General features: G+C 43.5%; 2 protein-coding genes across 2 annotated transcripts in view; one reads left to right on the plus strand and one right to left on the minus strand.

Annotated features, from left to right (window-relative positions):
* Nucleotides 1-6,368: 6,368 nt before the first annotated feature.
* Nucleotides 6,369-95,909, minus strand: zgc:172136 (uncharacterized protein LOC566376 homolog). Its single transcript, XM_067988607.1, has 14 exons — nucleotides 95,839-95,909; nucleotides 55,204-55,419; nucleotides 43,825-43,915; nucleotides 35,707-35,786; nucleotides 30,803-30,879; nucleotides 29,574-29,760; nucleotides 25,516-25,671; nucleotides 22,059-22,124; nucleotides 21,836-21,904; nucleotides 19,627-19,801; nucleotides 13,647-13,979; nucleotides 12,652-12,756; nucleotides 9,178-9,257; nucleotides 6,369-8,755 (listed from the first exon to the last, which is right to left on the minus strand). Exons 2-14 carry the CDS (start codon nucleotides 55,297-55,299, stop codon nucleotides 8,474-8,476), a joined length of 1,797 nt encoding a protein of 598 aa, XP_067844708.1. The 5' UTR covers nucleotides 55,300-55,419; nucleotides 95,839-95,909; the 3' UTR covers nucleotides 6,369-8,473.
* Nucleotides 95,910-140,734: 44,825 nt separating this feature from the next.
* The window catches only part of coa6 (cytochrome c oxidase assembly factor 6), a 6,758-nt gene continuing 3,313 nt past the window's right edge, over nucleotides 140,735-144,179 (plus strand). The window contains exons 1-2 of the mRNA XM_067988272.1: nucleotides 140,735-140,819; nucleotides 143,277-143,425. Of these exons, the coding sequence (XP_067844373.1) occupies nucleotides 143,282-143,425 (144 nt within the window). The 5' untranslated portion in view covers nucleotides 140,735-140,819; nucleotides 143,277-143,281. The remainder of the gene's footprint in view (nucleotides 140,820-143,276; nucleotides 143,426-144,179) is intronic.

Below are 144,179 nucleotides of genomic sequence, written 5' to 3' on the forward strand. Positions count from 1 at the left end.
CTCTGCACCCTTTTGATCCACCATTAGTGACAAAGCATTTGTTTTGCCTCTTTTTTATTCTCCCTAAACCTTTCCATCTCTCTTCTCTCCCTGCCCCCGCCCTTATAACATCCTCATCGTTGATTTAACTGATCACAGTCTGGGTGGCAGTTTGAGCAAAACAGTTGGCTTTAGCACCCTTGCCAAGGCAACTGAGACCGATGTTTTCTCAATTCCATTCCCTGTTTTACATGTTATCTACCAATTGTCTCACTGACCTGTTAACTTGGATTGACCAAGAAATTAGGTTTATTTTTGTGCTTTGTTTCCTTATTCAGCTCTGAAGGCAGTGTTTTATTCTGGAAAATACTGTGGTGCTTTCTCAGAGCGAGTGAGGATCCTAATTTCCAACAAAGGCTGCTAGATTTTTTTAAAATTGTATCTTTATGATACAATCTACGCACCCACCCTCCCATGGAGACAATGGAAGAGCCCAGCCATTGGAGTGGACTGTGTACCAGGGAAGTTATTCGCAGCTTGATGTACAATAAATTTGCACCTACAAAGCACCTTTAGGACTGAAGAATGCCCCAAGTTACTAAGTAAGGAGTAAAAATTAACACCTAGCAAAAAGTAGGTGGAGTTAGGAGACATCATCAAATAGGTAGGTTTTGAGAAGGTAATTAAAGGCAGGAAATGGAAAAACAAGGTGGAGAGGATTAGGGGAGGACTTCCAGAAAAGTGGGACAAGATAAATGAAAGTGCTGTTGCTGGTGGAATGGGGGGAGCGGGTGGGATGCGCAGGAGGCCAAAGTTAAAGGGTATGGAATGCAGTACAAGGGTGGAAGTCTCAGGTAGGGTGGGATAAAACCATGGAGGAATTTGTAGAGGAGGCTGAGAATTTTGAAATAAATACCTTGGGGGTATAAGGTGCCAAAGTAGGTAAGCAAAGATTGGAATTTTTTTTCTTCGTTCATGGAATGTGGGCGTCGCTGGCAAGGCCAGCATTTATTGCCCATCCCTAATTGCCCTTGAGAAAGTGGTGGTGAGCCGCCTTCTTCAACCGCTGCAGTCCGTGTGGTGAAAGTTCTCCCACAGTGCTGTTCGGTAGGGAGTTCCAGGATTTTGACCCAGCGACAATGAAGGAACAGTGATATATTTCCAAGTCGGATGGTGTGTGACTTGGAGGGGAACGTGCAGGTGGTGTTGTTCTCATGTGCCTGCTGCCCTTGTCCTTCTAGGTGGTAGAGGTCGCGGGTTTGAGAGGTGCTGTCGAAGAAGCCTTGGTGAGTGCATCCTGTGGATGGTACACACTACAGCCACAGTGCGCCGATGGTGAAGGGAGTGAATGTTTAGGGTGGTGGATGGGGTGCCAATCAAGCGGGCTGCTTTGTCCTGGATGGTGTCGAGCTTCTTGAGTGTTGCTGGAGCTGCACTTAACCAGGCAAGTGGAGAGTATTCCATCACACTCCTGACTTGTGCTTTGCAAATGGTGGAAAGGCTTTGGGGAGTCAGGAAGTGAGTCACTCGCCACAGAATACCCAGCATCTGACCTGCTCTTGTAACCACAGTATTTATATGGCTGGTCCAGTTAAGTTTCTGGTCAATAGTGACCCCCAGGACGTTGATGGTGGGGGATTCGGCGATGGTATAATGCCGTTGAATGTCAAGGGTAGCTGGTTAGACTCTCTCTTGTTGGAGATGGTCATTGCCTGGCACTTGTTTGGCGCAAATGTTACTTGCCACTTATCAGCCCAATCCTGGATGTTGTCCAGGTCTTGCTGCACGCGGGCACAGACTGCTTCATTATCTGAGGGGTTGCGAATGGAACTGAACACTGTGCAATCATCAGCGAACATTCCCATTTCTGACCTTATGTTGGAGGGAAGGTCATTGATGAAGCAGCTGAAGATGGTTGGTCCTAGGACACTGCCCTGAGGAACTCCTGCAGCAATGCCCTGGGGCTGAGATGATTGGCGTTCAACAACCACTACTATTGTTTGTGCTAGGTATGACTCCAGCCACTGGAGAGCTTTCCCCCTGATTCCCATTGACTTCAATTTTACTAGGGCTCCTTGGTGCCACACTCGGTCAAATGCTGCCTTGATGTCAAGGGCAGTCACTCTCACCTCACCTCTGGAATTCAGCTCTTTTGTCCAGGTTTGGACCAAGGCTGTAATAAGGCCTGGAGTCGAGTGGTCCTGGCGGAACCCAAACTGAGCATCAGTGAGCAGGTTATTGGTGAGTAAGTGCCGCTTGATAGCACTGTCGACGACACCTTCCATCACTTTGCTGATGATTGAGAGTAGACTGATGGGGCGGTAATTGGCCGGATTGGGTTTGTCCTGCTTTTTGTGGACAGGACATACCTGGGCAATTTTCCACATTATCGGGTAGATGGCAGTGTTGTAGCTGTACTGGAACAGCTCGGCTAGAGGCGCGGCTAGTTCTGGAGCACAAGCCTTCAGCACTACAGCCGGGATGTTGTCGGGGCCCATAGCCTCTGTTGACAATGATGGCAAGTAGGACTTAGTGCGAGACAGGAGTGTAGGCAGCAGAATTTATGGAGAATGGATCTTGGGAGACTGGCAAGGAATATATTCGAGAAATCAACACAGAAACATGGATTAGAGTTTCAGCTGCAGCAGGAGTGAGGTGGGGACGGAAGTGGGTGATGTTGCAAGGGTGGAAGTAACTGGTCTTGATGGTGGCCACACCAATGAACTGAAGCAATTCCTTGCATTTATCGGGTTGTCAAGGAAGTTCGAGTTCCCGATCAGGAAGCACAGGAAAAAGTGGGTTACAGCTGTTGCCAGCCGAATGTTGGCAGGTAAGTTTATATGTGATAGTGTTATCAAGTGCACGAGATCCACGTTAGACCACATCTGAAGTACTATGTACAGTTCTGGACACCGCACCTTAGAAAGGATATAGTGACCATGGAAGTGGTGCAGTGCCGATTCACCAGAATGTTACCAGGGCCCCAGGGGGTAGGTTATGAGGAGAGATTACATAAACTAGGTTTGTATTCCCAGGAATAAAGAAGGTTAAGGGGTGATTTGATTGAGGTTTTTAGGATTTTGATAGGGTAGATAGAAACTTTTTCCGCTGGTGGGGAATCTGGGACAAGGGGACATAACCTTAAAATCAGAGCCAGGCCATTCAGGAGACAATTTAGGAAATATTTCTTCACGCAAAGGGTGGTAGAAGTGTGGAACTCTCTCCCACAAAAAACAGTAGATGCTAGCTCAATTAATAATATTAAATCTGAGATCAATAGATTTCTGCTAGCCAAGGATGTTAAGGGATATGGAGCCAAGGCGGGTGGATGGAGTTAGGAAATAGATCAGCCATGATCTCACTAAATGGAGGAACAGGCTCGAGGGGCTGAATGGCCTATTCCTGTTCCTATGTTAGGAATCAACATCCCTATATTAATGTAGAGGAAGCTTAAAATGAATAAAGGGACGCCTACAAATTAATGAAAGGAAGAGGATGAAGCTATACAAGTATGTGGATATTTCCCTTCTCAATTTATGAAAAAAAATCAGGAAATTTCAAATTTTGTAACTTGTATTTTATGTGCATAATAGAGCTCCTTTCATGGAAAGGATGACAGTGAACATAAAATATGAAACTCACATTTAAAACTAAATATTCAACAAGTATAGAAATAACAGCCGTTCAACTATATTATGTAACAATCATTTAAATCCCCTAGTTAACATTTTTTAAGTCTCGTGGGTTTAGACAAAACATTACCCCATTGTTTAATGTGTAAATAAACAGGATACATTTGCATAATTAATTTTCACAGTGTTCAGTTATAATACTGTAATAAAGTTCCATACAATATAACATGATTGTTCTTCAGCATTTTAAAACAATCTTTAGGAAAGTAAATATATCCTTCATTGTTTTCAAATCACTACAAAAGAGGTATAAAAAAAGCAATGTTAATCTTATGTTTTGTAACAACAAACTTTTGTTACTTGTTTGAAGGCAATATAAATAATTCAGTTTGCAACAACTTATGCATTCAATTCCTCAGTTCAAAACCTACAGGTAGAGAGAGAGAGAATGCGCGCAAGAGAGACAGCAAGCAGAGAAAGAAAGAAAAAAAAGTGAGTGTATGTGAGAGCAGAGAGAGAGATTTGGCTAAAACTGACATTTAAGCAACGGGAAAAATGTAAGTAAGCGTCCAACCCTTCATAGGTCTGAACTCTTCAAATGTACTATTATTGATGACACTGAGTTCGATGACAGACGTTGCACATTATGGTTATAGTATGTATAAGGAAATGTATGTCAAATACTGATATGCACAACCTGTAACCACAACACCACACTATAAATAGTGTGATATTAACTTAAACAAAAGACTTAGAGGAAAGAATTTCCTTTGGAGATTTGTCCGTGCCCATATCTATAAAATAGAAGGGCGATAAACTGGTAAATGTTAGCCACAGCTTTACTTCATCTATTTTACTGTATTGCTTCTGCAATCTTCTTAGAACATGCAAGCTACATTGCCACTATGTACAAACCATTGGCATCTGAATGATGATCAGACCTGCGGATCACATTATATACCAATACAGTTGATTTAGCCTAGCTGCTCACATACTATAATGACACTGGCAAGGGACAGCACACCACCACATTATTGACAATACTATCAGAAGTGAAAGCAAAATGTAAAGTAGGTAATAGCAGACCTAAACAAGTTAATACAGTAGGGTTCAGTTAGAATGGATTTACAAAGGGCACTTCTGGCTTGACTAATTTAATTGAAGTTTGAAAAAATCTCAAAGTATAAAGATGAAGAGACTGAGATGGATGTTATATAAATTGAATTTCCAAAGATGTTTGACAAGATTTGTTAAGAAATCTATGGCACCTAAAATTAAATTGAATGTAACCACATTAGTAGAGAGCTGGCCTGGGAACAGAAAGTAGGAAATAAGGATAAATGGATGTTTATCCAGATTGGATAGTTGTGGATAGAGGTGTGCCCCAGGGAGGCACGGGGAATGATATTGATGTTTGTTGATGATACCAACTTGGTGGGAATGGCAAATGGAGGAAGAATGCAGAAAGATACAGACAGGTTAATGAAATTAGTGGATAGGTGGCATATATAGTTCGATGAAGAGAATGTGAAGCATACACTTGGGGAAGAAAAAGAGTGAAAGGAAGTATACCCTAATTAATTTCTTACTAAGAGATGCAGTGGTGCAAGTGCATTAGATCTTTAAAGGTGGAAATGCATGTAGAAAGGCTGCAAAAAAAAGTAAATATGATTGAGTTTTATACAATAACCTGCATTGAATGCAAAGCATGGAAGTGATGTCTAACCAATGTCTTGTACAATTTCAACAATGACTTGCATTTACAGAGCACTTTAACATATTCTCAGGACATCCCAAAGAGCTTTACAACCAATGGATTGCTTTTGAAATGCAGTCACTGTTGCTGCTCAGGCAAACTCAGCAGCCGATTTGTATACAGCAAAGTCCCATAAACAGGAAATGAATGACTGAATGACCAAATAATCTGTTTTTGGTAGTGTTGGGTAGTTCTGGGCACCCAATTATAGGAGGGATATTAGAGGCACAGCAAGAATACAGTGAAGATTCATTAGAATATTACCAAGAATGAGTGGTTATAGTTTTTAAGAAAGGCTGAAACAATTGGGGCTTCTTCACTAGAATAAAAAAAGTTAAGAAGGGAGGCCTCATAGAGGGTTTTCAAAATTAGGAAAGGTTTTGACGCGATAAATAATCAAAGATTGTTTTCACTGGTGAATAGGTAACAAGCAGGCACAAACACAAGGGGCTCGATTTTAAAAATAAAAAAACAGGTGGTTTAAGGGAGGGGGGCATTGAAAATTGCCACCATTTCAGACCCGCCTCCAACCGCCCATTTCCGGTTTTCACAGGGGCGGGATGAGGGGCTCGCTCCCAGGAGGCGGGTCGGGCCTTAAATCCTTTCAAGGAGGCATCAGGCCTCCATTTTTAACTAATTCCCGATTTCAACCCCAGGGAGCCGGGATTCCTGGGCTTTCTGTTTTAGGCCTCGCGAAAGGAGGCGAGAAGGCCTGAGACTGCAGTTAAGTGTCTAGAAAGGCACAGCTTGTGGCCCCAGAGGAGCAGGAATGCTTCCCCCTCGGCCCAACAAGCTTACCTGCACAGACCCCCGACCCTCCCCCTCCAATCCCGACCCCAGTACTTCCCCACAACGATTGCGGACCCCCGCAATGACCCTCAATCTTCCCCCCCCCCCCCCCCGTGACTGACCCCCGATCCAATCCCCCATGATTCGTGACCCCTGTGCCCACGCTTGCCCACCTGTGCCCCTTGCCCACCCGTGCTCCCCGTCCCGTCCCCTCTCCATGCAAACAAAGACTTACCTGCACACTTACCAGCAGACGTCTCTACCTGGCTGGTTTCCCATCCGACTGAGACCAGCCTGTCAATCAGCCAGTCAGTCGAACGGGAAACCGACAAAAAACATAAAAGACATCCTTAAGTCAAAATCGTAAGGACATCCGGGAAACCTGTATTAATGGGTTTCCGACCTCAAATTGACCCCCCGCCCCCTCCCCGGCTCCATTTCAAAATTGAGCCCAAAATCACTAGAAGAATGAAGGGGGATTTCTTATACAGGAGGGTCATTAGAACATGGAATGTTTTACTGCAAGTTACTTGGAGACAGAGCCTATACCATCATTTAAAAGGGGACTGGATAAATACTTAAAAATAAAAAATATAAAAGGAGATGGGGAAAGAACAAAGCAATAGACTTGGAGTAAACAGTTCCATTTGAAGAGCTAGGTGCAATGGGCTGAATGGCCACCTTCTGTGCTGTCATTTCTATGACTCTGTCATTCTTGGGGACATTAAAAAAAGTGCAACCACCAGCAATTTGTGTAAATAGGACACGGAGGAAAATGAATCTATTCTGGCTCCCTTCATCCCCATTGCCTGAACTTACGAACACATTTCATGAAACTAGATTCCCTTCACTCCAATATGCTATATTTTCATGTCTTAGTCTGTTATTGCTAATTTTTTATTCAGTTCTTTTTTTCTCAATGGAAGATATTGTAACATAAGCACATCTGTTGCATATTCTCTTACTCCATCATAAGTATAAGGCACATGTCAGTGTCAAGGGTACATTTAACAAGCAGCACAATATAATTCCTTTGTTATCTTGTTCAGTGCATTTTTGGTCTCCAGGGATTAATCTTTACAGAGACAGTATTACAGAGGAGCAATTTACAATTTTGTTTTTAAGTGAATACCTTCAATGCAAGCTACCTGTCATCTTTCTCACTGTATCAATGTGAAACAGGGTTAGACCAAGGATGGGCAGGAATATGAAGCTGCAGTCTACTCTGCCCATCCAAAATGGTGATCTTGGCAGCATAGCACAACTTTGCTTGAAACTAAATAGTTTTTGAAGAGGATAAGGTTGAAATCTGTTCCTAGGCCACTATTAATTCTATTCCATCACCTGCCAATGGGAAATGCACGAGTGGCAAAAGGTGACTGGACCTCCAGTTTTCCTTTCTTATTCATAAGAAGCATCATAAAATTGTTTAGCATCTCCCAGTAATGGCACAGCACTAATTGGGAGCTTATTGTTAATTGGCATATTGTAGCACTGGTCAGTCTACTGTCACTGAAGACATACCTTTCCTTTAATGATCAGAATACTCATTCATTGGTATCTGTTTGCATGTTGTTCAGTCTAAACTCCTTCCTCATATCAGAGAGGTGGCCAAGAACTAATTCAAAAATGTGTTTTCTGGAATAGAGCTTCAAAAAAAAATTTCCACTGTTTTCATATTGCTGTTCCTTGCTGTTATTGTAGGTTGTTAAAAATGGACTTTCGGATTAGCTCAAGCATGACTCCTGAAACACAACTGCGACTCCCACCAATTTTGCTGCTGAGACCCCAAGGAGCATTGAATGAAGGTGACGATGGAGGCCATTCACTCCAGTGTTCAATGTTTCCCAACTCATTATTACATTGAATGCCTCACAGGTAAGATGAACTATCTGTATTTTTTCTCATTTGGACAAATATGAATTTTTTTTGCTGAAGTCCAGTGTCGAGAAAAACTCTCTGGTACTGAAACAGGAATGTTTAGAGTTTTCCATTTGTTTTCTATGTATAAAGTAAAAAGTACAACATCACTACAGTAAGTTCCAAAGTTACTCAGACAATTGCTGTTAGCTTCTGACAACGAGTCTTCAGTTTGGGCTCCAAGTAGTGATGAGATACAATAATCCATTAAATTGTTTGCAAAAATTACTTTGAGGCTCAAGTTTTTGGATGTTCTCTCACTGTGGTCTCATGTTGCAGAACATCTTCACACTATGTTTCATGATGCAACTTCCTTCAATCATAATTTAACACTCAAAAATTGATCTGTCCAGGATTTGACTGGTTAGCATATTTACCATGATGGCATGGCTTTTAATTATACCACAAATTCCAGCAGTTGTTCTTCTCCGAGAAGATCCAAGGATAGGCAATTCATTGAACGTTTGCCATAAAAGGTGGACTTAGTTTTACAATCCGCTGTGGAGTAGGTGTAGCAAAATTGGCTATCTTTGTCCTCATAGAGACAACCAAAAGTATAGCTCTGGGAGCTGTCTGAAGACAAAGTGGAGCCTAAAGGTGGTTGCTGTTGGTACAGGCGTACATCATCCAAACTCTGACTATGGCGATCAGTCACGTTTCTCAGCTTAGACCGTGAAGCCTGTAAAAGTGAAGATGCATTTGTTCATTCGCTGCAGCTTTTCTAAGTTATGTAAACTTAAAGAGAATTTACACTTTTCCTGGAGGAAACTTTAACTTCTCTTTCTAGTTTTTTGTATATTAATAACCCTGTTGTGGTTATCCAAGTTTTCTTTTTAAATTGATGTTACAAATGACTTAACAGCAAGTTTAAAATATAGTAAAGTGGTGGGTTCATCAAGTAAAATCATGAGAGATCCAAACTGTTGGTCTGCTGATCTACATTGTAAACACACATACATTTTATCTGTACCCTCCCCTGGCCAAATAGTTGATGACACAGGACCTTTTAATATAGCACCTATGCAATTACTGGTGTAACATGTGAATGCAAAGGATTGGACTCTAGTTTCTTACCAAGATGATAAAACCAAGGTTTCATACCTGTGAGAGCGAGTCTACACTTTGTCCTCGAAGCTTTACCGAGGGATCACACAAACTCATAGTGGTTTCATTGCCGATACCTATAAAATAAAACAGACTCTTACTTCATTGCTAAAAAGCATAGGAATACATGATTTGCCTGCAGGATTTAATTTATGATGCTATTTACATATAGGCTTCCTTTAGGTTCTTTTACTAACAAATTAAATCAATCGTTAATGTAAGCAGGTGAGATTTTGACCAGTGTTTTCAGGATCACTTTCCAGGATTTCATTTGTTTACAATTAGGCCCATTGGTTTATATTGACTGAATAAGTATATTATTACGTGGGATTGCAGTATTTTCTGGTGTTTTGTGGATCGTACTTTGCGATTCCATGATTCCATTTAACTTTCTGTGAGAACCACAGATCAGTGGCCTTCGCTATAGGCTTTCATTTTGGAGCTCTGACACACGATTCACGTGAGGGATTAATTGAAAACCTTTTAACAGCCCGCTATGTACCATTTTTTTAAAATTCATTCATGGGATGTGGACGTCACTGGCAAGGCCAGCATTTATTGCCCTTGAGAAGGTGGTAGTGAGCCGCCTTCTTGAACCGCTGCAGTCCATGTGGTGAAGGTTCTCCCACAGTGCTGTTAGGTAGGGAGTTCCAGGATTTTGACCAAGCGACGATGAAGGAACGGCGATATATTTCCTAGTTGGGATGGTGTGTGACTTGGAGGGGAACGTGCAGGCGGTGTTGTTCCCATGTGCCTGCTGCCCTTGTCCTTCTAGGTGGTAGAGGTCACGGGTTTGGGAGGTGCTGTCGAAGAAGCCTTGGTGAGTTGCTGCAGACCGGCCAGCACATAATCTACTTATAATATTTATAGTAGATTTTTAAACTTTAAGAAACTATTTCTTTAAAAAGGTATTTTTGTACCTTGTTGCTAAAATTGGTTATTACTGCATTGTGATGTTACTTTGAATCCATTAGCTTCGGACCCTGCCACATACTTTGTTCCCTAGCCAGCAATTCCATCCTCCTCCCTGGCCGTGGTCTCAGGCTGAACCAGACTGTTTGCAACCTCGGCATCTTATTTGACCTTGAGCTGAACTTCCAGTTCCATAGCCTCTCCATCACTGAGACTGCCTACTTCCTTATGTAACATCGCCTGACTCAGTCCATTTGCTTTTGTTACCTCCAGGCTCGACTATTCCAATGCTCATATCCTACCTCACACCAAGTCTCGTTCACCCATCGCTCCTGTGCTTGCTGACCTACAATGACTCCTTGTCCACCAACACCTCATCCTCGTGTTCCATCCCCTCCATGGCCTCGCCCCTCCCTATCTCTGTAATCTCCTCCAGCACTCCAGCCCTCCGAGAACTCTGCATTCCTCCAATTATGGCCTCTTGTGCATCCCCGATTTCCTTCACCCCTCCATTGGTGGCCATGCCTTCAGCCTTCTAGACCCTAAGCTCTGGAATTCCCTCCCAAAATTTCTCTGTGTCTACACCTCTCTCCTCTCCTTTAAGATGCCCCTTAAATGTAACCTCGCTATTCAAGAAAGGTGGGAGAGAGAAAACAGGAAACTACAGGCCAGTTAGCCTGACATCAGTCGTCGGGAAAATGCTAGAATCCATTATTAAGGAAGTGGTAACGGGGCACTTAGAAAATCATAATATGATTAGGCAGAGTCAACATGGTTTTATGAAAGGGAAATCATGTTTGACAAATTTATTAGAGTTTTTTGAGGATGTAACCAGCAGAGTAGATAAAGGGGAACCAGTGGATGTAGTATATATGGATTTTCAAAAGACATTCAATAAGGTGTTACATGAGGTTGTTACACAAGGTAAGGGCTCATAGGGTTGGGGGTAACATATTAGCATGGATAGAGGATTGGTTAACGGACAGAAAACAAAGAGTAGGGATAAATGTGTCATTTTCAAATTGGTAGGCTGTAACTAGTGGGGTGCCGCAAGGATCAGTGCTTGGGCCTCAGGTATTTACAATCTATGTTAATGACTTAGATGAAGGGGTCGAGTGTAATGTATTCAAGTTTGCTGACGATACAAAGGTAGGTGGGAAGGTAAGCTGTGAGGAGGACGCAAAAAGTCTGCAAAGTGATATAGACAGGTTAAGGTGAGTGGGCAAGAAGGTGGCAGATGGAGTATAATGTGGGGAAATGTGAGGTTATTCACTTTGGTAGGAAGAATAGAAAGACAGAATATTTTTTAAATGGTGAGAAACTATTAAATGTTGGTGTTCAGAGAGACTTGGGTGTCCTTGTACAAGAAACACAAAAAGTTAGAATGCAGGTACAGCAAGCAATTAGGAAGACAAATGGCATGTTGGCCTTTATTGCAAGGGGGTTGGAGTATAAGAGTAAGAAAGTCTTACTACAATTGTACAGGGCTTTGGTGAGGCCTCACCTGGATTACTGCGTACACTTTCGGTCTCCTTATCTAAGGAAGGATATACTTGCCTTAGAGGCGGTGCAACGAAGGTTCACTAGATTAATTCCTGGGATGACACGGTTGTCCTATGAGGAGAAATTGGGCAGAATGGACCTATACTCTCTGAAGTTTAGAAGAATGAGAGGTGATCTCATCGAAACATATAAGATTCTGAGGAGGGGGCTTGACAGGGTAAATGCTGAAAGGTTGTTTCCTCTGGCTGGAGAGTCCAGAACTAGGGGGATATGGGGTCAGGCATTTAAGACTGAGATGAGGAGGAATTTCTTCACACAGAGGGTTGTGAATCTTTGGAATTCTTTACCCTAGAGGGCTGTGGATGCTGAGTCGTTGAATATGTTCAAGGCTGAGATAGATTTTTGGAATCTAGGGGAATCAAGGGACACAGGGATCAGGCAGGAAAGTGGAGTTGAAGTCGAAGATCAGCCATGATCTTATTGAATGCCGGAGCAGGCTCGAGGGGCCTGCTACTAGTACTTATGTTCTTAAAACCTACCTCTTTGACCAAGCTTTTAGTCACCTGTCCTAATATCTCCTTCTTTGGCTCAGTGCCAACTTTTGTCTGATTGTGCTGCTATGAAGCGCCTTGGGATGTTTTACTACATTAAAGGCGCTATATAAATGCAAGTTGTTGTAGTTTGAAATCACACCAAAGGAAATTATGGGGGTTGAAAATGCTTGGACCTTCCAGCACACTACCATTATAATGCCAGATCATGGGCTTCCCCTGAAGGTTCCATTGGCCTTTGTTAGGGGCCTACCCCGTATGCTCTGGTGGGCTCTGTGCAAATGATCACCAGTGTAACTGCTGTGATCGCATCATGTGCATTTTTGGCTCCATGATCTTTATTTCTACTTACTTCCCACTGACACTGAATCCTTCTATAATCTTTGTCAATTTTCATCCAGTTAACGTGAATCTTGAGACCAGGCTTTCCTTCTAAGTCTAAATGAAAGTCACTGAATTCGAGATGGTCATTACTGAGCATGCAACTCATAACCCTCCAGCTCACCTTGCCAGCACTCTTGTTTTAAAAGCAGATAGTCAACAGATTCACTTTCGATGAACTCATTAGTGTGGGCTATCTCAAGCGGATCATCAACAGGGACCTCCATTTCTGTAGCAGGAAAAAATAGTACTTAGTTATTGAAGAGTTATGTTTAAACAGCAAACAGCTTTTTATAACTGCACGTTAACCCCTTCCAACTTTAAATGCTAAGCCATGAATAGTGTTTTTGGACATTGATTTAGAAAGTAAAAACGAATCAATAGGGCATTGATCCAATTTAATACATTTTGTGCTGCATGTGTATTATAAACAATACATTGCATACATGTTTTAATAACTATTTCACTGCAGTTGAACATGTGGATAACTCTGAATGGTTTCACTGGGTAGGGTTGAAATTCCAAGCAGCCCAGTAGTCTAATTTGGGCTACTAGATTTTAAATCCAGTTTGCTAGTTGCCTGTATCATACGGACACCCTTATTGCTTCAATCTCATGTGGTGAAGTTAGGTTAAAACCTATATGATTTTCTTCATATAGAAATTGTTATGGCTTCACAATCTAGCAGCAGTGAAAGGAAAATAATTAGATTGATCCATAATTCTGTGACTTTGACTACAAGCACCTTCTTTAGTTAATTTATAAAAAGTATTCCACTCCTGTATTTCTTTGTTTTGACCATCATTGAGGGAACGGGATTAAGAGAAGCCCATCCCCACTGCTTTCTAAAAACCCTTAGGATAGTCTTAGATTCACTCCATAGTAACATATTATGTATCTAGCAGAGTATTTTTAAAGATCAGACAGCCTCAATCGAACCAGCTTCTTTGCCTGCATCAGCTCTTATCTCACTATATGACATTTCAAGGAAGCTGAACACGAATGCTATATTCTAATAAGAATCATAGGACCTTTTGTACAAACTGCTATAGTGAGTGGGAGATTGGTCCTATAACTGAAATGCTTTATTACAATTTGCCGGCATCAGTACATTCTTACCATCATCCTCAGTTCGGTCTTTGCTGCTACTGTCTATTCCTGATGTATGGGAGCTTCCGCGGCTCATCATCGAACTACAGGATTTAACTGCACTGTGCACGGGCTCAATGGAGAATGGTTCGTCCACTGCCATCTCCACAGACATTCTGTACCTTGAATCTGCCTCAATGCCAGAGGTATGAGAACTGCCATGGCTAACTGTTGACTGACTGGAGAGCCGTTTGTTCCTTGCGCTTCCTCGGCTACTCCCACTGCCTTGGGAATGCTCATCTAGTCGTTCCAGATCCATCTCAAAGGTATCACTGATGTACGATTCTCTATAGCCCTTTTTCTCTGCATTGTAGATGGTGAAGAAATGTAAGCTTTAATGTAAACGGGAAAAGCATATTTGCCAAAAAATAATTTAGCTAAATTATTCACTCTCCCAAATAACTGAGAAAGCTAAGAATAAGTCGACAGATGTTGGGAGCTGACGCGTTTAGACTCAGAGGGCCCGATATTAGGAGGGAGGCGGGTTGGCAGCGGGGGGTCGACTGGGCGCGTGGGTAACGCGCCCAGTGAAATCGGTGGGTTTCTCCACGCGATCGTAAGTAAATTGAAGCCACTTACCTTGACTTCCGGGTTTCGCACTGGAAAGCTGCGCAGCGGGTGGACTGCGCACCCCCATCATAGATGACAGCTGGAGGAGCCCTATTTAAAGGGGAAATCCTCCACTGACTGATGATGCAGAAAATATGCAAAATTACAGCATGGAGCAGCCCAGGGGGAAGGCTGCTCCCAGGTTTAATGATGCTTCACTTCAGGTCTTATTGGATGGGGTGAGGAGGAGAAGGAGGGAGATCTTCCACCCGGCGGACGGGAGGAAGTGGCCTGCCTCTGCCACCACAAAGGTCTGGCTCAAGGCGGCAGAGGAGGTCACCAGCACCACCAACGTATCACGCACCTGCATACAGTGCAGGAGGTGCTTCAATGACCTAACCAGGTCAGCCGAAGTGAGTACTTTTACTCATTCCCCTGCACTCTGTCTGCCACATCACCACCCCCACCCCACATCTCCTTCTGCATGCCAACACTACTCTATCACATCACTCCTCACACCCACTGAACCCTCATCCTCATCTTACCTGCACTTCCTCACCTCCCCAGTACTCATCCCACCACTACCACTCAACCCAATCCTCATACAATCTCATGGCTCTGTCTCATACTCACCCTCTCACGCATCTCTTTCACGGTCAGCCTCACCCCATCTGCCACTACCTGTGCTGCAGCCACAGGGCATGCATCACGTATGTGTAGTAGGAAGCGTAAGGCAAACGTATCGTGAGCATAAAGGGGATGCACAAGGGTGTTTGTCATGGTTTTTACTTATATTTGATTTCTGATCAACTCACATTACATATTATATTGTCATCACTACTGCCACGTCTTGGCCATTCTTGACTGGCTTGTGCAATAAGGCCCTTTCATGAGGTTCTCCATGAACACCCTTGATGACACCCATTGGGTCACCCTACAGTGGGTGTATGTGTAGTTGCACGACTACTTTGTGCAGGTGCCTGTTGCGCATCACTGTTGTGTAGCTCCACGTGGCGGAGGTGGACGGCGTGCCTGGCGAGGCTGGTGATGTTGCTTATCCTCCAATGGCGTGATGAATGCAGCTATGGAACCCCACCCCCATCCTGACGGTGTGAGGGGGTCCGCAAAGTAGGTAAATGTGTTTGGACAGCAGAGTTTAGGGTACGATGTAATAATTTGGAGTGTGGAGACAACGACGTGGCAGGCAAAACTTTGTCTGAAGTGACAGAGTGCCCTGCTGCAATGAATGAGGTGCCCCCCCCCCCCCCCCCCCAACTGTCAAGGAATCCTCTGCTTCTCCCAGTGGCTGCTGACTGAAACACGTCTGCAACAACAGGGAGTGTTTCCCACAGCATGGGAAACACGCTGAGGAGAGTCCAAAATCACATCCCTGCTAAAATCTCTTCCCAATGAAATCTGTCGACGACCCCAAATACCTCCCTAACTATCTAAACTGTCATCCCGCCGGCTTTAATTGCCGGTGGCAGTCCCGCATGCGGGGCCGTGCGCGCACCGATTCGCGTCATTGGAGAACCCGGAAGTGGGCGGGTTGGAGCCGGGCTCTGGACCAGCTCCGGGATTCCCGAATTTTAGGAACCCCCTCACCATGAACGCACCCGCTCGGCCATCCTAAAATTGACCCCAGAGTCTCCGAAGTAGGATTACTAAAAGAGCTGCGCATAATCCGTTAAAGTACTGGTTTTTCACAAAAGTGAGGCGTGAAGCTTATAGTAGGTATTATATACAGTAGTCCGTTTATTTCAGATTTATCTTGGTTCCTGGGGGAAGAAAATATCTGAGTTGGAAGTACTATTGAAAACGATTCACACTATAACGATCATGAAAATAAAGACTAAGGGCTCAATTTTAAAATCAGATTGTGGGTGCATTGGGGGCTGCGAAAATGGCGAAAATCCCGAGCGGGTTCGGAAACCGGTTCCAACCCGCCGACTTCCGGGGTTGCCACAGATGCGTCTGTGTGTGTGCAATTAAAGCCGGTGGGATGATAGTTAAAAGAACCAAATGTACCTCATTGAGGTACTTAAGGTACTTTATTTCTGACGTAGTAGATAGTTAAAACGATTTTAAACTTACCTAGGCAGCTTTCCCATGGCTTCCGATTCAGGCCTGGTGAAACCAGGCATGAAAGGACGGATCAGGCAAAAATAAACGAAATAAATTAAATAAAAAACCATTACACAAAGTTAAAAAACAAAATAAACCCACCTTTCCACCCTGCTCCAATGTCTCCCTCTCCGATGTCCCTCTCAACCCCTGATGTCTCCCTCTCTGATGTCCCTCTTCCCCCCCACCGATGTCCTTCTCTCCTCCCCACTCACCCCGATGCCCTCCCTGATCTCCACCTCTCCTCCCCCGATCTTCTCCTCTCTTTCCCCCCCCCCGATCTTCTCCTCTCTTTCCCCCCCCCCCGATCTTCCCCTCTCTTTCTCGTCCCCCCCGATCTTCCCCTCTCTTTCTCGTCCCCCCCGATCTTCCCCTCTCTTTCTCGTCCCCCCCGATCTTCCCCTCTCTTTCTCGTCCCCCCCGATCTTCCCCTCTCTTTCTCGTCCCCCCCGATCTTCCCCTCTCTTTCTCGTCCCCCCCGATCTTCCCCTCTCTTTCTCGTCCCCCCCGATCTTCCCCTCTCTTTCTCGTCCCCCCCGATCTTCCCCTCTCTTTCTCGTCCCCCCCGATCTTCCCCTCTCTTTCTCGTCCCCCCCGATCTTCCCCTCTCTTTCTCGTCCCCCCCGATCTTCCCCTCTCTTTCTCGTCCCCCCCGATCTTCCCCTCTCTCTCGTCCCCCCCGATCTTCCCCTCTCTCTCGTCCCCCCCGATCTTCCCCTCTCTCTCGTCCCCCCCGATCTTCCCCTCTCTCTCGTCCCCCCCGATCTTCCCCTCTCTCTCGTCCCCCCCGATCTTCCCCTCTCTCTCGTCCCCCCCGATCTTCCCCTCTCTCTCGTCCCCCCCGATCTTCCCCTCTCTCTCGTCCCCCCCGATCTTCCCCTCTCTCTCGTCCCCCCCGATCTTCCCCTCTCTCTCGTCCCCCCCGATCTTCCCCTCTCTCTCGTCCCCCCCGATCTTCCCCTCTCTCTCGTCCCCCCCGATCTTCCCCTCTCTCTCGTCCCCCCCGATCTTCCCCTCTCTCTCGTCCCCCCCGATCTTCCCCTCTCTCTCGTCCCCCCCGATCTTCCCCTCTCTCTCGTCCCCCCCGATCTTCCCCTCTCTCTCGTCCCCCCCGATCTTCCCCTCTCTCTCGTCCCCCCCGATCTTCCCCTCTCTCTCTCTCTCTCTCGTCCCCACCCCCGATCTTCCCCTCTCTCTCTCTCTCTCTCTCTCTCGTCCCCACCCCCGATCTTCCCCTCTCTCTCTCTCTCTCTCTCTCGTCCCCACCCCCGATCTTCCCCTCTCTCTCTCTCTCTCTCTCTCTCGTCCCCACCCCCGATCTTCCCCTCTCTCTCTCTCTCTCTCTCTCTCGTCCCCACCCCCGATCTTCCCCTCTCTCTCTCTCTCTCTCTCTCTCGTCCCCACCCCCGATCTTCCCCTCTCTCTCTCTCTCTCTCTCTCTCGTCCCCACCCCCGATCTTCCCCTCTCTCTCTCTCTCTCTCTCTCTCTCTCTCGTCCCCACCCCCGATCTTCCCCTCTCTCTCTCTCTCTCTCTCTCTCTCTCTCGTCCCCACCCCCGATCTTCCCCTCTCTCTCTCTCTCTCTCTCTCATCCCCACCCCCGATCTTCCCCTCTCTCTCTCTCTCTCTCTCTCTCTCTCTCGTCCCCACCCCCGATCTTCCCCCCTCTCTCTCTCTCTCTCTCTCTCTCGTCCCCACCCCCGATCTTCCCCTCTCTCTCTCTCTCTCTCTCTCTCGTCCCCACCCCCGATCTTCCCCTCTCTCTCTCTCTCTCTCTTCCCCAGCACCTAGCGTTGCAGCTCCTGTCGGCAGCCAGCCTGTGCCGGGCGCGAAACCCGGAAACAACTTTGATCACCATCAATTATATCGCGATCACGACGGAAAAGGTTACGTTTTTTTTATTCGGGTTTGCCACGCACACCTTCACCCCCCGCTACCAACCACCATTTCAAAATTGAGCCCTAAATGTTTCACATTACATGTTGTAAACGATTTTACAACACCAAGTTATAGTCCAGCAATTTTATTTTAAATTCACAAGCTTTCGGAGGCTTCCTCCTTCGTCAGGTGAACGATGTGAAGCTGACGAAGGAGGAAGCCTCCGAAAGCTTGTGAATTTAAAATAAAATTGCTGGACTATAACTTGGTGTTGTAAAATCGTTTACAATTGTCAACCCCAGTCCATCACCGGCATCTCCACAACATTACATGTTGGCAAGTAATGACACGCTGGATGACCTTTCATAAATTCAACAGAAGGTGGCAGCAGCAGCAACAGCAACAGGATCAGGGACAGGCGTCGGTGGCATCATTTCCTAAATCCAAAACTGGATTGAGGAAGTGGAACCCAGGAATTACGTTAATCTGCAACTTGCAGTTTTTGTCTTTTTTTTAAAAGGAAGTTCCACATTCCTTACCAGACAAACCTCAACTTCAGTAAACGTTCCCATTCACACCCTCCTTGCAGCCTGGAAAACAATCCACAATCCCCTCTCCCTTCCCCCTCAAAAAAACTCTTTTCCCCAGTTCAATAGTGCCCAGCAGAGCAACCCACAATTCCATTCATAGTTCCAAAGAGTCTTTTCAAAGAGCACCCCGATCCAAATATAAAATCCCCCCCCCACCACCACCACCCAATCCCAGGGATGAGGGAATTCAGTTAAGTGGAGAGATTAGAGAAGCTGGGATTGTTCTTCTTTGAGCAAAGAAAGTTAAGGGGAGTTTTACTAGAAGTGTTCAAAATCATGAACGGTTCTGATAGAGCACATAGAGAGAAACTGTTTCCACTGGCAGGAGGGTCAGTAACCAGAGGACACAGATTTAAGATAATTGGCAAAAAAAGACAGAGGGAGATGAGGAGAATTTTTTTTACTCAGCAAGTCGTTATGATCTGGAATGCGCTGCCTAAAAGGGAGGTAGAAGCGGATTCAGTAGTAACTTTCAAAAGGGAATTGGATAAATACTTAAAAAGGAAAAATTTGCAAGGCTATGGGGAAAGAGCGGGGGAGTGGGACTGATTGGATTGCTCTTTTGGTGGTCATTGGTCGAGGGAGGAATATTGGTTAGAAGACCTCCCTGCTGATCTTCAAATGAGTAGAGAAAGTTTATTTGAAAAAGGTACTACAGCATCTTGGAGGTAATTTGGAGAATTTGCAAAAAGTCCAGGCTGCTTCAATTTCAGTCAACATTTTTTTTTAAGTTAAGGACAAACTTTATACAATTTTAAACTGTATGTTTGAGGTTTTCCACACACCTAAATTGTTTTCTCTGTTCTCACCTTCCGTTTCTTCCATTTTTCGGATCTGCTTGAGCACGGGCTGGATGTTCATGTAGAGTCTGTGGCTGTTGCTGAGGAGCTGCAGCAAATGCCTGGATCGGAATGGACAGCCTGTGTAATAGATCAGCTTCCGAGCTGAGGGTAAACCATCTGGCTGGATCTCAAACTTCTTCCCCTGCAACAAAAAGGGACACAAGCATTAAATCACACAAAAAAACACAACTCAGATTTAGTCTCTTTTAGTTACACCTTTTGGTTTTGTTTAATATTATGGGATAATATGTAAAGTGATGGAAATAACCTCGTAATTGATGTGAAAGAAAAATCCTGCAACATTCTCCTATGAATCACAGAACAAAGTCTGGAGCAAGGAATGGTTATTTGGCCCATCAAGTCCACTCCATGTAAAGTCCATTTATAATTATTCTACCATAAACTTCCCCTTCCCACCACCACCTCTTGATCCCCTACTTTAGGGAACACCAATCTCCCCGAAAAAATAGTTAGATATTGATTAATATCTTTATAATTCCTCAATTCCCCTTCTCAACATTAACTTAGACTGTGCAAACAAACTGGAGCAAAATACATCAGCTGTCCCCTCCTAGATGACTACTTATAGAAATCAGAGATACCCCAGAACAGATGACATCCCACTTTTCCGCGACAAGTATTTAACTCACTGCTCCGACACTTGCCTCTTTACTTGGAAAATTAATGCACACAAAAAATGGGAGGGAAGGAGCGTCAGGGGAATAAGTCAAATTAAATCCAAGCTGGGGAAAAAAAAGTTGTCATGGGACACTGAATTGGCTTGAAATGTCTCCTTGAATGAGAAACTCTCACTGGAAAGATGTGCATGCTCCATTCTACCTTGAATCAGCTGTGAGACTCACTGCAGACCCCTTATCAAACCACTCAGAGAATCTACCAGTTTCTGTGGTTGGAGGAGAAGGGGAAGGGTCATTTTAGTTCTTATGCGAAAGTATCGTTTTAAAATGAATGCGCTAAGAGGATTGTGCCACTCTCATTTAACTGGTAAGTTGGTGATACTAGTCTTTTGCTACAACATTACATTTTTTTTTAAAATGAGGACATAAAATAAGGTCAAATATAGATGATACAGCTCATTAGACCATCAAGGCTGATACATGAAACACAAAAAGTCAACATACAGGTGCAGCAGGCAATCCAGATAGCAAACGGAATATTGGCCTTTATTTCTAGGGGGATGGATTATAAAAGCAGGGAAGTCATGCTACAACTGTACAGGGTGCTGGTGAGACCACACCTGGAGTACTGCATACAGTTCTGGTGCCCGTATTTAAGGAAGGACACACTTGCATTGGAGGCAGTTCAGAGAAGGTTCACTAGGTTGATTCCAGGTATGGAAGGATTGTCTTATGAGGAAAGATTGAACAGATTGGTTCTATACTCATTGGAGTTTAGAAGAATGAGAGGTGATCTTATTGAAACATACAAGATTCTGAGGGGACTCGATAGGGTACATGGTGAGAGGATGTTACCCCTCATGGGGGAATCTAAAACTAGGGGGCATAGTCTCAAAATAAGGGGTCGCCGATTTAAGACGGAAATGAGGAGGAATTTCTTCTCCCAGAGGGTCGTGAATCTTTGGAATTCTTTACCCCAATAAGCTGTGGAGGCTGAGTCATTGAATACATTCAAGGCTGAGTTAGACAAATTTTTGATCAGCAAGGGAGTCAAAGGATATGGGGAAAGGGCAGGAAAGTGGAGTTGAGGTAAAAATCAGATCAGCCATGATCTCATTAAATGGCGGAGCAGGCTCGAGGGGCCGAATGGCCTCCTCCTGCTCCTATCTCTTATGGTCAGTCATTGAAGCTGGGTTCAGTATCAAAACAATTTGCTTTTATATAGCTCCTATAGAAAATGTCCCACGGCACTTTACAAAGAGGGGAAAATGACACCATTGAGTACCAAAAGCAATTTTAAACAACAGCATAAAAGATGATAAAAGTAATCTAATGCACAGCATGATCTCACCAAATCGACAAAAACACAAACAGGCCAGTGGTTCCTTGAAAATGAACATTTGAGAGTTGAAACAAATAGCAACCATACAATGAAGGGAAACCTCTGAAATGGCGTTTTGTTGTTTAAAGAATAAGAGTAGTTCTAAAACTAGCCGTACAAGATTCCAACACTGGCAGGACTGCATTCCTCTACTTACCAGGAAAGTAAGCTTGCCAACATTTGACCATGGAAAGTCATACAGCAACTGTCGGACATTGTGAGACTCCTATAAACGTAATAAAAACAAAAAGTGAATACTCAACAACTAATTGCACCAAAAATACAAAGTGCATTATGTAGGAATTCTAGATATACTTCCACATTGCAAGCATTAAATCAACACTGTACATCTTTACACAGTCACATCTTTTATCCTGTACCTGATAAATGTGCATGCCTTTCAAAGTGAGCCCAAGCACCACTGAAGGACGCTCTTCCTTCTTGTCCTGCCACAGAATAAATTGTTAGCTTATGCAAAGGCAAAACGGTATTTATTGTTTCAAGTTGTAGAGCTAATTCATTGGGAGCACAAATGCAGATTACCAATGTAAATTTTGGACTGAACTTTGCATAGTTGATGAAAAAACATTTGACAGCTAAAAATTGATCTGTGTACATGGAAGCAGAACAATGTGATCATGTGGCACACAGGGTGTTGTGACACATGTGGAAGTCCCATTAGCACGCTCAAGTCTTTAAGCCAAGCTACATGAATCCACATAGTAGGATTTCTGTTTATCCAATGTGGAGTGCCTACTAGGCCAACCTTTGCCTAAGCTTTCTGCCATAGGGAACACCCTACTTAGGCACAGACCTTCGGTGCAAGTTGGCAACAGCCAAGTCTTAAAGGTACCCAAGTGTGCACAGGGTACTGCTGGAGTTTAACCAACTAAAATCATACAGCTCACTGGTACAGAATACTGGTAAGATACTAGCTGCTTGTCCAGCTAGGTCCATCCTAACCATTAGAGCGTTGACTTGCAGGGTTATCTGGAACTGAGTGGGAAGAATCTCAGGCCCCAGATAACAGATCCCATTAATGAGCCAGGTTGGCACATCCGCCTGGCTCAGGTGCTAAATTGGGATTCACACGCAAGAAAGAAAATTAATTTACTCATAAATCTCTGATCCAAATAGGTCAATTGTTTCAAACAAAAATTGCCACATCATGCCAATTTTTCTTCCCTGAAGGCCAAATATGAAAGAGTTTAAATTAACTTCTATTGCACCTGGTCATCAATATTATTTTGGCAATGCATAACAGAGCCTCACACAGCCAAGTTGAAAGCATTCTTGAAGCCTTTGTGCACTGAAACAAAATGTTAGCAGCACATATAGTATTTGTTTTACAAAATAACTAACTTCCATCTTACTGTTACCATAATAATCCATGTTGCACCACATTTAGCAATTACAAATTATTGAATTAACTATCCTTACAGCACACCCAATATTATTCTCTTATGCAAAATAGTGTAAAAATCAGTTCAGTATTTAAAGACATTTAGAACTTCCATTACAATTACTTTTCTCAGGGAATTCATATTATTGTACAACTAAGAATCTTTAGCCCTAGGCTTTCAGCAAGTTAATATGGCTTCAGGGTAATGGAATTCTTTGGGGTAGAGGTATGTCTCAACTGGTAGACAGCCAACTCCAAAAGCCCTAGAGACCATTTTTTACAAATGTTCAGTGGGACCCTAGAAACATAGAAAAAAAGTGAGTGCTTTCTCAGAAAGAAAGTTATAGGATAGTTAGAAAATGTCAAAAATTAAAATTAAAATAGATGTAGACAATAATGGAGGGAAACAAGACTACCAAGCAGATGTTCATGGAGCTTCCTCCTCCCATTAGTTGCTTCATTGTCCACCACCATTTGTAACTGGATGTGGCAGGACTGCAGAGCTTTGAACTGATCCGTTGGTTCTGGGACCACTTAGCTCTGTCTATAGCATGCTACATTAGCTGTTTTGCATGCATGTAATCCTGTTTTGTAGCTTCACCTGGATGGCACCTCATTTTCAGGTACTGCTGGCATGCTCTTCTACACTCCTCATTGAACCAGGGTTGGTCACCTGGCTTGATGGTGATGGAAGAGTGTGGGATATGCCAGGGTGTGAGGTTACAGATTGTGGTGGTATACAGTTCTGCTGCTGCTGATGGTCCACTGCACCTCATGGATGCCCAGTGTTGAGCTGCTAGAGCTGTTCTTAATCTATCCCGCTTAGCACGGTGGTAGTGCCACACAACACGATGGAGGATGTCCTCAGTGTGAAGACAGGGCTAGACAGACTAGATGCAGGAAGGATGCTTCCCCTGGCTGGGGGGGGGGGGGGGGTCCAGAACGAGGGGTCACAGTCTCAGGATACGGAGTAGGACATTTAGGACTGAGATGAGGAGAAATTTCTTCACTCAGTGGGTGGTGAACCTGTGGAATTCTCTACCACAGAAGGCTGTGGAGGCCAAGTCACTGAATATATTTAAGAAGGAGCTAGATAGATTTCGAGACACAAAAGGCATAAAGGGGTATGGGGAGAGAGCAGGAATGTAGTATTAAGATAGAAGATCAGCCATGATCATATTGAATGGCGGAGCAGGCTCGAAGGGCCAAATGGCTGACTCCTGCTCCTATTTTCTATGTTTCTAAGATGGGACTTGATCTTCACAAGACTTTGCGGTGGTCACTCCTACCAATGCTGTCTTGGACTGATGCACCTGCAACAGGCAGATTGGTGAAGAGTGTCCATGTTACCCTCAGTGCTTCCTCCAAGTGGTGTTCAACCATGAGACTTCATGGGGTCTAGTGTTATTTGATGAGGATTCCTAGGGTCACTCCTCCCAATGGTGTACCATTGTGCCCCCACCTGTCCTGCCAGGCAGACAAGACATACCCAGGGATAGTGATGAAGGAGTCTGGGACGTTGGCTGATGGGTATGATTCTGTGAGTATGCCTATGTCGGGCTGTTGTGAGACAGCTCGTCCAAATTTGGCAGCAATCCCCAGATCAAGGAGAACTTTTGCAGGGTTGACTGGGCTGAGTGTGCCTTCATCATGTCTTGACTCAATGCCTAGGTCACAGCCGAGTGGTCCACCCAATTCTATTACATTTTGTAGCGGTTTGATACAACTGACTGGCTTGCTAGGCCACTTCAGATTGGTGTGGGACTGGTCACTTTTACCGATACACGTTCTTTATTTCCAGATTTTTTTTTAAGCTGAATTCAAATTCTCATACTGCCATGGTGGGATTTCAACTCACATTGTCTGAATCATTAGAACAGGCTTCTGGATTACTAGTCCAGAAACATAATCACTACATTACCATACCCCCGTCTGGAAGAAGTATTATTTAGTGTACTTTTCTAAATATCACGAACCAAGGCCTCATCTACTATAGTTTGATGGCATCATGCAGACATTACAAGCTGTTAATTAACCTACCTCAGCTGTCCCTTCTTTATCCAGTGCTGCTTCACAAACTGCATTTTTCCTGGTTCACAATCTACCAATCCCAGACATATAAAATGGCACCTGTGCTGCACACGCTCACATGCATGCGTACGCATACGCACAGAGCACAACACCAGTACATCAAAAAGAAGTTGAATAAATAATTTCCAATGAAAGAAAACTCTTTTAGACTACATTCACCATCAGGGTGACAAAGCATCTACCAAACTACTTGACTGCCTATCAAGTCAAAGAAGAAAAATACGTTTTTTTTAAATAATTGCAGCACACACATAATTTATTCCATTAGTAACTTTTTCTCCTCCCATTTTAACAGTTTTGAAACTTAATAATAATAATTAATGGAAAGAAAATATGCTCCTTACCTTCTGGAGCCTGTAATAATGGACAGGCACATCCTCCAAAAGGCAAGCCTCTTTAATAAACCTCAGCAACCCCTCTTTAGGAGTCAGTCCGTGCTGCTCTTTGTGCATTTCTGGAACGTGCTTCAAAATGTAATCACAGCCCCTTTTGTTAATTACCTATGTAGAACAAAGCAAATGTTATTGCACGTTTTAGTTAAAGCCCTAAACAACCACAATTAATATAGTCACATGGGCTAGAAAACACATTTGTCACCTTGTATTGCCAACACTGCAGTGCTCCATCTCCACAGCAGCACTCCTACAGGTCAAAACTACCGTACTGGTTACACACAAGTTAAGCACATGAAATGAAATATAATAAAATAGTTGTTATTTGCTCTTTTTTTAAACTGATTGTTTTAAATGTTTATTTACAAGAGTTAAAAACACAAGAATGTATGGGACAAATAATGGCTGTGCAGCTCATCAAACCCATTCTAGTCCTGCCATAATTACTATTACTATCCCTGACAGACAGCATTCCAGGGAGTGGAAGGCAAAGTGCAACCAAAGTAGTCAGCGATAATTTTTTTCAGCAGTGCAATTATAGATTTTGTCCTTCCAATTTTTTTTTTATTCGTTCATGGGATGTGGGCGTCGCTGGTGAGGCCAGCATTTATTGCCCATCCTTAATTGCCCTGGAGAAGGTGGTGGTGAGCTGCCTTCTTGAACCGCTGCAGTTGGTGTGGTGAAGGTTCTCCCACAGTGCTGTTAGGAAGGGAGTTCCAGGATTTTGACCCAGCGACGATGAAGGAACAGCGATATATTTCCAAGTCGGGATGGTGTGTGACTTGGAAGGGAACATGCAGGTGGTGTTGTTCCCATGTGGCTGCTGCTCTTGTCCTTCTAGGTGGTAGAGATCGTGGGTTTGGGAGGTGCTGTCGAAGAAGCCTTGGCGAGTTGCTGCAGTGCATCCTGTGGATGGTACACACTGCAGCCACTGTGCGCCGGTGGTGAAGGGAGTGAATGTTTAGAGTGGTGGATGGGGTGCCAATCAAGCGGGCTGCTTTGTCCTGGATGGTGTCGAGCTTCTTGAGTGTTGTTGGAGCTGCACTCATCCAGGCAAATGGAGAGTATTCCATCACACTCCTGACTTGTGCCTTGTAGATGGTGGAAAGGCTTTGGGGAGTCAGGAGGTGAGTCACTCACCGCAGAATACCCAGCCTCTGACCTGCTCTTGTAGCCACAGTATTTATATGGCTGGTCCAGTTAAGTTTCTGGTCAATGGTGACCCCCAGGATGTTGATGGGGGGGATTTGGCGATGGTAACGCCGTTGAATGTCAAGGGGAGGTGGTTAGACTCTCTCTTGTTGGAGATGGTCATTGCCTGGCACTTGTCTGGCGCGAATGTTACTTGCCACATATTTGGAAAGAACATTTCGAGTTAACAAGATTAGGATAAAGTTCAGGTGCTCACAGTTCTCAGACTGGTAGAGACGATGTGTTAAAAGCACTACACAAATCATGTTAGCTTAAATATGATTTTTATTTTTTTCCCTATAGTGTGGTAGTACCAATACACTGCATGACAAGACCGGGCATTAATAAGTCATGTGACATCCCTTTGTAATTCACCACCTCAAAGATTATATTCTGCCAGGCTGCATGGAAACACAAGATGGTAGGGAGAGTATTAGGGTGCATTATAGAGAAACCCTAGGGTTGCAAAGCGTTTCTGCTTCACAGCAACTTAAAGATGGAGTATAACTCTGGAGTCAGGTCCTCACCTGACTCTGGAGCCCAATGGGATGGGAGTTCCTGAAGGAGGCAGTCTCACATCACTTGGCTTTATTACCTCATGGAGTGTAACTCCAGTATGATGTAAAACCTGTCTTTAAAGTGCTCGTGTGGGGGGAGGGGGGATCTGTTGGATCTTCTGTGCACTTCTTAACCTACCCAGAATTGATTTAAACCTTGAGAGAGTACAGATGCTTCTACCCGTGCTCTCAAAACATTAAACCTTTAACCGCCGAGAAGGAAGCTCTGTTCATGAGTGCAAGAACACGTATACAGAACTGTTGCTGTGAAGGAGAATGCCAAATCAGGGCCAGGCCTTACTGGAACAAATAGCTGCAGTATAAATGCACTCTTGTAGGTTATAATCCAATTTCGGAGTCTGCATGATTAACAAACTACTTGAGCTTCATTCTTGCGGTTTATGATGTCACCTGAATCTTCAATTAGATCCACCCCACCCGTTCTGTGTCCTCTTTGCCATGAGCAAAACCAGCATGACTTAATACTGTGCACTCACAAGAATGATTTCTGTATTCTGACCCAAAATGTAGCCTTTCTTGTTTACAACTGTCAGATCTGCAGAATGTCACCAGATACACTTGGAACTCAAACAGGACATATCACTCATTGCCTGCACACGTACTGTGGGTGAGCAAAGCAGTTCCGCTTCAGAAAGGAGAGGGAAAACAGGTTTGTGGGGATCTACTTTTGTTTGATTGTTCTACCTGATCGCAACGGAATGCCAAAAGTAAATGCCAGATAGTTAAGTCTTTTTTTAAAACTCTTGAACCGATTTGGAAACAACTTGTTTACTGACTGATGTTTTGTTGATTTGTCTGCTTTTTCCCTTTTTAAAAAAAAATATTACAGTATTGGCTTATTCTTCAGTTTTTCCAGTAAATCTGCATCTGATAAAAATTTTACTTTGAGACTTTTGTGGAAAAAAAGAAAGTTTTGCCCCTGCAACATTTTGTCCAAGAAATTTGAAATCACTAAAAGGACACATGTTTTGCTTCCCTTGATAATCTTGTTCCCACTGCCCCTCCTCGCACTGGCCCAAAAATCGGGCCCTGCTCCTCTCCCAGATTAGCCCTGGTGTCATTCCTGTTCAAGACTCCATCCTCACCCACTCCCTGTTGCCACCGCCCCCCAGGTCTTCGCTATAAAAATGAATCCACCTGCTCTTCGGGCTGTTCCTGGCCCCAATCCAAAAGTCATTCTCCCGCCTCATGAAATATCAGTTCTACTTCTCCCTGACTTCCCACCCTGAGTAGGCCAGAACAGGCTGGGACTTAAAAGGGCTGGGTTAGTTGAGGTGGATGGGGGGGGTTGAGTTCTGTTTATGATTAGTCAACAGGCCGGGCTGCAGGCTCCGCTCCTGGTCACTGACCCACTGCTCCACTGCTATGTTCTGTTAACTTGGGCACTGACACTCAGCAGCCACTGGTCTGTAGGGAGAAAGGTTTTTATAAGCCCTTTGAAAAGGTTTAAAGTTTGTTACGGTTCTGGGTGGGATGAGGCCGGTGTTTCTGTGATTCTTGTTGGAACGGAATGTGCTTTGGGGTCTGAATCAAAAGCGAAAACACCCTGTTGTGTTCATTATGTCCCTTCACTGTGTCTTCCATACTAAAGTATTTATTAGAATCTTTTTCAATAAAAGCTTCATTTAATTTAACTCCAGTACCTAATTATATCAGCAAGTAGGACAGTAATTCTCTTCTGTTTGCATGGCATGCAGGATAAGAACCAGACTTTTTTTTTCCATTGACACATGTAATCGAGAAGCTAATGTTATTTTAGTATTAAAAAAATGTGGTGTTACGCAACATTGGATCAACCATAACTTGTGTATAGATGAAGGGCAAAAACATTCTTTGTGCCAGACATGGCTTAGTTCTTGGACTTGATTTGAATAATATGTAGTTTGTGTACTTGAGCTATGACCTCCATTCCATGGGATTGATGGAACAAAAGGGAAACTTGATGGAGAAGTTCAAGGGAAAAAAAGCATACGGCTTGAAACTTACTGAGCAAATGTCAGCAAGCAGTGGTTTATAGATATGATGTGGCTGGTGCCACTGTTTGTTTCATATAAGTCACCGGTCCCTAGTGTGTATGTTGTATAATCTAATCCCAGCTATTACATTTTTACTTATTATATTGGATAAAACTAATTTTTTTACATCTATTATCTTATTAAAAATCTTGCAATTACATTCAGTCTACAAAACCTCAAATAATGAAAGAATTTAAGAAACAAAAATCAAATAAATTATTCTTACCCATTGAGGGAAATAATTCTGAGGCTCGAAATATTTTCCAAGGTGCACATTCTTTTTGTATTTCCCCAAGTCAGCCTGCAATGCATATGCTGTAAGCAAAAAATAGACTTCCTCTTTGCTTGTGCACCGCGAGCTTAAAACTTGCTCTTTTAGTTGACAATAATAGAAGTGTCTTGCCTTCTTGTCGCTGCAGGGATATGGAGAATTTTTACAAGAATTAAGTAATGAACTAAACAGCTGTTTATGTAAGTAACATGCATTCAAAGAATATTTTATAAACATAGAATTGTAACCTGGCTCATGAATGTTGTGTGTAACTGAACCATGGAGACCAGAAAGGTCCCGGACTCGATGCCCGGCCTATGCTGCGTTAACTGGTCCCAGTTGGAGCAGTGGCAGGGGTCTCGGCACTCCTGAGAATGTAGGTGGGAGAAAAAAAACAAGCTGACAGGGATCCTTCTCTTGATTGCTATCCAATGACAACCCCCAACCTTGCTGGATAATGCTCGTGTTGGATGTCCGGTGAGGATCAAGTTTGGCTGTGCTGTATCCCAACAGTCATCGTTTGCACATGAGAAAACAACCACTTGGAGGAGGTGAAAAGTAACGGTCACCTACGGATCTGAACCTTAACGTACAAGTGACGCCTTCAAGAGAGGAAGGGGAAAGGGGAGGAAAATGGCCAATAAATTGGGGAAAGAATTCTATAAAATCAGTCAGTGACTTATACCACAAGGATTTCAAGCCCCCCATCCCATCCATCATATGCAGCACAGCTAAACAGTAGGCCTAACTACTAAGCAGGGAGCCAAAATGAAAGAACCCATAAAATTATCTTCATTTAAAACAGCTGCCAGGTGCTAAAATAAAACAAAAAATATGCTGGAAATGCAGTTATTTTTCAGCTCACAAGCACTACTTTGTTTGACAATCAGCAACCATCAGCGATCTACAAAATCACTTCCAGCACAGGTGTGCCTTTTTTTCTTTCACATAATTATTATGAACAAACGAGGCAACGGAAGCAGCCATTTTTGACAGACAGGATGCTGAGCAGCCCCACAGCAGGTGTACATTTGTTACTGACAGGTTCTCTTATTTTCATTAAAAAAAACTCAATAATTTAATCTTAATACACAAAGTCTGGACCATGGAAAGTGCTCCACGGAAATTGTTACTGAATAGATATGCTTTTTTTGTAACCCAACTACTAAATAGAAACTCTGTACCTTATTACTTTTCCATTTTCAACATAGTACTGCACCCTTAAACAAACAACGAATGGAGCCCCAAACTTCTCATTGTTCTGTTAAAAAAGGAAAAGGGAGGGAAGAAGGAAGCGGCATCATTATAACATAACCAAACGTTTTTGCCGAAGTTAAAGCGCCGATTTACCCGCACAGTGGGAACGGGGTGGGTTCGGGTCAGATGCCCGTTTTGCACCCCCGCCCGACTTTACTCTCCATTATTTATATTCTCTAGTTCTTCATTCCTGGTCTGATTTGAAGTAACCTTCTCTGTTTACGCTATCACAGTTACACTTTCGTTTATATAGCGCCTTTAACATTAACAAAACACCCCAAACCGTCACATTTGGGGTCAAGCCTCAACAGAAGTTGGAGAAGGACTATGGAAGGTGGCCAAAGGTACTCTTGAAGAGGTAAGTTTTGAAGAATGATTTTGAAGGTGAGGAGAAACTTCACAAGAAGAAGAGGCTCAGGAAGGGAGTTCCAGAGCATGGATGGGGGCCAGATAGTTAAAAGCTCAGCTACCAATTTTCAGCACCCATCAAGCACTCCCAGCTCAGGTAAAGCACGGTTAGATTCAGAGTAAAGCTTTTGTTTCCCTACCTCAACAATATGCTTCAGCCCCAAAATCACAAGAGCCCCCACCCTCCCTTATTACAGCAGTATGATATTTTACCATCATCCATATCAGCCGTTCTGTGAGGTCTCGAATGAATTTGCTTATTTAGGTGTTGTGAGCCCATGCTCACTAAGAACTGGGCTGAGAGGTCCTTACAGTCTTACAGCAGACAGGAGGTTTTCATCCCATTAATCCATGCGGCGTTCACACACAAAAGATCAGGATCTACCCTACTATGCCACCCAATTTCTCAAATTTAAAAAAACACACATGCCTTTTAGTACAAACTATTTCCAGTTACACAAAAAACACACACATAGGGCTCAAGTTTAAAAGCAAATAAAACCGGCGGGACGATAATTAAACCACTAAATCAACTAGTTAAAGTCGTTAAAAAATGAATAAATGTAATTTAGATTGAAGGCAAGCGATTTCAACGCGGCCTCAACATGTTTCCCGTGCTGTGTGAAACACACCATGGTGAAGCCAGCAGCCATTTGGACATTTAAATGCCTGTTTGAAGATGGGGACAGGTGAGTTATTGCAGCAGGGCACACAGTTCTCTCAGACAAACTTTTGGCTGAGAGATCTTTGTGTTTAGACTGAAAATTCTTGGTTTACACTCAGCCACATGTAGCTCCACAACACGGTGCTGTGCCACAGGCACCTGCACAAGAGCACAGAGGGACCAACGTCGCAGGAGGCACTACCCTCGTCAGAGGGTCTACAGACCGAGGTTCAGCTTCCTGAACCCCTCGGAGGAGCAGTGCATATGGAGGCTGAGATATGGTCGCAGACATCTGCAGCCTCCTTCATGCCGAGTTGCTCCCGTCTGGGCCTCTCATTACCCGTCGCAGTTAAAGTGACCACTGCCCTCAACTTCTTCGCCTCTGGATCATTCCAGGGTGCCACCAGTGACATCGCCGGGGTCTCTCAGTCGTCTGCACACAAGTGCATCAGGCAGGTCACGACGGCTTGTTTCGCAGGGCCTCGCAGTACGTCAACTTCCCCATGGACAACCTCATCCGAGAGGGTAGTAGGATTCCACTCTGTGGCTGACTTCCCACGGGTGCAGGGTGCAATCGATTGCATGTATATACCAATCCGAGCACCTCCACACGAGCCAGGACTGTTCATCAACAGAAAGGGGTATCACTCCCATCAACGTTCAGCTTGTTTGTGACCACCGCAAAAGATTTCTTCACCTGTGCATCAGGTTCCCTGGCAGCTGCCATGATTCGTCATTATGAGGGAATCCAACATACCGGGCCTCTTCCACGCACTGAACAACCATAGGGGTTGGCTCCTCGAGGTTAGGGGATATCCCCTGAACACGTGGCTCATGAAACCTCTGAGGAACCCCATCAGCGAGCAACAGCATTGATACAACGACAGCCACATCGCCACCAGGTCTATAACTGAGCATGCGATAGGGCTGCTGAAGATGTGATTTCGGTGCCTCGATCGTTGTGGGGGAGCACTTCAATGCGCACCAGCGAGAGTGGGTCGCATTATAGTAGTGTGTTGTGTCCTGCACAACATGACTCAACAGAGGGGTACCGGTTGAGGAGGCCCCATACCCTCATCTACCATCCACATCTGCCATCCACATTGAGGAGGAGCAGGAGCAGGAGGAGGATGAACCCATGGGCAGAGCAGCGGCTCACCTGGCTGCTCGTGAGGCCAGGGAGTCACTAATATGTGAACAGTTCTCATAAGATCAGAAAGTGACAAGAATCCAGTCCTCACACCACCTGGAAAGAGCAGCGCCAACACCAGCCCCCCCCCACCCCCACCCCCCACCACCGCACAAAACAATCCTGCAACTACACATACACCCACTGTTAATTGACCCACCGGGTGGCATCAAGTGTTGCTGTTCACGTGAAGCACATGAAAGGGCGCTATCACAAAAGCCAGTCAAAAATGGGCAAGACGTGGCAGTAGTGGTGAGAATGATAACATTTAATGTGCCTTTAACAAAAAACAAATACCAGTGGAAAAACATGACAGTCTGTCAGACACCCTTGTGCATACCCTTCATGATCACAAATCCTTAGCCTTGCCCTTCCTACCGCTTCTACGTGGTACATCCCCTGTGGCTACAGCAGAGGTAGTGGCAGGTTGCTCATGTCCATGGCTGGACTGCTTAGATGCTTTCGGCATACGCCCTCTGGATTTTGGAGCCTGTGAGGACCCCTCCAAAGACTGCTCCACTTGCATCTGTGCAGCGGCAGACTCGGCCACCAGGAGAGGAGGCAGCATTGTGGGTACTGGTTGAGAGGGGAGGCAACGGGTGAGATGTGGGAGCGCTTTGAGTGGTGTCCCCACTTCCATGTCCCCTTTCGCCATCATCCCTCTCCTGGACCAGGCCCACATCACTCCTACCACCCTGCTGGAGTACAGTTTGGAGGAAAAGTATGATGCCTTGGAAGCCCAGTTGTAAAGTATCTGACTGCCTGTTTAAGGCAGCAGAATGTTGTTCACCATGAGTCCAAATGTCTGTTGTCAGAGCCTGAATAGACTCATTTGTGAGCCATGCTTGAAACTCAACGGAGGCTAGCCTTCTCTCCATTGCAGACATTCCCGCACTTACCTGCGACACTATCTCAGACAGTTCTGTAGTTCCTTGCGACACTATTTCAGACATTTCAGCAGTTATATGCAACACTAGCTCAGACGGTTGCTCACATCCTTGCGACACTATCTGGCACCTGTTACAGTACCTAGCAAATGTGCTGTTGTCCCTCGATCGTTCTCCTTTTAAAGGATGGCTCCCAGGGTTCAACATCTGCGTCCAACTGAGCAAAGCTTGGAGAGGAGTGCGCCCACCGACGCGGACACTCCACAGCTGCCCCTGCCACCAGTGTCTGCTCTTGTTCACTTGTGTGTGGTGATTCACCAGGTACCAACCCAACTAACTGACTACTAGGACCCACCGAGGTGTGAGTATCTGCGCTGGTGGATGGCTCGCTCAGATGTGATGGTGCGCCCTCAGAGGTCAGGAGCTCCTCTGAGGAATCGCGCTCTGCCGTCACTGTGGTAAGGGAACAGAAGGCAATATTAAGCATCATCACAGATGTGTCATGTTGCGATGAGCATACTGAGGTGTTCAACACTGTTAACTCAGCATTGTTAACATCAATTCATGTTGTGTGTGATGAATGCTAAAGTTGTGTCAGCAGACATTTGTGGGGTGCCAGTATCAGCGTCCCCGACGGACAGGCACTCGAGGGTGCGGCTGATCTGCAGGGCCTCCTCCTCCGCGTCTGTGTGGACCACTATTTGTTGTGGCCACCCTCCAGTCCTCACCCTCTCGCGTGCATTTTGCACTCTCCTCCTAGAAGGGGAGAAAGTACAAACGTGAGTGAGTGATGGTGAAGTGGCCAATTAATGAATGCATTGCATTGGGTGAGGCTGACCATGAAAGAAATGTATCAGAGGGTGACTATAAGACGGAGACAGCACATTGGATCAGGATTGGGGTGAGTGGTAGTGGGGGGTGGGGGGGGGTGGTCACAAATGGGGAGGTGAGGAAGTGCAGGTAAGTTGAGGATGAGCCTTAAGTGGGTGTGAGGAGTGATGTGATGGAGTAGTCTTGGTAGTGCAGAATGAGTTGGGGATGGGGGTGGTGATGGTGGTGGTGATGTGCACCACGGAATGCAGGAGAATCATTAAGTGTACTCACTTTTGCTGACCTAGTTAGGTCATTGAAACCCTTCCTGTACTGGAAGCCAGGCCTTCTTGGTGGCAGAGGCAGGGCACTTCCTCCTGTTAGCCGGGTAAAATAGTTCCCTCCTCCTCCTCACCCCAGCCAGTAGCAGCTGAAGTGAGGCATCGCTGAATCTTGGAGCAGCCTTGCCCCTCTACTACTTCATTGGGTCTTCTGGCTCTTTGCTGCAGCAAAATCCATTGGAGCAATGGCCCTTTAAATCTAGACCCTGCAGCTGACAGCCTGTCATGCGGGTGCGCAGTCCGCCCACTGCGCAGGTTTCGGACGGCAAACCCGGAAAGAAGAGTAATGGCCACCAATTAAGTCGCGATCGCGTGGGGAAAGGTAAGTTTTTATTAGTTGGGTTTGCCGCATGCCCATCGATTTTTTTTTTTTTTTTTTTTTTTCCCCGCCGCCCTTTTAAAATTGAGCCCATAAAATCCACAGTTTTATTATTCTATAATAAGGAATGCAGGAACTCCAACTAGGCTATCCCAAAAACTCAAAGATTACAGTTGCTACAAAAGTACCAAATAATAAATAAATAAAGCTTACTTTGCTAATTTCTTTCTTCCATTCCTTGGGAAAATATTTAGTGAGCTTCTGCTCCAAGTCAACGAAAATGTGTTCATTGTCTAAAAACATGAAAATAACACTTCAGTTACCCTCTGTGAGAGCAATTACAAGAGTGGCAGCCAGCCCAGCCTGGTGTGTAGCTTAACATCTCATTGCAAACAAGAAACTGAACATTTAGTGTATATCAAACTTTCTAAAATGTTTTTTTTTAAAAACAAAAACTCATCAAATACCTGGCTTCAGCATTTCACTGTGACTGAATTGTCCAGTTTTGAATAGTACAATTTGTGCACTGTTAGTGTCTACACCACCAACAGGAAATAACTTTAGAATCCAGTTGCTCTCAGGAGAAATTTCTTTATCCATAGTGTTAAGAATGTGGAACTCACTACCAAAAGGATTGGTTGAGGTGAATAGCATAGATGCATATAGGGGAAAGCTAGATAAGTACATGAGGGAGAAAGGAATAGAAGAATATGCTGAAACGGTGAGCTGAAGAGGGGTGGGAGAAGGCTCATGTGGAGCATAAACCCTGGCATAGACCACTTGGGCCGAATGGCCGGTTTCTGTGCTGTAGTCTCTACGAACTTCCATGTAATACTAATGCATTACTCTGGTATGTATGCATTATACTATTTACACACTTTGAACCACATGTATTTCCAAGAATCATTTGGGGCAGTGCTAATTACTCTATCTCGTTCTATGCTCCATTGATTTAAAATTTGTAATGGGCTAGTCACGGAATCAGATTTGGATGTCTCCTTACCGCACTCGTAAGTAATTTTTACAAGAGTACAAGGGGCGGTGAGGGGGGGAGTTGTATAAACATAAAGGCCTTGAAATTAAATTGTGAGGTACTAACATTCACACAGGCCATTCTCGATCCAACAAGTCCATCCATTTTTCTGAGAACAATCCCACTTATTCCTCTTACCATAATCCTTTGATCACTTCTCTCTCCAGAAATGCATTAATGGTCTCTTGAACCAATTTATATTGTCCACTTCAGTGTCCTAACCCGATATCTTGAGCTCTACAACTCTGCTACCTTTGTGAGAAAGTATTGTCTGACTTTTCTTCTTGCACCTTGCTAATTTTGAATTGTGCTCCCTAGCATTTGAACCCTTAAACCTAATGAACAATTTCCCCAGATTAACTTGGTCAATTCCTTTAGAATCTTGAATACTTAAATTAGATCACCTTGAAGTCTCCTCTTTTCCAAAGAAAGCAAGCACAACTTCCCTAATCTTTTCTCATAATGTAAATTCCCAATATATCTGTAATCTCTGCCATCCTTTCAAGGGTAGTATGATCCTTCCTACCAGAATATCAGACATAAGGTCTGGCCAATGCCTTATATTGCAACAAACGACCTCTCTTAATTTGCACTCTATCCCTCTGCTAAAGCAATCCAGTACCAATTTGTCATCTGAAAAAACTGTAGCCCATCATTGTGCTGACAGTGTTACAGATTTATCCACTATAATCCCCAAATTTTTTTCCTGATCAACACAATGTACCACTGTTCCATTTAAGATATACCCATCTATTGGTTTCTTGCCCTTGTACTATTTGGCACTTTTCCACATTGAATTGCATAAGCCATATATTGGCCCAATTACATAGGGGATCTAATTTCTTCTGAATGTAGTTTCATTTTTCATTATTATTTGTCTCATCTCCAATTCAAATGTACAGATTTTTCTTCTCAAAGTCATTAATATAAATTAAAAATAGCAAAGGTCCCGGCACCATTCCCTGCAGTACTCCATTTTAAACCTCTTTCCAACCTAAAAAAAGTCCCACTTATGGCTACTCTCCATTTTCTATTTGCAAGTCAATTCTCCATCCAGCACCACACTTTACTTCCTATTCAATAGCTCCTCACCTTAGCTGCTAATAGTCAATATTCAAAACTTTTAATTCTGAAGGTAAATCTCACAGACGACAACTTACATTTATATAGTGACATTAATGTAGAAGAACATCCCAAAATGCTTTCACCTACAGCGGATGGTCCTTCTCTGACCAGCTGCAGCCATCAGTGCTTCTCCAAACCCCTTTTCCTCATTCGAGCACATAATCCTTTACCAAATCACTCCCTCTATTTCAATATCCCTCTTGCCTGTTAACATCCATAGGCCATTTCCTCAATCAAATCTCCTCTCTCCTGACTGACCTGTCTTTGCATCAAACAAGTTTCCATCCTCTGTGATTTTAACCTTCACTTGAACTCTCCTTCACCTTCCTCCACCAGCCTCAACCTCACATCAACTCCCCACTCACATTCAGTGGCCAAGCCCTTGACCTCATCATCACACATGGTCTCAACAAAGCTCCCTCCGATCACTTCCTTATCTCTATTCTTCTATCCAGCCCCACTGCTTACCCAACCCCTCTATACTGTCACTTTCCATTCCCGGGAAAAAAAACTACCCCAAAATTCTCTCTCTCATGCCCTTTCTAAATCTGACTTCCCCCGCCTATGGCCTGCCACCTATGACAACATGGGCACCGTCGTCGAGTTTCTCCACAACCATCTGGCTTGCACGTTCAACATCCTTGTAGCCTCAGATACTGTTGTAACTCCCTTGGTATAATACACATTGTCACAGTTCCAAATCAGCAGACCATAAGCTTGAATGCACTTGGCATTCACTTGGCCTGGCTGTCCACCAGCAGCTCTAGCAGGATTTACTACTTCAAGATCATCCGGAACAAAAAACAACTTCAAACTCCTTTTCTCCACTACTAACCATTTCCTCATACTTCCTCCCACCTCACCTCAGACTTGTCCAAAATTGATGGTAGAGTAGTGTAGTGGTTTTGTTACTGGATTAGTAAGCCAGAGGCCTGGACAAATAATCCTCTAACACCATAAGAACATAAGAAATAGGAGCAGGAGTAGGCCAATCGGCCCCTCGAGCCTGCTCCGCCATTCAATAAGATCATGGCTGATCTGATCCTAACCTCAAATCTAAATTCATGTCCAATTTCCTGCCCGCTCCCCGTAACCCCTAATTCCCTTTACTTCTAGGAAACTGTCTATTTCTGTTTTAAATTTATTTAATGATGTAGCTTCCACAGCTTCCTGGGGCAGCAAATTCCACAGACCTACTACCCTCTGAGTGAAGAAGTTTCTCCTCATCTCAGTTTTGAAAGAGCAGCCCCTTATTCTAAGATTATGCCCCCTAGTTCTAGTTTCACCCATCCTTGGGAACATCCTTACCGCATCCACCCGATCAAGCCCCTTCACAATCTTATATGTTTCAATAAGATCGCCTCTCTTCTCCTCGCCCCTCACACCCACCGCTCCACCATCAGGAGGCACTCATTATGCTCTTGCCCTGCCACTTCTTTCAAAAAAACTCTTCAAAACTCTCCTCTTTGATTGTGCCTTCAGTCCTTTGATTATCCACCTGAGCATCTCCATTCCCCTCCTGGATCCACCCGATCCTTTCTATTAATGTGCTCTGAGACATCCTCCTTCACATGAGCACTATACAAATGCAAGTAGCAGTTGCTGAAAATCTGAGTACATCATATCAGCTTCATTTCCTCGTCGTAATGTCTTTGAAAAACTCCAGCAATTTAGTTAAACAGGGCCTTAACATTCCTGAACCTATGCTGACTGTACTGTAACAAATTCAGCTTTTTCCAAGCATTCCTGCTAGATCTCTCAAAATTGTTTCAAAGACTTTATAACAAATGTTAAACTTACTGATCTGCGATTTCAAAATGTATTTTGACCCCTTTTTAGAATGAGGGAGTTATGTTAGCCACTTTCCAATTCTCAGGAAACATTCCCCAATTTAAGTACTTTCAAAAATTGTTAGTTAAAACTTCAACAATTTCAGTTGCTATCTCCTTTAAGACTTGAGGGTGCCAGTTCTCTGGACCCAGGTACTTTGTCTTCAAGGCCATGTAATCTTCAACCCTATACAACTTTCAGTGTTTACATATTGTTTAGTCCCTCCTTTAACATTCCTGAAAATCTAATATCTGACCAGGTCAATTTTCCTTCCTTTTTCGTGGTAACGTAAGAAATGAACTAACTATTAAATAACAGTGCTATTTTTCCAGATTCCAGCATTTTAAAATAATCCAATACTTTATTTCTTCATTTTTAAAATCCTTTACAGCAGTGGCCTAGTAGGAAAGGCACTGTTGAGCATTGTACAAAGCCATATGACCAGAAGGGTACAGGTTCATCAGTTCCCAATCTGTGCTAAGTAAGCTAATCTTAGCAGGTGCAGCAGTCAAGGTTCTGCACCACACCCTTCACCCCCTCCCCCCGAGTTAGGGAGGGAAAACTTCTGTCAAGGCTCCTGCTCCTGATCACTCAGCAATAGCTCCTGTTGGAAAATGTGCATTGTGGATGACTGATAAGGACAGGATCAGGCTCAGCCAGGATGCCTCCTATAACCAAATACTCTTGGTCTGGCTCATACATGCTGAATGGGCCACTTGGATAAGGTAGCAAAGGGCTGTTGGCACCCGTGGAACTGTATACCGTCAAAAGTCAATAGCGGGGGAAGAAAGAAAAACACTTCACTGTTATTCAAGATGTGCTCAATGTTTATCCTGGCTTATTAGCTTTTTTTAAACCTGCTGTCACTTAATCTTTACTCAGTCCTCCTGCCACTAGATTCCTCGTTACTTTTGAAAGCCTTCAGCTTATTTCTAATACTACTCTTTACATCCTTACTTAACCACACTACCCTCCATTACCCTGTAGTCACTTTTGATTAAAGTTCAGCAACATTCCTTAAATACTTCTCAATTTTCCACTGTAGATTTGCCAATTAACCTTAAAAAAAACTTGATTTTGTTACATTGAAGTCTGCTGTTTTAAAATCTAACATTTTTGTGTCACTCTCCTTTTTGCAGTTCTACTGATTTTATAAATCACTGAATCCTAAATCCTCTACTTACCAAAGATTGGATCCAGGATAGTTGTTGGCCACGTTGGCCATTTCTCAGATTGAATAAGGAAACAATCCTGTACCAGCTCTACAGACATGCACTCCTCTCATTTTTCCTCTGCTGTTTTCCCAGTGAATGTCTAGCTAAACGCAATCGACCATAATTAACATCCTGGCCTTTCTACAGGTTTCACTACCAAAACATTTCCCAGTATATCCTCTCCCCTTTACTAGCCTTCAGCACCATCTGTCAACAGGCATTTCTTACTTCAAGCATAATCCTCCTGATGACACAGGGCCTTCAGTTAGTTATCCTATAGCCTGAGGTAGATTCATAAATATTTTAATAAAACAGTCAGAATTGGAAAGCACTTTTCGTGGGCAACCGCTGAGACACCTGCAGATAAACATACTTGCATTCAGAATACTGATGCACAAAATCTCATCCTATCACTTCCAATTATCCAAAATTCCAGATTCTGCTATCAGACTGAAAATGAATCAATCTGATCCAAAATGAGAAACATCCTCCAATTAACTGGGTTCTCAGTACTCAGCACATCGATTCTAAGTTGTGTAACACGTGCCAGTCATTCAATGCCCATTTTAAGAAAAAACTACATTTTTGCACAATTAAATATTTTAATTTTGACTACATTAACTTGTACAAATAATACAAAAAAAAGCAGTCTACAAAATTTGTGATCCAAGCACAGAATTTTTCATCAAATTGTATTTACTTGGATTTTACTACAACTCCTTCAGACTAAAACTCGCTAAAAGAGCCCGATCAATTTGAGCAGACAAGTCCCGATTAAGTGATCGTGAAGCTTTTACTTTCCATTAATTCTGTACAAGCAAAAACCACTGTCAAACTTATTTTTATTCCATTTTGATTGTTAAAAGCCACATCATTCTCCCTAAACCACTCTTACTACCCCTCTGACAGCTGCTATTTAAATGTTTAACAAATAAATTGATAGCATGATCAGCACTTTTTTTTGCTCTGGCATTAATACATGAAAGTTTAAATTTATTAAAGCTGATCCAGACAGACCAGCAAGGTCCAAGGTTTGATTCTTAGTCTGTGCTGAGTTAGCTGACCTCACCCAAGGCAGTAGTGGGTACTGGAATTGGCCTCATTATGCCAGGGTTAGGGAACGGGAGAGAGAAAAAAAAATCAGCCAGTGTGCCTGATCCCAATCACCATCCAGTGACCCTTGCTGTAAAGGGCGAGCACAATGATGTCAAACAAGGTTGGGATTAGGCTTGGCTATGATGGCCCCATGACCGAATGGTTAGGCCCGCACATAAAGGATGGCCTTTTGGGTGAGATACTAAAAGGATGTCAGGGCTTATGGAACCATACCCCACAAAGAGTTATCACCTCAGGAGAAGGCAGATAATTGAAAAGAAAAAGAAAAAAAACAGTCTTAAAGCAACATGATCTATGACTCTATTCATCGCCCCCTGATTAAAGGAATGCCATTCTACATTCCAGGCTTAATGAACATATCACTGGACTTCATGCTTGTGGTGAGCTGTTACATGGATGAAAACAACCTGTTTTCATAATGGCTATTTACCTATGTGGCTATTAAACTCTACAAACTTTAAGAACTTTAAATTGCAGATTCTGTAACATTGCATCTGAAGTCATTAAGTACTCTCTGATAGACAGGTGTTAAGTAGTCACAATACTTTTCTGCTTTCAAAATGCAGTGAGGTTATCCATGCAAAATTTTGCCCCATTTTCTTTCCCCACAAAATCTTCTCCCCTCACCTGATCTGATAATGTTGCATACTCATAAGTTCTCTTTATGGTTCAACTGGTTAAGGCAGTGAGTAGCTGAGTCCTACAGATTAGACAGATCCCAGGTTCAATCCCTGGTTAGTGCTGAGTAGCAGATCTCGACTGGGGAGGGAGTTGGGATGGTAGAATAGGCCGCAGTGCCCCAGGGTTAAGGAGATTTTTTTTTTAAAAGCCAGAATTCCTGCCGCTGGCTGCTATACAAGGCCGTTCCCTGCTGGATCTGCATGCGTGGATGTCGGGGGAGGACAGGATCTGGCTCAGCTGCAATGCCCCTGTATTCGAATGCCAAATAGGCTCACACATGCAGAATGGCTATTCGAACATTGTACTGGAAAGAGACTGGTGCCCATGGTACTGTACCCCAGCAAGAGGTCCAAGAAAAAGGGGTAAAAAAATGGTTATACATTTCCCTGAATAACATCAAGTAAGCTTTAGATTTATAGAATAAGGAACATAGGAACATGAGGAGGCCATTCAGCCCCCAAGCCAGTTCCGCCATTTAATTAGATCATGGCTGATCTGTATCTTAATTCCATTTGCCCGACTAAGTTCCATATTCCTTAATGTCCTTACCTAACAAAACTCTATCAATATCTGTTTTGAAATTTTCAGTTGATCCCTAGCCTCAACAGCTTTTTGAGGGAGAGTTCTAGATTTCCACCACCCTTTGTGTGAAGAAGTGCTTCCTGACATCGCCTCTGAACGTCCTAGCTCTAATTTTAAGGTTATGCCCCCTTGTTCTGGACTCACCCACCAGAGGAAATAGTTTCTCTCTATCTACCCTATCAAATCGTTTAATCAACTTAAACACCTCAATTAGATCACCCCTTAATCTTCTATACTCAAGGGAATACAAGCCTAGTCTATGCAACCTGTCCTCATAAACTAACCCTTTTAGCCCTGGTATTATTCTGGTGAATCTGCACTACATCCCCTCCAAGGCCAGTATATCCTCCTGAGGTGTGGTGCCCAGAACTGAACGCCATACTCCAGATGCAGTCTAACCAGAGCTTTATACAAAAACATTAGAAATGTATTGTGGCTACCAAGCACTTGTTTGTCAGAAGTACTTGATGAATTCAGATGTAATGTAGTGCTTACATTAGCCTGAATAGGGAAGCATTAGAAACTTGATTATTTCCTTATTAATCATAAGCAAAGCCCCTCAGAAAAATAAATGGTTACACTAATCATAGATGTTATAGACAAAACAAGTACATAAATATGTAGTGCTACTGTAAAAGATCAAAACAAGAGTTTGGCAAGAATCATCTCTTGGCTAATCCATTCCCTTATTCTTATTTTCTCACCAAAACAAGAAACCAAAAAGCCTTAATATATTGAACCACAGCTTACTTTGTACCACACTCAGACCAAAGAAGTGACCATCCCTGATCTTCAGCATATCACAAACTTGATTGTAGAGATCCTGACCCGTAGCTTTTACCTACAAACAAACATATATGTCAGAACAACAGAGGTGCAGCATGAAGCTTCAAACAAGCAACCTAGTCAGTCTGCTTCCAGCTCAATGTAACACTATACTGGAAGGTACTCTCAGTGACTGAAGAAACTTAACAAAGCGGTGTAATTACTCAACAACTTGAAAAACACAATAATTGCCGCATTCAGAAGTGATGACAATGTGGAATTAGTAATGCACACTGCCAATCATTACTGAAGCTGCATGACTGCTCAGGATTACCAAAGTTCAGAAGCTACTGGAAGCCTATTTTTGGATCAATGGGAGCAAGAGTTACCACCCAAATTGAAGTGACCACCACAGTCTCTGTTTTCTGGGATGGGTAATAAGCATTGCATTAGTTAGATTTGCTCAGTATTTTCTTGTACGAGATCGACCTTTGTGAGTTAAGTGTAATTTGTTATTTCAAAAAGGACAGTAATTTGGCAAACTATTCTGAATAATGGGGAGGAGGAAGGGGAGAGGATGCGTATTCATTTTTGTTTGAATTGTTTTTTTAGTAATTACTGACCAACAGACAAGAGCTGGCATCAGACTAGCTACTGAAAGTCCCTTATAAATAATCCACACCCTTTAAATGTCTTCAGAATTCCAGATGTCTGGGTCAACTGCAGGATTTCGTCGGCAGCCTCTACGCTTAAATGCACAGCTATTCAGCAGTCATATAGCATGACCCTGAGGTACCTTAAGTGACTTTGAAAGTTCTATTGCTTCCAATTAAAATCATTTTATTGAGGAATTGCAATATGCAGTGGGATAGGCACTGGCCATTTGCCTCTGGGATCTGGGTTTCAGTCCAGCCTAGATGAGGTAATGGCCTCTGGTGTCTGTTGGCAGCAAGGGACCCAAGTCAAATGAGTCTGTTCGGTTTCCACTGAGCTCCTTGTGGAGGTGATTCCACAGCACTAAGTTGTTCCTAATCTGGCACTATCAATTTCAGTGGATAACTGTTGTGGGAAACGATGCAGCAGGAGGTGTTGCTCTGGGGTTGGGGCTGCGGCATATGCTATACTTCACCTGGCAGTGCTTGATACTGACATTGTGCCCCTGATATTTATGGGAGGGCGGGGAGGGAGCGGGGGTGCATGTCTGTGGCCAGGAATCCCCGTAATACCGGGAAGGTGGAGGTATAACAGCAGGATTGAAGGCTGGCCGGCTGCTGGGCGGGAAAGCCAGTGGTAGTAGGCCGCAGCCAGGGACCACTGGAGATGGTCCCCGGCAATCGGAGAAGATCAGGGGTTGGTTGTAGGCGGCTCGGAGCACAGAAGTGAGGAGGGAAGGAGGGAGAGATCACGGGGAAGAGATCGTGGGGGGGAGGGGAGTGATCACGGGAATGTCGGAAGATTGGTGGGGGGGGTCGGAAGATCGTGGGGGGTATCTGAAGATCGCGGGGAGGGAGAGATCGCGGCAGAAGGTTTTCTTGAGGGGTCAGGGGAAGCACTCCTGCTCCTCCCGGCTCCAAGCAGTGCTGAAAAAGCACTTACTCCAGCACTTGCCGGAATCAACTGTTTCCACCTCCTTTCAGCTGCTAGGTTTTACCGAACCCTGGGAAACACTGTCCGCAGCAGTTAAATTCGAATGGCTCCCAAAATCTGAGGAACTGAGCCTCAATTAAATATTATAATTACTGATCAGTGTAGAAGAACAGAGGGACCTTGGAGTGCATGTCCACAGATCCCTGAAGGTAGCAGGACAGGTAGATAAGGTGGTTAAGAAAGCATATGGGATACTTTCCTTTATTAGCCGAGGCATAAAATATAAAAGCAGGGAGGTTATGCTAGAACTGCATAAAACACTAGTTAGGCCACAGCTAGAGTACTGCGTACAGTTCTGGGTACCACATTATAGGAAAAATGTGATTGCACTAGAGAGGGTACAGAGGAGACTTACGAGGATGTTGCCCGGACTGGAGAATTTTAGCTATGAGGAAAGATTGGATAGGCTGGGGTTGTTTTCTTTAGAACAGAGGAGGCTGTGGGGAGATTTAATTGAGGTGTATAAAATTATGAGGGGCCTAGATAGAGTGGATAGGAAGGACCTATTTCCCTTAGCAGAGAGCTCAATAACCAGGGGGCATAGATTTAAAGAAATTGGTAGAAGGATTAGAGTAGGAGTTGAGAAATTTTTTCACCAAGAGGGTGGTGGGGGGTCTGGAACTCACTGCTTGAAAGGGTGGTAGAGCCAGAAACCCTCATCGCATTTAAAAAGTACTTAGATATGCACTTGAAGTGCAGTAACCTACAAGGCTACGGACCATGAGCTAGAAAGTGGGATTAGGCTGGATTGCTCTTTTTCAGCATGCACAGACACGATGGGCCGAATGACCTCCTTCTGTGCCGTAAATTTCTATGATTCTATGACCCGCCTCTCCAGAGCGGGTTACTCGGACACCCCCAAATGCACTGGAGTTAAAGCGGAATTAGGCGGGTTCGCGGCGGGTTGGGGTCGGGTTTCACATTTTTATCAATTTGATACCCCCCTCCCCCCGCTCATCATGGTGTCCAAAATGAAAAGAGCTCCTTTCTCCCCTGATTTAGCAATCCTGAACTTGAACATAAAAACAACAAAAAGGATTCTATTCTTAACCCCTGCATTCTTGTCAATGTAAAGCTATCAGAGCGAACAATACAGTTGCTGAATATTTGCAACTGGCCCGTGAAGTGTTAACTGACCACACATTTTGAAAACTGTATTTCAAAGACAGGACGTAGGTGTATTCATTGATAAGTAGCAGTATTCATGTGTTAAACATGCAGTAAGCAACAGAACTGCGTCTGTGAGATGGATTACATTACATTACAACAGTGACTACACTTCAAAAGTACTTCATTGGCTGTAAAGCACTTTGAATCAAAGAATCATAGAAAGGTTACAGCATGGAAGGAGGCCATTCGGCCCATCAAGTCCACACCGGCTCTATGCAAGAGCAATCCAGTTAGTCCCACTCCCCCGCCCTTTCCCCGTAGCCCTGCAAATTTTTTCCTTTCAAGTACTTATCCAGTTCCCTTTTGAAGGCCATGATTGAATCTGTCTCCACCACCCCCTCGGGCAGTGCATTCTAGATCCTAACCACTCGCTGTGTAAAAAAGCTTTTCCTCATGTCACCTTTTGGTTCTTTTGCCAATCACCTTAAATCTATGTCCTCTGGTCCTTGACCCTTCTGCCAATGGGAACAGTTTCTCTCTATCTACTCTGTCTAGACCCTTCATGATTTTGAATACCTCTATCAAATCTCCTCGCAACCGCCTCTGTTCCAAGGAGAACAACCCCAGCTTCTCCAGTCTTTCCACATAACTAAAGTCCCTCATCCCTGGAATCATTCTAGTAAATCTCTTCTGCGCCCTTTCTAAGGCCTTTACATCTTTCCTGAAGTGTGGTGCCCAGAACTGGACACAATACTCCAGTTGTGGTCGAACCAGTGTTTTATAAAGGTTCATCATGACGTCCATACTTTTGTACTCTGTGCCTCTATTTATAAAGCCCAGGATCCCGTATGCTTTTTAACCACTTTCTCAACCTGCCCTGCCACCTTCAACGATTTGTGCACATATACCCCCAGATCTCTCCGTTCCCTTTTAGAGTTGTGCCCTCTAGTTTATATTGTCTCTCCTCGTTCTTCCTACCGAAATGTATCGCTTCACATTTTTCTGAGTTAAATTTCATCTGCCATGTGTCCGCCCATGCCACCAGCCTGTCTATATCCTCTTGAAGTCTATCACCATCCTCCTCACTATTTACTACCCTTCCAAGTTTTGTGTTATCTGCAAATTTTGAAATTGTGCCCTGTACACCCTAGTCCAAGTCATTGATATATATCAAGAAAAGCAGTGGTCCCAGCACTGACCCCTGGGAAACAGCACTGTACACCTTCCTCCAGTCCGAAAAACAACCGTTCACCATTACTCTCTGTTTCCTGTCCCTTAGCCAATTCTGTATCCATGTTGCTACTGTCCCGTTTATTCCATGGGCTGTCATCTTGATGATAAGCCTACTGTGCAGCACTTTATCAAATGCCTTTTGAAAATCCATATACATCACATCAACTGCATTGCCCTCATCAACCCTCTCTGTTACTTCATCAAAAAACTCTATCAGGTTAGTTAAACACGATTTGCCTTTAACAAATCCGTGCTGGCTTTCCCTAATCAATCCACCCTCGTCCAAGTGACTGTTAATTCTGTCCCGGATTATCGTTTCTAAAAGTTTCCCCACCACTGAGGTTAAACTGACTGGTCTATAGTTGCTGGGTTTATCCTTACACCCTTTTTTGAACAAGGGTGTAACATTTGCAATTCTCCAGACCTCTGGCACAACCCCATATCTACGAATGTTTGGAAGATTATGGCCAGTACCTCTGCAATTTCCACCCTTACTTCCCTCAGCAGCTTAGGATGCATCCCATTAGAACTGGGTGACTTACCTACTTTAAGTACAGCTAGCCTTTCAAGTACTCTTCTTTATCAATTTTTAGCCCATCCAGTATCTCAACTATATTTGGGACATCCTGAGGTCATGAAAGGTGCTATATAAATGCAAGTCAGTCTTTAGTTCCTTCTTTACACCATGAAAAGAGATGTTCCAAGAATACTGCAGAATTCCTAAACAATCAGGTTGAAAATACATGAATGAGCAACATCGATGTATGAACTCCTCAAGATATACCCACGGCAATGAGCCTTTGTGGAACTTTGAACATATATCTCATGCTAACACCGGAGCGGAAAGAAAAACTGGATGTAAACCCATCACTGACTGACGGGAAAGGGGTCGATTTAAGTATAAATCCATGACAGTGGTAAACTCGAGAGGAGGGCCCTTTCTGGACATAAAAATCCCTGCAAATGTTGAAATCCAAATAAAAAGTGAATGCTGGAAATACACAGCAGGTTAGTCAGCATCTGAAGAGAAAAAAAGACAGGGTGACTTTACAGGTAGACCCCACTAGTCAGGGTTAACATTGACCCATCTTTTCAGATGGACATTTTCTGTTTTTACTTCAGCTGTTTCTAGAATTCTGCTTTTTTCAAACATGTGAAGTGGCTTTATTCCATAGCCTGAAGATACCTACTGGAATCACAATAACCATTCCACCATCAAGAATATGGCAAGAGTTCTACTCCAATAGAATGCGCCCGGGAGTGACCCAACGTTGTGGAAAACAATGATGGAGTAGATTCGTATAGATAAAGAAACTCATTTTTAAAAGTTTGGTTATGAGTGTGATTAGCCGGCATTCATGCATCATTAACTATATCAATGAAGCATTTCCATTTAATTTTTAAACAAAAACATTTAAATATTTTTTGCTTCAGCCTTCTCATTTTTAACACAGAGCTGAGATTCTCAGAAAACCCTCAAACCCTGATGGTCAGCATGTAGCCGTAACATTAGGTTTTCCAGAGAAATCGTCCAGCAAAAGGTTAATGCAAAGACAAAGCTGGCACAATAATTTTAGTGACAACTATTTTCTGAGGTTTTGGCTACATCACAGAAATAATTCATTGTGTGAGATTTGTTTCAACATCATAAAGTGCTATATAAACACATGCATTTATTTATTATGATTATGAGTAAAGGTCAAAAGATATTCAGATGTATACTTCACAGGCAAAGTTATGCCTCAAGCTGTAAAATCTCCATTAACATTCTAGAGCATTATTCATATGTTCCTTTAAAATGCTCACAGCTTAGGATGCAAGGAAGCTACAACAGGCCTTAGCGTGCCTGCCCTACAAGGGAAAATATTTTAAAAATAAGCCAGGAGTCTCATTCATGACTGCTAGCCAGTGATTCCTGACAGAAAATGCTGTGTGCAGATATGTGGTGAGGATATTATAGGGCTCATCTGTGATGTCCTCCATTTTTGAATAGCCTGCGACCACTCACCATTTAGGTTCACACATGAAAAATGCTCACCTGAGTGGTGAAGGGACTGCAGTACGCCACTGTTGGACTATACCTCAGCATGAGTGGAGGGAGAGAAAGTTGAAGAGGGGAAAAATACTCAAAGCAATGAACATTACTGATGTTAGACTGCAGTCAGTGTAACCTGTGTGCAGGTTCAAATATGAAAAGTTTGATCCGATGATTTGTGAAATTAAAATTATTGTGTAACCCGTGAATTGCAACAGGTTTAAAAAAACCCTCAGCTCCCAATGGCTCCATGAATAAATACAACGTAAAAGAGACAAGTGAGATGAGGAGAATTTTTTTTATGCAGTTATGATCTGGAATGCACTGCCTGAAAGGATAGTCATGATGTGGAGATGCCGGTGATGGACTGGGGTTGACAATTGTAAACAATTTTACAACACCAAGTTATAGTCCAGCAATTTTATTTTAAATTCACAAGCTTTCGGAGGCTTCCTCCTTCGTCAGGTGAACGATGTTCACCTGACGAAGGAGGAAGCCTCCGAAAGCTTGTGAATTTAAAATAAAATTGCTGGACTATAACTTGGTGTTGTAAAATTGTTTACAATTGAAAGGATAGTGGAAGCAGATTCAATAGTAACTTAAAAAGGGGAATTGGATAAATACTTAAAGGGGAAAAAATTGCAGGGCTATGGGGAAAGAGCAAGGGAGTGGGACAAATTGGATAGCTCTTTCAAAGAGCCAGCCCAGGCACAATGGGTCGAATGGCCTCCTTCTGTGCTGTAAGATTCTATGATTCTATGGTCTGATCATGAGCTGCATCGACCAGGAAAGTCACTACACTGCGCCGAGGCTGCAGCAGGAGGTGGAGGAAACAAAAAAAAACAGCCAGGGATCCTGCTCCTGATCACTATCTAACAACCCCTGCAGGAAGATGCATGCGTGGGATGTCAGGTAAAGTCAGGATCGGGCTTGGTTCTGGTTCTCCCCACCCACTGCTGAATAGCCTGCCAATACTCACTGTCAAGACTCGCATGAAGAACAGCCACTAGGGCCTGGTAGCAGAGAGCACCCGTAGAACTGTACCCCAGCATAAGGCACCACCCTATAGGAGAGGACAGGAGGGAATGTGGGGAAAAGAGAGCAAAGAACTGCAGTGCCCCACCACTAATGAATTGACATTTTTCTGCTTTTAACAGTTCTCATCATGGTAAATAAATTAATGAGTAAAACGCAATCACTAAATTCATGTTTTCATGGGCAATATTTAATTAACCCTAACAAATTTCTTCTAAAAAAAGAACAAAATTTACTTATTGATTTAAAATCAGGAAATAAAAAACAAGCGTTAGTCTCCAACAGATGATAACAATATTAAGAGTTAGATAACTATTACAAACTGAATATTTAGAGAAATGTAAACACGCATGAAGAAACAATCCACATTGTTTTGGTTGCTGCCTCTCACTCTAATCTTATCTGCAATGCTGGAAGTACAGCTGTCGGCCTTGGGTCCAGCAGTTAAGGAGCCTAACTATATTGTACCAATTTATTTACTCTTTTCCATGAGGTTGGGGGGGGGTTGTGGAAGAGAGGCACTGACATCGAGCAGGAAAAAAGTGGTCTGTCTAACTGAGTCCACATGGGACAAGTGGAGGAACACAGGCACAGGAAGAAGACTTACTCTAACCTGCATCGGTTAGGCTTGCTGTTCTTTCCATTTTATACCTTTTCCAATCTTTAGGTCCTTCCTAAACATAGGACAACAACATAGATTATTCCACAATAGAAAGGGCTGGCAAGTAACCTTTTCCCAGGTGTCTCTCGGTCCTGTTCTATGTGCTATGGAATGGGGTTGACCCGCTCTCCAGTCCCACCGTTCTGCCACACCCACAGAGCCTGACTAAAATGGAGGGAGGGGGTTGCGAGATGTTGAGAAATAAAAGAGGGAATTCACTATATGAAAAACAAATGGGGACACTCATGCCCAAACACTGTGTGGTACAGCACAGTTGTGTATCAATACTGTGCCAAAACGACCAGGTGATTGGGATAAAAGGCAGGCAAGACAGATAAAGACATCAAATTACATCGAGTCTACAGCACAAAAACAGACCATTCGGCCCAACTGGCCTATGCTAACGTTTATGCTCCACACAAGCCTCCTCCCTCCCTACTTCATCTAACGCTATCTGCATATCCTTCTATTCCTTTCTCTCATGTGCTTGTCTAGCTTCCCCTTAGATGCATCTACACTCTTTGCCTTAACTACTCTTTGTGGTAGCACTTTCCACATTCTTACCACTCTTTGGGTAAAAAGTTTCTAATGAATTCCCTATTGGATTTATTAGTGACTGTCTAATATTTATGACCTCTAGTTTTGGACTCCCCACAACTGGAAACATTTATCTACGTCCACCCTATCAAACCCTTTCATTATCTTAAAGACCTCTATCAGGTCACCCCTCAGCCTTCTCTTTTCTAGAGAAAAGAGCTCCAGCCTGCTCAGCCTTTCCTGATAAGTATATCCTCTCAGTTCTGGTATCATCCTTGTGAATCTTTTATGCACCTTCTTCAATGCCTCTATATCTTTTCTATAATATAGAGACTAGAACTGTGTACAGTACTCCAAGTATGGTCTAACCAAAGTTCTATACAAGTTTAACATAACTTCTCTGCTTTTCAATTCTGTCCCTCTAGAAATGAACCCCAGTGCTTGGTTTGCCTTTTTTTTATGGCCTTGTTAACCTGCGTTGCTACTTTTAGCGATTTTTGCATCTGTTCCCCGAGATCCCTTTGCTTCTCTACCCCATTTAGACTCTTATTATCCAAGGAGTATGTGGCCTCCTTATTCTTCCTACTAAAATGCACCACCTCACACTTATCTATAGTGAAATTCATTGCCAAATACACGCCCATTCTGCAAGTTTATTAACGTCTTCTTGCATTTGGCGCTTTCTTCCTTTGTATTAACTACACCCCCAATTTGGTGTCGTCTGCAATTTTGAAATTGTACTTCCGATTCCAGAGTTCAAATCGTTAACCAGAAAATAGGTAAATTAAGTGAGCAACAGTGGTCCCAGCACTGATCCCTGTGGAACACCACTTCCCACCTTTTGCTAATGTGAGTAGCTACCCTTAACCACTACTCTCTTTTCTGTTTTGTAGCCAGCTTGCTGTCCATTCTGCTACCTGTCCCCTGACTCCACATGCTTTGACTTAGTCATGAGTCTACAACAGTAGACTCAAGGCCTTTTGAAAATCCAAAGACAAGACATATATGTTACTTAAGACATTATGGATCTCTTGATTTAATGCTTTTGTTGTGCTAATCAAGGTAAATGATGGGCAATAGTATTTTTTGGAATCAATGTCAGCATCAAGCACTCCCATGTTAGGTACACACCATTAGATGCAGAGTAATGCTCCCTCTATTCCCCCCTCAACGATGTGCCTCAACACCAGCCTCAGAATAGTAAACTCCTCCCCAATGCAGCATTGTGAATTTTTCCATTATGGCCTCACTTTAACCTGAAGCTAAAGTAATCTGGGTTTTAATTATTTTCAAATTTATTATTGTGCAGCTTGTAACTATTGGTAAGAGCCAGACAACCAACTCATAGCTTAAAAAGGAAAGTAGTACTTAGTGTCCAGAGTACTTCCCAAAGTATCTCCCTTCTTTTAATTAAAGAAAATAATTATGTGTTACCATCACTTAATTTACCTATTTTCTGGTTTCTGCCATTTCAGGTCTCCCACCCTCCAGATTCATATCCTTGATGTCAGTTAAGGCACTACATACCCCAAGCAACTTCATTCATTTTCACAGGTGAAGGGCGGTTTGGGGGCGGGGGTGGGGTCTGGCATTCCAGACTGGTCTGGAAGCTGATCCAGACTCTGGCCACCTCCCAGGCCGGGCCAGTATACCAGTCCCTAGTGAAATGAATTAGATCACTGCTATGCTTATGACCGCACTCTGTAACTATCATCACCCAAGCAGTTCTGCAGGCAGCTCGAACTGGTAGGTCTCTGAAATCAGAAAATCAACAGCAGATAAGTACTGGTAATACTTCGATTTAAGACTCAGAGATGTGAGGGAGAGAGTACTTTGAATAGAAACTACTCCCCAAAGACCCCCCTTCCTCTTTAATATAACACATTATTTGGTAGTATGGGAGCATTTTGGCCTTCACTTCATTGATAGAAGAGGGGGAACTCCCACAGAAACAACTCAGTGCTCAGATCTACCTTTAGGGCACAACTATTGATTTATTAGGTGCTTTGAACCGGATTCAGGGCAGCACATCTGCCAATTTCATGCATGTGACACTTTAGTTTCTGCAGACTGCGCTGAACGCTGGGTTTGTAGAAAATGCTACTTGAAATTCCAAGTAGGATTATTGCTACTGGCAGAGTGTTTCAAAAAGTATTTATGAATTCAAGCTGGGAGGTAGAGAGAAAGGGACGATTTTTTTTTTGAAAAAAGGAAACAACTACACTTATAGTGCCTTTAGCCCAAATGTACTTCACAAGAGGGAGGTAGGGAGGCGAAAAAAGTTTATAAATTGGGCACTGAACAGGAATTGGAGACTTGAGGAGAAAATTTGCATGGTCAAAGAGGTAGGATTTGAGGAGGCATTTGCAATGGGGAGAGAAGAAGCAAGGCAGAGGGTGGCTGGGAGAGAATCCCAGTGAGAGGGCCATGATGGCTGAAGCAGCAGCGGGGAGGTGGGGAAAAGAGGGAAGATGCTTTGTAGTCTAGACTCAGAAAGACAAAGCTGGAATTTAGGGATGGAGGAGCTTACAGAGATAGGGTGGAAGTGGGCTGTGCAGGGATTTGTATACACAGCAGCAATTTTGAAATCACTGCAATGGGCAATACAAACAAATGTACAAAGTAGTTATTTCTGATTGATAAAATATCAAAGCAATATAAAAGGTATAAGATTAAAAGTAAAAATTGGGAACAACAATGGGAAAATTCTATTTTGAGTTGTACAAGATTATGGTTAATGATAAAACTCATCCTGGCATTTAAGTAGAGTAGTTTCGTTGCTGCAATACTAGTGACTCTTTCAGCATCATTGCTGTGAGCTGAAAACTTAGAAAGTGACCAGTCCACGGAGACTGGAATACCTCAGCGCGACCAGCAGTCTACATGTTATAATCTACTATTATGTAATAGGTATGTTCTTTGACATTGCCAGGCGGCATAGTGACATATCTAACTGGCCACATCCACAGTTAACTTTTTTATTTGTGTTAAATATCGATTCTGAAACATAAAGAATCATAACACAAAGCACGTTGATACTCCAGTTGCAGTAAATACTAAGCTCTAGTCAGAGGATTTTTGTAGCCACAAAGAAATTTCTACTCACTCCAATGAGGACTTCAAGTTGTTCCTTGTTTGGCAGAAGTACAGAAACAATGCGTCGGCCCGGCATCATTTTATTTTGGAATAGCTGCTTGCTCATGACGGGACTGTGGGAAGATTTCAGTTTAATTAATCTCTGGCCAGTCCGGTGCCGCCTTCCACAAGTTATGAAGCTCTCTTCACTGAACGTAGGACCACATCCAGTCTGCCCTCATCTTCCCTGCCAAATGACATGTTTCAGTGTTAATTAATGAAAACAAAGCATGCGACGCACCAGGACGTGAAGATGTGGGCACGTAGAAGCATACTCAATTAAGGAATCTTGGCCACAGATGATGTACTTCATGTAAGCATTACACACAAACATAAGCATCTTTGACCTTCAAAAAAAAATAAAGGGGGCGGGGGCAGGTTTAAGAGAATTCTGGTGACTCAAGTCAAACTTCCATCAGCGTTGGCACAAATGTTATCCAACAATATAGGATTATGGAGGCCAGACAATGGCTACTCAAGGCCATTCTACAAAATTATTCTCCCTAAAAAAAACACTCTGATAACATTGTTGATAGCTTTGGAAAAAAAAAGTTTTTTTAAAACATCCAGCCACAATGAAATACTGAGCACAGATATGTAAATATCTCTGATGATCACCTGACTAAGTGGGCCCCTGATGTCCAGTTTTATCTGTGGTGCAGTCCAAAACACATGACAAATATCAACTGTGCCACCACATGTATGTATGTATACATGTATGTATGTAACATGTCCTCCAGCACATGGCAAATACTGGCCAGATCCCACTTGTTCAGACTTGCCAGTGTGCAACACACACACTGCAGGATTTTGATGTGCAACTCTTTACCTCCCTCAGTATTTCCTTCACCCTACAATTTTTTTTTAAGAACTCAAGCTCAGTTTTACCTACTAGCTATTTCATTCACCTGGTCTTTGTCTTTTCATTTACTCTTCTCAACCTTGCTGTTGCCCCACGATGTGGGCTTTGGCCCTTTGCCTTGTTTGTTCTCAACGAGCAACAAAGAAAAAATGTGTTCTCAGCAGTGAGGGCAAGAGTCTGGGCCAAGGATGGAGAAATATAAAGGATTTCTCACATGGGGAAAAATTACATAAGTAAAAAAAAAGAAATCCACATAATGTATAAAAAAACATAATGTGCAACAGAGGTTTAAAAAGACAGTAAATAAAATTTGAATCGTTCATGGGATGTGGGCATCACCAGCATTTATTGCCCATCCCTAGTTGCCCTTGAGAAGATGGTAGTGAGCCACCTTCTTGAACCGCTGCAGTCCGTGAGGTGAAGGTTACTTTTTGTAGCGAGATTGTACAACTGAGTGGCTTGCTCGGCCATTTCAGAGGGCGATTAAGAATTGACCCACATTGCTGTGGGTCAAGAGTCACAGATAGGCCAGACCAGGTAAGGACAGCAGGATTTCCTTCCCTAAAGGGCATTAGTGAACCAGATGGGTTTTTACATAGTTACCATTACTGATAACTAGGTTTTATTTATTTATTTAATTAATTGAATTTAAATCCCCTGCTGCCATGGTGGAGATTTGAATTCATGACTCTGGATTATTAGTCCAGGCCTCTGGATTACTCGTCCAGTAACATAATCACAATGCAACCGAACCCTATTAACCAACCAGTTGTGATTTATAATGTCATCAGGTCCTTTTGACTGGATTATTGTCTTGTAATCCACTTCACCCCATCCAGTAACTGTGTAATCAATCTCTCCTGTTACAGTTTATATGTATAAATCAGTTACATAAGTGCAGCCTTAATTTAAAATTTTCATCCTTATGTTCAAATGCCTCCATGGCCTGACCCTTCCCTATCTCTGTAACCACCTCCAGCCCTACAACCTTCCGAGACCTCTGTGCTCCTCCAATTTTGGCCTCTCCTGCATTCCCGATTTACGTCGCCCCACCATTGGCGGCCGTGCCTTCAGCTACCTAGGCCCTAGCCTCTGGAATTTTTAAAAATTCGTTCATGGAATGTGGGCGTCACTGACGAGGCCGGCATTTATTGCCCATCCCTAATTGCCCTTGAGAAGGTGGTGGTGAGCCACCTTCTTGAACTGCTGCAGTCCGTGTGGTGAAAGTTCTCCCACAGTGCTGTTAGGAAGGGATTCCAAGTTTTTGACCCAGCGACGATGAAGGAACAGCGATATATTTCCAAGTCGGGATGGTGTGTGACTTGGAGGGGAACGTGCAGGTGGTGTTGTTCCCATGTGCCTGCTGCTCTTGTCCTTCTAGGTGGTAGAGGTCGCGGGTTTGGGAGGTGCTTCCTGTAGATGGTACACACTGCAGCCACAGTGCGCCGGTGGTGAAGGGAATGAATGTTTAGGGGGTGGATGGGGTGCCAATCAAGCGGGCTGCTTTGTCCTGGATGGTGTCGAGCTTCTTGAGTGTTGTTGGAGCTGCACTCATCCAGGCAAGTGGAGATTATTCCATCACACTCCTGACTTGTGCCTTGTAGATGGTGGAAAGGCTTTGTGGAGTCAGGAGGTGAGTCACTCACCGCAGAATACCCAGCCTCTGACCTGCTCTTGTAGCCACAGTATTTATATGGCTGGTCCAGTTCAGTTTCTGGTCAATGGTGACCCCAGGATGTTGATGGTGGGGGATTCAGCGATGGTAATGCCGTTGAATGTCAAGTGGAGGTGGTTAGACTCTCTCTCTTGTTGGAGATGGTCATTGCCTGGCACTTGTCTGGCACGAATGTTACTTGCCACTTATTAGCCCAAGCCTGGATGTTGTCCAGGTCTTGCTGCATGCGGGCACGGACTGCTTCATTATCTGAGGGGTTGCGAATGGAACTGAACACTGTGCAATCATCAGCGAACGTCCCCATTTCTGACCTTATGATGGAGGGAAGGTCATTGATGAAGCAGCTGAAGATGGTTGGGCCTAGGACACTGCCCTGAGGAACTCCTGCAGCAATGTCCTGGGGCTGAGATGATTGGCCTCCAACAACCACTACCATCTTCCTTTGTGCTACGTATGACTCCAGCCACTGGAGAGTTTTCCCCCTGATTCCCATGGACTTCAATTTTACTAGGGCTTCTTGGTGTCACACTCGGTCAAATGCTGCCTTGATGTCAAGGGCAGTTACTCTCACCTCACCTCTGGAATTCAGCTCTTTTGTCCATGTTTGGACCAAGACTGTAATGAGGTCTGGAGCCGAGTGGTCCTGGCGGAATCCAAACTGAGCATCGGTGAGCAGGTTATTGTGAGTAAGTGCCGCTTGATAGCACTGTCGACAACACCTTCCATCACTTTGCTGATGATTGAGAGTGGACTGATGGGGCAGTAATTGGCCGAATTGGATTTGTCCTGCTTTTTGTGGACAGGACATACCTGGGCAATTTTCCACATTGTCGGGTAGATGCCAGTGTTGTAGCTGTACTGGAGCAGTTTGGCTAGAGGCGCGGCTAGTTTTTTTTAATTTTTTTTATTCGTTCACGGGATGTGGGCGTCGCTGGCGAGGCCAGCATTTATTGCCCATCCCTAATTGCCCTCGAGAAGGTGGTGGTGAGCCGCCGCCTTGAACCGCTGCAGTCCGTGTGGTGACGGTTCTCCCACAGTGCTGTTAGGAAGGGAGTTCCAGGATTTTGACCCAGCGACGATGAAGGAACGGCGATATATTTCCAAGTCGGGATGGTGTGTGACTTGGAGGGGAACGTGCAGGTGGTGTTGTTCCCATGTGCCTGCTGCTCTTGTCCTTCTAGGTGGTAGAGGTCGCGGGTTTGGGAGGTGCTGTCGAAGAAGCCTTGGCGAGTTGCTGCAGTGCATCCTGTGGATGGTACACACTGCAGCCACAGTGCGCCGGTGGTGAAGGGAGTGAATGTTTAGGGTGATGGATGGTATGCCAATCAAGCGGGCTGCTTTATCTTGGATGGTGTCGAGCTTCTTGAGTGTTGTTGGAGCTGCACTCATCCGGGCAAGTGGAGAGTATTCCATCACACTCCTGACTTGTGCCTTGTAGATGGTGGAAAGGCTTTGGGGAGTCAGGAGGTGAGTCACTCGCCGCAGAACACCCAGCCTCTGACCTGCTCTCGTAGCCACAGTATTTATGTGGCTGGTCCAGTTCAGTTTCTGGTCAATGGTGACCCCCAGGATGTTGATGGTGGGGGATTCGGCGATGGTAATGCCGTTGAATGTCAAGGGGAGGTGGTTAGACTTTCTCTTGTTGGAGATGGTCATTGCCTGGCACTTATCTGGCGCGAATGTTACTTGCCACTTATGAGCCCAAGCCTGGATGTTGTCCAGGTCTTGCTGCATGCGGGCTCGGACTGCTTCATTATCTGAGGGGTTGCGAATGGAACTGAACACTGTGCAGTCATCAGCGAACATCCCCATTTCTGACCTTATGATGGAGGGAAGGTCATTGATGAAGCAGCTGAAGATGGTTGGGCCGAGGACACTGCCCTGAGGAACTCCTGCAGCAATGCCCTGGGGCTGAGATGATTGGCCTCCAACAACCACTACCATCTTCCTTTGTGCTACGTATGACTCCAGCCACTGGAGAGTTTTCCCCCTGATTCCCATGGACTTCAATTTTACTAGGGCTCCTTGGTGCCACACTCGGTCAAATGCTGCCTTGATGTCAAGGGCAGTCACTCTCACCTCACCTCTGGAATTCAGCTCTTTTGTCCATGTTTGGACCAAGGCTGTAATGAGGTCTGGAGCCGAGTGGTCCTGGCGGAACCCAAACTGAGCATCGGTGAGCAGGTTATTGGTGAGTAAGTGCCGCTTGATAGCACTGTCGACGACACCTTCCATCACTTTGCTGATGATTGAGAGTAGACTGATGGGGCGGTAATTGGCCGGATTGGATTTGTCCTGCTTTTTGTGGACAGGACATACCTGGGCAATTTTCCACATTGTCGGGTTAATGCCAGTGTTGTAGCTGTACTGGAACAGCTTGGCTAGAGGCGCAGCTAGTTCTGGAGCACAAGTCTTCAGCACTACAGCCGGGATGTTGTCGGGGGCCATAGCCTTTGCTGTATCCAGTGCACTCTGCCGTTTCTTGATATCACGTGGAGTGAATTGAATTGGCCGAAGACTGGCTTCCGTGATGGTGGGGATATCGGGAGGAGGCTGAGATGGATCATCCACTCGGCACTTCTGGCTGAAGATGGTTGCAAACGCTTCAGCCTTGTCTTTTGCACTCACGTGCTGGACTCCGCCATCATTGAGAATGGGGATGTTTGCAGAGCCTCCTCCTCCCGTTAGTTGTTTAATTGTCCACCACCATTCACGACTGGATGTGGCAGGACTGCAGAGCTTTGATCTGATCCGTTGGTTGTGGAATCGCTTAGCTCTGTCTATAGCATGTTGCTTCCGCTGTTTAGCATGCATGTAGTCCTGAGTTGTAGCTTCACCAGGTTGGCACCTCATTTTTAGGTACGCCTGGTGCTGCTCCTGGCATGCTGTTCTACACTCCTCATTGAACCAGGGTTGATCCCCTGGCTTGTTGGTAATGGTAGAGTGAGGAATATGCCGGGCCATGAGGTTACAGATTGTGGTGGAATACAATTCTGCTGCTGCTGATGGCCCACAGCGCCTCATGGATGCCCAATTTTGAGCTGCTAGATCCGTTCTGAATCTATCCCATTTAGCACGGTGGTAGTGCCACACAACACGTTGGATGGTGTCCTCAGTGCGAAGACGGGACTTCATCTCCACGAGGACTGTGCGGTGGTCACTCCTACCAATACTGTCATGGACAGATGCATTTGCGACAGGGAGATTGGTTAGGACAAGGTCAAGTAAGTTTTTCCCTCGTGTTGGTTCGCTCACCACCTGCCGCAGGCCCAGTCTAGCAGCTATGTCCTTCAGGACTCGGCCAGCTCGGTCAGTAGTGGTGCTACCGAGCCACTCTTGGTGATGGACATTGAAGTCCCCCATCCAGAGTACATTTTGTGCCCTTGCTACCCTCAGTGCTTCCTCCAAGTGGTGCTCAACATGGAGGAGGACTGATTCATCAGCTGAGGACGGTAGGTAGTAATCAGCAGGAGGTTTCCTTGCCCATGTTTGACCTGATGCCATGAGATTTCATGGGGTCCAGAGTCAATGTTGAGGATTCCCAGGGCCACTCCCTCCTGACTGTATATCACTGTACCGCCACCTCTGGTGGGTCTGTCCTGCCGGTGGGACAGGACATACCCAGGGATGGTGATGGAAGAGTCTGGGACGTTGGCTGAAAGATATGATTCTGTAAGTATGGCTATGTCAGGCTGTTGCTTGACTAGTCTGTGGGACAGCTCTCCCAATTTTGGCACAAGTCCCCAGATGTTAGTAAGGAGGACCTTGCAGGGTCGATTGGGCTTGGTGTTTTGCCGTTGTCGTGTCCGGTGCCTGGTGGTCCGATGCCGGGTGGTCCGTCCGGTTTTATTCTTATTATGACTTTTCGTAGCGAGATCTTACAACTGAGTGGCTTGCTGGGCCATTTCAGAGGGCAATTAAGAATCAACCACATTGCTGTGGGTCTGGAGTCACATATAGGCCAGACCGGGTAAGGACGGCAGGTTTCCTTCCCTAAAGGACATTAGTGAACCAGATGGGTTTTTACGACAATCCGGTAGTTTCATGGCCATCATCACTGATACTAGTATTTTAATTCCAGATTTTTATTTATTTAATTAATTGAATTTAATTAATTGAATTTAAATTCACCAGCTGCCGTGGCGGGATTTGAACTCATGACTCTGGATTTTAGTCCAGGCCTCTGGATTACTAGCCCAGTAACATAACCACTATGCTACCGTACCCTGGAGCACAAGGCTTCAGCACTACAAATGGCATGTTGTCGGGGCCCATAGCCTTTGCTGTATCCAGTGCACTCAGCCGTTTCTTGATATCACGTGAAGTGAATCGAATTGGCTGAAGACTGGCTTCTGAGATGGTGGGGATATCGGGAGGAGGCCAGTATGGATCATCCACTCGGCACTTCTGGCTGAAGATGGTTGCAAACGCTTCAGCCTTGTCTTTTGCACTCACGTGCTGGACTCCGCCATCATTGAGGATGGGGATGTTTACAGAGCCTCCTCCTCCCATTAGTTGTTTAATTGTCCATCACCATTCACGACTGGATGTGGCAGGACTGCAGAGCTTTGATCTGAATTGTGGAATTGCTTGGCTGTCTATAGCGAATGTTACTTGCCACTTATCAGCTCAAGCCTGGATGTTGTCCCGGTCTTGCTGCATGCAGGCACGGACTGCTTCATTATCTGAGGGGTTACAAATGGAACTGAACACTGTGCAATCATCAGCGAACATCCCCATTTCTGACCTTATGATGGAGGGAAGGTCATTGATGAAACAGCTGAAGATGGTTGGGCCTAACCCTTTTCTGTCCCTAAACCTCTCTGTCTCTCCACCTTTCTTTCCTATAAGATGCTCCTTAAAACCTAACTCTTTGACCAAGCTTTTGGTCACCTGTCCCAATATCTCCTTATGTGGCTCGGTGTCAAATTTTGTTTGATAATCGCTCCTGTGAAGTGCCTTGGTGCTGTATAAACACACGTTGTTGCAAATCAAATGTTGTTGTCTCCCAAGAAGTGAACATATAACCTCCAGAAATTCAGACTATGTATTTTCTCCCCATGAAATGCAACAACTCCAAGCACACTATAAATTGAGAAATGTTTCACATGTTTCCCCAAATTACTTTATAATGCTCGTAGCACATTTTTATTTGGTACAATTCATTTTGGCAGGTGTTTTACAGCATGAACTTTGTACATGTTTTAAAAGTTGTAAAAGATATTCAGTTCTCAGAGGAAATCTCATGATCAGCATGCTAATTTAAAAGAAGATTAATTTGCTATTGACCTTTGTACGTTTGTGTTTGAACAGCAAGTGCTGACATCAAGGGATAATGTTGGAGAAGTTATGGTGTCTAATAATTCATCCTCCTCATCTGGCTAGGCTCAGGTCATTAACCCAAGGAACTTCGCTAACTGTGAGTTTAAACCTTACATGTATACCCTTGCACTAGTCAGGCGCACTAACTCCTGTGAATTGGCACCTCCAGAATGATGGTCAGTGGTCAGTACTCAGTGATGATGTGGAGATGCCGGTGATGGACTGGGGTTGACAATTGTAAACAATTTTACAACACCAAGTTATAGTCCAGCAATTTTATTTTAAATTCACAAGCTTTCGGAGATTTTCTCCTTCCTCAGGCAAATGTTTCAAGATCTCCTTGAAGCCTACGCATTTATACATATTGAACAATAATACATGGTGTTTACAGACTGCCCCTGCAACTGCCCGTTGCCAAGGCAATCACCGTGTTCAGACAGAGAGGTGTTACCTGCAGAACCTCCGAATACACATTCAACAAAAAAACAAACAGGGAAAAAAAACAGAGAAAAAAAAACACAGAGAGAGGCAGAAACATCCGGAAGGCAGAGAGAGCCAGCAAATGACCCATTATATTAAAAACAGATAACATTTGTTCGCTGGTGGGGTAACGTGTAGCGTGACATGAACCCAAGATCCCGGTTGAGGCCGTCCTCATGGGTGCGGAACTTGGCTATCAATTTCTGCTCGACGATTTTGCGTTGTCGTGTGTCTCGAAGGCCGCCTTGGAGTACGCTTACCCGAAGGTCGGTGGATGAATGTCCATGACTGCTGAAGTGTTCCCCGACTGGGAGGGAACCCTCCTGTTTGGCGATTGTTGCGCGGTGTCCGTTCATCCGTTGTCGCAGCGTCTGCATGGTCTCGCCAATGTACCATGCTCTGGGGCATCCTTTCCTGCAACGTATGAGGTAGACAACGTTGGCTGAGTCACAGGAGTATGAACCATGCACCTGGTGGGTGGTGTCATCTCGTGTGATGGTGGTATCTGTGTCGATGATCTGGCATGTCTTGCAGAGGTTACCGTGGCAGGGTTGTGTGGCGTCGTGGACGCTGTTCTCTTGAAAGCTAGGTAGTTTGCTGCGAACGATGGTCTGTTTGAGGTTGGGTGGCTGTTTAAAGGCGAGTAGTGGAGGTGTGGGGATGGCCATAGCGAGGTGTTTGTCCTCATTGATGACATGTTGAAGGCTGCGGAGAACATGGCGTAGTTTCTCCGCTCCGGGGAAGTACTGGACGACAAAGGGTACTCTGTTGGTTGCGTCCCGTGTTAGTCTCCTGAGGAGGTCTATGCGATTTTTTGCTGTGGCCCGTCGGAACTGTCGATCGATGAGTCGAGCGTCATATCCCGTTCTTACTAGGGCGTCTTTCAGCGTCTGTAGGTGTCCATCGCGTTCCTCCTCGTCTGAGCAGACCCTGTGTATTCGCAGGGCCTGTCCATAGGGGATGGCCTCTTTGACGTGGTTAGGGTGGAAGCTGGAAAAGTGGAGCATCGTGAGGTTGTCCGTGGGCTTGCGGTAGAGTGAGGTGCTGAGGTGCCCGTCTTTGATGGAGATTCGTGTGTCCAAGAAAGAAACTGATTCTGAGGAGTAGTCCATGGTGAGCTTGATGGTGGGATGGAACTTGTTGATGTTATCGTGTAGTCTCTTTAGTGATTCCTTGCCGTGGGTCCATAGGTCTATGGACCCACGGCAAGGAATCACTAAAGAGACTACACGATAACATCAACAAGTTCCATCCCACCATCAAGCTCACCATGGACTACTCCTCAGAATCAGTTTCTTTCTTGGACACACGAATCTCCATCAAAGATGGGCACCTCAGCACCTCACTCTACCGCAAGCCCACGGACAACCTCACGATGCTCCACTTTTCCAGCTTCCACCCTAACCACGTCAAAGAGGCCATCCCCTATGGACAGGCCCTGCGAATACACAGGGTCTGCTCAGACGAGGAGGAACGCGATGGACACCTACAGACGCTGAAAGACGCCCTAGTAAGAACGGGATATGACGCTCGACTCATCGATCGACAGTTCCGACGGGCCACAGCAAAAAATCGCATAGACCTCCTCAGGAGACTAACACGGGACGCAACCAACAGAGTACCCTTTGTCGTCCAGTACTTCCCCGGAGCGGAGAAACTACGCCATGTTCTCCGCAGCCTTCAACATGTCATCAATGAGGACAAACACCTCGCTATGGCCATCCCCACACCTCCACTACTCGCCTTTAAACAGCCACCCAACCTCAAACAGACCATCGTTCGCAGCAAACTACCTAGCTTTCAAGAGAACAGCGTCCACGACGCCACACAACCCTGCCACGGTAACCTCTGCAAGACATGCCAGATCATCGACACAGATACCACCATCACACGAGATGACACCACCCACCAGGTGCATGGTTCATACTCCTGTGACTCAGCCAACGTTGTCTACCTCATACGTTGCAGGAAAGGATGCCCCAGAGCATGGTACATTGGCGAGACCATGCAGACGCTGCGACAACGGATGAACGGACACCGCGCAACAATCGCCAAACAGGAGGGTTCCCTCCCAGTCGGGGAACACTTCAGCAGTCATGGACATTCATCCACCGACCTTCGGGTAAGCGTACTCCAAGGCGGCCTTCGAGACACACGACAACGCAAAATCGTCGAGCAGAAATTGATAGCCAAGTTCCGCACCCATGAGGACGGCCTCAACCGGGATCTTGGGTTCATGTCACGCTACACGTTACCCCACCAGCGAACAAATGTTATCTGTTTTTAATATAATGGGTCATTTGCTGGCTCTCTCTGCCTTCCGGATGTTTCTGCCTCTCTCTGTGTTTTTTTTTCTCTGTTTTTTTTCCCTGTTTGTTTTTTTGTTGAATGTGTATTCGGAGGTTCTGCAGGTAACACCTCTCTGTCTGAACACGGTGATTGCCTTGGCAACGGGCAGTTGCAGGGGCAGTCTGTAAACACCATGTATTATTGTTCAATATGTATAAATGCGTAGGCTTCAAGGAGATCTTGAAACATTTGCCTGAGGAAGGAGAAAATCTCCGAAAGCTTGTGAATTTAAAATAAAATTGCTGGACTATAACTTGGTGTTGTAAAATTGTTTACAAGTACTCAGTGAAACATTTAAAGAAATAATTTGGTCGGGGGCGGGGGTAAGAGCTAGTAAGAATAGTTTCAACTGGTTCGAAATTTTAAATGGCACAGTGAAGGTGAGACTCCCTCCTTAAACATCACATTCAGATACCAAATGGCAGCTCTTTTAACCATTTTTACACAGTAACTGAAAATAAAATGTTGGCAATCACAAAGAAATGTAAAAGAAAAAAAATCCAAGCTTTAACACCAAACTTAACACTCCTGCCAGTGAAACTTTCGAAGGGAATCTGTTGCCCAGTTCAAAACCAAGCTGGAGATTTGAAAACAGTCTGATCAACCATGCACAAAACGAGGGCCAATGGCATGCACAAACTTGTGCGCGCGCATCACACACACACACACACACACACACGCTATATGAGCCAGTTTTGCAGTTGCACATGTCCCATCAACCCCCATTCCACGTGCGCACATCCTTTATCTTCCACCAAAATCTAGCACTTCAATATCAGACAACCCCCAAAAAACAGACTGTCTGGTTCAAAAACCAGAAGGGTCCTCACCCTACTTTTCAACGGAACAAATCTGGATTTTGGTTTCAGTAAACCGTTTGCTTAGAAGTTGTTTTGTTGTTCGTGCAGTTAAAAATAATGAGGATTTTTAGGAACCAGAAAAAAATAGCAAGTCCAAACTTCGCCATCCCTTTTTCAGAGTTTAGGCCCATACCTGCCCACCTTCTCACCGTGAGCAGTGTCATTCCACAGAAAAGGGATGCAGTTCAAGAGAGATTACAGCAAAGCCCAGTCATAATCACTATTAAGACTATGGGACAAAAGCAATATTCCTTAATCATCTCACAGTGACCAAATGTTTAGTGTAATGGCGATCAGAACAGCACCATCAGAACCAAAAGGATTAACAGCCAAAGATTATCTGCATTCAGTATGCTCTCACTAATTCTTTGATCATAGTTTATGCTCCCACACCTTTGGGTAGGCCCACTGTATCACACAGACACCGGAAATAAAGAAACTTCACTGGGACAGCATCCGTCCTGGAGTTTCATGCACACTCAAATCATGCGAGAATTCCCCCTCCCCACTCCTGGAATAAATGAAAACCTCCAGGCAGACCAAACAGCAGCTCTCATCAACAGAGAGCACCTGTGGTGTAGATATTTAGTTCTGAACGAGTAAATGAATCAATTAGGAGAAATCAAGTCCATGTTAGGATTTCCACTGAAGTTTCCTCCCTTCCTAGAACAGGCTCTATTCCTATGTTCCTAACGTACTAAATTCATGCACTGCTCTACCTTCCCAGGTTCAGACAAATTTCTCTCTTCCAATTTTCTTTGCTGGAAGCATCGACTCAGGCTGGGGCTACAGTAGAAGCCCAACAGTCTTCTTTTGCTTCACCCCAAGTGTCCATTCGTCACGTGCAAACACCAGACATTGAGCACTGAAGGACTATCCTATCATGGGACGGGGCATCACAGCTGAGTCCGAGGACAGCCTTGTGTGCTGGTTAGTGATCAGGAGCACAGACTAAACAAACGTTCTCTGCTGCCCAGCCCAGAAGCACCAAAGTCAATTGTAGAACCCCTACCGCCAGGTTTGGAACAGATTAACCTCAAAGCTTTCACTAAGAATTTCAGGAATGTCCATCCTATCCACTGGCTATCTCAAATCCAAAGTGCAGTTATTAAAGACTCATTGTGTGATAAACAGTGACGTCTGACTCAATAAACCCATTTGTCTTTATCACAAATCAAACAAAATCAGTTAACCTAAGCTGAAGGACATGTTCATTAGGATGCTAGGGAGAATATTAAACTATGGAGATCATTCCTTATGAGTTACAGGACATTAACTTTCATATCATAATGACTCTGCTGATCCAAGCTGCTGGAATTCACTGTAATCATACCACATTAGGTGAATAACAGACCGTTGAGCTTTTCATCTGTATTTCTACTGTTACTGAATTATTTGTCTTTGGGACTAAGACTGCAGACCTCCCTCCTCCCACAAACTGCTGGCAAATAGAATAGAAAGCAGTTGTATTTGCTACTGAGATGTTTTTATCATCAGCAAGTAACAGACGGGAGGATTTTTTTTTAAATGTTTGAGGGAGAAAGGAATAGAAGGTTATGCTGATAGGGTTAGATGAAGTAGGATGGGAGGAGGCTTGTGTGGAGCAAGAACACCGGCATAGACCAGTTGGGCCAAATGGCCTGTTTCTATGTTGTAAATTCTGTGTAGTTCTATGGATTTCCCTGAAGGCTCCTCCTAAGGTACAGTTCCAGAGGTACAGAAGAGTACTGTTGCCCAAGGGTCCACTGTTTATGTACGAGCCTAAACAATGGGTGTTGTTGGCAGGCTATTCAACTGAAATCTAACCACCATCCATATGCACCTTTCACCAGGGTCCACTGGATAATGATCAGGAGCTGGCTGATTTTCCCAGCAATGGCGCAGAGACTAATTGCACCGCAATTACTGCCACCCGGGCTGAGAGCAGCTGACACCATTGAGCAGGAATCAATCCTGGCACCATCTGGTCTGTATGGTCCAGTGACATGCTACCTTTTCCAAAGATACTAAGAATAGTGTTCCAGCCCACTGTGCTTCTCACCAACTCTACTTTAGGCTTTTCAAAATGATCAGTTCATCCCCATTATGGGCAAATAACCAAATTCCTTTCAGTTACAGATGATCCTACAAAAGCAGCAGCTCATCTCTTAAATTATGATGTACTTCCTGCACATTCAAATGTCGAGCGACATGCAGATAGACCAGGCTTTTGATTAGAAAATGAAGATTTTCACAAAGGATTTTTGTTGGGAATGGATATCGAGGAATATGGAGCTATGATGGGTAAATGGAGTTGAGGTACAGATCAGCCATGATCTAATTGAATGGCGGAGAAGGCTCAGGGTGGGAGGACTGAATGGCCTACTCCTGTTCCTATGAAGTTAATGCTTACAGCTTGAAAAGATGTATCGGGTAGATAGTCAAAACAGAAGCTTTCCAATCTTTATATCAGATTCTTATTCAGTGGACAGACTCACACCAGCGCTGTACAAATGTGACTTTGAAACACATTCATAACTGCAACACTTGTGTACACAGAGGACTTGCCTTGCAACTCCAAGCAGAACACATTTAAGATTTCAAAAATGCCCTCAACTGTCCCACAACAATTTGCATTTACAATGTGCCTTTGGCGTACAAGAACAACCCAAGGTGGCTAACAGGGGATATCCGAGGTGGTGATGCTCCATCACGCTGATGCAATATGAACATCTCAGGTAGCAGTGTAATAGATGCTTCTTACAGCTGCAGTTAGTTACATTGTATTGGCAGGGTGGGTGCAAATTGCTTGAACATTATTCTGGAATAAAAAGGTCAGTCTCTTAGGTTTGCGTCACTTACACTTTTGAAAATGTCTATAGGCAGTGATTATATCGGCCAAAAGGAAACACTTCGAGGATTAAAGGCCAGCACACAATTACGACAGTTAAACTTTGTCATTTGTACATTCAAACTGAACATAAAGAACTCAATTTTAAATCCGAAGTCCGGGTGCATTGGGAGCGGAGGGCAAACAAAATCAGCATCTTTTGGAGCGGGTAGATTCCCAGCTCCAACCCGCTGAAGAACGCGCACGACCCAGAGTCATCAAGGTATGCGCGCCATTCCCGAACCCGGAAGTGCCGCCGGCAATTATTTAAAGCAACAAATATACCTCACGGTAGTTTATTTTTTGCCGTTTGAACAATTAAAAAGATTTTGACCATACCTAGGCAGCTTTCCCACGGCTTCCGATTCCCGATGTCACCTGCACCCCCCACCCCCGATGTTCGATGTCACCTGCCCCCCCCCGATGTCCGATGTCACCTGCACCCCCCCCCCCCCCCCCCCAATGTCACCTGCACCACCCCCCCCCCCCCGATGTCCGATGTCACCTGCACCACCACCCCCCCCGATGTCCCCCCACCACCGGACTCTTCCCGCCGGCCTTTTAAAATTAGCCCAAAGGCTTCCTGAAGAGGTACAAGTCACCTCTAATGCGATATCACGTACTATGCAGACAAGCATAACATACTGTGCATGATAAAGAGTACAAATGTAATTAAAGGGAGGTACGTAATGTACCAGGACACACTCAGGCTGCGTGCACTACAGGCAAAGCACTCTACGGGAGTACATTTCATTCCTCTTTGAGCTATGTCAGCAGAGTCCAGTGCCAAAAGAAATTCAGCCACCCAGGCATACAGCATGGATGAAAGGGTAATGGCGTCATGTTACTACATGCACAGTTCCCTTCACCGCCAATACATGTGACAGACTTCAAAAAGGAAAACCCTGGCATCAGTTCAGGTAATCACTTACGTTGCTATCAGATCACTCAGAAGTTGAACTCCCAGCAAGAAATATTTCACTACCAAACATAGATATTTGGAAACTTCCCATTCCATGTAGTACCATGGTGGCGGAGAGGGGAGGGAGGAGGAAAAAGAGCATTAGATAGAAAATGATGATTTAAAAACTAAAATCTACCAGTTAACAAAAGAACGGTTTAAAAAGGAAAAAGGAGGCACCAATTTTTCTTTGTTCTCGGGATGTGAGCATCGCTGGCAAGCCCATCCCTGGTTGCCCTGGGTAGGTGGTGGTGGGCCTTCTCCTTGAAGCGCTACAGTCTATGTGCTGATGGTGCTCCAAAAATGCTGTTAGGTAGGGAAATCCAGGACATGGACCCATCAGTGAAGGAACGTCAATGTATGTCCGATTTCAGCTACCAATAAAATATTTAAAAGAGAAATTTTCAAAGAGAATCAAATTCCTCTTGCAGAATGCATAAGCGAGAATGCAGCAGTCTAACACTTCCTTTACCCTGCTGAAATATCAGAAATGACCACCTTTTAGAGACAGATGTTATTCCAAGGCTCCGTCTGCTTGATCTAGTGAACATTAAATATCCTACGGCACTTTTTCGAAGAAAAGCGGGGAGTTCTCTGTGTCCTTGCCAACATTCTTCTTTCAACTAACACCACTATAAAAGCACATATACCAACTGGTTAGCTGGTCTTTTATCTCATTACTGCTTGTGGGATCTTGCTGAGTGAAAATGACTGCCACATTTGCCAACATAGCCATGATAACACTTCAAAAAGTAATGTTATATGCAAAGTGCTTTGAGATGTTTCAGAAAGGCATAATAAAGCACAATATAAATGCAAGTTCTTTTTTTGAACCCATTTTCTGTCATTCGAATACTAAATATCGGGAACTGCTAAAATTCAGGGAAATGTACAAATGTTTCTTCATTCAAGGTACAGTATTTTATACTTTAGAAAGACAACTGGCAACTACTGCCCCTCTTGTATTTCACAGCACCACTTCCTGAGAGTTACCCTGTAATCCAAGAAGATACTGAACAGATGAGATTCATCATCTTACAAAAAACAAGAGAGCAGGCTGGAGCCACCTTTTGTATCTTAAAGTCAGGAGAATCCAAAGTGGTTTGCGGTGGTCTGTCACCTGAACATCCATTAACTCAAGAATGGAGATGGCGTTTATTCCTGTAGCAGTGGGATTGAGCCCACAGTTCCGCTGAATGGAACTGAAGATTGACTACTCCAAGTAGATTACAGGGTGCCTCGTGACCCAGAGAGAAGGCATTTGATTGTTTGAGAACCACATGATGATTTAGAGCAGTCTCCAAAAGGGCCATTTTAAAAAGTGTACAACTTGCATAGCAGTTTTCTACTACGGCAGAGTGAAAAAAGTACAACAGAACTGCTTTAATTTTCATTTTTGAAGCCTTAAAATGTAACATTAGCTGCAATACGTTGCATTTTTAAACAGATTATAGACCAGAAAGAACCCAGGATAAGGAGAAAAAGGTCAGAGAAATGGAAATAGAGATGATGGGGAGAGTTGAAGAGTTGGCACCAGCATAGGCATGATGGGCTGAATGGCATCCTTCCGTACTGTAATTTCCATTTTAAAAAAAAATTAGTTCTTGGGATGACAACACTAGTAAGGCCACATTTATTGTCCATCCCTAGTTCCCCAGAGGGTATTAAGAATCAGCAGATCTCTGAGTTAATATTTGAACTAATGGATATTTCATAAGCTAGATCTTCCTCCCGTGGCATTGCTCCCAAATGGTGTGGAGGCTGACGCAGGGATCAGAATTCAACAGTCACTTTCACTCCGATGCTTCTAGGATTTGATTATTCCCAGCTAAGCACATGACCATGTGGTATCATCGACCACCAAAAACTTATTGGTAACATTGTTCCTTTAATAAAGGTTTTTCAAAGGATAATGTGCAGTAACTAAAAAGTGAAATAGTACATTAATCCTTTTACAATCAAGAATTTCCTGGTTTTTTTTCTTTCTGAGCAGGCTTAAAAAGAAAAACTTGCATATATATATAGAGCCTCTCATAGTCTCAGGACATCCTAAAACGCTTTACAGCCAATTACATACTTTTTATTTGACGTGTAGTCACTGTTGTAGTGTAGGAAACGCAACAGCCAATTTGCTCACAGCAAGGTCCCACAAACAACAATGTGATAATGACCAGATAATCTGTTTTTAGGTGTTGGTTGAGGGATAAATATTAGACAGGACACCCTGCGGGGAGAACTTCCCTGCTCTTCTTCGAAATAGTGCCATGGGATCTTTTACATCCACCTGAGAAGGCAAATGGGGCTTCGGTTTAATGTCTCGTCTGAAAGACGAAAGGCTTAAAAGCCGAATGACCTTTTCTCATTCTGGGTTTTATGTTCTTTCCAGGTGCATGTGTTGGACAGCTGTGCATAGATTTATAGAGAAAAACTTAAAACAGAAAACTGTGACATCAAGGGTTTTCACTTAGAAAAGTTACAAAGTTCACAGAACACGTCCAGTGTGAGCAGAACAAACAAACACGAACATAATTCTAAAGCAGGAAACTGTTTCAATCTAGCAAATCAGGTTGAAAACCCCTTTCACTGAAAAATATAACTTATAGGGGACAGGTTGTTCACAAAAAGCACAGTTCCAAAAAGAAAGTCAAGCCATTTATTGAAGTCTAATAATTTAAAAAATGAAATAAACCATTTTACATTACTATGATAACAATTTAACATTCCTGATGAATATAGGAAAGTCACCTAACAGGTTTTTTTTATTCGTTCATGGTATGTGGGCGTCGCTGGCAAGACCAGCATTTATTGTCCATCCCTAATTGCCCTTGAGAAGGTGCTGGTGAGCCACCTTCTTGAACCGCTGCAGTCCGTGTGGTGAAGGTTCTCCCACAGTGCTGTTAGGTAGGGAGTTCCAGGATTTTGACCCAGCGATGATGAAGGAACGACGATATATTTCCTAGGCGGGATGGTGTGTGACTTGGAGGGGAACGTGCAGGAGGTGTTGTTCCCATGTGCCTGCTGCCCTTGTCCTTGTCCTTCAAGGTGGTAGAGATCACGGTTTGGGAGATGCTGTCGAAGAGGCCTTGGCAAGTTGCTGCAGTGCATCCTATAGATGGTACACACTGTAGCCACGGTGCGCAGGTGGTGAAGGGAGTGAATGTTTAAGGTGGTGGATGGGGTACCAATCAAGCAGGCTGCTTTGTCCTGGACGGTGTCGAACTTCTTGAGTGTTGTTGGAGCTGCACTCATCCAGGCAAGTGGAGTGTATTCCACCACACTCCTGAAATGTGCCTTGTAGATGGTGGAAAAGCTTTGGGGAGTCAGGAGGTGAGTCACTCGCCGTAGAATACCAGCCTCTGACCTGCTCTTGTAGCCACAGTATTTATGTGGCTGGTCCAGTTAAGTTTCTGGTCAATGGTGACCCTCAGGATGTTGATGGTGGGGGATTTGGCGATGGTAATGCCGTTGAATGTCAAGGGGAGGTGGTTAGACTCTCTCTTGTTGGAGCTGGTCATTGCCTGGCACTTGTCTGGCACGAATGTTACTTGCCACTTATCAGCCCAAGCCTGGATGTTGTCCAGGCCTTGCTGCACGCGGGTATGGACTGCTTCATTATCTGAGGGGTTGCGAATGGAACTGAACACTGTGCAGTCATCAGCGAACATCCCCATTTCTGACCTTATGATGGAGGGAAGGTCATTGATGAAGCAGCTGACGATGGTTGGGCCCAGGACACTGCCCTGAGTAACTCCTGCAGCAATGTCCTGGGGCTGAGATGATTGGCCTCCAACAACCACTACCATCTTCCTTTGTGTGACTCCAGCCACTGGAGAGTTGGGATGGTGATGGAAAAGAAAGGTATGATTCTGTGAGTATGGCTATGTCAGGCTGTTGCTTGACTGGTGCGTGGGTCAGCTCTCCCAGTTTTGGCAGAAGTCCCCAGATGTTAGTGAGCAGGACTTTGCAGGGTCAACTGGGCTTGGTTTGCCCTTGTCGTGTCCAGTTTTAATTTTATTATGACTACAACTGAGTGGCTTGCTAGTTAAAGATTAAGTTGATTAAGAATCAACCACATTGCTGTGAGTCTGGAGTCACATATCGGCCAGACCAGGTAAGGACAGCATTAATGAACCAGATGGGTTTTTACAACAATCCGGTAGTTTTACAGCCACCATTACTGATACTAGTTTTTTTTAATTCTAGATTTTATTTAATTGAATTTAAATTCCCCAGCTGCCATGGCAAGATTTGAACTCATGACTCCGGATTAGTAGTTCAGGCCTCTAGAATTATTAGTCTAGTAACATAACCACTATGCTACAGTACCCAAGTAGTAAAGCTGAGAGGAGTTTCAGGTTACTGAATTAGTCAGTCACAAGATCCTTACAGATGAGGAAGGCCATTCAGCTCATCTTAATTCATCCACCAAAGCAACCCTACATTTCCCCCAATTGTTTCTTAAATGATTCCAGGATTTTAGACTCCACCACTCTGCCTGGAAATTCATTCCAAAATATTGATCATTCTGAAAATACACTGCCTGAAAGGGTGATAGAAGCAGATTCAATATTTGAAATTTGACCAATTTGCATTGAGTTTCTGAATCCATGTCATTGATGTAAATTAGAAACAGTCGTGGTCCCAACACCAAGACCTGGGGCATCCCACTCAGTACTCCCCCCCCCCCCCCCCCCCGCATCCATACCTGACATTACTCCTCTAACTCAATGTTTACTATCCTTCAGCCAATTTCTTATCCATATCCAAGTCTTTCCCTAAATCCCCACAGCTTTGAGTTTAATTAGTAACCTTTCAAGTGGAATTTTGCCAAATGCCGTTGGAAATCACAAGTAAACAACTGATATTCTGTGCAAACAATGCTAAATTAAAAATACACCTCCTTGAAGTATACAAGTTAAGTGCTCATCCATAGATGAACAGGCAATTCCTCCCCGTTGTCCCCTGGAATTGCAAAGTGCAATATATAACTGCTCTAGTTAACCAGTTTGGGAACCCTCTGCCACATTTCTTGCAGTTCAGTAAAGTTGGCAGGAAGCACAAGTTTTGCATAGACTGTACAGTTATACGTCTTACCACACATTAAAGGCATTACTCCATAGTTCCCTTGGGCGCAATACCAAAGACCACTCACATGAGCAAGCCGTCACTCCCCATGAATCAGTGCAATTTTATATGCACCTTAGGGGTGATTCAATGATCCTGTGCTCCCTGCAAGGAGCGCGGTTAAGGAAGTCGCAGGCCTGCAGCCTGCAATGTTTGGTCCTCATTATGGGCTGCAGGTCCACGATTTCCCCGAGGACATGCTCCTCGCAAGCACCGCTCCCCGATGGGAGTGCCACATCAAATCACCTCTGATATCTGGTAATGCAGTATTACCCCAGGATTGTACAGGGAATCCTTCTCCTAGTACATAGCTCACTGAATTAGCATGAGCCCTCTTACATTCTCCTGGTTTTAAGTTAGCAGAATAAAAATCATCAGCCTGTACGATTTAGGCTATAAACTATGAATCAGTTTATTAAAATTAGCAAGATGGTAGCAGAAAATCAATACAGCAGATTTCACTTAATTACAGAACTTTTAACTTCTAGCTCCTTCAGGTACAAAAATAATAGAATCACAACAATTCGCTAACTCTCAATCATACTAAATACATACCAACATCCATAAAATAACTTAGTCATGAGGTTTCGTCCAACATCACAGAGTATCCAACCTCTCTTTGAGTTGGCTCAGTACAGCTGGGAGCACATTGCTTGGAACATACCTTTCGCACCCTTTGAAGTTGAAAACAGGAAGTAAAGAGTTGTCTGCCATAAATAGAGCTGCTCAAATTTCCTGGATGGTAGACTAAAGGCCATTTGCATGTTACCAAGCCCTTTACCTTCCAATCGATTGATTTCACAACAAAGTTGGCAGTCTCCATTAAGTGGTTTCTACTTACTTTGCAATCACAACTATTTCCATAGAAATTACCTTTGAAGTGATATTTTGCATACTAGAAGTACGCATGTATCCTCTCCAACATGTGGAAAGGAAGTTAGCAGAGGGATACAAGCAACAAAGGGACATTCAATACAGCGTGCAGTGACCAAATTTAAAGTGACCAGCCAGTATAAATCTATTAATAAAATAGTCTTGCATATAGTGCGCGCTTCCTGTGAGCATCACACTTGCTTCCTGTAACACTTTCCCTGTTACACTTTGTTAATATCGCCCCTAAGACTATATAAAACAGCTCACTTTGAGCAACACCACAGGAGATCTGGTTAAGATATTAAAATTATAGAGAGATGATTCTACATAGAATTACAAAAATAGGTTATTCAGCCCAATCCAGTCCGTTTTGGTGTTTATCCTCCACACAAGCAGTAGTCCAAATCCCATGTGCCAGCTCAGTTCCCCTAGCCATTTATTCCCCTTTCCTTAAACCACCTAATTATTAAATGTTGATAGTCTCTGCTTCATTCATGACCTCTAGAAGTGCATTCCACAGCCTTGTAATCCTTTTATCCCCCTTTCAACCACCTATCCAACCTATTCTTAAATGTTGACATGGTCTCTGCTTCAATCAGTAACTCCAGCATTGCATTCCACACCTTTACAAAAAGTTTCTCCTACTCTCGCTCCTTTACATTCAATCTTGTTTCTTTGTCCCCTCATCCTAGACCATTCCCAACCACTGTAAACAGTCTTTTCAATCTACACTGTCCCAGCCCTTCATAATTTTAAACACTGTGAAATCGCTCTGTATCACTTCTGTCCTAACAAAAACAGCCCCAATTTTTCAAGTTTTTCTTCGTATCTACATTTCCTCATACCAAGCAGAGTCCTAGTGAACCTGCACTCTATTATGGAATTTCTGAATTGTGACTGAGCTCTGTGACGAATATAGATTCTATCAGATTCTGTTCTCTCCATTACATAAATTGGAATTAGACTGAAATTTAAACAGTGCAAAAATCTAATCTGGATTGCTCATTTGGAATGAATGGCATTTCTCTCAATTCAGTGCCAGCACAATTTCATTTAGCTGCAAAACAAGCTACGCAGCCATATCAGACAGGATAAAACAGCTCAATTACCATGGATTCAATTCGATTTGTTTTCTGAACAATGGATGGGGCTTTAGTATATTTGTAAATTGACTTGAAAAAATCATAGTAACACATTTCCAAGGATTCTGCACAAAGAAGATTTACAAGAATGATGCCAGAACTGAGAAGTTATCAGGAAAGGTTGAACAATCTGGGGCTCTTTTCTCTAGAAAAGAGAAGGCTAAGGGGTGGCCTAGTAGATTTCTTTAAAATTATGAAGGGGTTCGATAGGGTAGATATAGAGAAGATGTTTCCACTTGTGGGGAAGTCCAAAACTAGGGGTCATAAATATAAGATAGTCACTAATAAATCCAATAAGGAATTCAGGAGAAACTTATTTACCCAGAGAGTGGTTAGAATATGGAACTTGCTGCCACATGGAGTAGTTGAGGTGTGTAGCATAGATGCATTTAAGGGGTAGCTGGATAAATACATGAGAGAGAAATGAATAGAAGGATATGCTGATTGGGTTAGATGAACAGGGGTGGAAAGAGGCTCGTGTGGAGCATAAACACCTGCACAGACCAGTTGGGCCAAATGGCCTGTTTCTATGTAATTATATGAAAGTTATTTGGTCATCAGTGCACAGAATACCTTTTAAATGTATATAAATGCAACTAAAGCTTGACTAAACTGCTGTCTGATGCTAAGCACATTTACTGAATACACCAGTAAGAACTGAATTTGTTACAGCTCAACCAGCCTTCTTAAAAAAAGAAACACGAACTCCGACATCTAGTTTTCAGTACTTTGTCCAATTTACCACATGTGCTGGCCTTCTGATCAGGGCTGCCAAATTTGTAACATATCTTAGGCTGGCTGGTGAGAAGCAGCCCCCTTTCCCTTCCCCCAGTGCGTCCAAGATTTTAGGAGCCGAAAAGTCACAATTCTGTTGCCAACCTCAAAGAAGCAACAAAACAGGTGGCCTTGATCAGGAGGCCCACTATTGTGTGATGGCTTCTTTTAATCAGACAGAGGTTAAATGGCTCAGCTGGAGAAAGAGTGAGCTGCTGACCCACATAGGGCAAGAAGGGATAGGAACAATTCCCAGGGTGTGCCATGTTAGCTGTTCTCAGCAAAGGTAGTAGCAGGGGCATTATAATTACTTTCAGTGCCCCTTGATAAAGAAGAGGGGTGGGGGTGGAACAGCAAGAGTTCCCACTCTTGATCACTATCATAGAATGATACAGCACAGAAGGAGGCCATTCAGCCCATCGTGCCTGTTCCGGCTCTTTGGAAGAGCTATCCAATTAGTCCCACACCCCTGCTCTTTCCCCATAGCCCTGCAAATCTTTCCCTTTCAAGTATTTATCCAATTCCCTTCTGAAAGTTGTTAGTGAATCTGCTCCCACCACCCTTTCAGGCAGTGCATTCCAGATCATAACAACTTGCTGCATAAAATTTTATTCCTCGTGACCCTTAGCTGGAAACGTGTATATGTGGATGTCAGATGAGGTAGGAATGGGTTAGGCTGTGATGCAGCCTCCAAACCTCCCCTAGCTAAATCCCTTGGTGTCACTGAATTGCTCCTACCATCACTAACTACCAGTGACTACCATTCACTATCTTGGCTCACATAATGAATGGCCACTTTGGCAAGGTGCCAGAGGACAGCTGAAATCCCAGTATTAGACAATGTCTTCAGAAGAATACCAGGAAAAACTTAGGAGGGGGGTGGGATTTAATTCCTCCTCCTCCATTTTGAGGGACCTAGGAATAATGGATACCTGGGAATAAATTACAAGGCTAAAAGACAATCAAGGAGTTCAGATGGTATCAAAGCAGTCGAAAGCTAAAAGATTATGTGTTACAGCCTGACAACTCACTAGCTGTGTGTGTGGTACTTGTGTGTGTTATAGAATTACACACATCACACGCTGTGCACGCAATTAAAAACATCACTTATGAAATACAGCAGGGTCTGAAAAATAAAACATCAGCCGAGTAATTCTCAGCAAATTGCATGGGAATTCCAGAGACAATATACATCGCAAAAGGTTAAGCCGCTAAAAATAGTTCAGTATCGTCATTAGCATTTCAGTAAACGTAACGGTCGTGTTAAATTTTCATACTGTGTCCGTTTGAACTGTGAAAAAAACAACCAACAAGAGATTCTGCCCATCCCAACTTGGTTTATGTCTGGTTTGAGCTTTTACAGCACCTGGGGGTGAAATATTCGATGCTTAGAGAACCGTCGTTGGTAGTAAAAAGAAAGATTTGAATTCATATAGTGTCTTTCACAACCTCAGGACGTCCTAAAGCTCTTTACAGCCAATTAATAGTTTAGAAGTGTAGTCACTGTTGTAAATGTAGGAAATGCGGCAATCAATTTGCAAACAGCAAGATCCAACAAACAGAAATGTGATAATAACCAGATAATTGTTTTTTTTGTGATGTTGGTTCAGGGATAAATATTAGACAGGACACCAGGGAGAACTCCCCTGCTCTTCTTCAAAATAGTGCCATGGGATTTTTTACATCGACCTGAGAGGGCAGACGAGGCCTCGGTTTAATGTCTCATCCGAAAGACGGCAGCTCCGACAGTGCAGCGTTCCATCAGTGCTGCACTGAGTGTGTCAGCTAGGATTATGGGCTCAAGACTCTGGAGTGGGACTTGAACACACAACCTTCTGACTCAAAGGTGAGAGTGCTACCAACTGCCACAGCTGACATAGTAGTGATGGTGAGAGCAATTCAAGAGCATCACACAACAACCATATCTCACATCAAACGTACTGGCTTAAAGATTTTCCCGTAGCGTATTGATACCATTACATTAAATAAACCTTGTGACAACAGTGGTATGTGTATTTTCCCGATGACTCCTCCCTGCCCCCAAACCGGAGCTGACAGGGGATGGCCTTACCCAGCAGTGCATATCTGCTGCAGTGTTGTGAGGGTAACCCGAGTATGTCAGGCCACTAACCTGCTCATCTGATCTGCTTACAGGATGACAGCTGTTTGCTCTATTTAAACCTATCACACAAGGGATTTACCGGTGGACCCCCTCCCCCTCCCCCCACCACTTATTTCTTTCACACTGCCGCCTGATGGTTTCTAGCAATACGATGAGAGCCTGAAGCTCATTCAAAACAAAACAACAATTTTTTTAAAAAGTAAACTGATACGGAGCAGAAGTTACAATTCTTAGCAGGAGAGATGCGGCTTTAGAAAAGACACAACCACATTGATGAATATTCCAAGATGTTACAGATGAGAAAGGTGGCTAAGCAAGTGCTTTGATGCACGTCTCCTTTCCATTATGCAATCTTTTCTTTCACCACATTCCCAGCAGTGGGTAAAGGGAGGTCCTGCCGCACAAATACAAAAGGCTTCCTTTCATCCGCACGGTTTTTACACATTAAAAGGGGTTCTGTGCAGCCCCTTTTTTTCTGAGCAAAAGATATAAGCAAGTTTGTGTACGACCTCATGTAGCAACATCACTGCTGAAAGTTAGCGTCATTGCGACAACTCGTACACACGTGAAGTGAGGATCGAGCAGATTCTCGTTGGCACTTTAGCTGATGATGCAGTTGTTAAGCAAACACCCTAGATAGTTTCACTTTAAATATTTCAAGCTTGCTTTTGTTAGTTATTTTTAATGTATTCTACAAATAGTTTCAAGTGACATTTCTAGAAGGCAAGCTGTATTGTCCGCTCTTCCTACATTACAACAGTGACTACACTTCAAAAGTACTTAATTGGCTGTAACGCACTTTGGGACGTCCTGAGATCGTGAAAGGTGTTATATAAATGCAAGTTCTTTCTCAGTATCTCAGCTGTGCCTTAACGTCCAAGGGCAAAGTCCAAAATTGGTGGATTGGGGTGTGGAGAAAGAGGGAGTAACAAATTTGTCATTATTCTTAATACAAAATATCCAATATTCCAGCCCCAAGTGTTAAAACATTTACAGCAAAGCCTGAAATGTGGGGGGTAACAACCAATAGTAGAAATAATTGCTCGACAACCCTCTCCCACATCTCATGTACACTCACATGAGAGCCTCAAATCTCATGGGCAAATAGCTGGTTTCTGTGCTATAACATTCTATGATTTATTACAATGAAAAGTGAGTCTTGTGTGAGAACACAGGTACAATCAGTAGTTAGTATAATGTGAGCATATTCTCAAAAGCAGAAGTCACATCTATGATTAAATATTATTTGGAGCAATAAATTATTATTTTCAGGCAACAAGTGCTGGAAGGCATTGGTGTGACAAAGTCCAGTACCATGACGTTTATAGAAATTGGGTTCACACACATGCAATTCTAAATCTTCTTTTTGTTCCTGTTTCAGGACAATGACCTCTGTGCACCACTCTCCCCCCCCCCCCCCCACAACTTTTACATTTGGCATCAGGAGCTGTTCTCCATAGGCACACTGGGCTCCACTGGGTGATAGAGAGTCAGTGTGCAAATATGTGGGATCAACGCCAACGTTGGCTTTCCTGGAATAGGCAGTCTTAACCCAGATTGGGGTTCCTAATACCTTTGTTTCCTTGAATGCTAATTATTTACACTAAAGAGTGCTGCCAGTGGATTGAGAACAAGTGGCTGCCAGTGGCTGTAATCCCCCAGTGTAAAAGCACCTCTAACAGTTGAGTCACCAATCTCAGCCGAGCAATCTGAGGGAGAGGGTGATGGCATCAAGCAGATACATAGATCGAACAATGTAAGGAAATCAGCACACAAATCAACCCAAACCATTTTTGCATGTCTACTGACATGAGGTTACAGAAGAGCATTGCCAGAAGCCTAGCAACAAATCAGTTCCCTGCCCTCTCGATGGAAACAAGATTCACTCTTTACTAACAATTCCTAATTTTAAAAAAAAATCAAAATCCTCTTTTGTAAAAAAAAATCCTCAGCATGATTAAGGATAAGATAAAAGGAACAACATGGACTCTACTTCTTTATTATATGAAAAGCATTAAGTACTAACCTAATCTGTGAGCAAGTATTTTGATGTGTTCCACTGGAAATTAATGCAATAAGATACCCTATCATACCTGTTTCCTTGCAATAAAAGTTTATCCTCTTGTAATACTTCAGTCTTTAAACAGTTTCAGTATAGGGTGTTCTTTCGGCATATTTATTTTGAGATCATTTAGATCACCATTCATTGGCTCAAATTTCCAAAAGAATCTCTTGTTCCATTTAAATTTTTAGCACAGGTCCTCTTCCAATACAGAGACTGCTTTGAAAACCAAGGGGCCGATTTTTGGGTAATGGAGCGAGTGCATTGGGGGCGGGGGGGCTCCGAAAACTGCTGAAATGCCGAGCAGGTTCGGAGCCCGGTTCCAACCCGCTGACTTCTGGGTTCCCCAGTGACGCGTCCGGGTGCACGCGCAATTAAAGCCGGTAGGATGATAATTTGCAAAGTTTGTCTGATAGTTGAGGTACTTGAACTACTTGATTGACTAGGTATTTTGGCAAGGGTGCGATTTTGAAGCATCCTCAGCGTGTTTCCCATGCTGTGGGAAACACTCCCTGTTGCAACAGACGTGTTTCAGCCAGCAGCCAGTGGGAGATGCAAATGCTAATTTGACAGGTGGGGAGAAAACATTATTTATTGCAGCAGGGCACTCTGTCCCTTCAGACAAAGTTTTGGCTGCAAGATCGTTGTGTTTTCACTCAAAATTCTTACTTTCCACCCAAAACTCTGCTGTGCAAACATATTTAACTACTTTGCGGACCCCCTCAAACTCACACTATCAGGATGGGGGGCGCCATGGCTGCATTCACCACTACATCCGAGGACGAGCAACCATCACCAGCCTCGCCAGGCATGGCGTCCAACTCCGCCACCTGGAGCTGCACAACACAGAGCTGCATCACAGGCACCTGCACAAGAGCACGGAGGGCAACAACAGAGAGAGCGACGTCGCAGGAGGCACAACCCTCACAACAAGGTCTACACATCGAGGCTCAGCTTCCTGGACCTCTCTGAGGAGCAGTGCATACGGAGGCTCAGAGTCAGTTGCCAGGCAGTCGCAGACATCTGCAGCCTCCTTCATGCTGAGCTGCTCCCGGCTGGGCCGAGCAGCATCTCCTTACCTGTCGCAGTCAAAGTCACCACTGCCCTCAACTTCTTCGTCTCCAGGTCATTCCAGGGTGCTACCGGGGACATCGACGGGGTCTCCCAGTCGTCTGCACACAAGTGCATAAGGCAGGTCACTGACGGCTTGTTTCGCAGGGCCTCGCACTACGTCAGCTTCCCCATGGATGACCTCAGCCAGAAGGAGAGGGCAGTGGGATGCGTTTGTGACCACCGCAAGAGATTCCTTCACGTGTGCGCCAGATACCCTGGCAGCTGTCACGATTCCTTCATTCCCCGCGAATCCAACATCCCGCCCCTCTTCCACGCACCGAACACCCGTAAGGGCTGGCTCCTCGGGGACAAGGGATACCCCCTGCACAGGTGGCTTGTGACAATTCTGAGGAACCCCATCACCAACCAACAGCGTTGATTTAACGACAGCCACATCGCTACCAGGTCTACAATTGAGCATGCTAGAGGGCTGCTCAAGATGCGCTTCAGGTGCCTTGATCGTTCTGGGTGAGCACTTCAATACGCACCAGATAGAGTGGGACACATTATAGTTGTGTATTGTGCCCTGCACAACATGGCACAACAGAGAGGGGTGCTGCTTGAGGAGGCCCCATCCACATCTGCCACCCACATTGAGGAGGGGGAGGAGGAGGAGGAGCAGGAGCAACCCATGAGCAGAACAGCGGCTCACCTGGCTGTTCGTGAGGACAGGGAGTCACTGATACATGAACGGTTCTCCTAACATCAGACAGTGTGAAGAGTCCAGTCCTAACACCGCCTGGATAGAGCAGCGCCCACACCAGCCCCCCCTCCGGGAGATGTTGCTGCTGCTGGTGACCTCCTCTGCCACCTCGAGCCAGGTCTTCTTGGTGGCAGAGGCAGGCCACTTCCTCCTGTCTGCCGGGTAGAAGATATCCCTCCTCCTCCTCACCCCAAACAGTAGCACCTGGAGGGAGGCATCAATAAATCTAGGAGCAGCCTTTCACCTGTGCTGCTTCATTGTGCTTTGTGGATGTTTGCTCCAGGAGCAGCCAATGGAGGACTGCCCCTTTAAGTAGAGCTCCTCCAGCTGACAGCCTGTGATGCAGGACGGCAAATCCGGAAGCCACGTTAAATGGCTCCAATTGACCTGCGATCGCATGCAGAATGGACCGATTTTATTGGGTGGGTTACCCACGTGCCCAATCCCCCCCCTGGCTGCCATCCCGTCTCCCCACTAATATTGGGGCCCAAGAGTTTAAATACAAACTGCAGAGATTTTCCAATTTAATCTAGAAATAGACCTGGAACCACAGTGTGCGCATCCTTAAACTTGTGGTCTCATCTCTCGGAGGGACAATCCTTGCAAGTCAGGATTTTGAATTGTACAAACAACATGACCGACACAGAAAGAGCTCAGTGAGATTCGGCCAGCACAGGAATGTGTGGTTATACTGAGGTGGACGAACAGCTGCTGCTCGTGACATCTACACCCAATGTCCTTTTTAATGATCCTTGGAGATTGGAGATCTGAGATCTGACACAGGAGACCAGAAACACTTGAGATGTTTTAATGCTGTTGGTGATTGGGAGGGAGGGAGATGTGGGTAGAAAAACGAGCAGAAGGTGTGCAGTAATGATGAGGAGTTTAAAATACTAGTCCTCTTCATTTTCTTCATTAGTTCTAAATTTTAACTCCAGCAGAAAACTTATTTTGTGGAGACATTTGCCTCGGGATTTCATACACAGGTAGTTGCTGGGGGAGAAAATCGAGAGATTGCCTGCCTTACTTTGCAGAAGGTCAATCTCCTTGGGCTCTTAGCTGAACACAAAGTTGCATTGGCATCTACGCTACTCTGACTGACTGCTCTACCTGGGTGCATTTGAGAGGAGCCAAAAAACAAAACAAAAATGTTTTAGAATGTGCATCTGAACATAAAATCTACAAAGATAATCTTAACATCATACAAATGCTGAGATACTAAAGCGATAGACCACAAAAAAATTTTTTTAGTCTAATTCTATTCAGTTTCAATAATATAAAATATTTCAATTTTAAAATTCTCACCCTTGTTTTCAAATGCCTCCATAGCCTGGCCCCTCCCAACTCTGTAGCCTCCTGCAGCCCTACAACCCTCCGAGTTCTCTGCGCTCCTCCAATTCTGGCCTCTTGTGCATTCCCGACTTTAATCGCTCCACTATTGGTGGCCGTACCTTCAGCTGCCTAGGCCCTGAGCTCTGGAATTCCGTCCCTAAATCTCTCCACCTCTCTCCACCGTTAAGATGCTCCTTAAATCCTACCTCTTTGACCAAGCTTTTGGTCACCTGTCCTAATATCTCCTCGTGGCTCGGTGTCAAATTTTGTTTGATAACGCCTTGAGACGTTTTACTACATTGAAGGCGCTATAGAAATGCAAATTGTTGTTGTTGTTCAATAACAGACCTCCAGTAGCAAGACAAAGGATGAATGGTGGAGCAGTGGGTCAGGATGTTTGCCATTCACCACTATGAGCTGGGTTTGAATCCAGTCCAGACTGAGTGGATAAAGGTCCGTCTACTAGATTCCTGTGTGAAGTGAGTTTGAACAGTTTCAACCCAATTCCTACTGGGTGTGAACCAATAGCACCAAACTGACACTGAATGGAAATCGCATTCATGGAAACCACAATGTGGTTGGTGTAGGAAATAGAAAATGTTACACTTGCGCATTGGTGAGTGCTCTTCTGAGTTTCAGGCGAAGGGATATTATTGGGGTAGAGTAGAGAGAACTTTCCTCTGCATCTGTGCGTAACCTGAGTGCTTGATACGGACACTAGGCCCTCAAAATGAAAGTGTCCCATTTTACAGTGCTGGCATCCCTGTCTTTAACACAAAAATTCACCTAAAAATTATAATCCAATTCCCCTGACTCTGGGTTAATGTAGTACTGTGCCATACAGACCAGGAAGGTCCAAGACAAATGCACAGTGTGTGCTAACTGAGTTATACTCGGCCAAGGCGTTATTAATGGTGTCAGTGGCTTCAGGGTAGAGCAGAGAAAAGAAAAGTACAGCAACCATGGTTCGGTCCCGATTACTACTTGCTACCTCAGCTGGGTGTGTGTATGCGTGCATGCGTGTGCATATATCTCATGTATCCCATCAACGTTCACTGTTCAAGCTCAAATATGATGAAATGACACAAGCGAAGGGCATCAGTAACCCCTGGTACTTGGAACTGAATCTCAGCACGAGTTACCTTCGGGCAAGGAAGATTGGGGAAGTGAAAAGTCTTCGGGCCAAATTAGGTTACATACTGAGCTTCCATCCTTTTCCTTTCCTCAGCAGATAGGAAAAAAAAGAAACACAGCCCTTCTGTAGCTCTAGCTGATGCTTCCTTTGCAGTGTAAGCACGCGTCCACTCCAGAAGCATTACCCATACCGGCCGGAATCTTCTGAAAGTTGCAAATTAATGTATCCAGGATCAATAACAAATAAAGTGTTCTGACGAGTCTAAAATATTTATACCACTTAAGGTAGAGTCAAGAATATCTGCATTATCCACAAAACATAGGCTTTTTACTTTGCTTTGGTGTGGCAACTTGATGTAGATGGAGAACCAGAATTTAAAAGCAGTTTTGTTTTTTAAGCAAAATTTGTAGTCTAGCAAGCAATTGCTTGTATTCTCCCACTTCATTAAATCCATATCTGAGCATGCCATAGAATTGTACAGCACAGAAGGTAGCCATTTGTCCCATCGTGCCTATGCCAGCTCTTTGAAGAAGCTATCCAATTAGCACCCCCCGCCCCCACCCCACCCCTGCTCTTTCCCCATAGCCCTGGCAAAATTTTCCTTCTTATGTATATATCCAATTGCCTTTTGAAAGTTACTATTGAATCTGCTTCCACCACCCTTTCAGGCAGTGCTTTCCAGATCATAACAACTCGCTATATAAAAAAAATTCTCCTCATCTTCCCTCAGGTTCTTTTGCCAATTATCTTAAATCTATGTCCTCTGGTTACCGACCCTCCTGTCAGTGGAAACAGTTTCTCCCTATTTACTCTATCAAAACCCCTCATAATTTTGAGCACCTCTATTAAATCTCCCTTTCACCTTCTCTATTCTAAGGAGAACAATCTCAGCTTCTCTAATCTCTCCACAAAACTGAAGTCCCTTGCCCCAATATCATTCTGGTAAATCGCCTCTGCATGCTTCCTAAATTGTGGTGCCCAGAATTGGATACAATACTCTAGCCGAGGCCTAATCAGTGAGTTATAATGGTTTTGCAGAACTTCCTTACTTTGATTGATGTATGATATATCAGTCTGGGTATGCAAAGAATGTATAGGTGTTCCCTTCACGTTTGTAAATAATTAGTATAATAATTTATAAACGTTTCCTCACTATTTCAGTTAAGTAACAACCATTTTGATCCAACATGGATAAGTAGGCCAGTCTGCAAGATGGAGTTTGTAAGCTGGCAATGAACATCTGAATGTAAAGTTGTTTGTAAGTCTTCCATCTAGTGCATGTTTGCCATCAAAGAGAAAAAAAAACATTAATTTTCTACTGTTTTTTTTCTGATTTTGATAACCTAGCCTCTACCCAAAAGACAGCAGCCAGGGATTTACAAGTGGTTGCCAATCTAAAGAAACTCCCCTCAACAGTTAGCCTCTAATTGACCTTTTGTTTGGCTACTTCCCTACAGGTAGCATCTGAGCAGCAGCCTTAGAAGTGACTGGCCAGATTAAACAGCTTAGCGTTAAAAGCTAAACAACATAACTGCTCCAGACTCCAGATCACCCATCAGCAGCGCCACCAGGGACCAGCTAATAATAAATCTAGTTATTCCTTTATCATTCAACATTGGATTACAGTATTAGGAATCCTAACAATACATAACAGGCACAATAACCTTACGCCCATGTTGTATGTCAAAGAACTTCTCTTGCACTCGCTCACTCTTATGTGCTTATAATATCAAACACTAATTGAAACATTTTAAACTCAGACTCAAACCCAATAAGGATTCACCCATCTAACTGTACTGTAAAATGAACACTAGAAGAGACGGGGGAGAAAACTAACCACACTACAAACTGTCCTACATTGCACTCCTGCCACAAAGAATGGCTTTGTTACTGTTTTTTTTTAATCAGGCTTAACTAGTTCAGCTATTCTTTTGATCATAAGCTGTGGAAAAATAGGATTTCCATTCCATAGTCTGTCGTTAAGTTAGGCATTACAAAGAAATCCATAAACTCTTAAAATGCAACAAAATATAATTACAGAAAACTGACCGATCGCAAGGGCCAGCACATATGTGAAGGTCTACTGTTTTATGAAGTAATTTCCTGAATTTGAACATAAAAAGTGGGTGAACATAAAATTGTATATATCACACCTTAATTCACTTGCATATTAAATGTATGAGTAAGAGTAGTTGACACTCCATGTCCAAGTCACCTGCACTAATTTGTCTTTTATATGCTCAAATGTATATTTTGCAGTCAGGTTAGTGGTGCTCAGAGTAGAAAATTCCACCAAATGTGGACTTTCAAAAGCAGTCCCTGGATCTAATGAAGTGGTTTTACACTGTTACAAGCTTTGTATTGCCCTAATCGACCTGATCAAAACATATTTACCACAGTACTTCAAAGAAAGAAACAGCAAATAATATTGAATATATAAATAATGGACATACATAGACACACACGCGCATTAGTAGATCTCTTATGGCACTACAGGTGGTAAACTGGAGGATTAGGCTGGGAGCCCGATGGGAAAACAGGTCAAAAAATCCTAGAATCATACAGTACAGAAGGAGGCCATTTGGCCCATTGTGCCCATGCCGGCTCTTTGAAAGAGTTATCCAATTAATCCCACTCCCGTACTCTGATGGATGAAAATAAATCAAGATGGGGCACTGAGAACAGCTGAAAATAAAATTTTTAAAAGCAGTGTGGCCTGGATTTGGTGGCTGAGGAAAAGTCAGGGCTGGGAACATAGGAACAGGAGTAGGTCATTCAGCCTCTCGAAACTGTTCACTCCTGAATGGCCTGGCCCTAATTTTAAGATTATGTCCTCTTGTTCTGTATTCCCCCACCGAAGAAAATAGTTTCCCTTTATCCATGCTATTGAATTTCTTTTATAATTTTAAACACCTTGATTAGATCACTCCTCAATCTTCTATACTCAAGGGAATACAAGCCAAGTTTATGCAACCTGTCCTTAATTTAACCCTTTAAGTCCTGTATCGCTCTGGTGAATCTGCGCTACACCCCCTCCTAGGCCAATATATCCTTCCTGGGATGTAGTGCCCAAAACTGAACGCAGTATTCCAGATGGGGTCTGACCAAGGTTCCATACAATGTAAGTAACACTTGCTCCCCTTTGTATTCTAGTCCCGTTGAGATAAAGGCCAACATTAGGTCGGAATGTGAGTTGTGAGGAGGATGCAAAGAGGCTTCAAGGGGATATAGAGAGGCTATGTGAGTGGGCAAGAACATGGCAGATGGAATATAATGTGGAAAAATGAGAAGTTATCCACTTTGATAGGAAAAACAGAAATGCAGAGTATTTTTTAAATGGTGAGAGATTGGGAAATGTTGATGTTCAAAGGGACACGATGGGCCGAAGGGCCTCTATCCGTGCTGTATAACTCTATGACTTGGGTGTCCTTGTACATGAGTCACTGAAAGCTAACATGCAGGTGCAGCAAGCAATTAGGAAGGCAAATGGTATGTTGGCCTTTATTTCAAGAGTATTTAAGTACAGGAGTAAAGATGTCTTACTGCAATTATATAGGGCCCTGGTGAGACTGCACCTGGAGTATTGTGTACAATTTTGGTCTCCTTACCTAAGAAGGAATATACTTGCCATAGAGGGAGTGCAACGAAGGTTCACCAGACTGATTCCTGGGATGGCGGGATTGTCGTATGAGTAGATTAGGTCTGTATTCTCTAGAATTTAGAAGAATGTGATCTCATTGAAACATACTAAATTCTTACAGGGCTCGACAGGGTAGATGCAGGGAGGATGTTTCCCCTGGCTGGGGAGTCTAGAACCAGGGGTCACAGTCTCAGAACTGCCAGCCTGCTTATGATTAATAAGAAAACTGAAAATCTGAAATAAAAACAGAGAATGCTGAAAATGCACAGTAGATCAGTCAGCATCTGGAAACAAAATAGTTCCAACAAAAGGTCTGACCCAAAAAAACCCCGTCTTTTCTCCTTACAGATGCTGATGGACCTACTGTGCATTTCCAGCACCATCTATTTTTATTTCTGCTTGCGACTGACTTGCTCAGTAGCTTCAATAACAGCTTTAAAAGACACAACCCCGCTCAGCTCTATTATTACCTGGAGAAATCATCAATAGTAATTCTATTTCAAATGGCATATTATACCATAGTGCCCCGCATTAAGTGTACTCAACACCATCAGCTTTTAAAGATTTATAACTTCACCATCAGGGCCATATATAGATACCAGCAGTTTGTTTCCTTATACCGCTAACATCTGATCTTTGCCCCTGCCTTCCTGCTCTCTGACTGACAGCAACCTGACTGAACAGCGGAGGTTAGTGTCAGAAGCACATAAAGCATGCGCTACTGATATCAATACCCATCATACAAACATGATGATTTTAAAAAGCACAGCCTGGGTAACTTGTTCCATCACCAATTTTGTATCTACCACAATGTTATTACTAGGATTTTGCTAAATCGTAATGATAAGTGTTTGAAATCAGACACATCACACTTCTGCTTTTATTTCGTTTTAAATTTGGTAAATTTCACATTAGTGACTGGTTCTTTTATATGTCCATTTGAACTGGGGGGGAAACACTCAGTAGTGAAATTCTAGAATTTGTCCTTCCAAAATGTTGTATCTGGAGAGAACATCATGAGCAATACAACACTAGAATCAAGTAGTGATAGTTACAAATTTGCCACTGGTGGTGTCCCCTCATTCTAGACCCCTCAACCACTGGAAGCAGTCCTTATCCCGTAATTTCCTCTGTTGTAACTAAAGCAGACCCATTTTTTCAAGTGACGACTTCTGTCAGCATATGAGTTGATAGACGTCGGCCACTTTTCCAATGACCTATTCTTCATGCAAGCCTAAACAGTGTCAATGGGCTAATTGACCACACTAGGGAAGGGCGGAGGGGAATCGTAGCCACGCTTGACCCTGTCCTTACCCAACATACAAATGCCATTGATACCAAGCAAACACTAAATCAGAAAGTCAATGCATTAAACTTGAGCTCATCCAAAACTCTGCTGCCTGTAGCCTAACTCGCACTAAGCCCCATTCACCCATCACCCCTGTGCTCGCTCCCAGTTCATCAACACCTCGAATTTAAAATTCTCATCCTTGTGTTCAAATCTCTCCATGGCCTTGCTCCTCCCTTTCTCTCTAACCTCCTCCTGCCCTACTACCCTCCGAGAACTCTGTGTTCTTCCAGTTCTGGTCTCTTGTGCATCCCCAGCTTCCTTCACCCCGCCCTTGGCAGCCGTGCCTTCAGCTGCCTAGGCCCTAAGCTCTGGAATTCCCTCCCTAAACCTCTATGCCTCCCCACCTCTCCTCCTTAAAGGAGCTCCTTAAAACCTACCTTTTTGACCAAGCTTTTGGTCACCTGTTGTAATATCTTCTACTTTGGCTCAGTGTTAATTTTTTTTTGTTTGATTATGCTCCAGTGAAGCACCTTGGGATGAGTTTTACTAAGTTAAAGGCCCTATATAAATGCAAGTTGTTGTCGTTTGAATATTTTTCATTCCCCTACCACCAAATTAGCAACAGAGCATTGAATAGGAAATTTGCCAACAATTTGAAGCTTCCCACAATCTCTTTTTCCTGATGCAATAGTTAGAATCATAGAATCATAGAAGTTTACAACATGGAAACAGGCCCTTTGGCCCAACATGTCCATGTCGCCCAGTTTATACCACTAAGCTAGTCCCAATTGCCTGCACTTGGCCCATATCCCTCTATACCCATCTTACCCATGTAACTGTCCAAATGCTTTTTAAAAGACAAAATTGTACCCACCTCTACTACTGCCTCTGGCAGCTCGTTCCAGACACTCACCACCCTTTGAGTGAAAAAATTGCCCCTCTGGACCCTTTTGTATCTCTCCCCTCTCACCTTAAATCTAAGACCCCTCGTTATAGACTCCCCTACCTTTGGGAAAAGATTTTGACTATCTACCTTATCTATGCCCCTCATTATTTTATAGACTTGAATAAGATCACCCCTCAACCTCCTACTCTCCAGGGAAAAAAGTCCCAGTCTATCTAACCTCTCCCTATAAGTCAAACCATCAAGTCCCGGCAGCATCCTAGTAAATCTTTTCTGCACTCTTTCTAGTTTAATAATATCCTTTCTATAATAGGGTGACCAGAACTGTACACAGTATTCCAAGTGTGGCCTAACTAATGTCTTGTACAACTTCAACAAGACATCCCAACTCCTGTATTCAATGTTCTGACCAATGAAACCAAGCAAGCTGAATGCCTTCTTCACCACCCTATCCACCTGTGACTCCACTTTCAAGGAGCTATGAACCTGTACTCCTAGATCTCTTTGTTCTATAACTCTCCCCAACGCCCTACCATTAACGGAGTAGGTCCTGGCCCGATTCGATCTCCCAAAATGCATCACCTCACATTTATCTAAATTAAACTCCATCTGCCATTCATCGGCCCACTGGCCCAATTTATCAAGATCCCGTTGTAATCCTAGATAACCTTCTTCACTGTCCACGATGCCACCAATCTTGGTGTCATCTGCAAACTTACTAACCATGCCTCCTAAATTCTCATCCAAATCATTAATATAAATAACAAATAACAGCGGACCCAGCACCGATCCCTGAGGCACACCGCTGGTCACAGGCCTCCAATTTGATAAAACTACCCTCTACAACCACCCTCTGTCTTCTGTCATCAAGCCAATGTTGTATCCAATTGGCTACCTCACCTTGGATCCCGTGAGATTTAACCTTATGTAACAACCTACCATGCAGTTGATACTCATTGGCTTAGACTGTATTTTTAAAAAGAATTTAGGTGGTTGTCTGGGCACACTGAAGGATTTTATTTTTAAAGACATAGAAATAAATTCGTGGAATATTTAATTTATCAAAACAAAAGAAAATTTAACTTTAGACAGGAATGAACATTTCAATTTCTAGCTCCCAATATGGCATTCCACTCGAACATAGTATCAAAAATAATCTACCAAACAGTACAAATTCATTATGCATTACAAAATGCCTTCCTTATTTAAAACGGCATGGGACTTAATGAACAATGGAAAACTACATTAATTAAGGTCACAAGATGACTGTCATTTTCATTCAAGTGAAAAAGGAAACCATAATACTTCAATATCAATATTATTTGGTGCCATATGATTTACAAACGACATTATTCTGTGAATATGCTGGGGAACTGGTCCAATAAAACCATTTTTGGAATTGACTTCAAGTGGTCTCTCAATACAGATCCAAATCTAATTGTTGGGACTGTTAGGCGGTCACTTGGTCGAGAAATTTCTCCGAGCAGTTTCTGCTCCGCTGGCGTTACTTCGTCGGAGTGCGGTGGAAACCCCGTTTACGCGAATAAACGGAGTTTCCGGTGAAGTAACGCTGGCGTAACGGGGGCAACTCCGAGGAATTGCCCAGCCTTTGTTAACAAGGGACGTAACAAGGCAGATCAGAATTAAAGTGAAGTTGGATGATCTACCGTCTAAAATAACCATGCCTCAATATTCGCAGACGCCTAACTAAACCTTCCAATTGTAAACAATTTTACAATTCCACACCGCCTGAGGAAGGGGAAAGCCCCCGAAAGCTTGTGGGATTAAAAATAAAATCGTTGGACTATAACTTGGTGTTGTAAAATTGTTTACAATTGTTAACCCCAGTCCATCACCGGCATCTCCATATCATGGCTAAACCTTCCAAAGCACACGATGTTAAGTGTGGCATTGTCAGTGACTGGTTAGCAATTCGTTCACTGTCCCGGGGCAAATTAAACTATCATACAGCGAAAGACAAATATCACACACTTTATGCACAAAGCAGTCAATATCTGATAAAATATATCTCTATTTCAATTGATATAGTATGTAGAAAGCTAAATTTGAAACACAGCAATCATCGGCTTCACACTTCAGATGAAGCTTAACGTACAGGAATCCAAGTTGAAACGACTACTGGGACAGCAGTTGCAGTTGTTTTTTTCGAGTACATAAGACAGATCAATATGTTTAAATAGACCACAGTTCTCCCTACCGCATCCGGGTTCTATATTTTGTCAAATGATCATTAACGATCCAAAGTAGCAGATTATGTTATTAGTCTGCAAAAATATGTTTCTATACCGTATGAGGAAACAATGATCGCCCTAAAGTCGATTCTAGAGTTTGAACTGCATGCTGGAAAGCAGATTGCGATCTTTATGCCACGGCTAAAATTGATCATTTACAAAAATAACAAAAGGTTACAGTGACTACACCATTTAATAGTACTATTAATAAGACTATCGACAATGCACGGAGTTGACCATCGACAGTAGACACGTCCTTCATGATAACTAGCTTCCCTCGTCTGAAACCCACAACGAACTAAATTCTAGGACGAACAAGATCGCAAATGAAATTTACAGTTCTGAGTTCACTACCGAGACCGATCACCCTTTTCACCCTTCACTGGACATCTGGCTGATTTTGATATTCAGAACAAACAGATAAACACCTACATACCCCAAACAATATTAATCACAACTTCTGAATCACGACCCCAAGTCTCAACATAAAACATCTTAAACACTACCATGCAGTCAAACTACACCCTATTCCCAAGAGTGGAACTTGCCAAATCATCATTCTCACCGAGCTTCACAAAAAGCTTCAGTGTATTTAAATCCACAAACAAAATTTTAAAAAAGGAGCCATCCAGAACATAGATAAAACAGCAACTTTTTGTACTGTAACAAATACCTGGCATAAATAAATATTCGATCCCGAAAAACACAAAGAAAATAAATAAACCATTTAGCACTAAAACCATAATAATTGTGATACTCACCGCATATTCCGTTAGCAGAATACGTGTATTGCTGCCGAGAGGTGAGTCGGAACCCTCAAGCTTCTCGCGCGCTAACTCCAGATCTAAACCGAGCGCAACCAGCAACAGGTTTGACATACACAACTCGCATCCACTCCTGGCTCCACCATTCTTAAACAAGGGAGACTCTCCCCACTCGCAGATTAGGATTTAAACTAGATGAAACTGAAGTGATTAATTGTGCGCGCCGCCGTGTCATTCCTGATTATAAATTCGTTCTCGTCACTTTTAATAAGAATAAATAGTTATTACCTGTAAATAAATAGATGTCAGTTACAACTGTCCTCCCTGTCTTGGGGGGAACAGTGAGCGGCTCTCTGCGGTAAGCATGAGTCACAGAGTAAACACTTCACCCAAGTTTCGTTCTGTGAATGAACCCGTGTACCGATTTTAGCGCCTTTAAATGTAGACACAAGAGACTGCCTCAAATGAACAAACAGTAAAGATTCTGACACCTATCCGGCCTCCTCGCCGTACAGAAATGACTACAAACTAAAGAACGCGCGTCCTTTCCCAACAATGGTCAGAAGAACCCCTCCTGACACAACGTTGCGAGAGGTGGGATTCTGAGCAGAAATGTTGCGAAACCCAACACTCTGTGAATGGGGCGCAAAGGTGAGCGTTCCGTGGCCGTGCACGCGCGCGGGCGGGAGTCTGGGACAAGAACGGGCGCGTTCGCGACGGCGGCGCGCGAAACACGTGCCCGCGGTGGGTGAGTGGTCCACCGTTTGCTCGCACACAGACAGCATCAAACAGGAGCAGATTACTTCATGCTGCCAACAGTCTGCATTGCGAGTCTAACCAGTGATGCTAATAGAAAACACTGCTGGATATTCTTTGACCTGATTATGTTCGAGATTCAGGATCAAGCTGGGAGGTGGATTTGTGGCTGAAAGGGTCTTGCTTAATAGACCCGATCCTCAGTTTCTTGGGGGCATGCCTCTGTGAAAGCCCCTCAAATGAGGACCTTGAATAAGATAGTTAATGACCCGTAAGCCTGCTCATGAGTGTCTAGAACATCAAGATGGCTGGCAAGCTATCCAAGTATGTCCTTTCACCACAATGAAGACAGAAACCCATTAAGTAGCTGATGAAGAAACTCTCAGCCTTGAAGTGACAGCAGTCGGAAAAGTTGTTAGCTGGAAGTTGGGTATGAGATGCATTTATACATGCACGGTTTGGTGCCCTGATTGGAGAGACAAATGGTTGCTGTCGAAGTTCAGCATGGCATAAGGTTTGTGTGCGGAAAATGATGCCAAAAGGTTCACACACTACCTAGCCCAGCAGTGGGAAGCTTACCAGCACTCAGTCCTGATAATCTATGTTGTTTTAACCAATTAAATCTTAGCCAACCTGCACCTAAGTTCTCGGTCCTGGGTAAGTGGCATGTTCCTCTACTGGTAGAGAGTGTACACTTCTTATCAGGCAGATGGAAACTACTTACATCGATTCTTGCTGGGTAATTTAGTTTGAAGAGTTTTAAACATGGTGAGAATTTCCTGTGTATTTGCGCCCAGAAACACTCACATTCAGAGCGTAAAGCAAATACCCAGCGTAAAAGATCAAGCAAATCCGGGTGCAAGTGTGTTACGTAATTACACTACACCTAAATTTCCTCGCTCTTTTGCACCTGTCTATCGATCCCTGCTCCCAAATGCATCTCTGTTCATTATAATGGCTCCACCCCCAGGCTAAAGAGCCATACATGCGAATTTCCTGTGATTACACTGGTTGAAAACAGGTGTAAAATTAAGCCCAGAATTTTAGGCACAGCGGGAAGCAAAGTCATTTTTCTGGTAATTTATTGTGATTTTGCTTTCCTCACTGAGACCTGCTCTGTATTTTTTGTTTCTTTGAATGAATTTTTATGGCATCAGTAAAAGTCACATTAAAAATGAAAAAGCTTCCATGATTGCATGTTCTTAAACATACTATGACTGATGTACATGTATGATGGTTAAATGGCTTGAAACCTTAATTTTCTTACTTAAAGAAGGAATAATATGGTGCGAGTTCTGTGCTTTCTTTGGGCCCCGATTGTTTACGCTGATTTCCTCTTGTTTATGCCAATTTTTCCGTTCCATCGTATGCTAATGAGATTGGCAAGAAATTTAGGCATAAATTGACATCGCACGAATGGGCATAATTTCAGATATAACTTCCCGATTACACCCTCACAGGAAATTCCATCGTGGTAATGCTTTTTCTACCTGTGTCAGGCACTCGACTGATCAGAAAGCAAATTGTCCTGATTGGGTTTTTCTTAGTTACAAGTACTAACATGAGATTACTTTTTAATTTAAAACTTTCCCCATACTGTCTGAGCTATAAAGACTTTTGAATATTATTACCCATGGAGAAAAAGTTTTGTGAAATGGGGTTGGGCACTTTACAACTATGTAACATTCCATCAACTAAATCATGTCAGTCATCTGACGGCATTGCCTGACTCAGGTTTACGTACACATTTGAGGAATGTTGGAATCATGTTATCAAATGCTTATCAAGAAAATGTAATTGACTTGGGTGAATGTTAGAATGTGAAGGTGAAACTAAGATATCCATTATCTACAGGGCTGGGTGAAATTGAAGGGCATGTAAGTAGAGCCTTAAATCCAATTCCACCTCAATTGAAAGCATCAATAATCACTCAACTATAACCACATTCACTCTAAATATGCAAGGGGGTCAACTGTCATTGTTATCATAGAATCATAGAATTTTACAGTTCAGGAAGTGAATATGGTGTATTGCTAGAACAGTTCAATATAGGAACAGGAGTAGGACATTCAGCCCCTCAAGCCTGTTCTGCCATTCAATCAGATCAAGGCTGATCTGTACCTCAACTCTATTTTCCTGCCTTTGATCCATATCTCTTGATACCCTTACCTAACAAAAATCTATCAATCTCAGTCTCGAAAGCTCCAATTGACACAGCATCCACAGCCTTTTGGCGAAGAGAGTTCCAGGATTCCACTACCCTTTGGGAGAAAAGGTACTTCCTGATTTCACCCCTGAATGGCCTAGCCATAATTTTACGGTTATGCCCCCTTGTTTTGGATTCCCCCACCAGAGGGAATAGTTTCCTCTTGTATCTACCCTATCAAATCCATTTAACACCCCAATTAGGTCACCACTCAACCTTCTAAACGCAAAGGAATACAAGCCAATACAATACTTACCTTATATAAAGCCTTTGTATAACTACATCTAGAATACTGAATCCAATTTTAGTCCCCCCCCCCCCAAATTGTGGGGGCTATCAAGGTCCTGGAGAAGGTTGAGTGGAGGACCACCACAGTGATACCCTGTCTTCGGCCTCTTAGCTACCAGGCTCATGGAATTGGGCCTTTTTTCATTGGAGAAGGGTAGACTTTGAGGAAATATATTTGAGGTTTTTAAAATGATGATGAGATTCGATGCTGTTCAGATGGATAGGTTATTTGAGCTAGCTAAATGGGAGGACTGGGGAGCTTTAGTATAAAATATAAAAGCATAGAGTTAGATTAAATGCCTGGAAATATTCCTTTTCACAGAGAGCTATCAACCTTTGGAATAGATTTCTAAAATGTGGTGTCAGTATGGATTCATTGCAGTCCTTCAAAAGGGAGTTAGACGAGTGCCTGAAAACTGAGGATATCTCCAGTTACAAGAGTTAGGTGGAGGGGCAGCTGTAATTATTGATATCAGTTACTGCAATCTCCTGGACCTTTCTAGATCGCCTTTGGGGGTTGGAAAGGAATTTCCCAGAGTTTTTTCTCTAAATTGGCCAATGGTTTTTTTCCTTTTTTTGCCTCTCCCAGAAGATTGCATGACTGACAGGGCTAGGTTGATGCGTAGCCTACATGCCTCAATGTCTGGATGGAATATGCTGGATGTACCAGTTGGTCTTTTCCTGTCCTTGTTTGTATTATGCCCGTGCCAGTTCATTCTAAGAGGAGTCCACCTAGTCCCATTCACCTTCTCTTTCTCCATGCCCTTTTAAATGTTTCTTTTTCTAATATTTATCCATGTCCTTTTTAAAAGCAATTACAGTCCCCACCACTTACACTGTCCATGCTTATCACAGACAGCCGCCTATAACGAGCAAATGGTACTAATCGTTTGTCATTACCATAGGTGTCAATTACAAAGGCACTGCTTATAACATATTAAGCGGGTCGACTGTTACGTCCAATTCAGTACGTACCGATTTAAAAGCTCCTCTGATTTTATGCAAAGTCAGGCCTTCAAGCAGCTTCAATCAGCGGTTTGTACTGTTAACAATTATGGGAGGCAATCAGAAAGTGGAGACTTCAGGCAGCTCCGGGAGTTATTTCATTGCATTGGTTTTACCATTCACTGCGTATAGCGGGCAAATCACGTTAGCACAAACATGCCCTGCTATATGCGGCGGGGACTGTATTATCATGGACTCTGCTGCCATCACTGTTTCTGGTGGGACATTCCAAGTCATAACAACCAGCTACATAAAAAAAATCCTAATTTCGGCTTCATTCTTTTGGTGATTTATCTTTAAATTTATGCCTTCTAGTTACTGACTCACAAAGCGTCTTTTATAAAATGATATGGGGAAAGGGCAAGGAAATGGGAATAAAGTAGATAGCCACAGTTGAACAGTTAGCACCAGTACAGGCGCAATGGACATAACTGTCTCCTGTGCTGCACTTCCGGATGTTTCTGCCTCTCTCTGTGTTTTTTTTCTCTGTTTTTTTTCCCTGTTTGTTTTTTTGTTGAATGTGTATTCGGGGGTTCTGCAGATGACACCTCTCTGTCTGAACACGGTGATTGCCTTGGCAACGGGCAGTTGCAGGGGCAGTCTGTAAACACCATGTATTATTCAATATGTATAAATGCGTAGGCTTCAAGGAGATCTTGAAACATTTACCTGAGGAAGGAGAAAATCTCCGAAAGCTTGTGAATTTAAAATAAAATTGCTGGACTATAACTTGGTGTTGTAAAATTGTTTACAATTAAGCACTTAATATGATTCTACTTTAAAAAAAGAAAGACTTACATTTATAGAGTGCCTTTCAGTACCTCAGGACGTCCCAAAGCGCTTTACAACCAATTAAGTACTTTTGAAGTGTAATCACCGTTGTAAGGTAGGAAACTTTACACTTTACTCCCAAGAGCGCATTGCGTAAAATCAATAAAAAAAAAATTGACCATGATCACAGACTTGCTCAGGCAATTAGAAGAAAATCACAATGAACAATGTTTAGCAGTTTTATCCCATATGTTTGTAAAATGTGTTTTTATGTAATGCTACTATATAACAAAAGATTAAAATGCATTGCACAACACCATTGGAATGTTGGCATGTGCCATGACTAATTGTAGTGTCACACTTCATTTTGAACCCACAGTAGTCCCTACATATTTATTTGCTAACTATTAACCCTTTCACTGGCACAAATTTATATCTGGGTTTGACTGCAATACACTCTAAACTGGGGCAGATTAACACAGAAAGGGGAGGGGAGGCGGCAAAATTGACCAAAGAAAATCTAAAATCTGATAGCACTCGTAGCTTCCAGATCCCAGCCATGCCTATTGATCAACAGTCTCGCCAACAAAGGAATTTGCACGCTGTATTGGTTCCCCTGCCCACCAGCCATTGTGCTCGACTCTGCCTTCCCCTGGAGCACTCTTCAAGCTGGTTCGAGCAGTAGCAGGAGTTGCTGCAAGAGGGTAACTTTAATCCTTGCAGTGGGAAGTCTCGGGGTGCCTGTAGAGAAACAAAATTGCCACATTTTGCAGTAACCTCACACAACAAAGTGCGGCAATAAGCGGAGAAAGTCGTGGAAGGATTGTTACTCGATCTACGATGAAGCAGGTTCACCCCAACACCGGCATTTCCTCCAAGGCCATGAGCATCATAAACTCCTTTGTGAACGATATTTTCGAGCGCATCGCGGGTGAGGATTCCCGCCTGGCCCATTACAACAAACAGCGCACCATCAGATCCCGGGAGATCCAAGACCGCCCTGTGCCTGCTGCTGCCCAGGGAGCTGGCCACACACGCCGTGTCAGAACAGAGAAAGGCGGTGACCAAGTACACCAGGTCCACGTAAAACTTCACAATGTACTGAAAAAACACACACCTTTTTACAACCTCAAGCACAGGCATTGTCATGTCTTGGATTTATTGTCATTCACAGGTCAGTTGCTCCCCTAGGAGTACTCATTCTGCATTTCTACAATGGATTTGTCTGTCCCCTTGCAAACACCGGGGAGAAAAAAAAATCCAAAATGTTTAATTCACTGCCAAACCCAAAAGGCAAGGCATGGGCTGCTGCTTAATTGGAGCAGTAGTTGCAGACTTGTTCACCTCACAGTCAGAACAGGAGGAAGCAGCAAAGCCCCACTCTCAGTCATGACTAGCCCAAGCACCTTTCAACATATGTTTTTTTATTGTTTAGTGTTTTCTGACTTTCTATGTGTATTTTATGAACCACAAGATGATGGATATTGTACTGGGGAATGGAACGGTTTCCCTTTTGGACACCCAGTATCAACTTTATGCATTCCCAGGTCTGATTGGGTGCAGAGCAAAGTTCCCTTTATTCATGCTTAGATGCAAAGCAACGTTCCTTCCTCACTGTCCCAACAATGGGCCACAGCCCCAATTTCAGAAGAGCTTCCCCTATTGCACCGAGCATGATGTGTTTCATTTCTGATAACAAACCACTGACATTGCAAATTTAGTGCCTGTGCCTACGTAACAACAGCTACTGAACTTCAAAGTAATTAGTTGAAGTTTTTTGAGATGGTTCTGAGAGAAATTATAAGATGTTATACAAAGGCAAACCTTTCATTTCTCAATTAGTGCTGAATTAGGTCCACATTTGTGTCATTGTCTTTATAGAGTTATACAGCACGGAGAGAGGCCCTTTGACCCATCGTGTCCGCGCCGGCCATCAGCCCTGTCTACTCTAATCCCATATTCCAGCATTTGGTCCGTAGCCTTGTATGCTAAGGCATTTCAAGTGCTCATCCAAATGCTTCTTGAATGTTGTGAGGGTTCCTGCCTCCACAACCCTTTCAGGCAGTGAGTTCCAGACTCCAACCACCCTCTGGGTGAAAAAGTTCTTTCTCAAATCCCCTCTAAACCTCCCGCCTTTTACCTTGAATCTATGTCCCCTTGTTATAGAACCCTCAACGAAGGGAAAAAGCTCCTTAGTATCCATCCTATCTGTGCCCCTCATAATTTTGTACACCTCAATCATGTCCCCCCTCAGCCTCCTCTGCTCCAAGGAAAACAAACCCAATCTTCCCAGTCTCTCTTCATAGCTGAAGCGCTCCAGCCCTGGTAACATCCTGGTGAATCTCCTCTGCACCCTCTCCAAAGCGATCACATCCTTCCTGTAGTGTGGCGACCAGAACTGCACACAGTACTCCAGCTGTGGCCTAACCAGTGTTTTATACAGCTCCATCATAACCTCCTTGCTCTTATATTCTATGCCTCGGCTAATAAAGGCAAGTATCCCATATGCCTTCTTTACCACCTTATCTACCTGTTCCGCCGCCTTCAGGGATCTGTGAATTTGCACACCAAGATCCCTCTGACCCTCTGTCTTGCCTAGGGTCCCCCCATTCATTGTGTATTCCCTTGCCTTGTTAGTCCCTCCAAAGTGCATCACCTCGCACTTTTCCGGGTTAAATTCCATTTGCCACTGTTCCGCCCATCTGACCACCCCATCTATATCGTCCTGCAGACTGAGGCTATCCTCCTCGCTATTTACCACCCTACCAATTTTTGTATCATCAGCGAACTTACTGATCATACCTTTTACATTCATATCCAAGTCATTAATGTAGACCACAAACAGCAAGGGACCCAGCACCGATCCCTGTGGTACCCCACTGGCCACAGGCTTCCAGTCACAAAAACAACCTTCGACCATCACCCTCTGCCTTCTGCCACTAAGCCAGTTTTGTATCCAAAGTGCCAAGGCACCCTGGATTCCATGGGCTCGTACCTTCTTGACCAGTCTCCAGACATTTTTGTCTTATGTTCAAGTCATAAGCAGACTGAGTCTCCAATGATCTGAAACCTGTGCTGTGTTTGGGCCATGTGTGATGCAGCACTCCAGGATTATCATATACCTCCTAATTATGGCATATAGTAAACTGGAGTTTTAAGTGCAATGCCCACCACATTCTCCTGTATTTTTCAAAAGGTGCACCAATGTGTACATGCTAACAGTAATAAACAGATTTATTTTTAGGTTGAATAATAAATAAAAGTCATGAGACACAGCAAGATACTAAGAGTACAATATTTAAAAATAATATCAATAGAATCTGTCCATTATGGTTTTAAAGTACCTTTTTTTTTGGAACATATTTCTTGCAGTTTGTTAAATAACATCAACTTTGGATGAAATAGTCTTTCACATATCTTTACAATGCAATGTTGTACGACGGTGATGGAAATTTCCAGAGCCCTACAAAGCTCAGATCTCCAGCCAGAACTATAGACACAAGGGGCATGATTTTAGCTCGGAGCCAGGAACCCAGTGCGACTGCAGATATTCGCGTGGGGAACCCGGAAGCGATTGCAACGCAATTGAAGGTAAGTATTTGTGCTTCAGGGTTTCCCACACGCCAGGCAGCCAGATTGACAGGCTGGCTGTCTGTCGGAAGGGAAAGGAGCTGCAAATCTGAGAGGGGGCATGTAATCGGGTGAGCCTTGGAGAAGATCAGGAGGTCTAGCATTGTGGGGGGTGGGGTCGGCCGATCGCAGGGGTCCTGTCGTACCAGGTGAGTTTGTTGGGCCTGGATGAAGCGCTCCTGCTCCTCCAGGCCCACAAGCAGTGCAATAAAGTCACTCACCTCATGGATCCGGCCCTTCCCACCTGCTTTCACCTGATGTGAATCGGAAGCGATAGGAAACCCGAACAGGTAAGGTTAAATTTGTTTGACATTTCTAATATACAAAAAATTAAATGCCTCAACTATCGCAATGAGGTACATTGCCCCTTTAAGTATCGGCCCGTCAGCTTTAAGTGGGGACGGGACTTCCGGGTTTCTGTTGCACGCGCATCCAAATGCACCTGGATTAAACCCGGAACTGGGCGCGTTGGAGCCAAGATGCAGTCCCGCTCCAAAAATCAACCATTTTTACTTCCCATCCACCCCCAACCCACCCATTCTTGGGGGTTAAAATTACCCCCGAGTACTCTGACTTATGCTCTCAGAACTGTTTCATATTACAACCAGTCCTTTGAAGTCAACATATAACATTGAGAGTACAACAGCTCTCACACCTTATTAGGTAGGGTGCCAATGTCAAATTATTAGCAATCTTCCTGCAAACATTTTCCCTTTAATGACTTAGCAATCAGAAAATAAATTTGTCAATTTTGTAGTCTGTCAGTCAGAATACATTAATATTTCACATAGACTGTTTTTGATACCTGGCAATAATTGGAATCACTATCCCATCTGGGTGGTTGAAGTGTAAACAGTATATGAACTTCCCCTTATCTTTCAAATGACCTATAATTTGATTACCTTGGGGAACAAAGGCATTTTGCTGTTTGCAGTTACCAATATAGATTCCAAGGTAGCATTTAGAATCAATTTTTCATCCTTAAAATTCTAGATATACCATACGTACGTTTCAGGATAAAACCTCTGCATTCGTCTCAGAGCCCATGCCAAGTGGGACATAGATTGAGATTTCCCCAATTCATTTTTATTTAACTTTATAAAGTTGTCGTTTGCTTTAACAAATAATGGACATTCCTCTGTATCATACTGTGAACAAGGTACAAGTAAAACCAGGTACAACTCAGCAGGGATTCTAGGGAAAATGTTAAAATAGTGGTCACTAATTAACAGAAAAGGAAGCAATGCTCAGACTAATGTCATAACAACCAGACTTTGCACTGACTGAATAGAAAGGCTCTGAACCATTTAGCTTGTCAGAGGCATTTCAGGTTGACTCCTACAGATTTATTAGCCTCCAATCACTACTACTATAAGTGCAAAAGCCAGTGTATATTTACAACAGCACACAATCAGTGCTGAAGCAGATCAATTTCCAGCTTGCTTTTCTTCCCATCCTGTCCTGAGGGTATTGACTCCTTGCTGGGATACAGTTCTGCAGGTTATCCCTGGTAAATTACTTAAATGGCTATTATTTTCATAAGAGCCTTAACAGTGATTGGTAGGCTATTCAACTGTGGGGGGCATCACAGCCAAGTCCAAGCCTGTGTCACTTGATGTCCACATGCACACTTTCGGTGGAGGTTATTAGATAGCAGACAGGATCAGAAACCCTGGTCCTGAGGTGTTGAGGCCAATTTTAGCAGCCATGACGGTGCCTGGGCTGAGAGCAGTGAACTCAGCACAGACTTGGGATCTAACCCCATGGTCTGTATGGCTAAGCTATTCATTGAATAAACTCACCGAACCATCGGGGGATTTCTACCTCCTTTAAGGTGGCGGCACTGCAATTGCTGCTCCACACAATACTTAATTCTGGAAGAACACCTATTAAAAAATATCTGAGGCTCTAAAGCAGTTTAGTTTCTACACTCAAAAGGGGGGAAAGGTCCCTTTGTTCTTTACTTCTCCCTCCCCCATTCTTTTTCCCTGGCTCTGCACTTGCTTAAAGACTGTTAAATCTCTAACTTTTTCCAGTTCTGATGAAAGGTCATCGACCTGAAATGTTAGGGGTAATTTTAACCCTTTAGGTCGGTTGGGGGGTTTAAAAGTTTTAAATGGGCAACTCGACCCCAGCCCACCTCCAACGCGCCCACTTCCAGTTTTAATGGATGCGGGTTGGGGGGTGGGGGGGGGCAGGTGACCAACCCGCTCTCGAGGCGGGTCGGTCACTAAAATATTTTAAGAAGGCTGCGTACCTCCTTTTTAAGTAAAGTTTTATTTTTAACACCTGCAGGCTGAGTTTCCCGGCAGATGAAAGGAGGCGAGAAGGGCGGATCCATCAGGGAAGTGCTTTTATTGTACTGTTTGTGGGTTCGAAGGAGCAGGAGTGCTTGCCCCCGGCCCACCAAACTTCCCTGTTTACCCCCTGCGATGGGACCCCCATGATTGGCTGACGTCCCCCCACCCCACCCCCCCCGCGATGTTGGACTTACCTCCGATCCACCCCCCAGCTGCTTTCCAGCCCAACAGGCAGCCAGCCTGTTGGGCGAGAAACCTGTTGAAAAATTTTAAAACAGGCCCTGCGGGAAACCCTTAATTTCGGATTTCCCGTCTGCAAATCCTCCCCCCTGCTCTCTTTCCCCCCACCGAGTTATTATCGGGGCCGTTAACCCTGCTTCTTTCTCCACAGATGCTGCCTGACCTGCTGAGTGTTTCTAGCATTCTCTGTTTTTATTTCAGATTTCCAACATCCACAGTATTTTGCTTTTGCCCAAAGTTCAAAACTTGCCATGCACCCTATTCTCACGCCCCTCAATCACTTCTCTGCCCAATATCTATCCTATTCCCGCTTGGATTTTCCAACACTCTCTCCACTGCCTCCCAGAGCAATCTGTTCCATATATTCATACATATATGTAAAGTGATTAAAAGTAAATTGTCTGTTCATCTTCCCTTTTCTGATCCCTCTTGTAGAGTTTGTGATTGTGCCAAATGTATTACAGCACTGGAGTTCGATTTATCTATACCGCTTAGAATCTTGAACGTCTCATTTAGACCTCATCTGAATGTTCCTATTTCCATTGTAAACATTCCTGGCTTCTGTAGCCTCTCTGCAATGGAGAGGGTGCAGAGGAGATTTACTAGAATGGTACCAGGGATGAGGACTTCAGTTATGTGGAGAGACTGGAGAAATTGGGATAGAGTAGATAGGGAGAAACTGTTTCCACTGGCAGGAGGGTCGATAACCAGAGGAAAAAAATGTAAGGTAATTGTCAAAAGAACCAGAGGGGAGATGAAGAGAAATGTTTTTACATAGCGAGTTGTTATGATCTGGAATGCGCTGCCTGATAATGTGCTGGAAGCAAATTCAGTAATAACTTTCAAAGAGAATTGGATATATTCTTGAAACGGAAAAATTTGCAGGGCTCTGGGGAAGGAGCAGGGGAGTGGGACTAATTGGATAGCTCTTTCAAAGAGCCGGTACAAACACAATGGGCTGAATGGCCTCCTTCTGTGCTGTACGATTCTAATGCCGGAGTGCCTAATCCAAAGTATCAGCTGAGTTTCCTTTCGCTGTACACGCTCCAATTTCAATATGCAAGGTGCCTCCTGTAAAGTAACAAATGTGAGTTATTGCACCAATTGCAATGCATCACTGGTTTTGCTCTATGAGGCTTTTAAAGCAAATCACAAGCTCTGAATTAGGAGTTTATTCTCATAAATGAAAAGAGGATCTCTACTGCTGTAATAGTTTAGATATTACACATCAGTCATGTCTGAAAAAAAATTGAGATTCTTTTAAATTTAAAAATGCGAATTTTATTCTTCTACATCCTTACTGTGTTGAAATCAAGTCTCTTGACATATTCTTCCACTCCATCTCTTCCTTTTCTATGCCCTTGAGATTGTTAGATTTTTGTTAGGCAGGGATATTAAGAGTTACAAAACCAAGATGGGTACATGGAGTTAAGATACTGATCAGTCATGAACTAATTGAATGGCTGGATCAGGCTCGAGGGGCTGAATGGCCTACTCCTGTTCCTGTGTTCCTTAAAAAAATCATTATCTCCCTCACCTCCCTCAGTGTCTCGTCCTCCATACAATCTTCAGGTATTTAAAAGCCAAGTTTGGTGTCACTTAACCACAGTTTCCTGATACACCTCAACCACTCTTTTTCAACCTTGATTGTGTCCTGCCCTTTAGGCCTTGTCTCCTCAATTAAAAATAAACTACTTTGTATTTTCAGTACATATAATCTCATGAAAATCAGTAGTTCCAAGGCTCTGTTCTGCTATTTGTACTCCTTTGCTCTTGAGGTGCCAATGTAACATATGTGGAGCACAATGCAAGGTTGGGAAGGTGAGTGATCTTATATGTGTGTAATATTTTTATCTTACTGCTGTGAAATATTGCTGCTAGATATCGTGAAAGTAATAGTATTGGCTGAATAACAACATGCCTATCATTTGCTGATTTTGTTTTTCGCCAGCTTGTTCCCTCCTTCTTTCCTCAGATTGTGTGACTCCTGTTTGAGATACAAGTGTCAGTTGCCTCGCTTGTCTGGGACCTCGCCTCACTGACCATTCTGCCAGTGTGAGTGTTGGCAGCCTTTCTATTCGTAGGGACCAAGCCTTGTCCTCAGCCAATGTCCATATATGTGTACCGATCAGGAGGGAGAACCCTGGCTGTTTTTTTTACTCTCTAGTCCAGGGGCACTGCAATCAATTGTAAGTACCGCCCTGGCTGAAAACAGATAACTCAGCACAGTCTGAGAATCGAACCTAGGACCTCCTGGTCCATATTGCTCACGTAGCCCTGAAATTACTCCTGTGGTACACAAAAAAAAGAAAGTCTTGCACTTATATATCACCGTATCATGTCAATGAGAATTGTTTCAAAGGCACTTCACCCAAATTACTTTTGAAGTGCCATCATTGTTATGTAGGCAAAATGGGATCCTGGAGTAGTGAGCAGTTTTGGCAGTGGAGAGTAAGGCCCAATAGTACTTGATGTGGTCCAACCTGATCTGGCGATGAATGGCTAAACCAGTTGTGTGCCATAAATGTTCAAATCTGTGTCCCTTGGACTTAAGGGAGGGAAGATGGGGGCTATACCAAGGAGAACGACCAGGGTGGGAGTAAGGGTTTTACTGGGTACAAGGGCATCAAAGGTGATGGTGAGGGTATGATTGAGCAGATCGGTAACTGCAGAAGTATCTTGCTGAAAGGAGGGCCAAAGGCTAGACAGTTGGGAATTTGAATGTGCCGTTGTAGGTGACTTGGGCGAAGAGTTTTTTCCAGGGGTAGACTCGCATCATCTCAACAGTGTTATTACCAACTGAGCCATCGGCAAGCTTTCCATTCATTGTTGATCATTTGTTTGGTTCCGGTGCAATATTTGATTTATATTTTTTGTTGAATTTCTCCAGCTATTGCTAATTGTTCACCATCAAAGCCCCAGTGATCTGGATTTTGTGCTAGATACGGTGCATGTTTTCTTTTCGAAGGTAAAATCCAGCCATTTGTGGTTGGTTGGTTCAGCTATTGTGTTCTTGCCTGTAAAATATTCTGGGAGGTACACCTGTTGTTGGAAGTCTGACTGCCGGCTGCATGGTGAGTATTGTATATCGCCCTAAAGGCCTTATTTTGGCTAAGTCTTGGGAGTCAGGGAAAATTTCCTAAATAGAATTACGGCACTTGCTCATTTTGCATACATCGCATTACATCACCCAACAAAGCAGCTTTCAGTCTGTCTTGCTACAATATAAAGAGGTTGGCTCTTTTCAATTGAGGTTATTTGTTGTCATGGCAACAGTGCATTCCAGGATCAGCTGCTAATGCGCAGTGCGTGGCACTGGAACCTGGACAGACATAGACCATGGGAAAATTCCAGCATACTTTAACATCAATGGAAATAGGCAACTCTTTCTTCCCCCCCCCAAAAAAAAAACCTGCATCTGTCATTCCTGGCTCCTCACTGTATCGAAATTGGCATTATGTTGCTTAATGTTTTATAATATATGTTAACTGTATAATCCATTGATCAACTGTTGATTTCAGATGACAACATTTTGCAGCGATTGTGTTAGAATCATTAATCTACTACAAAAAGCAAACGAGTGATCAATGTCCTCTAAATTCCATTCCAGTAAAAAGAGAGCACAATGCAGAATAAATGCAGTCAGTTTGACTAACTACGCAAACATGTCATAAATAGGGATTCTGGTATAAATCAAAAAGCACCTATAAACAGCACTGATATGGAAACTCTCAAACTAGTTTTATGAAATTAACGCGGGGGTGCGGGGGGAAACACACTTCTGCTGACTACAAAAGAGAAATAGGCTCTTTGAATAAAATTCCATTCTCCTTTGAGAGACTTTCAGTTTCCTGTATGTTTTCTTTAGTGAATAAGTGACTTTGTAAAATGAAAAAAATTCTGAATAGAACAGTTTCATGATTAAAAAAACAAGAGGCAATGCCAACTTTTTTTTAGCCTGTCAGACAAAACAGCTGCAAAGATTACAGCACCGTATAATTTTGGAGCCTGTTATTAGTACTGATTTTTATTCTGTATAGATTTGAAACAACTTTTTTTTAAAAAAGCGCTAAAATAGGAAAAGTCCCAAATTTAGCTTCGCGAAAATGGGAAACTAATTTTTAATATACCAGATACATGTGAGTACTTACAAGGCTGCAATCTCAACTAAATGTTCAAATATTGGTTATAAATCCTCAAGTTTTGCTCTCACAGTTTGACATCTTCCGAACTCATTTAATGAAATTACTGACTTGTATTCCCATGTATGTTTTTTCTCTGTATAATTCACAGAACATGTCCAAATGTATTTAATGTTATTAACCTACCTGGAACTCTCCCCCTCAAAAGGACGTTGATGCTGGGGGACAATTGGAGCTTTCAAGACTGAGGCAGATAGATTTTTATTAGGTAAAGGTATCAAGGGATATGGAGCAAAGGCAGGTAAATGGAGTTGAGGTACAGATCAGCCATAATCTAATTCAATGGAGGAGCAGGCTGGAGGGGCTGAATGGCCTACTCCTGTTCCTACCTTAATTTAATTTACCACCTATCTAAACAATTGCTCGTCAGTTTTGGATAGTGCATCAACTCAACCTTTTTCTATTAGGCCATAAGGGTTTGACTCTGTAAGCTGTGGATCATGTTCCAATATAATCTTAGACTTCTTTTGTTAAGCTGCTTTATAAGAAGAGCAATACCAAGAGGAAATTGATGGTACATTTACTTTACATCAGCCCCCAACTGCAATGCCAGCATTTCTGCCTCCGAAGGCACCAAGACCCACATGAATGGGTAGTTTGTCAGCAGATGCAGCAGTGCCAGTGCACTGTATCTGATGGCACCAGTGACCGTACCTTTTGGCCACGGGCAGGCTGAGCATTCAACAATACGGTTTCCCAATCGTCCAGCCATGCTGACCTTCCTCGCTATTCAACAAATGCCCAGTGAGCAGAAATAAAGTTCCGAATCACGACTTTCGAACAACTGTACAGTGGCAATGTTTATTTGCTGGTGCTGTGGAATCTGTTCCACAATATAAGTAGAGTGCACTACACAAGGCTAGGACCCAAGGCTAATACAGAGCCCTTGTGTTTATGTTACAGCAGGTCTGTAACATAAACAGAACTTAAGTGCCACTATAAGGGAAGATTGCCTCTGAGTGCCATGTGGGAAGATTTGTTGTGTTCACTGCTTCCAGCAGAATCGTAAATAGGTTCTTTTAGAATTTTTTTCAGAATATGTTCACAATTTTGCTAGAAATAGTAACCAGAGGAAAGCTTCCCACTGTGTTTACAACATCACTAACACACAGAAACCAAAGGAAATATTCCTGCTGTGTTTACAACGTCACTAATACACAGAAACCAAAGGAAATATTCCTGCTGTGTTTACAACATCACTAATACATTGTGATCCTAAGGAAATCTTCCTGCTATGTGTTTACTCCAGTTTAAGTAACAGAAATGAGCTTGGTGATCCTGAGCTATTTCAACCATCCTCAGATCAGACGTCATTAGAAGAGAGACTCTGTCTCTGCCCAAACATGTACTTAAGATTCCCTAAAGTGGGTGATTGCATCTCTTACTGATGATTAAGAATGTTAACAGTCATCTTGTTGGCTGCATTATGTACAACCAAGTACTCCGATGTCATTAAGGAGGTTCAGGGGACAAATATTGTCTGAGGAAAGATGTGAGCAAGCTGAATGGCAGAGAAATGGAATGGGGATTGTTTTGTAGATGACAGTTATGAGAATTAAAGAGAAGGAAAGTCTCCTCCACACATACGCATGCACAATTTCTGAGCCACCCACGGGACATAAGGTGGGAATGGACCATCAATTCTGGCTCAAAGAATAATTAGGGGAGAGAGTCAAACAGTAAATGGGATCTCACAATAAATAATTAAAGTGGGATGCCATTTATTTGAACACTGCGTATCTGAATTGACCAATTACTACTCTAACTGGTTGGATGTCTCAGTTTGATATGCATGTATATAATGATTTACTCACATTATATTACGGGCTCTGTAGTAAATGTTAATCCATGCCTTTCCCTATCACCTTTGTGATCAGTCTGAGTTTTTAAAATGGTAATAGATGCCCATTTGTTATCACTCTTTTCTGTTACATTACAAGCTTATATTGTTATGGCCAATCACCCTTACAAAAACAGATTATAACTGTTGACATTATGAATGGTGCTTGCCTTATTTTGGCATAACAGCTCAATTATACACCTTCACCTGTTCATTTGTCATTGTTGCCATGCGACAGGATGACCACAGTGTCACAAAATTATAGAAGGATGCAGCAGACAGCAAAGTATTCACTGACTTTCTTCATGTATTACAGTTGTCTCCTTGTGAAATCTAAACACCTGAATCTTATCTGAATCAGCCTTTACTCAGTGATAGCATTCTTGCCTCTGAGTCAGAAGGTTGTAGGTTCAAGTTCCACTCCAAAAACTTGAGCACACAATCTAAGCTGATACTCCATTGCAGTACTGTGGGAATGCTGCAATGTCGGAGGTGCCGTCTTTGGGATGAGACGTTAAACTGAGGCCCCGTCTGCCCCCTTAGGTGGATGTAAAAGATCCCTCGGCACTATTTCAAAGAAGAGCATTGGCGTTCTCCCCGGTGTCCTGGCCAATAATTATCCATCAACCAATATCTTTAAGAACAGATTATCTGTTCATTATTACATTTGTTGTTTGTGGGACCTTGCTGTGCGTAAATTGGCTGCCGTGTTTCCTACATCAGAGAGTTAAATGTGTGGCTCATAGAGTGGTGTGGAAAAAAGTGGTTTTGATTCATGGGGCACTGGCACCAGTACTGGGGAAAGAGGGAGCTGTTCCGTTGGGACGTGCTCTACTTAAACCGGGCTGGGACCAGCATCCTGGTAAATTGTAGATAGGGCTTTAAATTAAAAGTGGGGGGAGAGGTCAGGTGAGGGGAAATTTAGAAATCTAATGAGAAAAGTCAAGGCAATGGAGCAGTGTAGTGATTTGAGTAAAGATTAGCAGAGTGTGGCAGGAAGGGACAGAGAGTTTACCAATAATAGAGCATCAACAAGTAAGGTCAAAGCAGGAAAAATGGTAGAAAGTTAAAATTAAAAGCTCTTTATCTGAATGCACAGTGCATTCGTAACAAGATAGATGAATTAGTTGCACAAATAGAGATAAATGGGTTTGATCTAATAGCCATTACAGAGACGTGGTTCCAAAATGGGAACTAAATATTCCAGGGTACATGATGTTTAGAAAAGACAGGCAGAATGGAAAAGGAGGGGGTGTAGCTCTAATAATGAAGGATGACATAAGAACAGTAGTGAGAAAGGATCTTGGCTCGGAAGATCAGAAAGTAGAATCAGTATGGGTGGAAATAAGAAATAACAAGGGGCAGAAAACACTGGTGGGAGTAGTTTATAGGCCCCCTAATAGTAGCTATACCGTTGGACAGAGTATTAATCATGAAACAAGAGGAGCTTGTAACAAAGGTAATGCAGTGATCATGGGGGACTTTAATCTACATATAGGCTGCGCAAATCAGATTGGCAAAGGTAGTTTGGAGGTCGAGTTTCCTATAGTAATATATCATGGAACCAACCAGGGAACAGGCTATTTTAGATCTTGTACTGTGTAATGAGACAGGGTTAATTAGTAATATCACAGTAAAGGATCCTCTGGGGAAGAGTGATCATAATATGATAGAATTTCACATTGAGTTTGAGAGTGAGGTACTTAGGTCCAAAACTAGAGTCCTAAACTTAAATAAAGCCAATTACATAGATATGAGGGGCAAGTTGGTTAAGGTAGATTGGGAAATTAAATTAAAGGATATGAAGGTTGAAAAACAATGGTAAACATTTAAATATACATTTCAACAAATATACATTCCATTGAGAAATAAAAACTCCACAGGAAAAATGATCCACCCGTGGCTAACTAAAGAAGTTATGGATAGTATTAGATTTAAAACAAGAGGCTTATACCGAGAAGAGTAGTAAGCCTGAGGATTGGGAGAGTTTTAGAAATCAGCAAAGGAAGACCAAAAAATTGATAAAAAGGGAGAAAATAGAATATGAAAGTAAACTAGCAAGAAGTATAAAAACAGATTGTAAGAGTTTCTATAAGTATGTAAAAAGGAAGAGAGTAGCAAAAGTAAACGTTGGTCCCTTAGAGGCTGAGACAGGAGAAATTATAATGGGGAATCAGGAAATGGCAGATGCGTTAAACAAATATTTTGTATCTGTCTTCACAGTAGAAGACACAAAAAGCATACCAGAATTAGTGGGGAACCAAGGAGCTAATGAGAGTGAGGAACTTAAAGTAATTATTATCAGCAGAGAAAAAGTACTTGAGAAACTAATGGGACTAAAAGCCAATAAAACCCCTGGGACCTAATGGCCTACATCCGAGGGTTCTAAAAGAGGTGGCTGCAGAGTTAGTGGATGCATTGGTTATGATCTTCCAAAATTCCCTAGATTCTAGAACAGTCCCAGCGGATTGGAAAGTAGCAAATATCACCCCGCTATTCAAGAAAGGAGGGAGAGAGAAAACAGGGAACTACAGGCCAGTTAGCCTAACATCAGTCGTCAGGAAAATGCTGGAATCCGTTATTAAAGAATTGGTAACAGGGCACTTAGAACATCATAATATGATTAAGCAGCGTTTTATGAAAGGGAAATAGCATTTGACAAATTTATTAAAGTTTTTTGAGGATATAACTAGCAAGGTAGATAAAGGGGAACCAGTAGATGTATATTTGGATGATATGATTTGCTACAGGATGCAGGGGTTGCATGTTTTGTGCGAGGTGAGAGCCACACAATTATCCCCAGATTTCACACAATTTATCGTGCAAAAATTGACACTGTTAAATGCATATCATATGGGACCTATGTGACACTTGCTGTTATGTGAGATGTGCACCCTCCAAATGGCTGCTAAACTCAGATGCAAAACGTAATCAGTACCGACTCCACTTTCACCAGCACAAGATTTCCTGTTTTCAAACATCAGCTCTTCCACTATAGTGGGCATTCAGCTTGCTGAATTTATACTTTACATATGCAGAAATCACACACGCATGTTGCACACAAATAATTAATCAGTTAATGTATACTGTACATTCACTGCTACGATCATGGGAATATAGAATCTCCTATTCAATACTATTTGAGGGTTTGAGCACTAAAAATATATATGATACAGCCAAAAAGTGTCAGCTTGACTCATTTGGTGGCACTGTGAATCAGGAGGATGTGGGCTTGAGCACGTAATCAAGGCTGTCACTTAAGTGCAGACAGAAACTATTTCCTCTGGTGGGGGGAGTCCAGAACAAGGGGGCATAACCTTAAAGTTAGAGCTAAGCCGTTCAGGGGTGATATCAGAAAGCACTTTTTCACACAAAGGGTAGTGGAAATCTGGAAGTCTCTCCCCCAAAAAGCTGTTGAGGCTGGGGGTCAGTTGAAAATTTCAATTGACCCCCAGTTCTGACAAAGGGTCATCAACCTGAAACGTTAACTCTGTTAATTTCTCCACAGATGCTGCCTGACTTGCTGAGTATTTCCAGCATTTTCTGTTTTTATTTCCGATTTCCAGCATCTGCAGTATTTTGCTTTTGAGAATTTCGAAACTGAGATTGATAGATTTTCATAGGCAAAGGGTATTAAGGGATATGGAACCAAGGCAGGTAGATGGAGCTACGGTACAGATAAGCCATGATCTAATTGAATGGCGGAACAGGCTTAAGGGGCTGAACGCCCTACTCCTGTTCCTATGTTCCTACTGATATTGCTGGAGATGCTGTGTTTAAACCGAGTCTGTCTGTTCTGATGGATCCCATATCACTATTCAAAGAAGAGCATGGAATTCTCCTCATGTCCTGACCAACATTCGTTTCTCAACCAACACCACCAAAAACAAATAATCTGGTCATTCATATCATTGCCTTGCCATGTGTGAAATAGCTGCTGCATTTACTCATGTAACAACAGTAACTGCTTCTATGCAAAGCAGTTTGGAACATTTCTGAAAGACATGAAAGGCGCTGTATAAATGCAAGTCTTTTATTGTTAATGTATTAGACTCTATTGTAATTATTAGCATGTATTATGCAGGCTAATTGAAGTTTAGACTATATATAGGTGGGCTCTAAGTTATGAAAAGAGACCTGTAGAACAGCTTGTTTTCAAAGGAGAAAATGTGTTTGAAGTGGGGAGGTGATTCACGTCTTAAAAATACCAAGCGGCATAGAAAATATTGGTGTAAGCAAGTTAAGTTAAACTGGAAGTTCAGAATTAAGAGTTCAGAGATTCCAAATTAACAAGCTTTAAGCAAGATTAGTGATTAGAAAATAAACATCTCCCACACAGTGTAGATAATTGGAGTAAAAAAAAGTAGTTAAATATTTCCTTCAAAAAAAGAGATGGTTTAATACGTAATTAAGAATGGAACTGAAGGTTATATGGTACAATTATAGACTGAGATAAAATATGCCATGGAGCTAGATGGTTCCACTGCTGCTGGGAAGAGGGGAGAGGGAGTGTCTGGAAGGCACTAGCCGATCTTAACCCTATGTGTGCCATGGGCAAGTTTACTCACCTGGGTGTGTTTCGGTTAAAGAGCTTTAAGGAGAACACGTGTTGACATTGAAAAAACACATCGGATTGACATCCTGGGTTTTATCTGTGACACAACCCTGTCAGTCTTCTTTCCTACTTAACTGGCCAAAAAAACCCTGCATTTGAAGCTTTTTATTGACACCCACTTAGAAAGAATTTGATGATGGAAAAATATAGGGAAAACTGGCTAGGATAGAGTGCTGACAAGAACAAAAATACAATTAAAATTATATTTTGGAAAAGGACAGAGAGAATAGAGGGAAAAAGACAGAGAAGGAGTAAAGTAAGGTGAGCGCAAAGTGGAAAATTGCATTTTACGTGTTTACTTTCATTGTGGCTGATAAATATTGCAGTAATGAAGTCATTCTTGAAGTTTGAGTACCTTTATTACGGTAATATAAGTGTTATTTTCAACACAAGCTGAAAAAAAAAATTCTCCACCTCTACACCAGGTGTGCCTCATGTAGCGTGTCGAGCAGCAGCAGCACTTCCCGGTAATGAAGAGATATGACAGTGGCGAGGGGGAGTACAGTGAAACACTGAACAGCTTTATTTTGCAACTCTTTTGCATGAACTTGTTCAACAGCCACACAGTCAGCTTTAACAGCCCAGCTCAGTTGGCTGTGTTGTCCTGTAAAGTTTTTTTTTCTCCATATTTATTATTTTTTCAGCGACTTTCATCTTCAAACTATAAGTACGGAATAATTATAAATCTTATGGGAGTAGCTTATGAATAACATAACTGTATTTTCATGAATAAGTGATTGAAAGATGCTGCATTTAATTTGCATAGCAAATTTGGGCTGGATTTTTGTTTGTCAGTGATATGCGTAGGGTCGCCAACTCTGGTCCTCTTGCTTCCAACCACTTCGCCCGGTCAAACAATCTTTTTTCCCATCTCCAATGTTGTTTTTATAACTAATAAACAAAAGTGCTCAAAGAAAATGAAAACGAAACACAATTTTTTAATGCCTCTATGATTTCTCTCCCGGGTTGCTCACAGCAGTGTCCAGGATATTAATCTTTAGTTCATGGAGACTCCAGGACATTCCTGGAGGGTTGGCAACCCTGGTTATCCGATACAACTAAGTGGCTGTCCTGTGCCGAAGAGAGACGACCTCAAGCCCCCTTGACAGTTGCTGAAGTCATTCACCTGGGCCTCTCTTAAGCCACTAGCAACTGTTTCCTTACCACAAATTAGGAATTCCCCCCTTTACCCGAACCGTACAGTTGCTCCATGCTGCCCGTAATAAAAAGAGAAGCCTCACAGTCAAACCATTCCCATACCATCATTCTTCATGCCCACACTTAATTTCCCTGTTCCCCTGCCTACTGCTTGGCACAATCCTACCGGCTCCCTGCAAGGAAAACGAAGAACTTGCATTTATATAGCACCTTTCATGACTTCAGGACGTCCCAAGCACTTTACAGCCAATGAAGCACTTTTGAAGTGAAGTCACTGCTGTAATGTAGGGAAAGCGACAGCCAATTTGCACACAGCAAGGTTCCACAGAGCAATGAGATAATGGCCAGACAACCTGTTTTTAATGATGTTGGTCGAGGGATAAATATTGGTCAGTACACCGGGAAGAAATCCCCTGCTTTTCTCCAAATAGTGCTACGGGATCTTTTACGTCCACCTGAGAGGGCAGACAGGGCCGCGGTTTAACATCTCATCCGAAAGATGGCACCTCCAACAGTGCAGCGTTCCCTCAGTATTGCACTGAAGTATCAGCCTAGATTTTGTGCTCAAGTCTCTGGAGTGGGGCTTGACTCAGAGGCCAGAGTGCTGCCGACTGAGCCAAGGCAAACTGCAAAGGTGCATGGGGTGCTGCTGCCATCCCAACCATGAACTAATTCACAGGGAGCAGAATATGAAGACCCCCCAACACACAAACCACAGTCTCTGGCACCACGTAAATTAAAATGGAAATTTACCCTAATTCATCCGAAATATCCAGATGAAAATTATATGAAAAACAAAGATCTGGCTCTCTCATGGGTCTTTGATTGACTGTACCTGCCCCTTTAATGGTGTTGTTCCCTTTAAGACCCTAACTGCTCCTAATCTTCCTGGCCCTATAGTCAATAGATCACGCGCTGCCCCCCCTGATGTCCATCCTCTGCATTTAAATGAGGGCCAGCAGGAAATCCCAGTACTGCTATGCTTCCCGGTCAGCTCCTGGAGAGAAATATCTGCCTTGTGTCTCCACAGGCACTTGGGCAAATGAGAATTAAATAAATTGAGATGGATTGAAGCAATATTCAAGATAAATGGGATTTGAGGAGCTGGAGATTTGCTGATTCGGGGCTGTCCACCAGCTTTCTTATGTTAATTGTATCCATAGGATTTATATCAATTAGTGTTAATTGTATTCAGGTGGTTGTGTATCAATTGGGGACTCTCTTGTATCCAATTATATGAGAGTTTATCTAGGGTGTGGAGTGGGTAATGTTGATCTCTGTGAATAAAGGCTTGGAAGCAACTGAAGATCAGGCTCTCGTATTCTATCCTTCACCACCAGGCTATCTAATTTATAACATCTTAGACTAAAAAAAAAGAAACTGCAAATGCTGAAATTCTGAAATATATGCCAGGTCTGCCCGCACTTGAATAGATAAAATGGGGGGGGTTAATTTTCCAAGTTTATGCTATTGCTGGAGGCTGGTGAACCGTGCCCTCAATTATCAAGAAATCATGTGCGTGCAGTCGCTGATTTTCCATCTATTAAAACCAGTCATTGGAAAATTCAAGGACAGTATGCCTGTAATTTCCTGATATGGAAAACAGGTGGGCGAAGCTGCCCCCGGAAAGTCAGCCCTAAGATAGCTTAACGTTTCAGATGAAGATCCTTTTCCAGATCCTATAGTCCCTTAACCCGAAGTGTTCACCTGTTGTTTCTCTCCTGCAGTGCTGAGGAGTCTGCTGTGTATTTCTGGCATTTTCTACTCTCTTTTGACACATTTCATTGCAAAAATACCCACGAGAACTAATCTCTTTATTACCAGCCAAGTCTTTTATGTGAGAGAAGAATTGAACAAACTCATTTAATCTTTCAGGTGCTACAAGACTAGAAAGATGCCATCAGCCATGAATTTAGACACTGTTGCACCTTAATCCAGCAGAATATTAGGTTACGCTCGATTCGCTTGTCAAATAATTGTCAAGAACAAGCCTACTTGTGAGTAAGTGTGGGAAAACTCCACGCTTATGCTACTTGAGCTTGTTGAGTCTGAAGCAAGACCTTGGCTGCTTTGGTGGCCTGGCTTGGCTGCTGAAAGAGTCAGTGATCTCAGAATTCCATTCCATTCACCTGCTTAAGCAGATGACCCCTCTAATAAAAGAGGTCCTTACTGCTCTGACACCAGGATCTAAAAGGTACATTGAGAATAAATCCTTCTTGTCAGTGCCGTATTATTCCATGGTCAAATTACAAAACGGATCTAGAAGTGAAGGACTCACTTTTCCACGCTAGATTTAATAGGATGAATCATGCTAAAATTTAAATAATGGTAGGAGGAGTACCTGTACACTGTAATTCTTAAAGGGACCTCGTCCCCAGGGAGCTGTTTTTTGTTAGAACAAAGGAGATTAAGGGGTGATTTGATATAGATTTAAAATGATGGGATAACATAGATATAACAGACTTATTTCTGGTGATTCCTAGTTTTTGTGGGGGGGGGGGTCTAGTTCAAGGGGACATAGATATAAGATTAAATGTAAGAGATTTAAGACAGAGAGCAGGAGAAACGTTTTTACACAGAGGATTGGGAGGCACTACCAGAGTTAGTGATTGAAGTAGGAGGATAAACATCAACATGGACTGGTTGGGCCAATTGGCCTGTTTCCATGTTGTAATTTTATGTAATCCTACTTAAAGTGATTGGTAAAACTTTTTAAATTTGTTTATAAATACACAACACAACGATGTAAATTGCATCTTTGCTTCACTTGGCATCATCAAAACAAAAAATGACTGTTTCCCATTCCCAAACTTGGAAAGATTTTGCTGAACACTTTTTCCAAAAGATGCCATCCATTTAACTGTTGCACTTGTTATAGAGTAATAGTATGTTGATTTGAGCTCACCATGTCCGTGACCTTTGGCTGTTCATGGGGTGGGGGAGGCAGCAGGTGGAAGTTGAGGGACATCCTCATAGGCAGGAAGAGCAAGTCAATCTAGGCCAGTCTTTCACACCCCCAGGGACAGTAGCAATGGCCTGGGAACAGGTTGCCTGCCTACGGTTATGGTTGGGAAAAGCTGTCATATTGGGAGCCTACGTAGGAGAAAAGTAATTAATATATAGAGGGGATATATAAATGTGCTTGTCCTTTCAGAAGACAAAAACTGACCTCTGTGTAGAGATTGACACAGCAGCCAAGATTTTCCTCTTTGGCTATGCATATTTGGCTAAGATAGGTGAAAATTCTATCTGCCCAACAGATACACTATTGCAGCAGCTTACAGCAGCCATCTACCTCCAAGCCTAGAAGTGCCTAGCCTCTCCAGCATCCAAAGGGAAGTGCAGGGAGCGGGTAGCGTATCAATCACGCTGCAATCAATTACATCGCCCTGGAGAGGGCCATTTAATTTCTAAAAGACCTCCTCCGGCCATAGTAATGCTGGACGCCTGTTGTATACAGGTAGTCTTTATGTCCAGCGTTGCTATAGCAATTGAAATGAAAACTATGACATATAATGTCATTGCATCAGTGTCAGTGAGTATCCTGCAAGACATTTGGGTGATGTGGCTGTCATGGTTGAATAGCTGCCAGTATGTGTGACTTGTGATTTGTGGGTGTGTGGCTTGCAACAGTGATAATGTGTGAGGGTGAGATGAAGCATCTGATTTGAAGAGTTGAGTACTGATTGAAAGAATTTGTTGCCAGGTGGGTGATGGGGGGTGTAGTGCTTGGAACAGTGGATGCAGCTAGTGGTGCAGTTGGTAGGAGATGCCACTTGACAGTTGAACTCACTTGTGTCAAGTCATTGAACTTCTTCCTGCACTGCATCTATGTTCTTGGCACTGTGCTCCTGGCACTAACCTCATCTGCCACTTCCTCCCACTGCCTCTTGAGCACATGTCTGGAGGACCTCCTGCCCTCCTGCGGATATAGGATGCCACTCCTTCTGTCCACCACTTCCACCAAGGCCTCTAGTGCTTCATCTGAGAACCTTAGTGCACGCTGTCTCGCAGTGACAGCCATTCTTCAATATATCACAGCACAGATTCACTTCATAATTGACTTCCACCAATTCCTGCAGCCACAGTGCACCTCCCATCTAAGAGGTGCAGGCTGCCTTTAAGTAGTGCTAGCCACTCCCGATATTGGGGCCCCCTGCTGATGCGTGCAGCCAGTCAACAGCGCAGGTAACGCTGGCTACACGCAGCGATCATTGAAATCATCAGGCAACACGAATGTTACGCGGGTTAATCGTGCACTGCAATCTCAGCGCCCATTTTCGGGAATTCTCCAATATAACCCCCACGGGGTATAGTAACATATTCATTATGTTACTGGACTAGTGACACAGAGGCCTGGACTAATAATCCAGAGAACCTGAGTTCAAATCACCCCCATGGCAGTTTGAGAATTTGAAATATCTGGAAATAAAAAACTAGTATTTGTAAAAAAAAAAGTGACCATGAAGCTGTTGGATTGTCATTAAAAACCCAACTGGTTTTTCACTTGGTTGTTCACTTAGGAAAGGAAACCTGCCATCCATACCCGGTCTGGCCTATAGGTGACTCCAGTCCCAAACCAATGTGGTTGACTCTTAGTTGACCTCTGAAGTGGCCCAGCAAGCTACACAGTTTCAGAGCAACCAGGGATGGGCAATAAATGCCAGGCTTGCCAGTGATGCCCACTTCCAAAGAACGAATAATAAAATGAGATTGCTGCGGGAGCAGACCTTTGGGATGGGTCCTTGCCCAATTGTCACCCTTGTCCATTCAAATTATATCAGAAAACCAGCGAGACTCCCTTAGCATGTCCTGAATTCAGACCCTGGATTATCTCATGCAGTAGAAACATAACTCTTAGTGTACATTTTTACACACCAACTTTTAAGTGTCACATCATGTGGCAACACAAAATCAAATTAGCAATCTGATTCCAGATCACACTGGAAACTCAAAACCCTGCAGCAGCTGCAAACCCAAACTGTTATTCTCTTATCGCAGTGTAAACGTGATCACTGTACCTGCAGTGAACTTGACTGTGATTCGCTCTCAGTTTAAACGTGATCACTGTACCTGCAGTGAATTTTAAAGTGATTCGCTCACAGTGTAAACGTGATCATTGTACCCGCAGTGATTTTGAGCGTGATTCGCTCAGTGTAAACGTGATCACTGTATCTGTAGTGAACTTGAGTGTGATTTGCTCTCAGTGGTGCAGTGTAAATGCACCCTCAAGATCTTAGACACAACATTTGTTGTACCAATTGCAAGGACTGAATTTGTCTCCGTCGCATTCTGTAGGCGCCAGAACCAAGCCTGATGCCTTACGATACCACTTGATTAATTCTAATACATTTCAAATCTAATTTAATTCTTGTACCCAACTGGTAACATATATGTATTTGTGACAAATCGTGCTCATCTATGGAACAAAATATCAACAGTACAAATGTAATGCGTGCAGCCAATGCAAACAAAAAGGGTATAATTTAACTTTTTTATATATACTCCCCTCAATTATGTTACATTGATAGATGTATGAAAAATTGTGGCGAATAACACATTTAACAGGATGACACGCTGTTTCAGAAAATGGAAGAGTTAACATACTTTCCATCTGTGTTTCTCATCTTTGGATTACTAAAGCCTGTAACATCTATGAGTCAACTCTCTTCAGGCAGAGAGATGCAGTGGTGGATTCATTTGTTAGCGAGAGGAGCTTTCAGATTTCACTGAAGTTTGAAAATGTCTGGTTAATACAGAATGACAGTGTAACAATAAAAAACATGCATGGTAATTTCTGTGCTGGAAGCCTTTCTTTTGCATCGCCTCTCCTCAGGCGAGCTTTGCCAATACTTCTTTGGTGACATCATTGCAGCATTAAAACAGAAATAATGATACCCAGAGTCTGCTTCCCAGGAACAGAGACAGGATTTGAAATTTGCCAATAATCGTATGGATTGGTTCACTTTTAAACAACAACAACTTGCATTTATATAGCACCTTTAATGTAGTAAAACGTCCCAAGGTGCTTCACAGTAGCGTTCTCAAACAAAATTTGTCACTGAGCCACATAAGGATATATTAGGACAGGTGACCAAAAGCATGGTCAAAGAGGTAGGTTTAAGGAGCGCCTTAAAGGAGGAGAGAGAGGTAGGGAGGCGGAGAAGTTTATAGAGGGAATTCCAGAGCTTAGGGCCTAGGCAGCTGAAGGCACGGCCGCCAATGGTGGAGCAAAGGAAATCGGGGATACACAAGAGGCCAGAATTGGAGAAGTGCAGAGATCTCAGAGAGTTGTCGGGCTGCAGGAGGTTACAGAGAAAGGGAGAGGCGAGGCCATGGAGGGATTTGAACACAAAGGTGAGAATTTTAAAGTGACTTGTTTGCGTGTCCAAGTACAAGGGAACAAATACTTCTCGGTCTAATCATTGGGCTGATTGATCTCCTTCTCTGCTGGGATCCTCTATGTCTCTGATATTCATTTTAAATTCTTTGCAAACCAAATGTTAAACAAACTTATTTCTAACCCACCCTTAAGTTTAGTGAAGTGACTATGAAACACATTTTTTTTTGAAATGGTGTATGAAATACAACAAAATTATGTTAAATAGTTAATTTTTTTCCAGTTCTTTTCCAATTCGGAAGAAAATTGCATTGCTCCATCTTGAAACATAGCAATTCAGGCTGTGGTTCCTGCCCAGGTTATTTAAAGTGGGTAATCATATGTGTGGGAGCTCCAGCAGTGGATTATAGTTGGTGGTTTATGTCTCTTGCAACCAAATGCTGAGCTTTTTGTTCAAAAACAATTGGATGATGAATTCAAGGAATAGACTGAAGAGACTTGCAGGGACTATTTCATTGCATCACAGTAGGGATCCTCCCATTCACTGTAGTGCCACCAGCCTTCTTGAAAAAGGTATCAAAATCAGCTCCAGGTTTGATCCCTGGTCCATGCTGAGTTGACTTAAAAAGAAAGGTATTGGGGCTGATTTTACGAGCGTTGCGTTATTGTCATGGAGCCTCGCCCATCAATAATGCTGTTTCTTGTTTAGGCAACAGTTCAAATGAGTAAGCATTTAGAGATGTTTGGAATAATCATAGATAGATAGACAGGCTGACAGACCTTGCGTTGGGCAGGTTCTACAATGGGCAGGCAATCCACTCCCTCAAATTACCACCTAGACATGAAGACAAAAATTTACCCCATGCTCATACCTATGAGGGATTGGTCTGTTATTTGTGTGCAAGTTTTTTTGTCTGGAATTCTTTTTAAAACGCTACGCAGGAAAAGATTTTCATTTGCTCAAAATGTCTTGACTTTGCAACAAAATGCAGGAAGCTTCCTCCCGGTCCCTCCTCCTTTTGCTTTTCTGCACTTTCCCCAGGCCCTGGTATGCTGGCTACAGTACGATGTTTCTTCTTTTAGCTAAGAGGACAAAATGATCTGGGTCACAGATTTCTCCATTGCCGTTGATCTAGCTCCATAATCCATTAATAGCAGGTGCACCTCTACGGGGTGACACTGGTTCTGCCAGTTTGTTTTCTATCGACTTGGCTGCCGCACAATACTTCAGCTGGGGTGGCAGCCTGACCTAAATACTTCCCAAAGAGAGCAGACAAGTGCAAGTATCCCTCAATCAGGGTTAGAATTTGACTTTATAACCTTCTGATTGGGAGTCCAGTCTCACTAGTGACACCAGGTTGTCCACCCACGCCCTCCCCCCAAAAGAATAAGTTATTTACTGTATAACAACATTGTATTATTTTACCTTAAAGCAACCTAGCCTCAGTTATAAAGCTTTTTGCTTGAAATTTAAATAGATGCAGGCTTCAGTAACTTTAGCCAATGTGATGTTTTTGAAAATTCATAAAACTAAAGCCGACAAGCCCCATGCAGCACAGGAGACTTAGTTTATTTTGTCTGGAACCTTAGCTTCCTGCACGTTTGAGGTGATCGGCCAACCAATCTCCCATAAAGTTTGTCTAGGAACTGCCATAGGGATGAGTGGAACTGATACTTTTTACAGGATGTAAGAAACAAAGCAGAGCGATTGTAACTCAACCCCCCAATAAACTAGTTTGGCAGTTTTCCACATTTGGACCACAAATTTGAATGGTCTGAAAAGAAAACCTGCTTTAAATTGTCTTAATACAAAATCCACACTTGAGAATAGTAATGGGGGTACAAGTGGAAGGTTACTGTGCTTTTGTTTCCTTTACTATGTTAATACTGTAAATGAGGAAAGTTCACTGGAACAGAAAAGCTTATGACATTGACAGAATTGTACTTGCCCCCCAACTATTTCAGTAATTATTTTGTACAAATATTATATTCAGTGCTCTCAGTAGAAAGACAAAACTCTAAAAAATATTGCCTGCCTCTTCTCCTACCTTCTCCCCTTGGCTGCTGAAATCCTATTCCATTCCTTTATCACCTTGAGGCTTGATTTCTTCAATGCTCTCCTTGCCAGCCTTACCACTTTCACCCTTTGTAAAATACAGTCACTCAGAATGCCCTGGCCTGAATCTTCATACCTCACTAGGGCCCATACCCCTGACCTGCACTAGTTCACTAGCTGTCTATGCCCCAGAGAATTGACTTGAAGATTCTCATCCTCCCTTTGTGGATTTGTCCCTCCTTACCTCCACCATCTTCTCCGCCTATGTCCCTTCTCTTCCTCTCTCACCAACCCATTTCTTGTTCCTCTTCACTTCTGCTCTACCATTACCAGCTGCTCCTTCAGCCACCATGCCTCACTCTCTTGAATTCCTTTCTTCAGCATCTCTGCCTCTCCACTTCCCTCCCTGCTTTCAAAATTCTCATTAAGACCATTCTGTCATATCTTGCTTTCATCGTCTCATAACACTTCTTTTCCATATCACCCTCCTGCTCTGTGTCCTTTACTTGTAATTCACACTGAGAGGTCTCTCCATACACAAAAAGCGTTATAAAAATGTATGTTGTTGGGCGTTTTTCTTGGAGTGGTTTTTTTTACAACCGACTTACTTAACAACAAAAAGTAGCAATGGCATCCTTGCTGAAAATTCCAGCATAGTTACAATAAATGGGATGGATTTGTTCCTGATTAACATTGTTACAGTATTAGAAGGAAGCCCTGTAAGTCACAGGAAGGATGTAATTGCACTAGAGAGGGTACAGAGGAGATTTACGAGGATGTTGCCAGGACTGGAGAATTTTAGCTATGAGGAAAGATTGGATAGGCTGGGGTTGTTCTCTTTGGAGCAGAGGAGGCTGAGGGGAGATTTAATTGAGGTATATAAAATAATGAGGGGCCTAGTTAGAGTGGATAGGAAGGACCTATTTCCCTTAGCAGAGAGGTCAATAACCAGGGGGCATAGATTTAAAGTGATTGGTAGAAGGATTAGAGGGGAGCTGAGGAGAAGTTTTTTTCACCCAGAGGGTGGTGGGGGTCTGGAACTCACTGCCTGAAAGAGTGGTAGAAGCAGAAACCCTCAACTCATTTAAAAAGTATCTGAAGTGCCGTGACCTACAGGGCTACGGACCAGGTGCTGGAAAGTGGGATTAGTGGGTGGCTCATCTTCAGCCGGCATGGACATGATGGGCTGGATGGCCTCCTTCTGTGGCGTAAATTTTCTATGATTTTATGATTAGCTTTTTGCCTTAGATTAGAAAACCGAAACATCCAGAGCAATGGAAGACATTTGTTTCTGCTTCACAGAACATCTGGAATGAGTGGTGCTTGGTCTTTGCTCCATGAAGGGATAAGCTTGGAGTTCTCCATTGTAGAGCCCAATAGAAATCAAATGAGAAGGCCAAATGCCTGGTACCTAAAGGGTTAATTTATAAGTACATATGACACTGTTGCTCAAGTATGTGGGCAATGTAAATCAGGTTAGAATCCAATCGAGGGCTTACAGTCATCTTAAATATGCCGAACATTACATGATAGCAAAGCTGTTTTGCCTCCAAAGTAAAATATGTGGAGCATAAATATGTGGCCATTCCATCGCCAGTTAGCAGAAAACAAATGGGTTGGCTTAAGTTGCTACGGTAATTATGCTTCAATACATGTACAAACCAATTGTACAGCCAGAATTTCAGGCAGTCAAGCATTTGTTTTTACATAGAATTACATAGAATGTACAGCACAGAAACAGGCCATTCGGCCCAACTGGTTCAATCTTTCCTGATAGGTATAAACTCTCATATTATAAAGTGGTGAAGGATAGAATACTAGAGCCTGGTCTTTAGTTGTTTCCAAGTTTTTACTCACAGAAATTCCCCTTACACACACCCCCTGAATACAATTATCACTAATTGATCACATGGATACAGCTAACATCTCAGTTCTGGTATCATCTTTGTAAATCTTTTTTGCAACTTCTCCAGTGCCTCTATATCCTTTCTATAATATGGAGACCAGAACTGTGCAAATGTGGTCTAACCAAGGTTCTATACAAGGTTTAGACGTAAAGTATCAACACCTAGATACAAAATCAAGAATGGTGCCAAAACTGACATATTGGGCCCGATATTACCATGGCGATGGGATGGTGGCGGGGGGTAGATTGGGCGCGTGGGTAACGCGCCCGGTGAAATCAGTCTGCTCCGCACACAACCGCAGGCTGATTGGAGCCACTTACCTTGGCTTCCGGATTCCCAGCTGCTAAGCTGCGCAGCGGGCGGACTGCGCATGCGCAGTAAGGTCTGTCAGCTGGAGGAGCCCTATTTAAAGGGGCAGTCCTCCACTGACTGATGCTGCAAGAAATAGGAAAAATTACAGCATGGAGCAGCTCCGGGGGAAGGCTGCTCCCATGTTTAATGTTGCCTCACTCCAGCTCTTATTGGATGGGGTGAGGAGGAGGGGGAGGACAGAGATCTTCCCCCCGGCGGGCGGGAGGAAGCGGCCTGCCTCTGCCACCAAGAAGGCCTGGCTCAAGGTGGCAGAGGAGGTCACCTGCACCACCAACATATCGCCCACCTGCATACAGTGCAGGAGGCGCTGCAATAACCTAAGTAGATCAGCCAAAGTGAGTACACTTACCCATTCCCCTACACTCCGTCTGCCACATCACCGCCCCCACCTCACATCTCCTTCTGCACAGCCAACACTACTCTGTCACATCACTCCTCACACCCACTCAAACCTCATCCTCATCTTACCTGCACTTACTCACCTCGCCAGTACTCATCCCGCCACTACCACTCAACCCAATCCTCATACAATCTCATGGCTCTATCTCATACTCACCCTCTCATGCATCTCTTTCACGGTCAGCCTCACTCAACCTGCCACTACCTGTGCTGCAGCCACAGGGCATGCATCACATATGTGCAGTAGGAAGCGTAAGGCAAACATGTCGTGAGCATGAAGGGGATGCACAAGAGTGTTTGAGGGTTTGTCATGGTTTTTACTTATATTTATTTTCTGATCAACTCAAATTACATATTATATTGACACCACTACTGCCACGTCTTTGCAAATCTTGTCTTGTTTGTGCAATAATGCCCTTTCCTGAGGATCACAATGAAGACCCACACCTGATGCCACCCATTGTATCACTGCAAAGTGGGTGTAGGTGTATTTGCAGGGCTCTTCTGTGCAGACAACTGAGAGACGTCGGCAATGTCCCCGGTGGCTCCCTGGAAGGATGTGGAGGAGAAGTTGTTGAGGGCAGTGGTGACTTTGACAGCGACAGGTAAGAAGATGGAGCTCGGGCCAGCCGAGAGCAGCTCGGCATGAAGGAGGCTGCAGATGTCCACGACTACATGTCGAGTGACTCTGAGCCTCCGTGTGCACTGCTGCTCAGAGAGGTCCAGGAAGCTGAGCCTTGGTCTGTGGACCCTGTGGCGAGGGTAGTGCCCTCTGCGACGCATCTCTCTCTGCGGTTGCCCTCCCTCCTGCTGTACAGGTGGATGTGTCACAGCACTGTGTTGTGGAGCTTCACGTGTCAAAGGTGGACGGCGAGGCTGGTGATGCTGTTCGCCCTCCGAGGAGGTCATGACTGCAGCTACGGCAGCCCCCATCCGGAAGATGTACATCTGAGGGGATCCGCAAGGTAGGTAAATGTGTCTGGACACCGGGGTAAGTGTGCAAGTTGGTGAATTTTGTTGTTAGGAGGAGGGTGGTGGAGGCCAAACTTTGTCCAAAGTGAGTGAGGGTCTCCCCTCCCCACCTGTCAAATGGACCTTTGCAGCTGCCACAGGCTGATGGCTGCAACACGTCCATATGAACTGGGATTGCTTCCCCCAGTACGGGAAACAGTCTCAGTCAGTTGCAAAATTCCATCCCTGCTAAAATAACAGGTCAATCAGGTCTGTAAACAACCTGAAGTACCTGTTCAAGTACTTTAAGTGGCACCCCATCGGCTTTAATTGCCGGCGGGAGTCCCACATGCGGGGGCTGCGCGCGCATGTGAGCGCGTCAGTGGGAAACCCGGAAGTGGGCGGGTTGGAGCCAGGCTCCCGACCCGCCCCGGGAATCCCCGATTTTCACAGCCCCCCCCGCCACGAACGCACCCGATCACGGGTGCGAAAATCGAGCCCATTTTTTCAGGATATGCAGATTTTCCAATTTATTTAAGACATTTCATCTGTCAAGAAAATGTTTTGCAACCTCAGTGTTCAGTTTTTCTTGTAATGGAGTTAAGTGCTCAATAATAGATAACTATCCTCAGTTTAGACTTCTCTTCCTGTGAGCTGTGCTCACCAACCTCTATTGTAAGTGCATTAAACACAGATCTGCCTTAATATTCAACATGTTGTCGTAATCAACTAACCAAAATTAGCATGACCATTGAAAAACACCACAAGTGGTGCTTGACAGCACTAGAAGTGCAGGGAACAAAGACATAAAAGGGAAAAAAAATTGAAACACAATAATCCTGTTAATTGGAATAATATGTGCATTTATGCTTTGTGTCTGGAATCTGGTAACCAAATTTCTATGACCGTACAATTTGTTTGCAAAGCAGAGGAGCCCTTGTTTCATCTCCTGCTGTTAGGTCTGAATAGCTGAAACCATTGCCTCAAACCCACCTGCCATAAATTCTCCTACAGCATCCAGCATCAGGAGAAAACAAAACCTGACACCCCCTCTCTGAGTGCACATCTGCTCATATGTTTCTCTTGAAAGGTTTATGGAGTAAGGTGAGCCATTCAGAACGGAAAAAACAGAGACAATACAAAGGAAAAGGCTGCAAAAGGGGTAAACTAATGCAGAAAGATCATGGGCATCCAGAGAGAGATACTAAGTACATCAAAGAAGGTAAGGACAGTGGAAAGATTGAAATCAATGTAATAATTATAATTACTTCTATTGATACGATGGCTTTGTCACGCCAAAACATTTCAAAGCACTTCATGGAATGAATGACTGAAGCTTACTGACTGTTGTTACGTAGACAAACCCAGCAGCTATTCTATGCTCACGATATCCCACAAACAGCAATGAGATGAGACCAGCTATTCTGTGGCTGAGGGAGGAATGTTGGCCAGGACACCAGGGTAACTCCCTGCTCTCAGTCACAAACTGCCGTGGGACCTTTAATATCCAGCCGAGGAAGCTAGAATGAGCAGAGGGGAAATTTCAGTTTAACGTCCAGTCCAAAGGGTGGCATCTCCAATCATACAGCATTTCGTCACTACTGCATTGGAGTGCCAGCTTTAAACTATAAACTTAAACCCCGGTATGGGGCTGAAACCCACAACCTTCTGACCCAGAAACAAGAGTGCTACCAACTGAGCCAAGCTGATACACAACCTTTCATGTACTACAGTAAACAAAAAACATCTTTTAAGCAGCTGAGGGGTTGCAGTTTCATATTCCTTACAATACATGAACCTGTATTTACTTGTCAGATGGCCTCAATATATTTTGTAGTGACAAAGGTGACGATAATTCTTATGTGATGGATCTGAGGTAGATCATATTGCATCTTGAAAAGGCCTATTTGTTTGAAGTCAGGAAACTAGGGAGATCCAATCCTTGATGTGTGCAAAACACAAAATAATTTTCTCTTTCATGTAAAACCTTTTTACAGGCATCAATCAAGATTAGTTTTCATTACCAGTACCATAATTAAACTGCTGACAAGTTCAGAAACTATCCACATCAACAGTAAATGACATTAGAACATTATTTTTTAAACTATGTCAGAATAATCTTGTATGAAGGACCAGATGCTAGGGAGGAAGTTAAACGACAACAACTTGCATTTATATAGCGCCTTTAACACAGCAAAATGTCCCTAGGTGCTTCACAAGAGTGTGAATCAGACAAAAATTGACCCCTAGCCAAAGAAGGAGATATTAAGACAGGTGACCAGAAACTTTGTCAAAGAAGTAGGTATTAAGGAGCAAATTAAAGATGGAGATTAAAAGTGGAGTGGCGGAAAGGCTTGCGGAGGGAATTCCAGAGCCTAGGCCCAAGACAGCTGAAGGCACGGCCGCCAATGGTGGGGTGAAGGAAGTGGAGTATGCAAAAGAGGCCAGAGTTGGAGGAACGCAGGGTTCTTAAAGGCTGCAATTCAATCTTGCGGGTCCTGCTAATGTTCCTAATCCATGGGATCAATAATGCCTTTAGGATGCTTTGACATAAGTATAGTCTTACTATTCTCTCCCAAACAAAAGTCGCTGTATAAATATTGTAATGCATTCATACAATCCTGCAATCTAGTACCAAACCAAGATAGTAAAATGTAAAAATGACACCCAAAAGCAGTGTGATATCCTTTTATAAAATAACAATCCAATTTCATTGCATTTTCAGAAACCATTTGAGACTAGTCCCTTTCTCCAGCACCCCCCTCCCCGTTTTAAGGAACATAGGAACAGGAGTAGGCCATTCAGCCCCTCGAGCCTGTTCCTCCATTCAGTTAAATCATGGTTGATCTGTACCTCAACTGTATTTTCTCCTGTTTTTCTTTGTGTGCTGTCCTGCAGTTACTGACTCTTGACCAGGTACGGTTCATATGGCACTGGAAGCCCTCCAATAACCCATCCAATAACCCATTCATGTAAAGAAAAACTATTTGCATTCAGATGAATCAGAACAAATTAACAGAATAGGTTAAGAAGCAACAGATGGATTTTATTGTGAATAAATGGAAGGTATAGGTAGAGGAACTGTGAACACAGTCCATTAGCAAAGGCAGAGAATGAAAGGATTTCAGTCTGATATTCATCATGGGCGGAAAGTTTCCAGCCAGTGTAAATCTTTTGTCAAATTTTAGGCTAATCAAATACTGGGATGCACCTCAAAAGCATTTGATTACAAGTCAAAACAAGTTACCTTAACCTTGTATAGATCATTGATGAGACCACATTAGTATATTGCGTGCAGTTTTGGGTCACCTAATTTCAAAAGGGACATTGATGCATTGGGCAAGGTTGAGGGAGTGTGACAAAGATATCTCTGGTAGTTTAGACTGTAAATTATGGAGAGACGCTAAAAGGACAGTTTGTTTTTAGTGGAAAAAAGAAGCTTTAAAGGGGTCATGTCCCAAATTTTTAAAATATGCAAAGTATGTGTATGTTGACATAACTTAAACTCTGACCACACAACTAGAGGACATGAGTTAACACTAGCACAAATGATATGATACCAGATAATAGAAGCTGAGTATTTCCCATCGAGTCTTGGATTTGGAGACTGGACTTAACAGTGAATAGAGTTAATTCCATATTGATTAACTCTTTTAGTGAAAGGTTGCATGCAAATCTGTTAAGAAGAGGAATTAACAGTGTAAGAATAAGTATGGACATTTGGGAAAAGGTAGAAATGGGCTTTGCAGGATTGGGGATCAGTGAGATTAGAGGCAGGTGGAAAGATCTCTGGAAGAAATAAGATCAATAACAATCTGGGAAATGACAGTTTGGTGTTCAGTAGTGGGGTCGCAGTCCAGAGGGAGATAAGAAGAGTCATTATATGGTAGGTGTTCACCCATTGTCAGTCTTGGCTCAGTGGTAGCAATCAACTCTGAATCAGAATATTGTGGATTCAAGACTCCAGAGACTTGAACTCATAATCTAGGCTGACACCTCAGTGCAGTACTGAGGGAGTGCTGCTGTGTTGAAGATTGTTTAGATGAGGACGTTAAACCGAGGCCCCGTCCGCCCTCTCAGGTCGATGTAAAAAATTCTGTGGCACCATTTTGAAGAATAGCAAGGGAGTTCTACTCGGTGTCCTGGCCAATATTTATCCCTCAACCAATACCACCAAAAACAGATTATCTGGCCATTTATCTTATTGTTTGTGGAATCTTGCTATGCATGAATTGTCTGACACATTTCCCAACATTACAAGTGACTGCAATTCAAAAGTACTTCATTGCTGTGCGACGCTTTGGCACATCCTTAGCACTTGAAAGGCGCAATATAAATTCAAGTTCTTTCTTTCTTTAGCCAGGTGGAGATACTTCTATCATAAAACAACTGTACCTCTTTTATCAGTCAGGTTAGATGGTGATGTCAGGGTTGGCCCTGAGAGAATGGAACACTACAAATTCAGAAGGAGATAGACTGAAGTGGGTAAAGAGGGTAGGGAAACTGATATGGGCAATGTCACAGTGGTAGTTCTCAATGGAAAGCTGAAGAGAAGGCAAGAGTCATGGATAATGCCTGAATTTTCCCTCTCTAGCATGGCCAATTGTAACTCTAACGGCTACCCTCACTGAGATCGGTGAACTCAGCACAGCCCAGGAGTTCAACCTGGGATCTTCTGGTCTATATGACGTATTGTTACACTGGGAGGTATGGGCAGGACCTTTACCCATTGGGTGGTAGCTCGCTTTGATCTTTTTGAGTAAAGTCCATAGTTCATGATTGTGCCTTTTGGTTCCTGTTCATCACCTCCTTCCTGGCATTTTGTTGAAGGATAAACTAGTATGTTGTCAGGTTGAATTAATTAAATGAGGTGAACTAATGCATTATTCACAATAATACCCGAGGGACTCTGGTGCAGTTCACACATGATGGATGGGTCAGGTACTGGAGGGAATTTGTCAGACTGTATCACAGCCTTAAGGAAAGTAGGAGAATAAAATTGAGGGGAAAATTGGTGGGAGGGGGAGGGGGAGGGGGAAGAAGAGTGAGTTACTGTTCAAATTTGTAACTGGAGGGTTTAGTCACTCCTAATCAACCCTTGCTGAGTTTCACCCCAGAGTGATGTTCTATTATTGGGAAACGTAAAGTTAAGCCACGTGGACGTGAGTTGCAGCTATTCTTATCATATCTGATGCATGAATCAAACTTACATTGTGATTCAGGACAAGGGGCCAATTATCCAGCAAAGCTGCCCGACTGGCTTCCATACCACCAAACACTGAATTATCAACACAATGCTTGGCAGGCAAATTATCATAAGTAAACCCAGAATGCTCACTGCCTCCCAACTGATATTCTGCGACAAGGAAGTGAGTCACTGCAACAGATCTTCTCAACCATTTTGTCAAAATCCAAACTAGTGCATTCAAAAATGGCACTGTTAAAATAAAAAAGTTGCAGTTAACTCAGCTGGACTCACTGTTACTGAGCCAGCTTTTTTATATCCAGGTTTTTAAAAACTGAATTCAAATTCTGAAACGGCCATGGTGGGATTTGAACTCACATTCTCTATTATTAGTCCAGGAACATAACCACTACAGTACCGTACCCATCTTATACTTAAACCTGACTTTTGGAAGTGTGTGTGTGTATGGATGTCAGGTGAGGATAAGATCAGGATTGGCTGAGATTTCCTCTCCCTCCCATTGGCCTGCAACAGTCACTGTCCAGTCTCACAGATGAAGAACGTGCTCTTGGGTGTTGTGCTAGTGAGTGTCCAGGGCCCATAGACTGTATCACAGAATCATAGAAAGGTTACCGCAGGCCATTTGGCCCATCGAGTCTGCGCCAGCTCAATGCAAAGCAATCCAGCTGGTCCCACTCCCCTGCCCTTTCCCCGTAGCCCTTTTGATGGCCATGATTGAATCTGCCTCCACCACCCCCTCGGGCAGTACATTCCAGATCCCAAATATTCGCTGTGTAAAAAAGTTTTTCCTCATGTCACCTTTGGTTCTTTTGCCAATCACCTTAAATCTATGTCCTCTGGTTCTTGACCCTTCTGCCAATGGGAACAGTTTCTATCTACTCTGTCTAGACCCTTCATGATTTTGAGTACCTCTATCCCAACAAAGAGTCTGTACCTTCAGGAAAAAAGGAAGGAGGGGAGGCAATTATCAAGAATGACAGCATTGCTGATGTGACGGAATATCTTGGAGTGCTTTAGAAGAAGAGGTGGATCCCAAGCAGGAAGTGAAGGCAGTTAGGGGGCCAGACCAGAAGTATGGCCAAATAAATTTGTAGGAGAGGGGTAGCACGACAGAATGGGGTAGAAATTTGTATTGGGCAGTAAAACGGGCGGTATTGATTCGGCCCCCTGTTCTCCTCCCCGTCAATATTTAATTCCACTGACTTCAATAGAACAGAATAACAAGCAGGGCGGCAAATCTGCCAAATAATTATCAGCTCATCACAGTCGGAGGTGGTACACAGATTGGAAAATGCTTTATATCTGCTGTCTCTTAATGATATTGAACAATAGAGCTAGAGAGTGTCTTAGAAAAATGTGTATTAGGTTTTTAACAGATAAAAGTACCCTTAGAAAAGTTTAGCTGCAAGTTAGGATTTGGAGTGGCCACATGGTGGTGACATGATGCTGAAATCGCTCCACTCGAAGAGCTGAAGAGCTCCCTCTGGTGGTTTTAGAGCTCACTTAACCAATTTCCCTTTCTTGCAATTTTATTAGCAAAACTGGGCATTGCTTCCCAATAACAGTTAATGTCACTGGCCCCTTTGTTGCAAAGATCTATCCAGCAATGAGATACGCCTACACACAGAATTTGATGCAAATCAACAAGTTACAAGGTAATGACACACAGTCTGTACTTTACAGGTAATGACACACAGTCCATACTTTACAGGTAATGACACACAGTCCATACTTTACAGGTAATGACACAGAGTCCTTACTTTACAGGTAATGACACACAGTCCGTACTTTACAGGTAATGACACAGAGTCCTTACTTTACAGGTAATGACACACAGTCCATACTTTACAGGTAATGACACAGAGTCCTTACTTTACAGGTAATGACACAGAGTCCTTACTTTACAGGTAATGACACAGAGTCCTTACTTTACAGGTAATGACACAGAGTCCTTACTTTACAGGTAATGACACAGAGTCCTTACTTTACAGGTAATGACACAGAGTCCTTACTTTACAGGTAATGACACAGAGTCCTTACTTTACAGGTAATGACACAGAGTCCTTACTTTACAGGTGATGACAAAGAGTCCTTACTTTACAGGTAATGACACACAGCCCATACTTTACAAGTAATGACACAGAGTCCTTACTTTGCAGGTAATGACACACAGTCCATACTTTACAGGTAATGACACACAGCCCATACTTTACAAGTAATGACACAGAGTCCTTACTTTGCAGGTAATGACACACAGTCCATACTTTGCAGGTAATGACACAGAGTCCTTACTTTGCAGGTAATGACACAGAGTCCTTACTTTACAGGTAATGACACACAGCCCATACTTTACAGGTAATGACACAGAGTCCTTACTTTGCAGGTAATGACACACAGTCCATACTTTACAGGTAATGACACAGAGTCCTTACTTTACAGGTAATGACACACAGCCCATACTTTACAGGTAATGACACAGAGTCCTTACTTTGCAGGTAATGACACACAGTCCATACTTTACAGGTAATGACACACAGTCCTTACTTTACAGGTAATGACACACAGCCCATACTTTACAGGTAATGACACAGAGTCCTTACTTTGCAGGTAATGACACAGAGTCCTTACTTTACAGGTAATGACACAGAGTCCTTACTTTACAGGTAATGACACACAGCCCATACTTTACAGGTAATGACACACAGCCCATACTTTACAGGTAATGACACACAGTCCTTACTTTGCAGGTAATGACACACAGTCCGTACTTTGCAGGTAATGACACAGAGTCCTTACTTTGCAGGTAATGACACACAGTCCGTACTTTGCAGGTAATGACACAGAGTCCTTACTTTACAGGTAATGACATACGGTCCATACTTTGCAGGTAATGACACAGAGTCCTTACTTTACAGGTAATGACACACAGCCCATACTTTACAGGTGATGACACAGAGTCCTTACTTTACAGGTAATGACACACAGTCCATACTTTGCAGGTAATGACACAGAGTCCTTACTTTACAGGTAATGACACACAGCCCATACTTTGCAGGTAATGACACACAGCCCATACTTTGCAGGTAATGACACACAACCCACACTTATTTGCATATACCTCCCTTCATGATTTCCTGACTTATATCCCTACACTCTCCCCTGATCCCTCTGCTCCACCGTCGGTAGATGCTTCTTCAGTCACTGTGCTGTCATCTGGAATTCTACCCAGCTCCCTCCACCATTGCCTCCCCCCTCTCTACTTTCAGTCGCTTTCTCAAAACCTCTTCAGTTATCCATCCTGGCGTTCCATTTTTTTTAACCTTTCTAATTGCTTGATGCCTACTATTTCCTTTTCCCTTATATTCAAAGATAGCTGTGTAAGTTGTTGTACGTTCTTGCATCTAACACACATTGGTCACCTCCAGACATCACACTTTGTTTTGTATCTGTAACAATCTTACATCGTTCACCTGACGAAGGGGGAAGCCTCCGAAAGCTTGTGAATTTAAAATAAAATTGCTGGACTATAACTTGGTGTTGTAAAATTGTTTACAAGACAAAGAAAGACAGTCATTTAATGCGGTGTTTTTCTGACCTGGTGCCTGAAGTTTACAAGCAACTACAATAAAGTGACTTTAGAAACTAAAAGCAGCAACAATTAGTATTATTTGCTGATGTACACCACTTCCCCACAAGGGGTCCCTTCAGCATTGGCTTAAAAGGGACAGGCGATTTGCAGTTAAATTGAATTGGCCCTGCTGCATGCAGAATTCCGAGTTCTTCTGAGTAACAGATTTTTAAATGTTAATGCAGATTAAACTATGTGACTCGTGAAGAAAAGCACAAGCACAGAGTTGATGGGCCAAGTGACCGGTCTCTGTGCTGTATTGTTCTATGATGCCTGTACGCCAAAATCGTTAACTTGTCTTTTCTCTTCTCAGACGCTGGCAAAACTGTTTTGTATTTCAAGCACTTTTTTCCCCAAATTAACAGACCTGCCATAAGTGTGCGGCTATGCCAAATTACCCAGATGCTTAGCACCATCTCTAATAAAGTTCCCCAGTGCTACAGTCCATTAGCAGTCATTAACACGTGATTACACTACCAATTATGATAGATCACTTCTAGAGCACTTCTGATAATTTCAGTGCTCAATATTTGGAATGGTCATTCAGGTAGGGTAGTGGAAGCAAAAAACAAACTAAAACTCACTGACGAGTAAGTTAGATGAGGTGGTGGGGGGGGGGGATGTAGGTTTTTTATTTTAGAAAGACGAAAAGATGGGGTGAAAAATCTCACACATCTGTATCCAGCTTGTGATCCCCACGTAGGTCACTAATCTATATTGAAAATGAATTTGTATTAAATATGAATCAGTGTGAAATAATCATATCTAAACGTGTAATTAAGGAATTGGAGTCATTAGTAGTGTCAGTTATTTTGGTTTAACAGTGTGATTTATAATATTTTGATGTGCCCAGTTCATGTTCAACTGGACTGATGGTCTTTGTTATCAGAAATCTTCTGGAATAAATACTATGCCTTGAAGAAAGATGGCGACAAGTCACGTGCTGCTCCACAGAAACCGGAACTGCTTAGTCCGTTACGTGAATGTCTTCCCGCCAACACGCGTTCTTCTCACCCTGAGTTCCGGAAATGTTTTTAAACCTCTGAGATTCCTCCGCCATTTTCGCGCAGCGGGATCTGAAGGCTGTGGAGCCGGGAGGAGCCTGCAGGTAAAACTATTCAATGTTATGCTTGGTTTAGGGGCCTTTATACAGTTAAAATTCCACAGCACCACGATAGTGATGGCGTGGAGAGATTCTCAGTGACTAAATTTAAATTACTACCTGACTCCCAAAAACAAGGCCGTTGTGTCTCCTATAAACTCCCCCTGAATTTGTGTCTCTGGGAAACCAACGGACTCGAGGGCGGGGAATAAAAAAGGTGAATAAAATTATTATGGGGTGTGAAAACTCTTAAAATAGTTTTAGCCCATTCGTCCCTGGGACGTCCCATGGTCTAGCATTGCAGGTAACGACACACGGTCCATACTTTACAGGTAACGACACACGGTCCGTACTTTACAGGTAACGACACACGGTCCGTACTTTACAGGTAACGACACACGGTCCATACTTTACAGGTAACGACACACGGTCCGTACTTTACAGGTAACGACACCACAGTCCATACTTTACAGGTAACGACACACGGTCCGTACTTTACAGGTAACGACACACGGTCCGTACTTTACAGGTAACGACACACGGTCCATACTTTACAGGTAACGACACCACAGTCCATACTTTACAGGTAACGACACACAGTCCGTACTTTACAGGTAACGACACACGGTCCATACTTTACAGGTAACGACACACGGTCCATACTTTACAGGTAACGACACACGGTCCATACTTTACAGGTAACGACACACGGTCCGTACTTTACAGGTAACGACACACGGTCCGTACTTTACAGGTAACGACACACGGTCCGTACTTTACAGGTAACGACACCACAGTCCGTACTTTACAGGTAACGACACACGGTCCGTACTTTACAGGTAACGACACACGGTCCGTACTTTACAGGTAACGACACACGGTCCGTACTTTACAGGTAACGACACACGGTCCGTACTTTACAGGTAACGACACACGGTCCGTACTTTACAGGTAACGACACACGGTCCGTACTTTACAGGTAACGACACCACAGTCCGTACTTTACAGGTAACGACACACGGTCCGTACTTTACAGGTAACGACACACGGTCCGTACTTTACAGGTAACGACACCACGGTCCGTACTTTACAGGTAACGACACCACGGTCCGTACTTTACAGGTACGACACACAGTCCATACCTTACAGGTAATGACACATGGCCCACACTTATTTGCATATACCTCCCTTCATGATTTCCTGACTTATATCCCTACACTCTCTCCTGATCCCCCAGCTCCCTCCACCTTTGCCGCCTCCCTCTCTACTTTCAGTCGCTTTCTCAAAACCTCTTCAGTTATCCTGGCCTTCCATTTTTAAAAATCTTTCTACTTGCTTGATGCGTACCATTTCCTTTTCCTTTATATTCAAAGACAACTGTGTAAGTTGTTGTATGTTCTTGCATCTAACACACATTGGTCACCTCCAGGCATCACACTTTGTTTTGTATCTGTAACAGTCTTAAGACAAAGAAAGACAGTCATTTAATGCAGTGTTTTTCTGACCTGGTGCCTGAAGTTTACAAGCAACTACAATAGAGCGACTTTAGAAATTAAAAGCAGCAACAATTGGTATTATTTGCTGATGTACACCACTTCCCCACAAGGGGTCCCTTCAGCATTGGTTTAAAAGGGACAGGAGATTTGCAGTTAAACATCACCATGCTCCAGACACCAGATTATCCAATAGCCGTGCTGGATCAACTAATCTATGAAGGATCAAATAAAACAGCATCCGAGGCCTATAATATAAATTAAAGCAATATGTGACCCTCAGGTCTAAGATTGCTGTGGTAAACAAATCATTCCCTTTTTCAAAGGACAGTATGTTGAGAATGAGGAGGTAAAATGTCGTTATCATCCAGTTGAACCTCTGGGTGTGCAGTTTGCCTGTTTAACTTTTTATTTTCTCTCTTGCTAAGTTCCTTCCCTTTTTTCCTCTGCTGTATTATTTCTCCCTTTCTCTGAGTCCGCCAGTTAAGGAAGACATCCGACCTGCTCCCAGAGCCCTGCAAAGCCGATCCGCAACTTCCTGTTGTGTGCATGTGACTGCTTGGATGGGACTTGCCCAGTCACCTCTGTCCCTTTGCGGAAGTGGGCAGTCTTCACTTAGCACACTCCCCACGCGAGAACAGCCAAATTTGAGAATCACAAAGAGGGAAGGTGCTTCAGGAAAGGCGGAGGGGAGTGGAAAATAGACGAGGCCATAAAGAGTTGCGTTGAAAAGAATATCGTTGCATTATGAAAATTTGGTTTGTGCCGTTGGAGCCCGGGAGGTATTTTAATTGTATGGCGTATGGTCCCTTGCTAGCTCATTCTGCAGGAGTAATCCTGTAGCTGATGTGTGCTTAGCTTTACCTGGTCTCTGACCACGCATCTATAAAGGCCCCCAGAGGATGCTGAGACAGCCTTTACTGTATACCTACATTGATCTGTAATATATATACAAATTATAATTTCCCAGGCAGAATGACTGCTCCAACAGCAGAGGAGAGGAAGACCTGTTGGGGAGCGAGGGACAGGTACTGGCAGTGTCTGGATGAAGGGGACAAGGATTCTTCAGAGTGTCAGAAATTCAGAACAGAATTTGAAGGCAGCTGCCCACAGCAGTGGGTGAGTATTAAAATTAAGGTAGCCTAGCCCTTTTAAGCAACATCACTTAAGGGTGAGGTAGGCCATTCAGCCCCTCTTAATTCATCCATCCAGAGCAACGCCACACACTCTTCACCCCCACATTTCTACATCGAGTTGCAGTATTTTTGCCTCCACCATTCTGCGAAGTACATTCTAAGGGATGTTCACTATCCACATAACGAAGAGCCTCCTGATATCAGTCCTGAACTAGTTTGAACCTGTGTCTCCTTGTCCTACTCCCACTGTTTATTTTAGAGTAATATTACGGATTAACCTTTTCCATACCATTTACTATCTTATATAACTCTATACGGTCACCTCTTGGATGTCTCCTGTCCAAGCTGAAAGGCTCAGGTCTCGCTGGTCTTTCCTTATTACAATGAAATGTCCGTGATTGGATAGTGGGGTAGCCGACTGCACCCTTATCAAGTTTCACAGTGTACACGAGGCTAATCTGAGGCACGCTGCATTCGTTTGAGACATTGTAAGACAGTGGTGTCCAATCTGCGACCTTGGGGCCACAGTAGCAAGTACGGTGGTGTAATGGTTATGTTAGTGGACTAGTAATCCTGAGAACGTGAAATCAAATCCCACCGTGGCAATTTGAGAATTCAGTTAAAACAAAATCTGGAAATAAAAATCTGGTGTCAGTGACCATGAATTTGGCGGATTGTTGTAAAAGCCCAACTGGTTCATTAACCTTTAGGGAAGGAAACTTGGCCCATATGTAACT

Source organism: Heptranchias perlo, chromosome 8 (assembly GCF_035084215.1).
Source record: "Heptranchias perlo isolate sHepPer1 chromosome 8, sHepPer1.hap1, whole genome shotgun sequence".
Taxonomy (NCBI): Eukaryota; Metazoa; Chordata; class Chondrichthyes; order Hexanchiformes; family Hexanchidae; genus Heptranchias; species Heptranchias perlo.

Bases quoted from the DNA above. Each gene is read 5' to 3' on its own strand.
- zgc:172136 (XM_067988607.1), bottom strand. From the start codon at position 55,299: ATGAGCAAGCAGCTATTCCAAAATAAAATGATGCCGGGCCGACGCATT. The intron at 19,802-21,835 runs GTAAGTAGAGGA...TTTTTGTTGCAG, and splicing joins TTGGCAAGCTTACTTTCCTG to GGGAAGAAGTTTGAGATCCA. The intron at 9,258-12,651 runs GTGAGCTGGAGG...TTTATTTTATAG, and splicing joins AAAACAAGAGTGCTGGCAAG to GTATCGGCAATGAAACCACT.